The sequence below is a fragment of the Schistocerca serialis genome, chromosome 10 (genome assembly GCF_023864345.2).
Source record: "Schistocerca serialis cubense isolate TAMUIC-IGC-003099 chromosome 10, iqSchSeri2.2, whole genome shotgun sequence".
NCBI lineage: Eukaryota > Metazoa > Arthropoda > Insecta > Orthoptera > Acrididae > Schistocerca > Schistocerca serialis.
The window spans coordinates 69,079,510-69,223,688 of record NC_064647.1 but is presented as its reverse complement, the minus strand read 5'-3'; the positions used below and the strand labels follow the sequence as shown (position 1 = coordinate 69,223,688).

At 43.1% G+C, this 144,179-nt stretch overlaps 1 protein-coding gene across 1 annotated transcript; it reads left to right on the top strand.

Annotated features, from left to right (window-relative positions):
* Nucleotides 1–43,200: 43,200 nt before the first annotated feature.
* On the top strand, nt 43,201–137,584 carry LOC126424839 (uncharacterized). Its single transcript, XM_050087645.1, has 7 exons — nt 43,201–43,471; nt 82,942–82,992; nt 87,142–88,135; nt 102,624–104,540; nt 117,487–117,573; nt 130,101–130,336; nt 132,604–137,584. Exons 2-7 carry the CDS (start codon nt 82,943–82,945, stop codon nt 133,229–133,231), a joined length of 3,912 nt encoding a protein of 1,303 aa, XP_049943602.1. The 5' UTR covers nt 43,201–43,471; nt 82,942; the 3' UTR covers nt 133,232–137,584.
* The last annotated feature ends 6,595 nt before the right edge of the window (nt 137,585–144,179 follow it).

Genomic DNA, 144,179 nt, shown 5'->3' with positions numbered 1-144,179 from the left:
CCCACTGTCAACAATGAAAGAAACAGCAATCAATATCCCCATGAGAACCGCCACAGACTCATGAAAATGAAGGAGAAACATCATCAGCCCTGCAGAAGAAGACATCACTGATCCCACCAGAAAAAGCACTGTCATCCACAGAGCACATGACAAAAAATCTGGGAAGGAGGAGAAAGAACCAAGAAACACAAACATCTGAATGATCTTGTGTGTAATATTGAAACATTATCAAATAATCTAGTTCATGAAATAAGTTCGTGGCTTGTGGAAAATAATTTGATGCTAAATCACAGTAAGACTCAGTTTTTACAGTTTCTAACTCACAATTCAACAAGAACTGATATTTTAATCAGACAGAATGGGCATGTTGTAAGCGAGACGGAACAGTTCGAGTTCCTAGGCATACGGATAGATAGTAAGCTGTTGTGGAAAGCCCATGTTCAGGATCTTTTTCAGAAACTAAATGCCGCTTTATTTACCATTAGAACAGTATCTGAAATAAGTGACATTTCAACATGAAAAGTAGTCTACTTCGCATATTTTCATACGCTTATGTCATATGGTATTATTTTTTGGGGTAATTCTTCTGATTCAAAAAGGGTATTTTTGGCTCAAAAACGGGCTGTTCGAGCTATGTGTGGTATAAGTTCGAAAACCTCTTGTCGACCCCTATTCAATAACCTGGGAATTTTGACATTGCCCTCACAGTATATATTTTCTTTAATGTCGTTTGTTGTTAGCAATATTAGCTTATTCCCAAGAGTTAGCAGCTTTCACTCAGTTAATACTAGGCAGAAATCAAATCTGCATGTGGAATGCACTTCCTTGACTCTTGTGCAGGAAGGAGTGCAGTATTCTGCTGCATCCATTTTCAATAAGCTACCACAAGAACTCAAAAATCTTAGCAGTAGCCCAAATGCTTTTAAGTCTAAACTGAAGAGTTTCCTCATGGCTCACTACTCCTATTCTGTCGAGGAGCTTTTGGAAGAGCTAAAAAATTAAGCAAATTCCAGTGTTACAGTCTTGATTTTCTTTATTTAAACTAACGACGTGTCGCCTGAATATGTTTCTTATATTTCATTTTATCTGTTTCTACAATCTACACCTGAATATGTTTCTTATATTTCATTTTATCTGTTTCTACAATCGTGTTATAATTTCATGTATTGACTCGTTCCATGACCATGGAGACTTCTCCTTAATGTGGTCCCACGGAACAATAAATAAATAAATAAATAAATAAATAAATGACCACGTTTTCTGCGCCAGACTCAGGAGGGGGGAGGGGAATACAAATGTTTTACTGTCAATATTTTGCACTACAGTATAAAGTATGCATGAAGTAAAATAGATGAAACTTCAGTACTAGTAGCAGCAGAACTAACAAATTTTACTATTATAGCAAATGAATATTATTTTATAACAAACATAACTATGAAAAGGTGTCCGATTTATGTAGATATGAATAGAAATGTGGAAGACCTGCAGTACATGAAAGGAGGAATTGCACTCCATGGTCAGTAGACAAGTGAAAAGAAACTTAATTTGAATTAGCAGCAATACTGATAATGCTGAAAAAAAGAAAGTGTTTCACATCGGGGCTATACACATCACCAGTCAGTCAGGTAAATGGGTTTCTAAAGGAGCTAGAAGCGGTGTCACACGGGACTGTCAGGGAATTCTCTTGCATAATGGCAACAGGTGATGAAAATATGAACACACTGAAAGATGACTGTTAAATTGATCTTAAAATAACGGCCCCACAAGGAGCAGTAAAATTACAGACAGACAGATCATGTAATTATCAATTTACCACTTTACAGCCGAGTTATAGTTCTTAAACAGAGCCACTGCTGATCATTATGGGGTATTTACTTAAGTACCAGACAAGACAGAAAGGCCACACAACAGCTTTAATGAATTGCGACAAAGTCAGCAAGCCTAGGCAAACTACAAAGATTATTTAATACGAAACAGAGGATGGTAATCAGTTTGCAGAACATTGGCCTACAACATAAATCTAGCATGTCCAGTAGTAAGCCGAAATAAAAATGGAAAGTAAAGCACACACTAGAACACAAAACACATAATAAGGAAGAATTAAAAGCTACAGTTAACACTTGTTGGATGAAACACACAAGCAAACTGTGATACCTATAGGGACAAGAAGAGAACATCCAATAAAGTGTTCAATGAAACCAAATTGAATCAGAAGAAAATAGGTTCCACTAATATCACAGACTGTACAGTCCCACAAAGAAAGAGTAGACACAAGGAACAATGGGAACTTAACCATCAAGAATAATGGGAAGAAAATCGTGGACTCTCAGTAAACCAGTGACATCTTAAACTAACATTATAACCAATTAATTATGTGAAAGTCTACTGTCACAAAATGCACACAAAGTACTCCTCACAAGACAATGTTTACTCATTGTCTGACTCAGTAAAAATAACACAGTTTAAAGACAATCTACTGAGGGACTAAACAATATGTCTAATCAACTATTTAAATGCTGTCTGCAGTGGCTAGCAAAGCCTACAGCTCTTCTTACAATCTTAGCTATGGAAGAAGGAATATTTAAATTACGTTTAAGCGAACAATGTTGAGTGATATTTGTACAAAAATATGGCAGTCAGGAAAATGCAGGAAATTACAGACCAACAACTATTACACACACCTACATTATCTAGAATAACAAAATGTAACTGATGCGAAAAGTTAATTAAATAGGAGAAAGATGCTCAGCATGGGTTTAGGAAGGGTAGATCTACAGAACAACAGCTGTCTGTCTGGTTTTTGTATCACTAGGTTAACAGAAAGACGTTTGTGGTATATTTCTCGACTATTCAAAGGCCTTTGTGTGTGCCACAACATATACTATTCGATATTCTACTTGTCTGTGAAATGGGGAAAGGAGCCATTATAAAATTATCCATGGAAAATGTAGACGTGTGGAAATAAAAATTCAGAATTTATTTAAACAATGGAAATCTCATGTCAGAATATAAACATTTTTATGGAAAGGATAAATTGGTACTCACTGTGAAAACTAAACATTGAGATCCAGACACACATGATGGAAAGACTGACAAATCAGCTTTCGGCCAAAACCTTATTCAGGAAAGAAACTCTGTAGTCCGTATTTCACGATGCGCCTAAACTGTAGACCTGCGCGTCAACGCCCCAACTGTGCATATCTGTAACTACAGGCAGGTTCACATGGACCTGTTACACCATCCACATGGGATATACTTGGCATGCATGCACAGTAGACAGAACTATCTGATCTCTTGTAAAGTTGTTCGTTCTGCCACACGAAACAAGGGGAACCATGTGACATACTGGAACGTCATCCGTTCGAATTATTTATGTGACTCAAGATTCCTATTTCATAAGAAAATGTTTACCAATTTTTATTAAGTAATTGCTATCCTCTTATGTAGGTTACTACTGTTCTGAATTACAGACTCAACAGTTAGTTTTATATTACGACACTCGGTTGCACAGGTATATGTATTTATACAACATTTTGTACATGGAGTACCCATCTGCGTTTGGAGCTACTGCCCTGGCAGTGACAGTAAATCTTCGGATGAGGGCAGAAAAATCCCGCCAGAACGAAACAGCTTTTGTTTTAATGCCTACATCTCCGACTCGTGTATGATACCTCAGATAACTGTTCAAACAAATTGCGGGATTGCATCCGATCATCGTTCAATACTTCGCACGATATTTCAACTGGGCACCTGCCAGTCATCTTCAGGTGAGCCGTCGCATACTGGCGAAAAACGTCCTCCGTTTCGCGATATATAGCGTACTGTAACTGTTCTGCGCATGGGTCGAAAACTTAATAGATGAACCACACTGCCCGCCAGTTGCGCCCTCGCTGGTGGAATACCGGAACTCAGTCGCCCTCTCCGTTGCTGTTTGCCGCGGCCGTCGGCGCACTCTGTCGTCTTCGATTAAAATTCACCTCAGATAATGTTTGCCCTATTTCCTGATAACACAAAACGAGTTGCCCTTCTTTGAACTTCCTCTATGGCATCCGTCAATGTTATCTGATATGGATCCGATCGGTTCACCAATACTCCAGAAGAGGATGGATAACAGTGTAGACAGGTTCTTTAGTAGATCTGTTGCATATTGTAAGTGTTCTGCCAATAAAACGGTCTCTGTTTCGCTTTCCTCACAAAATTTTCTGCGATCATTCCAATTTCAATTATTCGTAACTTTGATTCCTAAGTACTTTAGATTCGTGTGACTGCGAGATTTATCTGGAGTATAGAACCGTTTCCTTTTAGTAAAGTACAACGTAGTGAACTCGAGAATTTATTTTGTGATATCAGATACCACGAAAATTACCAATCAGGTCGCCCCATGCTGGGCGCCAAAATGTAGTGATCTCGAGAAATTGTTTTGTGACATCAGATACCATGAAAATTACCAATCGGGTCGCCCAACGATGTTGTTGTTGTTGTTGTGGTCTTCAGTCCTGATACTGGTTTGATGCAGCTCTCCATGCTACTCTATCCTGTGCAAGCTTCTTCACCTCCCAGTACCTACTGCAGCCTACATCCTTCTGAATCTGCTTAGTGTATTCATCTCTTGGTCTCCCTCTACGATTTTTACCCTCCACGCTGCCCTCCAATACTAAATTGGTGATCCCTCGATGTCTCAGAACATGTCCTACCAACTGATCCCTTCTTCTAGTCAAGTTGTGCCACAAGCTCCTCTTCTCCCCAATTCTATTCAATACCTTCTCATTAGTTATGTGATCTACCCATCTAATCTTCAGCATTCTTCTGTAGCACCACATTTCGAAACCTTCTATTCTCTTCTTGTCCAAACTATTTATCGTCCACGTTTCACTTCCATACATGGCTACACTCCATATGAATACTTTCAGAAAATACTTCCTGACACTTAAATCTATACTTGATGTTAACAAATTTCTCTTCTTCAGAAACGCTTTCCTTGCTATTGCCAGTCTACATTTTGTATCCTCTCTACTTCGACCATCATCTGTTATTTTGCTCCCCAAATAGCAAAACTCCTTTACTACTTCTTAAGTGTCTCATTTTCTAATCTAATTCCCTCAGCATCACCCGACTTAATTGGACTACATTCCATTATCTCGTTTTGCTTTTGTTGATGTTCATCTTATACCCTCCTTTCAAGACACTGTCCATTCCGTTCAGCTGCTCTTCCAAGTCCTTTGCTGTCTCTGACAGAATTACAATGTCATCAGCGAACCTCAAAGTTTTTATTTCTTCTCCATGGATTTTAATTGCTACTCCGAATTTTTCTTTTGTTTCCTTTATTCCTTGCGCAATATACAGATTGAATAACATCGGCGATAGGCTACATCCCTGTCTCACTCCCTTCCCAACTACTGCTTTCCTTTCATGCCCCTCGACTCTTATAACTGCGATCTGCTTTCTGTACAAATTGTAAATAGCCTTTCGCTCCCTGTGTTTTATCCCTGCCACCTTCAGAATTTGAAAGAGAGTATTCCAGTCAACATTGTCAAAAGCTTTCTCTATACAAATGCTAGAAATGTAGGCTTGCCTTTCCTTAATCTTTCTTCTAACATAAGTCGAAAGGTCAGTATAGCCTCGCGGGTTCCAATATTTCTACAGAATCCAAACTGATCTTCCCCGAGGTCGGCTTCTATCAGTTTTTCCATTCGTCTGTAAAGAATTCGCGTTAGTATTTTGCAGCTGTGACTTATTAAACTGATAGTTCGGTAATTTTCACATCTGTCAACACCTGCTTTCTTTGGGATTGGAATTATTATATTCTTCTTGAAGTCTGAGGGTATTTCGCCTGTCTCATACATCTTGCTCACCAAATGGTAGAGTTTTGTCAGGACTGGCTCTCCCAAGGCTGTCAGTAGTTCTAATGGAATGTTGTCTACTCCGGGGGCCTTGTTTCGACTCAGGTCTGGGCTGCAAAAATGTGGTGAACTGTGACTTCTTCTCTCTGCTGTCGGACGTGAAATGACGAGCAGATGATTGATGAGATTGTGCCACGTTAGGAGCTTACAATTAATTGATATCAATTATTAAATGAAATCAAACACAAAGGGTACAAAATTAAGGTGTCCACGTATGAATGCAAAAGATTGCTTATGTGATCAAAACATGAAAGAAACATATTTATTTTCGTGCTGTTTACACAAACCGAAACAAAAACACAAATCTCGGGGCCGATTTGACTGGGCGTAGACACGACTCAGTTATCAAAGGGAAGGAGGAGGAGACGAATCTATCTCTCCATTGTTCGTTATCGTTCGGTTTTGGCGCGTTGCCTCGGAGCTGTGCGGCGCCAGTCGGCTGCCCCCCTCAGCAATCGCGGTTTTGCTGCGAGGCCCAGCTACGTACGACCTCCGCGTTGTCTGCCCGTTGTCGGCTGCGTGGCCAAGGCTGTGATGTCACAGTGTCGGAAGGCGGATATTGGTGATGGGTAGAAGAGCGTCCATGTGCTCACGCTTCGGCGGTGTTTGCACGACTCTCTTCTCGCTTCTCATCCATCTCTCAGCTCAATTCCTCTCCGAAACATTGTTCCTTTCGGCGTTGTCATTTGCGGACGAAATTTTCAATGCCGCCCTATGGCAGATCGCCGTTTCATCGCGACGCCTCTCCGTGTGGGGTGGAAATTTCCTATCTGGCGTGGGCTGGCGTGTGCCTCGTGAATTGGCATATTTCTCACAATTTCACATTCTTAAGCTGTTTTACTGCATTCCGAGGTTGTTGGGAGACCAGCTACACAAGTCTTTATAACCGCTCACTCTGCGTGAGCTCTGGACAGACTCATATTTCGGCTCCGTCTCAAAATCTGCCGGCGCCCGCGTTTTATAAGGAATTGAAAGATTACCGTCCAACCTCCTTGCCTAGGGGCGCCAGATGAAAGTTTATGTCGTCAAGCCCCGAATGAAAATTGCGCAACGGATAACTGGGGAGGGGAGCTTGAGAGCGCTACCTAGAGAGCGTGCCTTTTCTGTATGGTACTAGGCAAGGGGCTGGAGGGCTCAAACGCTGTTGTGTGGTTCCCTGCATTCTATATCTTCTATTTTTAAATGAATTCCTTTGACTGGACTCCTATGTGTTTTTTTTAAAGGTATGTTAAAGATTGATGACAATTGATTACCTATTTATTTTAAACATTATCACTCGATTTTACAGCGATTGCAGCAATTGTTCCAGTTTACAGATATTGCAATTTTACAACTTATAGCTCGGGTACATTATATACTAACCTGCTCGCACATTTATACGGGCAAGACGGAATTGCGTTGGCCAAATGTATACCACCAAAGTCTCCCAATATTTTACATAGGACATTCACTATGTGAGGAGGATAACGGGCAAACTGGGGACCAGATACATTAACACAGGGGGTTAAATTTCCGGAATTAAACGAGAACAGTCATTTCCTTACACAATACAAAGCTGGAAATAAAAGAATTAGTACAAATATTCAAATACCTCTCTTCCATGAGTGAACATTGAGACAGACGCACTGAGGGCACGTCTGCTCACTTACCTGTCTTCTGTAACACTCCTAGAATATGGCGGGCACCTGGAAGTTTTCCTTGGCCCCGGTGGAGGGGGTGGTCGAACCACTTGGCCATGACCAACCTCTCCACCCCAAATCTTGTGACACTGGAACGTCTTTGACTTTTACCTGCCTGTGCTGTCTCTCTGATTCCCTACCCAGGAGTAAGGTTGGCACTACTATACTACAGAACTACTTCCTAACTAAGATTTGGCCACGCTTTATGGAAAGGTGTGAGGAGGACTAGGAAAGTTCATGTGCAGATTCACATTCACATACAAGAAATGCATAATATACGATGCATATAAATACGTATTATGAAGCCTGACACATTTCTTTCCACCCGTCCACTTGGGTTCTGTTGCACCCACAACCGGCCGCGTCGTGTTTGTATTTCCTCTGTTTGTATTTCCCGGTGCGAGCGAGCAGCGAAACCTGCTGCTTATGGAGCGGAAACTACTGTACCGTTTCAGAATGTCCCCACCGACGAGTAAAACATCTTTCACACGCTTCCCTGAGGCAATTTCCCGCGCTTTTTTTATACGCTTCTCCCTGTGCCCGTGGGGTGCTGGAATGGTCGGCATATCCCTGCTTTCTAAGGCAAGTAGAGTGACTGCCGCCGGGCCAGAAGAACTCAGATGCTTCCGTGCTTACATTCTTGGCGTTCCGTCCTGACGGCTGCAGGCGTCCATCAGTTCTCGGCGCGCTTTTCGTTGCCAGACAGGCCCTTCGCAACTGTCACTCCACGGCTTCCCGCTGAGCGCTTCCAGAATGACTGCAGTGTTGGGCGCTCGCTCCTCCTCCTCGGCCACTCGCTCCGAGTTGGCGAAAGTGGCCGCGGTACGACGTATTACAACAGTCAGATGTGGAAAAGTATCTGCACCAGCTGAACTGAAGACGTTTCACCAACCGATTTCAATTACAAGCATTGCCAGTAAGAAATGATAATTAATTGAAACCCTCAGCTGCCGACATGTGTTGTTGATATACCGCGATGGGGACAGTTGAAAATGTGTGCCTCGAGCGGGATTCGAACCTGGGATCTCGAGCTTACATGGCAGACGCTCTATCCATCGGAGCCACCGAGGACACAGACGAATAGCGCGACTACAGGGACATCCCTTGCACGCTTCCAGTGAAACCCACATTCTCAACTGTCCACAATCTACATACGTAGTGTACCTAATAGATATTTGCCCACCCACTCATTACTCGCGCACACTAAGGTGACGATTCCCGTAAGAGTTCGGGCAACCGGTGTGCATTCGCACAGACGAAGGTCAATGGCTGGGTAGCCTTTAACTATACAGGGTGTTACAAAAAGGTACGGCCAAACTTTCAGGAAACATTCCTCACACACAAAGAAAGAAAATATGTTATGTGGACATATGGCCGGAAACGCTTACTTTCCATGTTAGAGCTCATTTTATTACTTCTCTCCAAATCACATTAATCATGGAATGGAAACACATAGCGAAAGAACGTACCAGCGTGACTTCAAACACTTTGTTACAGGAAATGTTCAAAATGTCCTCCGTTAGCGAGGATCCTCCGTCGCATGGAATCCCTGATGCGCTGATGCAGCCCTGGAGAATGGCGTATTGTATCACAGCCGTCCACAATACGAGCACGAAGAGTCTCTACATTTGGTACCGGGGTTGCATAGACAAGAGCTTTCAAATGCCCCCATAAATAAAAGTCAAGAGGGTTGAGGTCAGGAAAGCGTGGAGGCCATAGGATTGGTCCGCCTCTACCAATCCAGCGGTCACCGATTCTGTTGTTGAGAAGCGTACGAACACTTCGACTGAAATGTGCAGGAGCTCCATCGTGCATGAACCACATGTTGTGTCGTACTTGTAAAGGCACATGTTCTAGCAGCACAGGTAGAGTATCCCGTATGAAATCATGGCGGTGAATCGAGGAAGTACTGTACATACTGACGAAACTAGAATGAGCTCTAACATGGAAATTACGCGTTTCCGGACAAATGTCCACATAACATCTTTTCTTTATTTGTGTGGGGAATGTTTCCTGAAAGTTTGGCCGTACCTTTTTGTAACACCCTGTATATCGGGTGATCAAAAAGTCAGTATAAATTTGAAAACTTAATAAACCACGGAGCAATGTAGATAGAGAGGTAAAAATTGACACACATGCTTGGACTGACGTGGGGTTTTATTAGAACCAAAAAAAACAAAGTTCACAAAATGTCCGACAGGTGGCCCTGGACAGCAAAACGTCAGTGACTGCGCATGCCAATCGTGTATAAAAGAAGCTGTAATGAGAGAGAGAATCAGATGCGCCAGCAGTCGCAGCATGTTGACGTTACCTGAAAAGGCGCTTTTAGTGAAGCTATATTATCAGAATGGGAAATGTGCTAGTTCAGCGTTACGATCCGATCGCCATAGGAAGGGGATTCGAACGGGTAAAGGTCCGTTGCAAATGCAGCTGTGGCGAGAATGACTTCGAAGTTCGAAGCCACGGGTTGTTTAGACGATAGACCCCGTAGTGGCCGACCGAGTACAAGGCGTAATGCTGCTGAGACAGTTCATGAAGAAATGGAGACTGTAGCAGGTTCGTCTATGCACGGGGAAGTCAGCGCTCGTGCTGCCGCTCGTCGCACTGGCATTCCATACACTACTGTTTGGTTGGTACTTAGGCGTACCCTCCGATGCATCCGTACAAAATCCATCGACATCATGAACTGTTACCTGGCGATTTAGTGAAGCGGAGGACATTTGCGGTGTGGGCGTTTCAAAAGATGGCGGAAGATTACGATTGGTTGAGTAACGTGTTGTGGACCGACGAAGCTCATTTCAAGCTCCGAGCGTCTGTCAATGCCCACAACTGCAGAATTTGGGCTACCGAAAATCGTAGAACTGTCGTGGAAACTCCATTGCACGACGAGAAAGTCACGGCATGGGTTGGATCTACCACATCTACCGTTATCGGGCCTTTTTTCTTCTAGGAAATGCGTGTTTCTGGTTTTGTAACTGCTACCGTGACGGGTGAGAGGTACGCCGATATGTTACAGAATCGCATCATCCCCAGCCTGGCTGATAAACACCTGCTGGAACGTACGATGTTTATGCAGGATGGTGCTCGACCCCATGTTGCTATACTCGTGAAAGATCTCTTGCGCGCGACTTTGGTGATGATCGTGTGCTCAGCCGCCACTTTCGTCATGCTTGGCCTCCCAGGTCCCCAGACCTCAGTCCGTGCGATTATTGGCTTTGGGGTTACCTGAAGTCGCAAGTGTATCGTGATCGACCGACATATCTAGGGATGCTGAAAGATAACAACCGACGCCAATGCGTCACAATAACTCCGGACATGCTTTACAGTGCTGTTCACAACATTATTCCTCGACTGCAGCTATTGTTGAGGAATGATGGTGGTCATATTGAGCATTTCCTGTGAAGAACATCATCTTTGCTTTTCTTACTTTGTTAGGCTAATTATTGCTATTCTGATCAGATGAAGTGCCATCTGTCGGACATTTTTTGAACTTTTGTATTTTTTTGGTCTAATAAAACCCCATGTCATTCCAAGCATGTGTGTCAATTTGTACCTCTCTATCTACATTATTCCGTGATTTATTAAGTTTTCAAATTTATACTGACTTTTTAATCACCCGGTATATGAAGATAGTAAATGTTCTCGAAAGAACAGGTACCACTGATGACCGTGCAGCTTCTCTGGAAGAGGTATATCAACAACACCTGTCGGCAGCTGAGGGTTTCAATTAGTTATCATTTATTCTAGATAACATTTACTATGTTCATACTGCCAGTGATAGTTTTGTTACATTTCTGTTTTTTAACGTCCACGTGACAGAGAGCGAATTGCTATACCAACATTACTCGAAGTAATAGCCGCCTCGTCACGCCCAGTACAGGAACTCTGAAACCGGTGCAGGTGGAGATTGTCTCACAGAGAGAGTACGTGTTGTTCTCGTAACTGAAAAAATAAAAGATTTTCTTGTTCAGTCGCGTAATCGTGAACTTACTGTGTGCATGTTATACAGGGTGAGTAATGGGTGTAACTGCAGCTATTTCATATATACATCCAATAAGACGTATTGCTCTTGACAGACGGTAATTACATACGTTTTTTTGCAACGATAGGGCTGTATAGGGATGCACCCATGGTCAAATCTTTTCTTTGCTTTTATTTTCTTTATTTTAAACAAACGGTTACATATTGCTGCGAAGTAAATTTCATTTTCAAATGGTCAGAACCTACCATCACAGAAGAAGCAACTTTCCTTCCTTTACTGTACTTTTGTTTGTTGTGAATAGCATTCATGCGCAACATTCATTAGGATGTTAAAACAACAAATCCACTAAATTAATGTGACACCCTCCACATATTCTGATACACCCAAGCTGGGACAAAGGATCTTTCAGAGCGCGACGCTGAGTGTTCAGAGAAGATGAACAAAGAAACCCAAATTCTGGAAACCAGGGTGTGGATACATACCTGACACCAAAGGAAAACCAAGAAACTACCCTTCGAGACGACCAACTTGAAGCAGTCACTGAGCTGGGATTTCTCGTGCAGCGAAGGCGCGCGTAGAGGGCCGCGGCTACAGTTCACACGGATACAATACCTACCTGATCGACGGCTGTCTGTAAGAAGCTGCCTGAAACTGTACATCTCCTGCAACGGTTACGATCTTACTATGAAATAATAGAATGAATAATGAATGTCATGTACGTCTTCAAAAGTGTAGGCAGTCTGCTGTTGGCCACTCTTGAACGACTTTCACTTTAATGGTATGAGTTGTAACGTTGATAAGGTAGTCAAGCTCTGTAATATCGTTGGTGTGAATAAATAAAGTTAAAAAAGGGGAAACGTCTTTGGTTACAAATTAAAACGTCCTAGATCCCGGGTTCGAAACCCGCTACCTATTAAATTTTGATTAATAATCAATACTGGCGGCCGAGGACTTCCGGCATAAGAAGCCACCTTCATTCTGCCAACGGCCTTGTCAAAGAGGGCGGAGGAGCGGACGGAGGTTCAGGGCACTCTCGTCCTAGGGGTCGGAAACTGCCCCTAAATGCGTAAGAATCAGCAATACAGAAGGCAATGGAAACCACTGCATTAAATACACACACCGTGTATCCACAGGACTTGTAACTGAGAAAGTGTCATGATGATATCGCCAGTGACAAAAAATTTCGGAAAAGCCCTCCATTCGGATCTCCGAAAGGGGACTGCCAAGGAGGAGGTGACTATGAGGAAAAAAATGAATAACCAACGAAAGAATAATGTTCAACGTGTAGAGGCATGGAACGTCAGAAGTTTGAACATGGTAGGGAAGCCAAGAAATCTGAAAAGGCAAATGCAAAGGCTCAGTCTAGATATACGAGGGTGGTTTGAAAAGTTCTCGGAACGGAATAGAAAAAAATACTTACATCACTGAAACTTTTTTTATTTTTCAATGTAGTCTCCTTGTAGATTAATGCACTTGGTCCAACGATGTTCCAGTGCCTTCATCCCATCTCTAAAATGAGTTTCCTCCAGGCCTGCAGAATAGTTGTCAACTCCGGCTATCAATTCTTCATTTGAAGTGAATCTTCGTTCACCAAGAAAAATTTTCAGTTTTGGTAACAGATGGAAGTCTGACGGAGCCATATCAGGTGAATAAGGCGGGTGTGGCAACAATTCATACCTTAGTTCGTGTAATTTTGCCATGGCGACGGTACATGTGTGCGGGCGCGCATTGTCTCGATGTTAGATGACTTTCTTCCTTGTTAAACTTGGCCTTTTTTCGCGTATCTCTTGTTGAAATTTGTCCAGGAGGTTAGCATAGTATTATCCAGTAACTGTTTGCCCACTGGGGAGATAATCAAACAGAATCCCCTTCGCACCCCAGAATACTGATGCCCTGACTTTTCCCACCAAGGGAATTGTCTGTCTTCGCTTTCTTTGGTGGCAGAGAATCAGCATGTTTCCACTGCTCTAACTGTTGTTCAGTCTCTGGGGTACAGTAGTGCACCCAAGTGTCATCCGTGGTCACAAGCCGGCGCAAAAAATCTTGTTCATTTCTTCTAAAACGGACCAAACATTGTTCAGATGTGACCATTCTCCTGCGTTTTTGATCCAGCATCAGGAGTCGCGGCATCCATCTTGCAGATAATTTTTTCATTTCTAATTCTTCAGTTAAAATGTGATATACACTTTCAGATGACATATGGCAAGCGTGAGCAATTTCACACACTTTCAATTGGCCATCCTCCATGACCATTTTGTGCACTTTTGAAGTGATTTCTGGTGTAGTGACACAGCTTCATCATCTAAGCTCTCCCGACCAAATTTAAATTTGTTTGCCCACTTGGCAACAGTTGAATGTGAAGGAGCAGAGTCCCGCAGTGTATTCTGGAAAAAGGCATGAATGTGCTTTGCTTTCATACCTTTCTTTGTGAAGTACTTAATCACAAGCATCAGGTATTTTCTGTGATTTGTCAAAGGCATTTGATTGTGTGAACCACAACATCCTTTTAAGTAAATTAGAATTCTATGGTGTCACGGGCAGTGCTGCAAAATGGTTCAAGTCATATCTCACTAACAGGGAACAAAGGGTGTCAGTACAAGAGACTAGTGAATTAAGTCATCAGTCATCATCAGAATGGGAAGAAATTAAATGTGGTGTCCCACAAGGATTCATCTTAGGGCCATTGCTTTTTCTTGTGTACATTAATGATCTCTCATCAGTTACACTGTCAGAATCAGAGTTCGTTTTGCTTGCAGATGACACAAGTATTGCAATAAATAATATGTTGAGTGTAGTTCTAGAAAGATCTGCTAATGATATTTTCATGGTTATTAATAAATGGTTTAAAGCCAACCCACTGATATTAAACTTCGAAAAGACTCACTATATGCAATTAAGAACCTGTAAGAGGTTTCCATCCAGCATATGCATAAAGTACAAAGAAGAGTAGATAGAAGAGGTTGACAGTCTTAAATTCCTGGGATTACAACTTGATAATAAATTCGCTTGGGAGGAGCACACCACAGAACTGCAGAAACGCCTTTACAAATCTGTATTTGCAATTCGAGTGTTAGCAGACATAGGCGACATAAAAATGAAAAAGCTTGCACACTTTGCCCACTTTCATTCCATAATGTGATATGGTATAATATTTTGGGGTTACTCTTCAAGTCAAACAAAAGTTTTCAGAGTCCAAAAGTGTGTAATATGTATTATTAGTGGAGTAAATTCACGGATGTACTGTAGAAACCTCTTCAACGAACTGGATATACTAACTACTGATTCTCAGTATATTTACTCCTTAATGAAATTTGTCCTAAATACTATATCCCTTTTTCCAACAAACAGCTCAGTTCATACATACAATACCAGTAACATAAAAGCACTTACTTTAGTTCAAAAAGGGGTCCACTACTCAGGAACACTCATCTTCAATAATCTGCCAGTAAACATAAAAAATTTAGTTACAAATAAAGATCAGTTTAAAAGGAGCCTGAAAAACTTACTAGTGGTCAACTCCTTCTACTCCATTGACGAATTTTTTAATAGGAGCAAATGATGAATTGTATATATTCATACTATTAGTATTGTTATTTCAACTTAAAAAAAATTGACATGTTCCACACCCACGAGGATCTCCTCAGCACGGATCTATGGAACGAAAAACAAATCTAATCTAATGAAAGCTGCTCGAATCTCGATTTTTTCCATCCTCGCAAATCACTAGGCGGGAACAACAGAGCCACGTCACTGCCACACCTCTCTTCCAAGAGCACTGACGTGACACTTGATTACAGACAACAGTCCAATGAATGTCACGTGAACAATTCATTGCACTAGCGCTGACCTCTCGTGGTGATTTCGAGAAATTTTCAAACCACGCTCGTAGTAGGGGTAAGTGAAGTGAAATGGACGGAAGACAAGGATTTCTGGTCAAACGAGTATTGGGTAATATCAACAGCAGCAGAAAATGGTACAACGTGAGTAGGATTCACTATAAATAGAAAGGTAGGGCAGAGAGTGTGCAGCTGTCAAGAATTCAGTTATACGACTGTTCTTATCAGAATCGACGGCAAATCAACACCGACAATGATAGTTCAGGATGAACAGATAGAGAAAGCAAATGAGGATATTGAAAGGGTAATACAGTACATAAAGGGAGATGAAAGTCTAATAGTCATGGGGGATGGAATGCAGTTGTAGGGGAAAGAGCAAAAGAAAAGGTTACAGGAGAATATGGGCTTGGGACAAGGAATGAGAGAGGAGGAAGACTAACTACTTGGAAAAGGCCGAGTGATACTGCAAGATTTCAGTTGGATTACATCATGGTCAGACAGAGATTCCAAAATCAGACACTGGATTCTAAGTCGTACCCAGGAGCAAATACAGACTTAGATTACAATGTGGTAGTGATGAAGAGTAGGCTGAAATTCAAGAGATTAGTCAGGAAAGGACCAATATGCAAAGAAGTGGGATACAGAAGTACTAACGAATGATGAGATATGCTTTAAGTTCTCAAAGGCTGTAGATATAGTAATAAGGAACTGCTCAGTAAGCAGTACAGCTGAAGAGGAATGGACATATCTATAAAGGCAACTACAGAAGTTGGAAAGAAAAACGTAAGTACAAAGAAGATAATTGCAAAGCAACCATGGGTAACAGAAGAAATACTTCAGTTGATCGTTTACAGAAGGAAGTATAAAAATGTTCACAGAGATTCAGTAGTAGAGAAATACCAGTCGCTGAGGAATGAAATAAATAAGAATTGCAGGGAAGTTAAGGCGAAATGGCTGCATGAAAAATGTGAAGAAATTGAAAAAGATGTGACTGTCGGAAGGACTGACTCAGCATACAAGAAAGTCAAAATAACCTACGATGAAATTAAAAGCAAGGGTAGTAATATTAAGAGCGCAACGGGAATTCCACTGTTAAATGCTGAGGAGAGAGCGCATAGGTGGAAAGAGTACATTGAAGGCCTCTGTGAGGCAGAAGATTTGTCTGAGGTGACAGAAGAAGAAACAGTAATCGATTTAGAAGAGAACGGGAATCCAATACTAGAATCAGAACTTAAGAGAGTTTTGGAGGACCTAAGATCAAATAAGGCAGAAAGGATAGATAACATTCGGTCAGAATTTCTAAAATCATTGGGGGGATTGGCAACAAAATGACTATTCACGTTGGTGTGCAGAATGTATGAGTCTGGCGACATACCATATGATTTCTAGAAAAATATCATTCGTACAATTCAGAAGAGCTGACAAGTGCAAGAAGTATCGCACAATCAGCTAAAAAGCTCACGCATTCAAGTTGCTGACAAGAATAATACCCAGAAGAATGGAAAAGAAAATTGAGAATGCGCTAGGTGACGATCAGTTTGGCTTTAGGAAAAGTAAAGGGACGAGAGAGGCAATTCTGACGTTGCGGTTGATAATAGAAGCAAGACTAAAGAGAAATCAAGACACGTTCATAGGATCTGTCGACCTGGAAAAAGCGTTCGACGATGTAAAATCGTGCAGGATGTTCGAAATACTGAGAAAAATAGGGGTAATTTGCAGGGGTAGACGGGTAATATACAATATGTACAAGAGCCAAGAGGGAATAATAAGAGTGGACGACCAAGAACGAAGTGCTCGGATTAAACAGGGTGTAAGACAGAGATGTAGTCTTCCGCCCCTACTGTTCAATTTGTACATCGAAGGAGCAATAACGGAAATAAAAGAAAGGTTCAGGAGTGGAATTAAAATTAAAGATGAAAGGATATCAATGATACACTGGTATCCTCAGTGGAAGTGAAGATGAATTATGGGACGTGTTGACTGGACTGGTGAACAGTATAATGAGTTCAGAATGTGGACTGACAGTAAATCGGTTAAAGACGAGTGTAATGAGAAGTAGCAGAAATGAGAACAGCGAGAAACTTAACATCAAGATTGATGGTCACGAAGTAGATGAAGTAAGGAGTTATACTACGTAGGGAGCAAAATAACCAATGATGGACGGAGTAAGGAGGACATCAAAAGCAGACTAGCACTAGCAAAAAGGACATTCCTGGACAGGAGAATTCTACCAGTATCATACATAGGCCTTAATTTGAGGAAGAAATTTCCGAGATCGTACTTTTGGAGCACAGCATTGTAAGGTAGCGAAACATGGACTGTGGGAAAACCGGAACAGAAGAGAATGGAAGGATTTGAAACATGGTGCTACAGAGAAATGTTGAAAATTAGGTGGACTGATAAGGTAAGGAATGAGGAGGTTCTACGCAGAATCGAAGAGGAAAGGAAAATGTGGAAAACACAGACAAGGAGAAGCGACAGTGTGATTGTTGGACATCTGTTAAGACATCAGGGATAGACTTCCATGGTACAAGAGGGAGCTGTAGAGAGCAAAAACTGTAGAGAAGGACAGAGATTGGAATACATCCAGCTAATAATTGCGGACGTAGATTGCAAGAGCTACTAAAAAAAATATTGTAAAAAGAAAATACAATTTTTCATGCTAGAAGAGAAAAAGGAGAGTGAAACTTCAAATTTCATGATCAAACCGATGTCCTCTCCAGTAACTATAAAAAAAAAAAGCTCTGCAAGAACGCATCATATGCGTGGAGTGCTTCATCTACAAACAATGTAAATATCAGTTCTACTCTGGTGTTGTGGTCCCTGGCAAGGGGTATTGGTTAGTTACATGAAATTCTTTGTTGAAAATTATTTTCCGGAAAGTTAGTTGAGCTACAATTAGCAGGGCTGCGGCCAGAGGCCTGTGCGGATAAGATAAATGCTATCAGCATTTGCAGCTCTCTTATTGCACCACCAAGTCTTTCATCATATCCGCTTCAAACCGTCTGACACGCCCGAGATCTGACGTTAAGCACCGCGCCTGGCCTGAATTTTAGCCGGCTGATGTAGCAAGTCATAACTCACACTGCATAGACTGAGAACGTAGAAACCGATCGTGAGCACATTTTAGTACAACACTTTCTGCCATACTCTTGGTATGTACCGTAGCTCATAGTGTGTCTGTTTTAATAACTGAAACATATTTTGTTACATTTTCTACAGAATGTTACTGAAAATGGAGAAGTCAGCGAAATTTTGCTGCAAGTTTTCGTCATATCTGTTCTTCTGGACGACAAAACAATCGTTGGCGCTGTGATGGGTTCTTAGATTTACTTCTGGAGGAGTCCCAGTTGTTACTGCAGCACATACAAAATATTAGATCACTTTATAATAACTTCGAAAAGATGCAATACTTATCTTTGAAACAATCTATGGCCACTGGAATGTCAAACTTATTTGCTAATGTCACTGAATACGATAGTATCACCTGATGCAGAACAAGATAATTGTCTCTTATCTTGAAGTACAGTTGACTATAAACTCTGCCACATACTTCTGACTAATGCAACTCTGCCATTGCTGGCTCTGTAGTGAGACGATGTGTGCAGAGTGGGGTGTGAGTGGCCTCTGCTGTGTCGTAAGTAAGCATTTGCATGGTGCCCCCGGGAAATATGGGCCCCCGCAACGAACGTTTGGCGTCATACTAGCTGACTTGCCCGATTACCACTCAAAGACAAAAAAAAGGTATAAATGATGACTAACTGACAACCTCAGCTGCCGACAGGTGTTGTTGATATACCCAGCCATTGACCTTCGTCTGTGCGAATGCACACAGGTTGCCCAAACTCTTATGGGAATCGCCAAAGCGCGCGTGAGTAATGAGTGGGTGGGCAAATGTCTATAAGGAACAATACATATGTAGAATTGTGGACGGTTGGGAATGTGAGTCTCACGGGAAGCGTGCAAGGGATAAGTCCCTGCAGTCGCGCTATTCACCTGTCCTCGGTTGCTCAGATGGATAGAGTGTCTGCCATGTACGCGGGAGATCACGGGTTCGAGTCCCGGTCGTGGCACACATTTTCAGCTGTCCACATTGAGGTATATCAACAACACCTGTCGGCAGTTGAGGTTGTCAGTTAGTCATCATTTATTCCAGGGAAAAGCTGCACGGTCATCAACAGTAACTGTTCTTTCGAGAACAAGTTACTGTCTTCGTATATAAAAAGAAGGTACGTCACTCAGAAATTACCAGAATTGGATGGAAAGCAGTAGATGTGATATATGTGTAGAGACAAATAAATAATTACAGTTTTAGAAAAAGTGGATGATTTATTCGAGAGAACCAGCGTCAGAAATTGAGCAAGTCAATAATGCGTTGGTCCACAACTTGCCCTCATGCTAGAATTTATTCGGCTTCAATTTCGTTGACAGAGGTGTTGGATGAAACTTACTGGCAGATTAAAACTGTGTGCCAGACCGAGGCTCGAACTCGGGACCTTTGCCTTTTTGCGGGCAAGTGCTCTACCAACTGAGCTACCCAAGCACGGTTCACGACGCGTCCTCACAGCTTTAATCCCGCCAGTACCTCCTTTCTTCCAGGAGTGCTAGTTCTGCAAGGTTCGCAGAAGAGCTTTGTGAAGTTTGGAAGGCAGGAGACGAGGAACTGGCGGTATTAAAGCTGTGAGGACGGGTTGTGAGTCGTGCTTGGGTGGCTCAGGTGGTAGAGAACTTACCTGCGAAAGGCAAAGGTCCCGAGTTCGAGTCTCGGTCCGACACAGAGTTTTAATCTGCCAGGAAGTTTCATATCAGCGCACACTCCGCTGGAGAGTGAAAATCTCATTCTGGAAACATCCCCCAGGCTGTGGCTAAGCGATGTCTCCGCAATATCCTTTCTTTCAGGAGTGCTAGTTCTGCAAGGTTCGCAGAAGAGCTTCTGTGAAGTTTGGAAGGCAGGAGACGAGGAACTGGCGGAATTAAATCTGTGAGGACGGGTCGTGAGTCGTGCTTGGGTGGCTCAGGTGGTAGAGAACTTACCTGCTAAAGGAAAAGGTCCCGAGTTCGAGTCTCGGTCCGGCACACAGTTTTAATCTGCCAGGAAGTTTCATACCTGCGCGCACTCCACTGCAGAGTGAAAATTTCATTCAGAGTTGTTGGATGTCCTCCTGAGAAATATCGTGTCAATCTAAGTCCAACTGGTTCGTTAGATAGTTAAAATTTCAAGATAGTTGGAAGTCCCTGCCCTTGATGCCTCAAACATTCTCAGTTGGGGAGAGATGTGGCGACCTCATTGGCCAAGGTAGGATTTTGAAAAGCGCGTAGATAAGCAGTATAAACTCTTACCGTGTGTCGGCAGGCACTATCTTGCTGGAATGTAAACCCAGGATGGCCTGCCATGACGAACAACAAAATGGGGACAGAATATCGTCGATGTACCAGTGGGCTGTCGGCCACCAAAGGCATGCTGCCTTGAAATGAAACGGCAGTCCATATCATCACTCCTGTTTATCTGGCTGCATGGCGGGACCGATTGAGATGGCACAGTGGTTACAAAATGGACTCATATTTGGGAGGGTGACAGTTCAAATCTCTATCCGGCGATCCAGATTTAGGTTTTCCGTGATTTTCGTAAATTGCTTCTGGCAAATTCCGGGATAGTTCCCGTGCAAGGGCACAACCGATTTCTATGTTCTCCATCTCTAATGGCCTTAATGTCAACGAGACTTTAATATCAGTCTCCCTTCCGTACAGTGGGCGACATTCAGGCTGGGGCCCATTTTGTTCTCATCCACAACACCCTTATGTCGACGATATCCTACACGGCTCTTTGTTGCCCTTCGTGGTAAGCCATGCTTGTCTTACATTTCAGTAAGATAATCGTCGCTCGCTCACGGTCAGAGTTTCTACTGCTTGTCTTTGTGTTTTCCAAACCATACCATGGCCAGAGAGGTCGCCGGATCTCTCACCAACTGAGAATGTTTGGAGCATTAAGGGTGGGGCCATCCAACTGTGTCAGGACTTTAACGATCCGACGCTTCAGTTGGACAGAATTAGGCACAATGTCCCTCAGTGGGACATCCAACAAGTCTGTCAATCAATGCTAAGCCGAATAACCTCTTGCACAATGGTCAGAGGTGGACCGACGTGTTACTGACTTGTTCAATTTGTGAAGCTTTTTCTCTTGAATAAATCGTCCAATTTTTCTGAAATTATCATTTGCTTCTCTGTGCATGATCTTCGTCCTACTCGGATAATTCCTTCGTGGTATGCCATTCTTTTTGTCTTAGAGTGTACATTGTGAACGCTCGGTTACGTCTGGGGCCAAGCTGGAAATCAGTACGTCGTATGGCATCGAAAGCATGAGTCTATTTAAACGCGCAGCCACGAAGTGTCAAAGTGGTCTGAAATAGTAACTCGCTTCCCGCTGTAGGCGGTCCCTGCAAATCGTAAGACCACTACTGCCACTGTTCCGTACGTCACATGTCCCCTATACCTCGTTGGGACAAGCATTCTATAGAAGCGACGTATGGAACTCTTGAGGGTGTGTCTACGCCGGTGTCTCTCGTTCGTCATTGCATCTGGCAGCGACTGTACTTACTTGTCGTCGCGTGGCGGGGCGCCAGGTTTGTCACGGGACATCGTTCTTCGGACGTCTGTTAAGGGCACGTTCTTCGGACGTTTCTCAAGGGCACAATTTTACATTTCTGAAAATGTGCATCACATCTCAATTTTAGCAATACCTCTATGAATAATTAAGCAGCTTCATTACAGATACCTGCACCATCTGCAAAAATGATATTACTATTAATATTGTTGGTAAGGTAACAAAAACAAACATGAACAGGGTCTCGAAACACTACCTGGCATACATCCGAATTTACGTCAACATCTCTTGATGACTCTCCATCCAAGACAGCTTGCTGCATCTCTGCTAGCAAAAACTCCTCAATCCAGTCACAAATTTCACTTGATATCCCATACGATCATACTTTCGATAATAAGCGTAGGTGTGGTACTGAGTCAAATGCTAGTCGGAAATCGAGAAATACTACACCTACCTGACTGCTTTATTTTTGGCTTTCAGTACGTCATATCAGAAAAGTGTGAGCTAGGTTTCACATGATCGATGTTTTCGAAATCCGTGCTTGTTGGCATGGAGAAGGTCATGCTCTTCCAGATACCTCTTTATGTTTGAGCTCAGAATGTGTTCCATGACACAACAAATTCACGTGAAGAATATTAGTTAGTTACTAGTTTTGTGGCTGACTTCTCCTAACCTTCTTGTGGATGGATGTGACCTTATGCTTCCTTTCAATTACTGGGCACGGTTTTTTGTTAGAGGGATCTACGACAGATTACATTTGAAAGGGGGGTAATTATATTGGAAAAGCCAACCACGTGGCCTTGCGGTTCTAGGCGCTTCAGTCTGGAACTGCGTGACCGCTACGGTCGCAGGTTCGACTCCTGCCTCGGGCATGGATGTGTGTGATGTCCTTAGGTTAGTTAGGTTTAAGTAGTTCTAAGTTCTAGGGGACTGATGACCACAGATGTTAAGTTCCATAGTGCTCAGAGTCATTTGAACCATAAACTGCAATATAAAATCTGATAGGGTTTCCATCGGGACCTGGGGCTTTGTTCAATTTTAAAGAGTAGATAAACTCTTTACTGATTGCAAACGTTAAGTATACAATTTCTCGTAAGACAGGAGCCATTGCTTTAAATTGTACGAGGGTCATTCAGTAATTAAAGAGACAAATTGGTCTGTGGAAAAAACCGTTAGTAGGGCAAGTTTGGTACTTATATGGCTTTAAGTTGGCATCACTGGGATGAGCCCTGATCAGCTGATGTATCAACAGTGTTTTGTTTATAGCCTCAAAAATACATTTCAAGATGGCGAGTCTGCTTCAAACGTCCACATTACTTGAACAACGTTCTGTTATTCTGTTTTTACTTGTTGAAGACGAGAAACCAGTGAATATATACTGTAGAATGTCTAAAATGGTTCAACTGGCTCTAAGCACTATGGGACTTAACATCTGAGGTCATCAGTCCCGTAGACTTAGAACTAGTTAAACCTAACTAACCTAAGGGCATCACACACATCCATGCCCGAGGCAGGATTCGAACCTGCGACCGTAGCGGCAGAGCGGTTCCAGACTGAAGCGGCTAGAACCGCTCGGCCACAGCGGCCGGCTTTTTCTTACATGGAGTTCGATTTTCTAAGTAGTGCTTTCAGTTTTGATCACATGGATGCTTGTATGCTAGCCGTAATATCTTTCAGATGCTTTAAGATGTAATATAACTATATAACTTCCAGTACATAACACTATACTGTACTTCATTTTGTGTAACTGACTGCATGTGTGAATTAACCTTTTTGCAAAAATATTTGCCATTTTGAACCAGTTTATCAGTCATATTCCTCCTAGCATCGGCCTTCAGAATTCTCTTATAATCTGCATCCCTGTACCGTAGAAGAAGGTGTACTTCCTCGACTGTTCGATAAGTTTGTTTGCATCATTTCCACACGCTCACTGATAGCACGGATCTGCCTTCAGCCGCTGCGGTCTCGGCCGCACCCGTCGGTGTGAGAACACGGCAAAAAATGCGGCTGCGGGCGCTCACAGCCGCCATCCGCGGCGGCGAATCTGTATTTCGAGACAGACGCGGTCGCGCCGGCGGCTGTCCGGTCCCCGTGGCAGCAAGACAGTCCTCTGTGTGTGATAGACACGATGCAACGACGCAGGTCACAGACCTCGCGGGCAGGCCGCGTTCTGTGTGGCAAAGCCTTAAGGCGCACCACAGCCTCGGTTGCCACGGAAACGGCATCAGCGGCGCTGCGTCGCGGTTTTCCCACCTCGAACCGCTGTAGCTGCCGCGAGCCGCGCTGCAGGTCCGCGCCACCAATCACAGAACGCGCTGAGCGTGACGTCAGGTACCAACCCCCTGCTATACGAACTTTTGCCAAAGCGCCGGTGCGGACGCAGCAGCAGCTATGAAATACGTACACTACGTGATCAAAGTTATCCGGGTCTAGTGAAGCAGGGGATACAACCCGTCGGCTTTGACCAATGACGTCATGCATTAGTCATAGATAGTAATGTCTTCACTTCGAGGCGTAGATAATAAAACAGTTTTGTGTTCCGGATAAGTGCTATCATTGTACATTAAAATTATTCGCAAAGGTGTTGAGGTAATTTGGAGTATTAGTTTGTTATTGTAGAACAATTTATACTGTCTTATTTTCGTTTACAGGAATGGATTTGTCTGTTTGTGGGTATGTAATTTTCGTTACTGTCTGTCTAGGCGAGCTTCAGTTATTCCTCGATATTTCCGTGTGGTAAGTTCACTTCTCCATTTGCTTCTTTCACTGTATTTCACTATTTTGACATATTTCACTGTTTTATCCACCAATATGTGTATTTTCGTGTTGTGAAGTACGTAACAGAAATTTCTCAGCTGTCGATCTTCTTTCGTTTCCCAGCACTAGTATCAGTACGACATTTTCGAATGTGTACTTGCTATATCACAGGCGAAACCCATGACACAACTAAAATTTGTATCCCGTCCTTCACTTCGCCTTTACACCGACACTATACATGTCAATTGGCGAGCAAGATACAAATGTTGCGTATAGCTACATAGCTCAAGTAACGAATGGGATACTACTAGCGTCCAAAACAACAAGAAAACTGTACCCCATAGTGAAGTACGGGGTACAAATTCTACATGTGTCGTCTTCTTGTCTCCGTGTTGTTCAGTTGTGGTACAGGTTGCAAATGTAACTTACGTCAATTTCCACCTTTTCGTTACCAGTGTACATATATAGAGGTCAACGGAAGTCTGGTGTACATATATTACAAACGTAGGTCCTTCTGTCATCAGTCGTACTGATATGTACGTAACAAAAGACTGTTAATAATAGCGGAGCCGAAATAAACAACAAATCTACAATTTGTATCCAGTTTTCCACTTAGGGTTTGATACATCGTTCAAGTGAAGAACAGGACAGTAATGCTAGTGAAAACGAAGAAATCGCCTTACGACAAACTCGTATTCTGTACTGTACTTAAGCAACACACTTCGAGTGAGCTTTTAATTTGTATCCTGTGTTTCATTTACGGTTTAGTGAAGCAGGGGATACATAGTTCAAGTGAACAACAGGACAGCAATGCTAGTTGAAACTAAGAAATCGACGTACGCTGAACTTGTATCCCGTTCTGCACTTAAGCAATACAGTTCTAAAGAGTTTCGAGATACAACTGACATACATGTAACGTGATGTATTCTTTGCTAGTAATATATTTCATTCATTTGTATTTTGCGGAGAAATACTAAGATATAAACACGCGATATCGTTAACGTGAAATTGCTTCTGGCCCTTATACAAGTGAAGTACAGTTTTTTTCTCTTGCATTCATTTGTTTCTGAACATTCTTCTCAGCTCTTTCATCTTTGTAATACATGCTCTCTGGCCAATTCTGACGTCATTGGCCAGCGCTGACGGGTTGTATCCCCTGCTAAAGTAGACCCAGTTTTTCGTTATTAGGTGCATTGCGCTGCCGCCTACTGCCAGGTACTCCATAAGAGCGACGTCAGCAATCATGAGACATCGTGAGAGAGCAGAATGGGGCGCTCCGCGGAACTCACGGGCTTAGAACGTGGTCAGGTGATCGTGTGTCACTTGTGTCATACATCAGTATGCGTTCATCAGTCCCCTAGAACTTAGAAATACTTAAACCTAACTAACCTAAGGACATCACACACGTCCATGCCCGAGGCAGGATTCGAACCTGCGACCGTAGCGGTCGTGCGGTTCCAGATTGACGCGCCTAGAACCGCTCGGCCACACCGGCCGGCTCCCTATATGATAGTGAAGTGGAATCGTGAAGGGCAGCACAAAACCGTGCATGCCAACCTCGTCTGTTGACTGGCAGAGGCCGCTGACAGTTGAAGAGGGTCGTAATGTGTAATAGACAGACATCTAACCAGACCATCACATGGTAATTCCAAACTGCATCAGGATCCACTGCAAGTACTATGACAGTTAGGCGGGAGGTGAGAAAACTTGCATTTCATGGTCGAGCGGCTGCTCATAACCCACACATCACGCCGGTAAATGCCTAATGATGCATCGCTTGATTTAAGGAGCGTGAACAATGGACGATTGAACAGTGGAATAACGTGTGGAGCGACGAGTCATAGTACACAACGTGGCGATCCCATGGCGGGGTGTGGGTATGCCGAGTGCTCGGTGAAAGTCATCTGCCAGCGTGTGTGGTGCCAACAGTAAAATTCGGAGGCGGTGGTGTTATGTTGTGGTAGTGTTTTTCATGGAGTTATGTTGTGGTAGTGTTTTTCATGGAGATGGCTTGCACCCCTTGTTCTTTTGAGTCGCACTATCACAGCACAGGCCTACATTGGTGTTTTAAGAACCCTCTTGCTTCCCACTGGTGAAAAGCAATTCAGGGATGGCGATTGCATCTTTCAACACGATCGAGCACCTGTTCATAATGCACGGCTGGTGGTGGAGTGGTTACACGACAGTAACGTCCCTATAATGGACTGGCCTGCACAGAGTTCTGAACTGATACAACATCTTTGCGATGTTTTGGAACGCCGACTTAGTACCAGGCCTCACAGACCGACATCCATACCTCTCCTTCAGTGCAGCACTCAGTGAAGAATGGGCTGTTATTCCCCCAGAATCCTTCCAGCACCTGATTGAACATATGACTACGAAAGTGGAAGCTGTCATGAATCTTAAAGGTGGGCCAACAACGTACTGAATTTCGGCATTACCGATGGAGGGCGCCACGAACTTGTAAATAATTTTCAGGCAGGTGTCCGGACACTTTTGATCACATGGTGTGTCATCCCATTTCAAGCAAACTATTTTGAAAAAAGCTGATTTTTCTGCATCTTACAGCCTGATATTTTCACTCGACGAAGGACTGAATTTGTTTTGGTTATTCGTCGTGGTTACTTGCTGCATCACTTTTATGTAAACCACTAGACGAAATTTTATTCAGTGTGCAGAGGTAAAAACACATTTCATCCACTTCCGTTTAGTTCATTTGAGGTGGTATATTACTGTGTATGAAATTTAGTCAACATAGCGAAATCGTGTTTAAAGTTGATAACAGAACGATAGCTATCACCCTTATGGAGATATTGGGTGACATATTGGCGGGCACACCGCTCGGGGCGTTCGCGATACGACAGATACTTCGCCCTGCACGTCGTAAATCATGTGGCTGTATCGGCCCCGAATTTCTTAAACGGTACCAGATATAGAAAACCTTTTTTTTTTTTTTCAAATTATAGCTCGTAAGGAGTCACGTACTTTTTTGCATTGTAAGTATGCAAAATCTATTCATCTATCGAGACTTGAAAGTAACTATAGTTACTGTCACAACATGGCGCTTTATGTGATGACCTCAACCCACAGGAAAAATAATTATCAAAATATGAACTGTGAAGTCATCCAAAATTCTAGTTGGAAAACCACACTCTTTGTTATACTTCTCAATTGGTCACGACCCCACTTTGTTTATGAACTGAAAAAACTAATATTCACGAGAAACTGCTCTGAAATTAACCTGAACCGACAAAATTGTGTATATATTCTCTGAAACTTCAAAGACATCTAAGACAATATCTGAAAGGAATTAGAAAATGTGACAAAATTTCGTGAATTGCACACAATACTGTTAATAATCGCATGAACAACGGGGGGTTTCACCATACATCTACCCACTTTTGAGTATAACCAGTGTCTCTTAATACTAGTACTCGTAGTAATACAATATCAAATGCTTTTGTTACTGGGTAAACAGTCCGTATGTGATTTGACAGCTGACATTTATAATTCACGCTCACGTCACGAAATGCACCAATACGGGAATAGCAGCTTTTACGTTATTGGTCAGAACGCAAGCAATTATGGCGGTCGCCGTAATTTTCGCGCGAAGGCATATATTTCGCGACAAAATACTCTTATTAGTCACTGTCACATATCTAGTCTCATAACAATACATAAAACTACATAAAATAACTACAATAATTTTGACATGCAAGGAGAATCAGTTCTAATGAGAGGAAGAAGTTTATATTTACTGGTGTTTCAACAATGACTACCAGGCAACTTTTAATTCATTGATCGTAATTTTATTTTCGTTAGCAGAAAGCAAACATAAATTAAACAAAGAATTTATTTGAATAGAGTCTATGATTCTTATACTTTTAATAGAGAAAGAAAGTTTAGAAAGTTTCTAGATCAGGGGATAGCGTTCGGCGAAATCTCTTAACTTTTTGTTGCATACGAAGTGTTGCGTTGGGCAGCACGATGTCGGCGGGTTATGATGATGAGAGCAGGATACAGGCAGTTCCGCTGGTTAATCTCCTCCGGCGAAACGCAAATAAAGTTCCGGCACAGCTGTATCATTAACCTCGTGGTGATTAACAAACCACAAGACGCCAGTATACGACCGTTGTTGACACGTTCTCTCTTACAAAGTACATTACGTAGAGATCGCTCGATTTTACACTTTATGCACTGTACGTGACGCTATCGTCCATAATTACACAGTTCGTCACATTCATATAGTCTTAGCCACAAATACACAGTTCATAGAATCGTTCTTGTGTGTGAAGCACACCGTAAACAATGTCCACTCTGTTCTCGCATTTCAAACTTCGACAACGTCACTGAAAGTCATTTATATTGCACTGTTAATTAAAGTTTTCACTTTCACGGTTTGATAGAATGTGACATACAACAGTTCCACCACCCAAAACCAATACCAGCAAAGTTCATTCGCATAAAAGCACAGTTCGCGTCGGCCACAACAAAGTATTGTTAGCGGCACTTTCACAGTCCGGTTTATTTGCACTTAAAGTCCGCTGGCGATGGAATTACATACCGCAGTGGTAAAGAAAATTAACAATCTGATAGTTCGGTATCACTGTCCATACAATTACGTATGCTTTTCATAAAACACAGTACTATTTTTCCGCGCACGCTTCACAGACACACCACCCACCATCCCCTCTACTACACAACAACCTTCCAACTATCGATATCACTATCGCTGTCCCCATGTCTATAGATGTTAAATCGTTATCGTAAATTACATAAATCTTTATAAATGTTATTGACTGCATAAATAATATTCCAAAAGAGAAATTTACAAACTTTACCATTGTTACAAAGCAAGAAACATACTTATCCATTGGCAAACGAAATAATCACAATTACATCCTTACATTTAAAAACCACAGTAGAATGTTACATAATCACAATTAGAAATGCCCATATGAACAAAAGAAAAAGAATAGAAATCTAAAGAAAATCACGAAAAAATTTTATATGCGTAATTAGCAATGCCTTCACAAATGGATCGATGAACTTTTGTAAAACGGCATTTAATAGGGTATGAAATGAGGATTGCAGTGACACGGACCACATCAATATTTACAATATACTATGTAGATCTACAGAAGTTAACTCGAAACTAACTTGCTGGTGTGTCATAAAACGTAATTTGCTAAGTATCTACAACTACTGATTATTTCGTTTTGTAAGTAACAAACGCATCTTACTTTATGCAATCTATTTTCTTCGTTCCAGACGCGTTTCGCCTTTTGCTTTGCGACATATTCAGTGCAATTTACACTGTTTCAATTTTGCTTTGATATGCGATAGTTGTAGATTATAAAGCAGTTCGCATCTTCTTTTTTTATGTAAATAAGTGATTACTTACAGTTAATCGAGTTTTTGGCTGACCTATGCCTGTCTCTCACCTGGTCACATGCTGGAGGTCGCACTAAAACTTTACTTACACTAAGCGATCAAAACAGGGTGCATATGTGGACAAGGAAAAAAAATTCTCGGATTTCTCTCGGATTTCCCGGTTAAAAATACACTTTCTCCCGGGTGGAAACATAGTTTTTCCCTGTTAATTGACAGTATATTTTCTCTCGGAACTGTATAACTTATCAATCCTTTGAATGGTTATGGTTTTATACATGGACGTAGAATTTCCCAGTGCTTTAGAAAACGAAACACCTTTTGGAAAGATGTTTGATGTCCAGTAACATGTACGCTGCATATTTTCGTATTACGAAACTATAAATTCGAATTCCACCAAACACTGCATGTTACTTTCCAAAGCATTGAAATCGAGATTGCGATGCGTATTTGTAAGCCAGTCATAGCTCATGTCACGTGATCTTGCCAGCCGATGACAGCGGATATTCAGAGCTTCGGACACGTGGTGTAGTCAGCCAATAGCAACATCACTGTTAAGTGGCGCCAACACACGAACAGGAAAAGTTAATGGTTTAAATTAATATATATATATATATATATATATATATATATATATATATATATATAATGTTGCTACAAGAAAAACAAAGCTTTCACATATTATATTGGTCTCTAAGACCAATACGCTGCAAGACAAGCTGAGCTATCACATATAATGTTGGTCCTTTATGCACGTATTACATTTTAAGATATGTCACACAAATATGCCAGTAAATTTTTTAATAACGACATAAAAGTGTGATCTTCTGGGCTATAAATTCTTCTACATGGCTCGTCATGAAAGAGCTGATTTTTCAATGAGTCCCAGATTCCCAGTGAACTGATATTTAACTTTTCGATGTGGTTTTGGGATGTAAATTTCCTTGTGTACCAGTACTTTGTTATCCCATGTCTGGTTCTTTGTTATGGCATTATGCCATATGTGCTAGAAGATGAAAACGTACACTTGAAATGCAGTGAAAAGTTGAAACTATCCACTAGTTTGAAATTAAACCCTTTGTCTCAAATATATTGACTACCTCAGCGGAAAAAATTAATAAAAGAAAATTTCTTCAGCAAACTGATAAAAATAACTTCTTTGTTTTGCATGGCAATTAATGCGTGACTGTCAGAAAGGTGGAAATAAAATAAAATCTGAAACTAATAACGTATTTTAGCCTTCCGTAATTATGTGAATGTATTTTAATTCACATGATAGCTCCCGGCCAAAACATATGTGTCCGAGGAATTGTAAGACTCCCAAGCTCCCAGCTTCAGGCAGTGTTGGCTTCGGTCACACAGCTTGAAGCTGTTGCCAATGGGCATCACTGTGGGGGTCCGGATGGGGGTTTGTCGGGGATGGCCAGCTCGTCCCACGCTTCCCCCGATTGGACTACGACTGTGGCTGCCCGGGATACTGCCCACATTGAGGCTGATCCCTCACCTGTGGTACAGTGGGAGGTCGTCTCGAGGTGTGGCAGGGGGCGAAAGACATTCCGGAGGGCTGAACAGATCAAAACGAAAATTTCTGTTCCGAAACTGACAATGTTGAGTGTTTGTGGAAAAAGTTCAAGGCAATCGTAAAATGCGTTTTAGACAGGTACGTGCCGAGTAAAACTGTGAGGGACGGGAAAAACCCACCGTGGTTCAACAACAAAGTTACGAAACTACTGCGAAAGCAAAGAGAGCTTCACTCCAAGTGTAAACGCAGCCAAAACCTCTCAGACAAACAGAAGCTAAACGATCTCAAAGTTAGCGTAAGGAGGGCTATGCGTGAAGCGTTCAGTGAATTCGAAAGTAAAATTCTATGTACCGACTTGACAGAAAATCCTAGGAAGTTCTGGTCTCACGGTAAATCGGTAAGTGGCTCGAAACAGCATATCCAGGTACTCCGGGATGATGATGGCATTGAAACAGAGGATGACACGCGTAAAGCGGAAATACTAAACACCTTTTTCCAAAGCTGTTTCACAGAGGAAGACCGCACTGCAGTTCCTTCTCTAAATCCTCGCACAAACGAAAAAATGGCTGACATCGAAATAAGTGTCCAAGGAATAGAAAAGCAACAGGAATCACTCAACAGAGGAAAGTCCACTGGACCTGACGGGATACCAATTCGATTGTACACAGAGTACGCGAAAGAACTTGCCCCCCTTCTAACAGCCGTGTACCGCAAGTCTCTAGAGGAACGGAAGGTTCCAAACGATTGGAAAAGAGCACAGGTAGTCCCAGTCTTCAAGAAGGGTCGTCGAGCAGATGCGCAAAACTATAGACCTATATCTCTGACGTCGATTTTTGTAGAATTTTAGAACATGTTTTTTGCTCGCGTATCATGTCGTTTTTGGAAACCCAGAATCTACTCTGTAGGAATCAACATGGATTCCGGAAACAGCGATCGTGTGAGACCCAACTCGCTTTATTTGTTCATGAGACCCAGAAAATATTAGATACAGGCTCCCAGGTGGATGCTATTTTCCTTGACTTCTGGAAGGCGTTCGATACAGTTCCGCACTGTCGCCTGATAAACAAAGAGCCTACGGAATATCAGAACAGCTGTGTGGCTGGATTGAAGAGTTTTTAGCAAACAGAACACAGCATGTTGTTATCAATGAAGAGACGTCTACAAACGGTGAAGTAACCTCTGGCGTGCCACAGGGGAGTATTATGGGACCATTGCTTTACACAATATATATAAATAACCTAGTAGATAGTGGCGGAAGTTCCATGCGGCTTTTCGCGGATGATGCTGTAGTATACAGAGAAGTTGCAGCATTAGAAAATTGTAGCGAAATGCAGGAAGATCTGCAGCGGATAGGCACTTGGTGTAGGGAGTGGCAACTGACCCTTAACATAGACCAATGTAATGTATTGCGAATTCATAGAAAGAAGGATCCTTTATTGTATGATTATATGATAGCGGAACAAACACTGGTAGAAGTTACTTCTGTAAAATACCTGGGAGTATGCGTGCGGAACGATTTGAAGTGGAATGATCATATAAAATTAATTGTTGGTAAGGCGGGTACCAGGTTGAGATTCATTGGGAGAGGCCTTAGAAAATGTAGTCCATCAACAAAGGAGGTGGCTTACAAAACACTCGTTCGACCAATACTTGAGTATTGCTCATCAGTGTGGGATCCGTACCAGATCGGGTTGACGGAGGAGATAGAGAAGATCCAAAGAAGAGCGGCGCGTTTCTTCACAGGGTTATTTGGTATCCGTGATAGCGTTACGGAGATGTTAAGCAAACTCAAGTGGCAGACTCTGCAAGAGAGGCGCTCAGCATCGCGGTGTAGCTTGCTCGCCAGGTTTAGAGAGGGTGCGTTTCTGGATGAGGTATCGAATATATTCCTTCCCCCTACTTATAGCTCCCGAGGAGATCACGAATGTAAAATTAGAGTGATTCGAGCGCTCACGGAGTCTTTCAGACAGTTGTTCTTCCCGCGAACCATACGCGACTGGAACAGAAAAGGGAGGTAATGACAGTGGCACGTAAAGTGCCCTCCGCCACACACCGTTGGGTGGCTTGCGGAGTATAAATGTAGATGTATATATAGATTTGATCTTAAGTCTGCCAAAGTGCAGCGCCACTCCTCTTCACACAGCATTCTTCTAGCGCACGACACTGTATTTCGGTCTGTGGAATTGAAACGTGTATATTTTGTACTGGGAGCCATCAAACTATATTCAGGACAGTGGAAATTGAAATGTCCTATGGTGCCTCTCCTGCTTCCAGTCTGCCGGTTTCACATCCTGACCATCTCTTTTTAAAAAAAAAAAACTCTTCAGACAATTTACAATCTTTATTCCCTATTAGCTAACAACTTGCTGTTTTGTGTGACATAAAATTAAGTATAGGATACATAAAACCAGTAAAGAGAAGACACAAGCAAGACAGTACACATTTCTTCAAGTCTTCGTTCCTAGAATTTTTCTCTCTCTAATCTTGCTACAACTTTACATGTTCGTCAAACGTTTTGCTACATGAAAAATCGAAATGTCGCTGACTAATACTGAAAAAACTGTAATTACAAATAGGTCCAAGATTGGTGTGGTTTCTCGACCTGACTATCTATATTTTGTCACTGTCTGCGAGATAAAACGAAATAGGACTTTATAATACTGCAGCAACTGTAACACACGCCAACTAAACGAGTCTGTTTTGGCAGAAATGGTCATTTTTATAACACGGCAGAATATAATTCACAAAGTACCAATATCAAATGCCTATGAGGCCTACTACAAGCAAAAAGCTTTACGTTAGAAAATAGTTTTACACTTCATTCATACGCTCCAGTTTCTCAAGCATGAGATCAAAAAGTAGTAGCGCGAAATTTTTATATAAACTTGGAATCGTCGTATTCTTCCATAATTTATGTGATGTCACCGTTTCTTCTCCTTCCTCGTTCTAACAAACAATGTTGTCATCACTAATTCTGTATCTATTCCTGCCAGTGTCAAAGCTTATTCGCCGGTTAACTTGACTAACTCTGCCAGAATCACCAGTTTAGTTATCCCGCAATTATTCTCGGGTTAGGCGTTATTACGTGTTCGTACAACGGTTTTCCGCGCTACTGCCAGAATAGACCTTAAAGCAGCTGCTAGCCGGAGACTGTACAACTGGCCCTTGCAAGCATATCGATCTGGCCAAAATTTTTGTGTCAAAATTTCATTTTCTTGGACACACCGAGAAGATAATACGTAATCCCTCTTACCTGTTATTCCTGTTAGTCGTTTATTCGCACTCTGGTAGTTTGAAATAATGGATTTCGATAATCATAACAACGCTCATCATTCGCAAACCCAGTCGACCCCATAATCAGACAGTGGTTGGCTTTCCTTCGTTCGGTTATACTCTGCTCAGCTCGTATAGCCCCTTTTGTCTGCAGGAAAGTTTATTTCTAGATGTGACGAGGGTTCCACTGGCAGAGACATCACGTACGCTATGCACGCATTCACGAATCAACCAATGATTCATTCAGAAATCAATTTAGAATGTGTTCAACAATGTTCAAAAACCGACAGGGACACGTTTCAAAGTCATACGAATAATCGATAGACCAAAGTGCGCTGGATGCTAGGCGCTTTGTGAAACAAGGTTTTTTCCTCAAGAACATGAATTGACCCCCCGCCCTCCACACACACACACACACACACACACACACACACACACACACACACACACACACTCCTAGATACAGGTCTGGTGCGCAATCTGTCAGCTTGAGCACGCCAGTAATTTATTTATTTATTTATTTTATTTTTTTTTATTTTTTTTTTTGTGGCTGCTTACACAGCCAACAGCCACGTTTCTGTAGCCACAAGCGGAAGATGGTACTACGTAACAGCGCATGCGCATGATCGCATGATCCCACTCGTAACTGCTAAAACAAATCTAATGTTAACAGTTGTGACGTCATGCTCGTCGGAGGCAATTTGTTATTACGAAGCATTGCATAGTGTTCCTAAAGCCTTTGAGACATTTTGCTGTTGGCAGACGCTTGTATGAGCACTGTGTTTAGTTGCTGTATATGGCGCATTTCCTTTGCAATTTAAGTTCTATTTCAGTTTTTTCTCTCGTTCATGTTTCATTGCTGTAGTATTATTCTGCAGTAGCAGGATACAAAATGGCTCTGAGCACTATGCGACTTAACTTCTGAGTTCATCAGTCGCCTAGAACTTAGAACTAATTAAACCTAACTAACCTAAGGACATCACACACATCCATGCCCGAGGCAGGATTCGAACCTGCTACTGTAGCGGTCGCTCCGTTCCAGACTGTAGCGCCTAGAACCGCACGGCCACTCCGGCCGGCAGCAGGATACAGTAATATCCTTTGTCAGAGTATTAGTTCTTACCAGTCAAAATTACAAAAATTTAACTAAGAACAAAAATAATGAGAAATTCCCGGAATTCAAAAAATTCCCGGGTTTTTCCCGGTTTTCTCCGGGATAAAAAAATTCCTGGGTTTTTCCCGGATCTCCAGGTTGTCCCAGGTCGTAGACACCCTGCAAAAGTATCCGGACACCTGGCTGAAAATGACTTACAAGTTCGTGGCGGCCTCCATCGGTAATGCTGGAATTCAGTTTGGTGTTGGCCCACCTTTTAGCTTCATGACAGCTTCCACTTTCGTAGTCATACGTTCAATCAGGTGCTGGAAGGTTTCTGGGGGAATAACAGCCCGTTCTTCACTGAGTGCTGCAATGAGGAGAGGTATGGATGTCGGTCTGTGAGGCCTAGGACGAAGTCGGCGTTCCAAAACATCGCAAAGATGTTCTATAGGATTCAGGTCAGAACTCTGTGCAGGCCAGTCCATTACAGGGATGTTACTGTCGTGTAACCACTCCACCACATGCCGTGCATTATGAACAGGTGCTCGATCGTGTTGAAAGATGCAATCGCCATCCTCGAATTGCTTTTCAACAGTGGAAAGCAAGAAGGTGCTTAAAATATCAGTGTAGGCCTGTGCTGAGATAGTGCGACGCAAAACAAGGGGTGCAAGCCCCCTCCATGGAAAACACGACCACACCATAACACCACCGCCTCTGAATTTTACTATTGGCACTACACACGCTGGCAGATGACGTTCACTGGGCATTCACCATAACCACACCCTGCCATCGGATCGCCACATTGTGCACCGTGATTCGCCACTCCACACAACGTTTTTCCACTGTTCAATCGTCCAATGTTTACACTCCTTACAGCAAGCGAGGCGTCGTTTGGTATTTACCGGCGTGATGTGTGGCGTATGAGCAGCCGCTCGACAATGAAATCCAAGTTTTCTCACCTCCCGCCTAACTATCGTAGTACTTGCATTGGATCCTGATGCAGTTTATACGTCTGCCTGTTACACATTACGACCCTCTCCACTGACGACGGTCTCTGTCAGTCAACAGACGAGGTCGCCCTGTAAGCTTTTGTGCTGTACGTGTCCCTTCACGTTGCTACTTATCACATCGGAAACAGTGGATGTTTAGGTGTGTGGAAATCTCGCGTACAGACGTATGACGCGAGTGACACCCAATCACCTGAGCACGTTCGAAGTCCGTGAGTTCCCATTCTGCTCTCTCACGATGCCTCATGATTACTGAGGTCGCCGACTTGGAGTACCTGACAGTAGGTGGCAGCACAATGTACCTAATATGAAAAACGTATGTTTTTGGGGGTGTCTGGACACTTTTGATCACACAGTGTACAAAACGAAAGCACGTTTTTACGTTCGAAATTTTTTCTTCTCCTTTTTCATGTTCTTTGCGCTAATTGGTGTGGAGCGCTATTACTCGTCTGTCACTAGCTATATAGCGGTGTACTCAGCTTCGTGATGGCAACTGAGGAGCTACTCGACCGAATAGCAGTGACTCCGGTCAAAGAAAACCATCATAACGACCGGGAGAGCGGTGTGCTGACCACACGCCCCTCCTATCCGCATCCTCAACTGAGCATCACACGGTGGTCGGATGGTCCCGATGGGCCACTTGTGGCCTGAAGACGGAGTGCTTGCTTTACTAGCTATCTACATTTTACAGAAAACTGTGATTTTAAGTTGTAACCACAGTGTGTAGACTTTATATCTCTTACTATTTGGCTTGTTTTATTACATGTTGCCAACCTACAACCTAACGAATTACATGCTGAAAAGTAACATCTGTTCATTTCTGTTCGCCTCATATCTGTAAGTGTGTGGCTAGTCAGTGAGAAATGTAGAAAGTTGGATATGACAGCAAGTTTTGGTGTTCATCTGCCTTGAGTTATGGTTGATACATACATACATATATATATATATATATATATATATATATATATATATATATATATATATATATATATTGTGTAGGGGTTCACGTAAGAGTAAACTCATTGCTTACATTAATAAATAAAATGATAGAACATCACTTCAACAGATGATTATTATCAGAACATTAGCATCCAATCCTTTTCTCCTCAATATTACATGAACCCAACCACAAAACATTTAAACCAAAACTCAAATCAGCTGAGCACGAAAACTTTCAACCACTATCTGAGAGCTATTACGTTCACATTACATTCAACTTTCTTCAACTCTCCCTAACAACACACACAGTCACACACACACACACACAGATGTAGAGACGAGAACGGAAATGAACAGACTTTAGTTTTCAGCATATTCTTCCTTAGGTTGGCATAGGTTGGCAGTGTGTACATAAACAAACCAAATAAGAAGAGGCATAAATCGAAGGCACAGTAGCTATGACGTTAAATCAGTTTTTGGTAAAATACCCTCAGCTAGTGACAGAAGAATAACAGTGTTCCACACCAATTAGAGGAGAGAACATGAAAAATGGGGAGAAAAATGTTTTTAACGTGAAACTGTGCTTACGTCCCGTAATTGCAGTTATAGTGCGACCTCCAGCTTGCGACCAGATGAGAGGAAACGCAGATGCCAGCCAAACTCTCGATTAACTGTACGTAGTCACTTATTCACGTACAAAAATAAGAAGTGAACTGTTTTACAATCTGCAAATATCGCAAAGATTCCACTGGAAATGCCTTAAAGTAAAAGGCTAAAGCGTCTGGAGCAAATAAAATATATTACAGCAAGAAAGAAGCGTCTGTTATTTACAAAGCGAATATTCTTGTGTGTTGCTGCGGACTATGGCCACGCAAACAAACTTGTTATTAATTATTTCGTTTTACCTTAAGACATTTTGTTTATTTGCAGCGTTTACAATACTTCATAATTAGAAGTAGTAACTCCAGATTGCCAATTAATCTTTCCAGCATGGATGGCTGAAATAGTCTTCACAGACAGAATATATTGCCTCTGATTTGTTGATTTCTTTTCCCGAACGATTTTAAATCCCTAATCGAATCTTTGTGTCAAACACCTTGGTTTAAAGTACCAAATATAATATTCTGTGCGTCGTCTTCAGTATCCCTAAAGTCTCATTGATTCGGGTCCTGCAAGTAGTTAAGAAGGAGCAGTAATAATAAATGGTTTCATAGTTACTACTTTAGATGTTATGATCAAATTTCCGATTCGATATTTGGTTACCAAAATGCTGTACTTATTTTTTGATTAACTTGCTTTACCAACGCAAACGGCAATTAAAAATAATTTTATACGACATTAATGCACCCTTTAATATGCCTGAGAATGGTCACATTATATTTGAAGTCAGTGGAAAAGTTTCCACTTCACAAAAAACGTAAGGCGGAATATGCAGTACTGCATTACGATACATTTGTCATCGATGACTTCTACACTGTTCGAGAACTGCCCGTGGATTCGAAAATCATGGATAATACGTAACCGATCATGGGTTGTTGGTCAGAGAGGCCAAAACAGTAATTCAACTTTATCATTTGCTGACAGTCGCCATAAGAAAATTGCGTTCAAGTTGTAACTTTTCCCTAACATAAAGCTGTTTGTAATGGGGAATAGAGGTGCATACATATATACATCACAAGTGATATGTGCTAGGGGCTATATTAAAGAAATATTCTGGCAATAAATACTGCTGCAGGGTTGCATTAACAACGACCAAACTGATGATTCCTTTATGCCCCAGAATATGGCCTGTCAACAATTTCCTCTTTTAGACAAGTTGTGCCACAATTTTCTTTTCCTCCACAGTTTAATTCAGTACCTATTTAGTTATACAATCTACATACCTAATATTCAGCATTATTCTTTATCACCACGTTTTGAATGCGTTCATTGTCTTCTTGACAGAATTGCTCATTGCCCAAATTTCACTTACACACAAGGCTACACTCCACACAAATACCTTCATTAACTACTACCCAACCATTTAAATATCTATACGATGTCAAAAAATTTTCTTTTTCAGAAACGCTCTTTTTGCTGTTGGAAGTCTGCATTTTATATCCCCCCTAATTCTGTCTTCTTAATTACTGTATCCCTTTGAAGTCATTGAAGTTTTACAACTGGAGTGTGATTTCTGTACAAGTTTCAGATATCTTGTGTCTCTGTGTTTTACCGCTGATACCACCAGAGTTTCGAAGAGTGTCTTTCAGTTAAAACTGTCATAACCTTTCGCTGAATATAAAAATGCCATAAACAAAGACTTCCCTTTCTTCAGTCTGTTTAATTAGCTAAGTTGTAGTATTAGTATTGCCTCGCGTGTTCAGAAATTTCACAGGAATCTAACATTGTGCTAATGTTAGCTTGTGTAAGCCCTCTCCCTCCCCTCTCTAAATACGAGTACTCCTTCCACCTTCCACCCTTCTCTTCTTTGCTTCGGTCTGGCTTGGCAAATGAGCTCTTCACAGTTCTCTCTTTAACAAAGTTTTGTTCCCTCTTGATCTTTTTTAATTTCAGCGTATATATTTTCCAAGCGCAAAATCACAGTTGCGATTTTGGACTTTCGGTCAATGTCATGTTTTAGACATTTCTGTTCCATACGGCCTACTTTATTTGCTGAATTTTTATGTTTTCCCCTGTTGACAATTAAATTCAATATATCGCGTTTTCTCCAAGGATTTCTACTGTAACTTGTTCCCATTTACATTCTCTGCTGCCTTCACCACTTCCTCTCTCAAAGATATTCAATCGTACTGTAGTGGATTCCTTCCTCTGTTTCAGTTAGTCGATGCCTAATCGTCCCTTTAAGATTATCGAAAAACGCTGGGTCTTAAATTATTCAGGTTCCATATCCTCAATTTGCTATCGTTTACGGTCTCTTGAATTGTAACTGCATTTCATAGCCAGTAAAATATCCTCGGTCAGCGTCTGCAATGGGAAATGGATTACAATTTAAAATCGAGTTTCAAAAATTCTGCTCCAAATATGCATCCTTCTTTCATGATTCTTAAGCGAAGTGTTGGCGATGATAAAATTGTGCTCTGCGCAGAATTCAATCAGGAGGCTGCCCCTTTCATCCGTTCCCCCAACTCTACCTTTTCCTACTATTTTCTCTTCCGATATCTGCAAACGAATTCCATTGTCTCATCACATTTTAAACTTTTGTCTCTCTTAACTATCTGAATAATCTCTTGTATCGTACATTGCTCCAATCAGTTCATCATCTGTGGTGTAGGTAGGCATGTAAACCTGTATCATCGTGCCAGCCGTCGTGGCCGTGCGGTTCTAGGCGCTACAGTCTGGAGCCGAGCGACCGCTACGGTCGCAGGTTCGAATTCTGCCTCGAGCATGGATGTGTGTGATGTCCTTAGGTTAGTCAGGTTTAATTAGTTCTAAGTTCTCGGCGACTGATGACCTCAGAAGTTAAGTCGCATAGTGCTCAGAGCCATTTGAACCATTTGTATCACCGTGGTGTGAATGTTAACGTTATGTCTGTCTTGGTAATGATAATGTTATTGCCAGTTTAGAGATGGAGCTGAGTTTTGTGATACTACTTCACTGGCAGTTTCAATAGCTGACACTCACAGAGTGGTTGAAATACATGATCTTAACATAGAAAGTACCGAGGATCAACTGTCAGATATTTTCAGCTATAAATACATGACTACCACATAAGAGGTAACGTGCTATCGTTATAGTAAACTGCGTCTAGGCACTGCAATTTCCAATACTAAAAGCTGGTATGAAAAAAAAAACAATTAAGTTTCTGTTCTAATGTAACTGGGTTTTCTCTTTTGATGCTAGTCAATTGTCAGGATGAGCATTACTGCAAAGGGCATTTGATTCTAAAGCATTATGTCAGGGTGAAAAACACTAAATAAATTACTTTTTCTCTCTTAACAACATGTGGGCAGGGTGGGTTCTTCCTTCGCTCGAGTATGAGGTAGAATGAAACAGCATTTTTACATAAGATAACTTTTATTGAAGATTTGTACAACGGTTTTCTTACTGGATTGTTCTGGCTCGGAGAGCGGCAGCTGTGTCGTTTGCGAAGCCTTTATGCTGCGTGAGCGGCGGCGTCTGATTACGCCTGGCTGTGTGTATCTCATGTCGCCGTCTCGCCCAGTTGACTGGAGATGCGCACGTGCTGTGGCCCGTTTCATTATTGAGAACGAAGTCGTGAATCGGATGGTGATACCTTGGATGTGGCGTCCCAGTGTTCCTCTTCTCTGTGAGGCCGCGTGTGACAGTGTTGTGCGTCGGCCAGCGGAGCGGCGCGTCGGGGGAAGGCCAGCGTCCCGGACTCGGACAACGGACTCCAGCTCGCCAGTCTTGTCAGATCTTCATCCCCAACTCACGGCTGACTGCTGATGTGAGGCCGTCTCCTTCCCGTCCTCACGAGTCACCCGGGTACGTAAAAATCAGTCTTCAAATACCTTTTAACTTCTGTCTTCTGGCGGCGAGGCTGTGGCTTGCTATTCCATCACAGCGACGGACTTGGTGCTTCTGTGTACGATGTAGTCTCTTCCTACATTACGGTCTTCAGCGCCAAAACTGAACTGAAAACTATCATGTCGGGCGCACTGCATCTCGCGTATTTATTCAGTTCACTGAAGGTGAACGACTTCAGGGTCATTGCCTCTTCTGTCACATTGAAAAGCTCCTCGAAGAATCTTCTTGACGTCGGTCATTGGCTTTTGGAATGTAGGCGAGGGCCTATGATCACATGTGACAATTGAGAAACACGTGAGCCGGTCTGGCGATGCCCTGACGGCTGACTCGACAGTGTCCGCTTATGTGGGGAGGGCGATGGCTTCTCTTGAACGTGCTGACTTGCAAGCACCGGACGTTGCCACTGCTGCTCTGTCCGCAGATTGCCAGTGTGTAATTCTTCTAAACTAAACTAAGTTTTTCATTTATTTTCTAATTTCTACTTCACTTCACATTGATTTCACTACTTTATTTACCTATCTTAAGTACCACTCAACACTGGGGCGATCGGTTTTCTAAATGAGATAGTGAACAATCATGAACGTTAATCATCAAATCTGTTTATGGTAAAATAAGGAAACACGAATAATGAAATGTGTGAAGGAGTACGTCGTAAAGAAAGTAAAGAATTGCTGTGTCTTGACCCAACTTTTTCTTTCTTCTTGTAGATTCACGGTACAGTTAATCAAATGCACGGCGCGTACCTCAGCGGCGGTCCGTCATTGGCTACTGCTATCTTCCGCCGCTTCCAGATGGGAACGCCTATTCCGCGATCCGCCGCGTCGCCGCGGAAAAACGCTTGCCGCTGCTGTCGCCTCGCGCCGCGCAGTAGCAGGAATCAGCATCGAAGAGGAAAACCGCACCGCGCATGCGCAGAGTGCCGCTGACGAAGACTCGGGCGGGGCGGCCGTTGTGTGAGTTCGCAGTTTGTGTCACGCGGCAAGATCCGATATCTCCAAACGTAAGTTCGCTGGGTGTATTATGATTTTTCACGTCATTCTACGTGCTTCTATGCCTGCATATAACTATACCTGCATATAACTGTAGACTACTCGCTAAGGGCAGTACAGATTTCAATATCCTGAGACTAGTCTGCTCAACCGGAAGTTCTCAAACTTTTTCCGTCGTGCTTTCCTTCTGAAACGTAAATTATTTTGCCCTCCCCTTCCTACTTTTCTATCCACCTCAGCACTTCTCGTCCTTGGCACAAAAATAGTCCACTTACTTCCTCTAATTTTTGCAACTAACAGTTACAACAATAACAATAATAATAAAAATTATAGACTGCCCTTCAAACATATCAAACATTTTTTTTTAAGTATCACACATTAGGGTTATTCAAAGGTGATGAAACGTAACGGTTACCTCTAGTTTATTAATAACCACGACTGTGTGTGTTATTAGATCTGAACAAAGTCTTCATTTCACTGCATTTTTTTTTTTTTACAAATTTGTTAGTTAAAGCTTAGCTTTTTCCGTCTACATTGCTTCTAATTTATTTAAAATGTTTTATTATGTGAAATATTACGACGTACAAATGACGATAGAACAGTCAACTTTTAAATGCCAATTAAAACACTCTTATATTCAAACTGATCATCCAAAAAGGAAATAAGAGCAGAAATGCACTCGATGAAAATTCGGGATGTTTCTGAAATTTGCACGTTTACTGTGATGTGCATACGTGAATTTGTGAAGAAAGCAAAACCAGTTTTGGTGTATCTCTGAAACAGGAACTCGCAGATCCTGTTCAGGCGCATTCGAGGCCCGTATTTCGTCTAAATACCATTGCGAAAAATGTTGACTCACACATGTAAGCTAATGGGAAGAGTAATAACGTGTCCACTGTCCTTCATCATTCCGAATCTGCATTTAGAAGTTTTTAAGAAACTTTCCTATAAGTTTATTTCCGAATGTTGTATTGTTTTTGTTGTTGTCTTCAGTCCTGAGATTGGTTTGATGCAGCTCTCCATGCTACTCTATCCTGTGCAAGCTTCTTCATCTCCCAGTACCTACTGCAGCCTACATCCTACTGAATCTGCTTAGTGTATTCATCTCTTGGTCTCCCTCTACGATTTTTACCCTCCACGCTGCCCTCCAATGCTAAATTTGTGATCCCTTCATGCCTCAGAACATGTCCTACCAACCGGTCCCTTCTTCTTGTCAAGTTGTGCCACAAACTCCTCCTCAATTCTATTCAGTACCTCCTCATTAGTTACGTGATATACCCATCTAATCTTCAACATTCTTCTGTAGCACCACATTTCGAAAGCTTCTATTCTCTTCTTGTCCAAACTATTTATCGTCCATGTTTCACTTCCATACATGGCTACACTGCATACAAATACTTTCAGAAACGACTTCCTGACACTTAAATCGATACTCGATGTTAACAAATTTTTCTTCTTCAGAAACGCTTTCCTTGCCATTGCCAGTCTACATTTTATATCCTCTCTACTTCGACCATAATCAGTTATTTTGCTCCCCAAATAGCAAAACTCCTTTACTACTTTAAGTGTGTCATTTCCTAACCTAATTCCCTCAGCATCACCCGACTTAATTCGACTACATTCCATTATCCTCGTTTTGCTTTTGTTGATGTTCATCTTATATCCTCCTTTCAAGACACTGTCCATTCCGTTCAACTGCTCTTCCAAGTCCTTTGCTGTCTCTGATAGAATTACAATGTCATCGGCGAACCTCAACGTTTTTATTTCTTCTTCAGGGACTTTAATACCTACTCCGAATTTTTCTTTTGTTTCCTTTACTCCTTGCTCAATATACAGATTGAATAACATCGGGGAGAAGCTACAACCGTGTCTCACTCCCTTCCCAACCGCTGCTTCCATTTCATGCCCCTCGACTCTTATAACTGCCATCTGGTTTCTGTACAAATTGTAAATAGTCTTTCGCTCCCTGTATTTTACCCCTGCCACCTTTAGATTTTGAAAGAGAGTATTCCAGTCAACATTGTCAAAAGCTTTCTCTAAGTCTACAAATGCTAGAAATGTAGGTTTGCCTTTCCTTAATCTATTTTCTAAGTTAAGTCGTAGGGTCAGTATTGCCTCACGTGTTCCAACATTTCTGCGGAATCCAAACTGATCTTCGCCGACGTCGGCTTCTACCAGTTTTTCCATTCGTCTGTAAAGAATTTGCGTTAGTATTTTGAATGTTTTATTACTTGAGAGTTTTGTTAACTCCTCATATTCTATTGTGTTAAGTGTGGTTAATGGTGTAGGATCTGACGGGTTGTGGATCCAATCTTAGTCAAATGAAGGTTCTGGAAATCTGTCCTTGAATTGTTGACGAAAGTTTTGCCTAGATGCAAATTTTGCCTAGATGCAAATCCTTTCCTCTTCACGAATTCAGAGAAAATATCTCGCAGTTACTATTCTCCATCTGTGTTTTCAAAAATCCAAGTCTTCTCTTAAACGTAATCACTTTATCGTTCAGAAATGTATTAGTATTTCTATCTTGAACTGATACGTTAAGATCATTCAGTTTCTCGGTTCAGCTGTTCAACAAGAAAAGACGAACATCATCCTTCAGATCCACAACGCGACGAAGAATTGTATCACGAGACAACCAACGTACTTTCGCGTGCGATGTAAGCGATCATGATTAGAACCCATCTCCTCACAAAGACGGAAAATGGCCTACTGTTTCAAGCTCGAGCTTTCACAAAATTTGCTACACTGACTGCATCGTTCAGCACTTCATTAATTCCGTTCGTACTATTTTATAAGACAATGCATCCTTGTGTACCGTGAAATGTGTGCATTTTACAGAAGTAGAAATGGCGCACTCTTCCTTGAACCCCTTTTCAGTTCCAGTATACTCTGCTACCGCATCGCTGCATGTAATAACACAATTTGTCCATCACAGATTGTTGTCAGCAAAAAAATAATTTACAGAAAAGAAACTATCTTCGCCTACGGTCCCCCTTTCAGAGATTTACAAAATAGACCGTCCTCGTGTATTTCGCGTTCGTAACACTAGCGAGCAAAAACAAGAAGCTGGGGAAGATTTCCGGTATCAGTACTGTCATGAAGTCGCAGGGGGAATTTTCGGCTATCATGAAGATGTGGTAGTAATTACTTTTTCATGTCACGTTATAGCATTACTATGACGATCACGGTATCATCTGAGAGTGGTATCGGTTTCAGACTCGTGCCAAACCTTTCTTCGTGTATTTCGACGGTTGTGGGAAGAAGTAATTTCTCACAAACAATGGGCGCTGATTTGCATATTGCAATTAAGTACGATAAATCTTGAATGCTCGTAGCGCTTTCGTAGAAGCTAATACCTGGTTTTTGAGGAATCTGAAATTTCGTTTTAGTTGTTGCTAATTACGCTGTAAAAATTCGAGGGTTTCATTCATACGATTTGGATGTTTTTTTTTCAGGTGTCTCCTTAGTTTTACACTCTTCAAGCTATTGTTGGCTAAATAAAAAAACACATTACAATCTTCCTCGTTATTCAAACTGGTGCTGCTAAACTGTAGTGCCAGATTATCAACTTGATGTTTACGCTCTTTGGTTTAGAACTAACATTGCTGATAAGAATAGAGGAAGACACACAAGATTGATTAAATTTGAATCTTTTTCCTTATTAGAATCGCATACTTTCGAAGGAGAAGGCACTCGGTAAATCCCTACCGTGGGATCTCTTGTCCCCACTGCGAATCTTCCATTTATCTATGGCAATGGAAGAATTTGGATTACTTTATTTTAAATCCAATTGACTGCTTCCACTGAACATGCACTAGTACTCAGCTTCCAGCCTACGTACTACCTTTCGACTGGTTTCGGAAGCTTGGCTGAAATCGTGTGGACCGTCACAGTGACTATGATTAACAATCTGCTATTGAAGTCAGCGCTGTAAAGAAGTGGTAGTCACATTGTCCAGTGGTTTATTGTCATTGGTGATTGGTAAATGCTTGGTAAGCAACTAAACCTCTGCGTGTTTGGTTTGATTCTCAGATTTCCTCAGGGTCTCTGTAATAAAAAACTAAGTGAAGGTACGCCGGTACAGTAGCTCAGCGTGTTCGGTCAGAGGGTTAGCTGCCCTCTGTACTAAAACAACTGAGTTAATGGATCAACAACGAACTAAAACGGGTGTCTTGCGACATCCGCCCCGAGCAAATGCAATGAACGGAAGCGAACAAAATGAGACTAAAAATTAAAAAAAAAAAAAAGTGGTCAGCGTCACAGACTGTCAATACTAAGGTCCCCGATTCGATTCCCGGCTAGCTCGGAGATTTTTCTCTGCCCTGGGACTGAGCGTTGTGTTGTCCTAATCATCATCATTTCATCCCCATCGAAGCGCACGTCGCCGAAGTGACGTGAAATCGAAAGACTTGCACCTGGCGAACGATCTACCCGACGGGAGGCCCTGGACACACATTTATTTACCGATGCGGCAGCTTCCTAACTTGGTTAATGGAAGGAGGATCTGACGCTAGTAATATTTGTTCTTCGGATGTCTGTTGTAATACGAAATGCAAAGATTTCAATGAAAGCCAGCGACCCGTTCTATTACTCTCTGTCCCCCATCCCCCCTCCAAAGTGGGGGGGGGGAGGGAGGGGGCAGGGCGGGGGCGGACCCATACCTCATTATTTAACGAAACTGCTAGATGTAATGTTACATGTATCTTCGGTCAGCAACACAAAAAAGTTATAAAAACTGATAGTGCGCCTTCCTTCTTTGCCAGTGCAGTGATTTATGTTATAGAAATCGATTCTTCACCTCCAGTGCATGCAGAATGGTGATTTATTCTTTTATTTGGCTGCTAATACTGTCAAAATAGGCGACATCCACCAAAAAAAAAAAAAAAAAAAAAAAACTGTGGACTGCCGCGGTACAATGCTATCCTTCTCTGATTAATTTTAGCTCTCTGGCCTGTACCTAATGCATATTTTATCCTTTTTTGATATAATGTCTGCAAGAGTGTGACAGAAACTAACCCCAGAAGAGCATTAAGCATGGAACGGTAAACAAAAATGTGTTGCTTCTCTGGTCCTGCAATAATAAAATGCAGGTACCAGCCAACTAATACCAAGTACTTTCTATAAACCTCCGTGTTACTCACTTACTCTTATGGCCTTCTGCCTCCCCTTCAATTACCCATCTCATCAATTTGTACTCAAATAATTCCCACTGCATCATCAGAAAACATTATCATCTACATCACATACTCTTGGCTCACCGCAGGAGCTGTTCCTATCTCAGTTGTCCTAGATAAATGAGTGGTCAGCGCGACGGAATGTCAGTCCTAAGGGCCCGGGTTCGATCGCCGGGTGGGTCTGAGATTTTCTCCCCGCAGAGACTGGGTGTTGTGTTGTCCTAATCATCATTTCGTCCCCATCAACGCCCAAGTCGTCGAAGTGGCGTCAATTCGAAAGACTTGCACCTGGCGAACGGTCTACCCGACGGGAAGCCCTTGTCACACGACATTTACCTTTAGTTGTCCTAGAAGCCTAGAACACTGACCTAATCAGGCACCCATACTTTAGCTTGACCCTCTTCTTTCTCTGGTCCCGTGATTCTCTCATGTACTACACCAATCAAGCTTTTCAGCACCTTATACTTCACACGGCCGATATATGCTTAAACGAGGGGGTACCCAAAAAATGGGAATAACATTGCCGTGGGCGGAGCTTGTGTAGTACATATTCGTGCCGCGAGGCGCGTGTGGCGCAGCTCAATGCCAGTTCAGTTCCGCCTGTGTTCACCGGGCTTGTGCCTTTCATCTGCAGTGACTGTTTTTGTTAACACTGTTTTGTTCTTGTCTAGCTTTTTTATGACGACAAGTTTAAGTGAACAACGCGCAGCTGTGAAATTTTGTTTTCTAATCGGTAAAAATGCTGCTGAAACTGTTTTAATGTCGAGAACAACTTAACAAGATAACTCTATTGGAGAAACTCAAGTTTACGAGTAGTTAGCTCGATCTAAAAATGGCGCCTTGTCGATTGATGCAAACCTCATTCTGGACGTCCATCAACTCCAGAATCGACGAAAACATTGAAAAAATTAGAGAGCTTGTGCTCATAGATCGTCGACAGATAATTGATAAACTGTCAGAGATTAGTGGGTTATCTTGGAGCTCCGCGTTCTTAAAAAAATACCCGATTTGTAAGAGACAGGAGACTGGTCCTTCCATCACGACAACGCACCTATACACACAGCCATCCGTCTCAGGTTTTGGCTGAAAGTGGTATGGTTCCGCTGACCCACGCATCTTACACGCCTGACCTGGCTCCGTGCGACTTTTTTTTATTTCCGCGCATAAAAATGGGCACGGAAAGACACCGATTACACTACACTGACGAAGTCAAGAAAAAACGAGGGAGGAGCTTTCAGCCATTTCTATAGATGACAACAAAAAATGTTTCGAACAGTGGAAGCACCCGTGCGGGAAATGTATCAGTTGTAATGGAGAGTATTTTGAAGGCAATAAGGTTGTTTTGTAAACGATTTGAAAATATATAGCTTTCAAAAAATAATTCTGCTTTTTTATTGGTTACCCCCTCGTACTGTTCTTTAGTAAACGTCAGTCACGTTATATGGAAGCAGCCTACTCACGATATATAGAATTCATATGCTTTCCATTGTGTGGGCACAGTGAACTTTATTTACAGGCATCACGTTTTTGTTAATCACTTTCTGGTTGCCAACATTGTAGTTAGAGAGCCTGTGTTGAGAATGGCAACAACAATATATAGAAATTTTCCACCCACCGCCCCACAACGTCTTGCACAGACAACAGTCTCTCGATCCACACAGAGCACCTTCTTATTATATTGAACCATCTTAAACAAAATCAGCGCCTCGTGGTCTTGCGGTAGCGCTCTCGCTTCCCGCGCACGGGGTCCCGGGTTCAATTCCCGGCAGGGTCAGGCAATTTTTCTGCCTCGAGATGACTGGGTGTTGTGTGTCTTTCATAATCATTTCATCTTCTTTCACTCGAAAGAACTTGTGGAGCGGCAGCCCGGTTCACCCCGCGAGGGGTCTCCCGGCAACCAATGCCATACGCTCATCATTATTATTACTATATTACCCAAACATAGTAGTTCCTCATCAGCGATATATCGTTGTTTTATTTTTGCCTTCACTTCTCTCCTTACTGGCAAGATTGAAAAACAAAGAGAAAAAAACTAAGTTCACCATCATTACAACTTTTTTCTCTGCGAATCACTCTAGACCAAGCAAAAGAACCTGCATTCAAGTTTACTGCCGACAGTAATGACTGTGTATATTGTCTATCCTCAGTCCACAAATTTACTGGAACCTCTTCCTGTACTTAACAGCGATTTGTTCCAGATATTGTTGTAAATACACATAGAAGTTACAAAGTTCTCTAGCCTCTACACTTTACATGCATTTACCCATAACTCTTCTTGAATTAAGCAATAACCGTTCCCTGAATCTAATGCTGTGGCTACTTCATAATTGTTTAATTTTAACCACTGGCTTCCTCTTAGCCACGTGCTCTCCTCATAACTGCTTCGTGGTCATAATTTAGTGGTCACTACTTACTGCATTTCCTTTACGTAACATACTGTTCCACTTAGGGCTGGGCAATCGATACTTGCACTCGAACAGGCTCGAGATTTCTTGAGACACCTCAGCGTTTGATGCAGTATCGAGCTAGTTCGAACAATCAAGTGACATTTGACTAGCGCAGAGTGAGTGCAAGAGAGAGGCAAGAAACTACGTACTAGCCACAAGAAAAAGCTATGGCTCTGCTTAAAATTTGGCAATTTCTTGAAACACTGGAGTAAATAGCATTAAATCCTACCACTGCACAAACTCCTGTTGTGTTTGAAGAAATTTACAGTACGAGTTCTCATACACTACCGATCTGTAGGGATAGATAAACATTTATGTTGATTTTTAAGTAAAGGTAACAAAGAAGAAACTATTGTGCTCTAGAAAGTATTTCTTGACTGAGCTCAGTAAAATATTTTATTTGTCTATGAGAGGCAGTAATGATGGGTTGTAAGTGAGCAGTTAAATCCCTGGTCACATAATAGAATAACAGACAAAAACATTACCAGTTTTTAATCAGTTTGAACACAAGACTGCAACATTCAGATGAAACAATGGGGACGGTTAATCAAGAATTAAATGCCGAACAACCGAAATGTATAGTAATAAAGTAACAGTAATTTGTATCGTGAGAATGAATCACAGCCGCAAGACTTGTCTTGGAGATAGTACATCTCACTAGATGGCAGGACGAGCGAAAGCTCGAGAATTGGACAGATCATGATGGAAGTTTTTTATTTATTTGTTAGTTGCCGTTGTTACGCGTGAGCTGCACCTTGCAAGATATTCCAGTCAGTGTTTCACAGTTATTTTTGTTACTAAAATCCACAGTGCATTATGAAAAGATCGAACATAATCCGAGATTTCCTGGACTGTAGCCTAAACGGGTCGAAAAATTCGAGTAATGTTCAAATACAGTCGTAGATCCACTGTGACGGAACAACAGTTAGGTAGTAATATTTGTGTGGTAAATTGCCGCTACTCCATGTGTTAATACGCAGAAGCGACAATTTTGACAGGCAACGTAACTCCTTGTGGTCTACTGCAGCGGTCTAACACGTCCTGTGCAGTAGCTATGAGCAGATCTTAGTCGGTAACCACTTCTTGTATTGTTTTACCTAGAGTGGAATTCGGGAAGCAGTTAACTTTAAGCAGTAGTAAATTATACAAAATTTATACCAGTGTACGCTTCGTACAATAAATACCACTTATAATTTAAGAAGAGTCTGTAAGTCACCACCTACCCTGTGACCCAATGTGCTACTAATTCCTACACACAACGAAATTGTTACTGTGTGGAAATGCCCTGACTAGTCGTCTAAGGTTACTGCGTCCCAGAATTAGATGATTTTACTTATTAAGTTATTAAACTCGTCTAAAGTTACTGCGTTCCAACGTAAGATGATTTTACTTATTAAGTTATTAAACTGTTGCAGTCATATATGCGCACGCATCTGGATCGACAGTACTAAGATATAACAGTTCTTGCAAACTTTCTTTGTAGGCATAAAATCGTAAGTTTGGAATCGATCCTAATATTACGGTTAAAGCCTGCACGTCGATGTATACGCTACGTACTTTTTGTGATTTTACTCACGTAATGTACCTTTATCATGATCACTAATTAAAATGAATTCTCGGCACATAATGAACAAGTTTGCGTGCACCACACTGTCGTTATTATCACAACGAAAACCTCACAGTAGGTATCTGCAGTTATCTAGCAAATGTAATGAATTTCAACGAATTTCCTTATCATACTCAATCTTTTTGATAAATGAACCTTCAAAAATAATTAAGATGACAAAATGCGTCTACGTGCGCCGTTGATCAATTTGTATCATCGTTTTCTGCCTTAAAATGACGTAAAACGACTTAACTAAATACAAGGCTAGCAAACATTTTATACTTGCAATTCTTTGTTATTATTAATTATAAGGTAAATAACTTGTTACTTACGATACTGCTCTGTTAAGGAAGCCTAAGTTTCATATATCTGGCGTCAAATTAGTATCCAGAGATGTAACTGGTTGTTCAGTCTGCGATATAATATTCCCTCGCCATAGATTGTTTTTGTTTTTTCACGTAAAAACATTAATATCCTTGCTACATATTTATTTAGACTTCAAATAAATAATCCACATCTCCTGCCTTTAAACTAAGCGAACTGTTTTGAAAGTTTCTGGACTTCAGTAGTAATTATTTTCAGACAGTATCTCTTGACATGATGTTAAAGTGTTAAATCTTTGAACTTCGCAAACTCAAATATTAGCATCGAAGAAAATATCTGTCTGGTAATGTCCAGTACTATCCCTGTAATGAATCTTATTATTTTATTTCTTATAATTCCCTTTATTTCATCAGGAAGAAAAAAGGTCTTTTAGTTTACTTCTTGTAGTGGGGATATTTTCATTTCTCTTTATCCGCAGCTCGTGGTCTAGGGGCTAGCGTTGCTGCCTCTGGATCCCGGGTTCGATTCCCGGTCAGCTTGGGGATTTTCTCTACCCGGGGACTAGGTGTTTGTGTTGTCTTCCTCATCATTCGTGACAATGGCTACATAGGACTGTGAAAAACTTGGGACTTCGTACGCGCGCTGATGACCGCGCAGTTATGCGCTCCACAAACAAAACATCATCATCAGTTTTCTTTGAAATTAAGAGTCGGTATTTTATTTCATTTTAACACACCTTTGCTTTATTTGAATTCTGTGTACGGTAATGGACGATTGAAAGTAATGCTAACCCGCAAGAATGCTATTCGACACTGAAAATAAAAAAATAAATGCTTGCCACAACCATTTTGTGCCATACACTTAAATAATAAGAACAAAATTAAATCGCTTCCAGTGTTGGCTAATAACTACCTATCTTTTCCTGCTTTAAAGGCCACCCGTCACACAGAAAAAGCCTTGAAGGTGATAAGTAAAAGATTCCAGCTGATTATTAATCGACTTTTAAAGTAAGATCTTGTCGATGAATGAACGATTTTAATATTGTACGTCCAATCATCATGTCCTAAAATTCGTTAGTGCCAACAAAATACCAATCGTCGCTAGATAGGTTTCTATTCCGCAAAGCGAAAACCAGTCAGCTTTTTTACAACAATGACGCAACACACTATTCTCTCGACGAGTGCATAATTCTATAACTCTCCACGTCGATCACTCGATTCTATCAATGTGAACCAAACTCCTAACCCAAGTGATTATAGCAACACTCAGTCATAAATGAATTTGCGGACTGGGACACTAATACGATTTTAGAGAACCAGTGAGATCAGATCCGCTTACAATCACGACTTATTGACTACAATCTGGTCTCCGTACTGTCTACACAACATAACACTCGCATTGAATAAATATTTAACCCACTCCTCACTATCAAATAGTTAGATCTCTCTCCTTACGTTAAACGTTCAACACTTTAACGTTTACTAAGAATTCACTAGGGGAAACAGTATCAATCCTCCGACTACATAGAGTTAATCAGCACCACCAAGAGCGAGCAGCACCATATCTCTAGGAAGACAGAGTTCAGCACCCCCTGTCAGTCCTGATTTAATTACCTTCCCATCGGTGGTCGGCCCAGTTCTGTCGCAGACTTCGATAGCATCAGTACTTAGTAATAGGAACACGATACGTAACCTGCGTTCTGTGAGTACTATTAGTGTGTAATATAGCAAGCTGTTTTTCATTTACTTATAGAAAGAAAGTGTCTGTTATTCTTGCAGAGTGTTTTGTACAGATGACTGGATTCCTGTCCGGCTATTGCAACTTCTCTCCTTCCTTGCAGATTCCCACAGCAGCCAATACAACAAACTCCACTCAGCAAGTGCTACTGTTTTGCTGAGATTAGTGCCAACAGAGCTAGCAGTAACTATACACATGTCACCTGTTACTGAGAGTACCCAGTTCAGTTCTTCTGGGTTGAGTCTTCCCCAAAATTATTTTAACCACTGCTAATGTAACCCTTTTTAAAGCCATTTACTAAACGAGTGTAGAGCGATACCATTACTTTTAACAATTAATTCAATTTTTAGATGGCCTTCGACTCTTCTTCGCATGTCCGAATGCCATCAAAGTAATATTTGACTCTCGAACCGTTCATGCTGCCTGCACACTTTAAAAGGTTTCTTTGAAGCTCACATTTGAATTCAGCCTCGCATCAGCACTGGTACAGTATAACATATGGTTCGAAAGAATACGTAAAAGTAACATATAATAATAACATCAAACACACATTTTATACATATTCTTTACAATACAGCCACTGCGACAATATATTGAGACGAAACAGAGTACTGTGACGACACTTTAAGTAATACAATTTCCTTTCGACCGGTCATACTGTCCATAAGAATCCTTAACATTGTCTTATATTCATTGCGCAACTACCCTAAAGCCAACCAAACTTTGAATTCATTCCACTACGTATCTGCAAGGGACTGTGGGTCTTTACGCCAGTTGGCTGTGTTGTGAGCCGATAAAAGCTTTTCGTAACTCTTGTTTGTGGAGTGCACTATGTTTCCCTTGCTTCTGTATCCTAGTAGTGTGCCAATCACAATTCCGTCAGTTGGTGATGGATTTCAATCGGCGCAGTGCCCTTTGCGTTCAAAAACCGAATAACTGCGCGCAATTCGCACTTGGCGGTGACATCAAATAGGAGCTCCGTTCTCAACGGCTGCCAAGCCAAGACTGAGCGCCTCAGCGCGGCGTGCGCATGTTTACACACAGCGCGTGAAGCACTCTTCATAACAGTGTGACCAACTGCCACACAGAGTTCTGTACTTACAAAAAAATAGGAGACCTCACTTTTGGGATTACCCTCGTAATACGATTTGACCCAGATGTCCGGCGATTTCGAAGTTCTTGTCTGGGGTCAGTAATTTAAGTGTTGGTAGGCATACCTGGCATATTTAGCTTTCATGATTATTGTAAGTGGTACTCGTACATTAATATACATACAATGTATATAATGAATAATAAGATGCCCATTTTAAGTTAAATGATATTTATTGGTTTAGATTGTAAGCTATTTGCCGCTCTTAATGGTTGAAATGGCTCTGAACACTATGGGGCTTAACATCTGAGGTCATCAGTCCCCTAGAACTTAAAACTACTTAAACCTAATTGGTCTATGGAAAAAACCGTTAGTACGCAAGTTTGGTACTTATATGGCATTAAGTTGGCATCACTGGAATGAGCCCAGATCAGCTGATGTATCAACAGTGTTTTGTTTATAACCTCAAAAACACATTTCAAGGTGGCGAGTCTGCTTCAAACGTCCTCATTAGTTGAACAACGTTCTGTTATTCCGTTTTTACTTGCTGAAGACGAGAAACCAGTGGATATATACTGTAGAATGTCTAAAAATGGTTCAACTTGCTCTAATCACTATGGGACTTAACATCTGAGTTCATCAGTCCTCTAGACTTAGAAGTAGTTGAACCTAACTAACCTAAGGACGTCACACACTTCCATGCCCAAGGCAGGATTCGAACCTGCGACCGTAGCAGTCGCACGGTTCCGGACTGAAGCGCCTACAACCGCTCGGCCACAGCGGACGGCTGCCGCTCTTATTCTTTCGTTAAAATGTGTTTGAAATACATTGCAACTTATAATGCTACATAATTATAAAAAAAAGATTGACTCTATTGAAGTAATAAATTCGCTGATTTCTGAAGTCATTTTATCCAGTGTAATATGATACTCCACTGGGGAGTGCGCTGTAGCCCCCATAGATCCCCCCCCCCCCCCCCCCTTGCCACCGCCCCTGATGCCAACAGTTATATACCTAAAGAATGCAGCATAGCTAACAAGGGGAAGACAAGGGGATTGGATCACGGATTTTTTGCAAACTTTGTACTTCTTTTGTACATTAGGACTACATAATGTGCAAGTAGTAAGTGGTACTACTTAGGCGAATTAGAGACAACCGCAAGAAAAGTTTCAAGCGTCTGTGATGGTGGCGGGTATGTGATTAGCATTCGGATTCCGTAATCGGTGGATCGCTGGGTCGAGTCCCGCTCATGTTTCTTTTTTCTTTTTAATTTACGAATATTTTCTCCAACACTAATATATTATTTTAAGCATTTTACGTCTGAAAGGTAATATAGTGAAAATCTATATGTGCCGGCCGCTGTGGACAAGCGGTTCTAGGCGCTTCAGTTCAGAACCGCGCTGCTGTTATGGTCGCAGGTTCGAATCCTGCCTCGGGCATGGATGTGTGTGATGTCCTTAGGTTAGTTAGGTTTAAGTAGGTCTAAGTCTAGGGGACTGGTGACCTCAGATGTTAAGTCCCGTAGTGGTTAGAGCCATTTGAACCATTCATATGAACTTGTATTGAACTTCCGGTGTTATATGGTTGTTCGCCAATTTTTGTTATCACAACAAATGTTACGTTTATAATTATCGACAAGTAAACGACCAAACGCATAAAGTTTTCCTAAAAATGCATGCTTGTTGTGATTTCCGAAATCCTTTATACCTGCAGTCGGGTAAGATACTGATAATTGCTTTGTACCTGGACGTTTCGATCTGCACACACAGGTTTTAAGAACGAGAGACAGCCTTGGATAGCAAACATCGATAAATAAAGTGTAAATAACTTTATTCAGTACGGTGGGGTGGGTGGACTGCCGTAGCCTGTTGTCAACCACTGATGGCTACGGCGGGGACGAAGCCTCTCCCTCGTTTCTAGGTCCCCAGTTCCATACAATACAAGTGGAACAAATGCAGTTTTCCCGCGTTCATAAGTACTCTTCAGAGTTTCTGGGAAAAAACAATACTATCTGACATTTTGAAAGATTTCTCTTTCTTCCGACAATTTGGATACAGACCACGAGTAACGCAACAATTTTGTAAATATTTGTGTCGAATATTGGTGATGTACGACAGAATATATTTTGAGAGCATCTTCACGAGAAGCAATTTCACGTTCGTTGTCAATAAAATATGAACAAGTCTGAAGGCGCTGGATAAAGTTTTTTAACTTGTAATGAAAAAATTAGTAAACAGTGAAATAGCATTGGAAATTCAAAAAGGGTCATGCAAACACACGTGTATTCTCATCGTATTACCTTTCAAATGTAATATGTGCAAAATAATGACTGGCGTTTAAAAACATACATATTTAAAGAAATGGAAGCGCAGTGGGTCTCGTTCCGGCGATCTACCGAGTACGGAGCTTGGACGCTAACAAGATGACCGCCGGCAGTTCGTGGTCAGGGTCACAACGCAACAGTACATCATCGACGCGTAAAGCTTCGCGTGCGATTTTCTCGAAATCGTCTTAGTACTGCGCCTTACTACTTGCGCATTACGTTGTCGTAATGGACTGTTTAGAATGTACAACGTCTCAAGTAAATCCGTTATCCGAACGTCGTGGCCTCCAGTTGTGTGAAATGCAACTCACTATCACATCTCAGTCTTCTTGTCCATATCTGAAACGTGTGTTCGACCGTTGTAGGTAGTAGGATGTGTTGTTTCCATCCATTTGGTGTTAATCATGTGGCTTTTTTAATGGATGTTGTGAGGCATGTTCTTTGTTCAGTCTGACACTAAATCGAAAACTGGTCTGGAAGTTAACCAAATAATACCCATGAAAACTTCACTCTGTTACGCTCCAATCAAGTCAGTACAGTAACTTACTGATAACACAATACTCAGCTGATAGGCTTGGTTTAGGAAACATCTGCAGGTGGTCGCTCATGTCGGCACGAATGATGTGTGTCGCTATGGATCGGAGGAAATCCTCTCTGACTTCCGGCGGCTATCTGATTTGGTGAAGACTGCCAGTCTCGCTTGCGGGATGAAAGCAGAGCTCACCATCTGCAGCATCGTCGACAGGACTGACTGTGGAACTTTGGTACAGAGCCGAGTGGAGGGTCTGCATCAGAGGCTGAGACGGTTCTGCGACCGTGTGGGCTGCAGATTCCTCGACTTGCGCCATAGGGTGGTGGGGTTTCGGGTTCCGCTGGATAGGTCAGGAGTCCACTACACGCAGCAAGCGGCTACACGGGTAGCAGGGGTTGTGTGGCGTGGACTGGGCGGTTTTTTAGGTTAGATGACCTCGGGCAAGTACAGAAAGGGCAACAGCCTCAAAGGGTGCCGGGAAAAGTCAGGACATGCGGGGGACAAGCAGCAATCGGTATTGTAATTGTAAACTGTCGAAGCTGCATTGGTAAAGTACCGGAACTTCAAGCGCTGATAGAAAGCACCGAAGCTGAAATCGTTATCGGTACAGAAAGCTGGCTGAAGCCAGAGATAAATTCTGCCGAAATTTTTACAAAGGCACAGACGGTGTTTAGAAAGGATAGATTGGATGCAACTGGTGGTGGCGTGTTTGTCGCTGTTAGTAGTAGTTTATCCTATAGTGAAGTAGAAGTGGATAGTTCCTGTGAATTATTATGGGTGGAGGTTACACTCAACAACCGAGCTAGGTTAATAGTTGGCTCCTTTTACTGACCTCCCGACTCAGCAGCAGTAGTGGCAGAACAACTGAGAGAAAATTTGGAATACATTTCACATAAATTTTCTCAGCATGTTATAGTCTTAGGTGGAGATTTCAATTTACCAGATATAGACTGGGACACTTAGATCTTTAGGGCGGGTGGTAGGGACAGAGCATCGAGTGACATTATACTGAGTGCACTATCCGAAAATTATCTCGAGCAATTAAACAGAGAACCGACTCGTGGAGATAACATCTTGGACCTACTGATAACAAACAGACCCGAACTTTTCGACTCTGTATGTACAGAACAGGGAATCAGTGATCATAAGGCCGTTGCAGCATCCCTGAATATGGAAGTTAATAGGAATATAAAAAAAGGGAGGAAGGTTTATCTGTTTAGCAAGAGTAATAGAAGGCAGATTTCAGACTACCTAACAGATCAAAACGAAAATTTCTGTTCCGACACTGACAATGTTGAGTGTTTATGGAAAAAGTTCAAGGCAATCGTAAAATGCGTTTTAGACAGGTACGTGCCGAGTAAAACTGTGAGGGACGGGAAAAACCCACCGTGGTTCAACAACAAAGTTAGGAAACTACTGCGAAAGCAAAGAGAGCTTCACTCCAAGTTTAAACGCAGCCAAAACCTCTCAGACAAACAGAAGCTAAACGATGTCAAAGTTAGCGTAAGGAGGGCTATGCGTGAAGCGTTCAGAGAATTCGAAAGTAAAATTTTATGTACCGACTTGACAGAAAATCCTAGGAAGTTCTGGTCTTACGTTAAATCAGTGAGTGGCTCGAAACAGCATATCCAGACCCTCCGGGATGATGATGGCATTGAAACAGAGGATGACACGCGTAAAGCGGAAATACTAAACACCTTTTTCCAAAGCTGTTTCACAGAGGAAGACCGCACTGCAGTTCCTTCTCTACATCCTCGCACAAACGAAAATATGGCTGACATCGAAATAAGTGTCCAAGGAATAGAAAAGCAACTGGAATCACTCAACAGCGGAAAGTCCACTGGACCTGACGGGATACCAATTCAATTCTACACAGAGTACGCGAAAGAACTTGCCCCCCTTCTAACAGCCGTGTACCGCAAGTCTCTAGAGGAACGGAACGTTCCAAATGATTGGAAAAGAGCACAGGTAGTCCCAGTCTTCAAGAAGGGTCGTCGAGCAGATGCGCAAAACTGTAGACCTATATCTCTGACGTCGATCTGTTGTAGAATTTTAGAACATGTTTTTTGCTCGCGTATCATGTCGTTTTTGGAAACCCAGAATCTACTCTGTAGGAATCAACATGGATTCCGGAAACAGCGATCGTGTGAGACCCAACTCGCTTTATTTGTTCATGAGACCCAGAAAATATTAGATACAGGCTCCCAGGTAGATGCTATTTTCCTTGACTTTCGGAAGGCGTTCGATACAGTTCCGCACTGTCGTCTGATAAACAAAGTAAGAGCCTACGGAATACCAGACCAGCTGTGTGGCTGGATTGAAGAGTTTTTAGCAAACAGAACACAGTATGTTGTTAACAATGGGGTGACGTCTACAGACGTTAAAGTAACCTCTGGCGTGCCGCAGGGGAGTGTTATGGGACCATTGCTTTTCACAATATATATAAATGACCTAGTAGATAGTGTCGGAAGTTCCATGCGGCTTTTCGCGGATGTTGCAGTAGTATACAGAGAAGTTGCAGCATTAGAAAATTGTAGCGAAATGCAGGAAGATCTGCAGCGGATAGGCACTTGGTGCAGGGAGTGGCAACTGACCCTTAACATAGTCAAATGCAATGTATTGTGAATACATAGAAAGAAGGATCCTTTATTGTATGATTATATGATAGCGGAACAAACACTGGTAGCAGTTACTTCTGTAAAATATCTGGGAGTATGCGTGCGGAACGATTTGAAGTTGAATGATCATATAAAATTAATTGTTGGTAAGGCGGGTACCAGGTTGAGATTCATTGGGAGAGTCCTTAGAAAATGTAGTCCATCAACAAAGGAGGTGGCTTACAGAACACTCGTTCGACCTATACTTGAGTATTGCTCATCAGTGTGGGATCCGTACCAGATCGGGTTGACGGAGGAGATAGAGAAGATCCAAAGAAGAGCGGCGCGTTTCGTCACAGGGTTATTTGGTAACCGTGATAGCGTTACGGAGATGTTTAGCGATTTCAAGTGGCAGACTCTGCAAGAGAAGCGCTCTGCATCGCGGTGTAGCTTGCTCGCCAGGTTTCGGGACGGTGCGTTTCTGGATGAGGTATCGAATATATTGCTTCCCCCTACTTATACCTCCCGAGGAGATCACGAATGTAAAACTAGAGAGATTCGAGTGCGTACAGAGGCTTTCAGACAGTCGTTCTTCCCGCGAACCATACGCGACTGGAACAGAAAAGGGGAGGTAATGACCGTGGCACGTAAAGTGCCCTCCGCCACACACCGTTGGGTGGCTTGCGGAGTATAAATGTAGATGTAGATGTAGATGTAGAGATGAATGCTTAAGAATAGCGTACAGTTTTTCTGTAGTGCACACTATTCGCTTGACATCTTTTTTCAGGAGGTCTAAATAATCTTCTTCCTCCAATGCCCAATCAACGCTGATTATCTCAACTCTCGTCGATCATGTTAGGAAATCTCGCTGATCCAAGAGTTCTAATGAGGCTTGTTTATTTTTCCACGTTCTCCCAACAAGCTTCTCTCTAGATGCGTCAGGTAAACTGTTAATTAATACTTCCATTAAATGTGCTTCAGGTACATCATTGTCACGAATTCTTGATTGGGCAGCACACTGCTTCACAACATTCCAGTATCCTCCCCAAGAATCGGTTTAAACTATGGGCCCAACAACTGTAGCTGCAGTTTCTTCTACATACCTGGCGAGCAAATTTCTACTTTGAAATCCATTTCAAACAGACTGTATTATTCAAACTTCTAAATTCAGTAAACTCCACTAAAGTGCATGTGGATGGCTACGAAACGTATATTTCTCTAACCATCTTGGAAATACTGAATGTGTTTCCCCCTATGGATTAAATGTGGGAAATTTTTGTACATTCCTTTACCCGTACCAAACATTAACACTTCTTTCGATTTGCCACATTCTCCTTGATTTACCTCACCCTGGTCTATACTCTTAAAGAGACTGCTAGAGCACACTGGACTCGCATACGGTAGGGCGACGGTTCAATCCCGTCTCCGGCCATCCTGATTTAGGTTTTCCGTGATTTACCTAAATCGTTTCAGGCAAATGCCGGGATGGTTCCTTTGAAAGGGCACGGCCGATTTCCTTCCCAATCCTTCCCTAACCCGAGCTTGCGCTCCGTCTCTAATGACCTCGTTGTCGACGGGACGTTAAACACTAACCACCACCACCAGACTGCTAGATGTTACTTCTGTGCCGTCCGTTGTGGCCGAGCGGTCTGGCATGGACGTGTGTGATGTCCTTAGGTTAGTTAGGTTTAAGTAGTTCTAAGTCTAGGGGACTGATTACCTCAGATGTTAAGTCCCATAGTGCTTAGAGCCATTTGAGCCATTTGTTACTTGTGTATTCCCTTGTATACTCTTTCCAAGGCCCACAAATTCACTACTGCCGTCTGGTGCCTTATATTGCGGTGGGGCATAGTGAAAACTAGTTGATATCTTTTGTTGCCTTTTTGCTATTTCTGTTAATTCGGCCGAGCGGTTCTAGGCGCTACAGTCTGGAACAGCGCGACAGCTACGGTCGCAGGTTCGAGTCCTGCCTCGGGCATGGATGTGTGTGATGTCCTTAGGTTAGTTAGGTTTAAGTAGTTCTAAGTTCTAGGGGACTGATGACTTGAGAAGTTAAGTCCCATAGTGTTCAGAGCCATTTGAATCACTTTGAATCTGTTAATTCAACAACAGTTTAACCTATCGACCTACATGTCATTCTCTCTCTCAGCCTTTCTACATCCCTCATCTGAACGTCTGTCTGTGACTACCTTCTTTTTTAATGATGCTAAACCATGCTGGAGATAGTGACTCTCATTTTTCAATAATGCTGGTTCCTGCTCGAACACTTTGGACAGAGTTCGCAATTTGCGAAATTCTTCACAGTTCTGTTACTCTTTTGCTATAAGCTAGGCGACAGAAGCATTCAGAGTTGTCACTTGTACCTCCACCGTATTTAATACTGAACCAAACCGACTATTAGACTAGAAGGAAGATGCTCTAATAATTGTTCAGCTTTGATGTTTCTGTCTCATACAATTGAAGAATCAGGTTAATTCTCCTTCCCTTTTGTTTTTTCTAATTTCTCTCTCTTCTTGTTTCTGTTTTTCCGGATTGACCATAAACTTAGTAAAAAGTATCGGCACATCCTCCCCTTCCCTTATTCTGACAAGTTTGTTATATTACTGCACCAGGTATCCACACAGAAGTAAACCAGTAACATCCTTAGCGTAGTAAATACACTTACAGGTTACAAGACAGATCCGACTCTACTATTTTTACATGAAACCAGTCATGGGGTAACTTTACACAAGTTACAGCTCTCGAGCTCAGTTATTCCAAATACTTAGCTGCTAGTCACTGCCCTGCATACTAGCAACTGAGTCACTGTCCATCCACTGCACATGTTGTTCCCGTATCTGTCATTTGCTCAGTTTCTCACGTCCTCATTTAACTACTCATGCACATGCAGTCCAGGTTTGCAGATTATTTACCTTAGTCCCTGTACTTGTGTGATCCCTCGTGTTGTTGTCTAACCGTCATCCAAAAAATCATCAGCAGAAGATCAGTCCATCTACAACTGCAAGTTAAAATTTCTTCTTCTCCATTCAGTCGTCCTGTATAGGTCGTACTTTACTGTAAAACATCAATTTAGGGCAGTATCATCTCGTATTTATACCTCTTACCTCTACTACATACACTTTCAGTCCCTGAGGTGACTGTTAATAGCAAGCAAGCTGTGTAGAAGGCTTTACCTGAAGCATTGCGAGAAACTAAGTATTGATCTGAAAGTCTGCAGGTCCTGTGACAAAGGTGTCAGTATCTGTGAGTAGCTGTCAGACAAAGAAAAGTATTACTAAAAATATAGTTCTGGTCTTCACTGGATGGGTACGACTCTAATTAACTGGCCCCTTATTCCATTTACCAGTGCAACTAAATCTGTGTTGCGAATAACATATGATAACATTGTGAGAACAGATTCTGCAATTTTACATTCATGCCTGGGCTTCAGGCCAAAATCTGTTGTATGTCACAGTAGTAAGAAAAGAAAGCGTAAATAAAGAAACCTTTACTTTTCCTTCTTTGTCAGTGAAGCGATTTACTGGATTTACACTCCTGGAAATTGAAATAAGAACACCGTGAATTCATTGTCCCAGGAAGGGGAAACTTTATTGACACATTCCTGGGCTCAGATACATCACATGATCACACTGACAGAACCACAGGCACATAGACACAGGCAACAGAGCATGCACAATGTCGGCACTAGTACAGTGTATATCCACCTTTCGCAGCAATGCAGGCTGCTATTCTCCCATAGAGACGATCGTAGAGATGCTGGATGTAGTCCTGTGGAACGGCTTGCCATGCCATTTCCACCTGGCGCCTCAGTTGGACCAGCGTTCGTGCTGGACGTGCAGACCGCGTGAGACGACGTTTCATCCAGTCCCAAACATGCTCAATGGGGGACAGATCCGGAGATCTTGCTTGACTTACACCTTCTAGAGCACGTTGGGTGGCACGGGATACATGCGGACGTGCATTGTCCTGTTGGAACAGCAAGTTCCCTTGCCGGTCTAGGAATGGTAGAACGACGGGTTCGATGACGATTTGGATGTACTGTGCACTATTCAGTGTCCCCTCGACGATCACCAGTGGTGTACGGCCAGTGTAGGAGATCGCTCCGCACACCATGATGCCGGGTGTTGGCCCTGTGTGCCTCGGTCGTATGCAGTCCTGATTGTGGCGCTCAGCTGCACGGCGCCAAACACGCATACGACCATCATTGGCACCAAGGCAGAAGCGACTCTCATCGCTGAAGACGACACGTCTCCATTCGTCCCTCCATTCACGCCTGTCGCGACAATACCGGAGGCGGGCTGCACGATGTTTGGGGCGTGAGCGGAAGACGGCCTAACGGTGTGCGGGACCGTAGCCCAGCTTCGTGGAGACGGTTGCGAATGGTCCTCGCCGATACCCCAGGAGCAACAGTGTCCCTAATTTGCTGGGAAGTGGCGGTGCGGTCCCCTACGGCACTGCGTAGTATCATACGGTCTTGGCGTGCATCCGTGCGTCGCTGCGGTCCGGTCCCAGGTCGACGGGCACGTGCACCTTCCGTCGACCACTGGCGACAACATCGATGTACTGTGGAGACCTCACGCCCCACGTGTTGAGCAATTCGGCGGTACGTCCACCCGGCCTCCCGCATGCCCACTATACGCCCTCGCTCAAAGTCCGTCAACTGCACATACGGTTCACGTCCACGCTGTCGCGGCATGCTACCAGTGTTAAAGACTGCGATGGAGCTCCGTATGCCACGGCAAACTGGCTGACACTGACGGCGGCGGTGCACAAATGCTGCGCAGCTAGCGCCATTCGACGGCCAACACCGCGGTTCCTGGTGTGTCCGCTGTGCCGTGCGTGTGATCATTGCTTGTACAGCCCTCTCGCAGTGTCCGGAGCAAGTATGGTGGGTCTGACACACCGGTGTCAACGTGTTCTTTTTTCCATTTCCAGGAGTGTATATTGACCCTTTATCACCACTGTGCAACAAGGAAGGGTAATTTATCCTTTTATGAGGGATGGAACTTAAATGGTGGCAACACTTCTGTGGAGACACCATGCAGTGGATTCTAGTATTGTCGCTGATAGCACATGTTGTTGACATATCTACCTTACGTCCAGCAAATGGACTGGCCCGTCCCACGTCGCCGGCGTGTGCACAATCGAGGGAAACACAGTCACTTGTGAGCGAGCGGTCTAGCGTAACGGTGTCACTATGTTCTCGAAACAGGAGTTGGATCAAGATTAAATGTGCCAGAGTTCGTACAGCGCGACAGTGTCATCAAGGTCTTCAAGAGGCGTGCGGGGAATCGGCATTGCGTACTGAACAGTGGCACGCTGGGTAAAAGCCTTCAACGAATGTCGGCAGACTGTGGGAGACGTGCTCGGGCAGGTCGACCTAGCGTCTCTGAACAAGAAGTGCCTGCTATTGCCGCGTTAGTGGACACTGATCGACACCATACGATTCGTGAGCTCACCCACGAAACCGGATTAGCGCATACGACTGTGCTTCGCATCCTGAAGGAACGCCTGGGCATGCGAAAAATTGCATCTTGATGTGTTCCGCATGAACTGACGGAAATACAGGAATGGATGCGTTACTACGCTGCTCAGACGCACTTGGAACGCTATGAGCGCGAAGGAGAGGCTTTATCGTAACACTGGATGAGACATGGGCCACATCGTGCGAGCCAAAACTGAAACGCCAATCCGACAAATGGCGTCGTTATGGGTCGCCGCAAAAGTCGAAAGTGCGTCAGAGCCCCAGTATGGTGAAACTATGGTGATTCTCGTGTACGACTGGATGGCGTTATCCTAACGCATTACGTTCCTCCACGGCAGTAGGAAATTCAGAGAAGTGGACAGCCGCGAACGGAAGCGAAGTGCTTCTAGCATCGCAATAAGTGCCGCAATCACGATACTGCCTCTGTTGGTAATTTGAATAGCCCAGACTTTTGCAAACATGTAGGCGCTTCCGACAGAATCACTGGTTTTGGTGGCGCCAGTGTAGATATATATGGCTTTCGGATACTGTGATAAGAACACCGCCAGAATTTCATTGTTAATGTGAGTCTCATTCTCAAAGGCAATGCCAGTTATTATGTTCACTTTAGGCAGTTTCACTGGAAATGTGTAATACATCTGGCTTTTTCAGCCATCATATTAGGCTCCAGGAAGCTATTCCCAGGGCAATGGAGATGCAAGAAGCACAGAGATGACGCAATGTGGGATGAGGTAGCGGTGACAGATGTTAGATTCGGTACCATTCACGTAGAAAGACCGCCTGCATGATGCTGCTGCTCTGTGATTGGCTGCTGTGTTCGGCGGTAGGGCGCCAAAACGTTAAACTTTAGTTGCTATCATTAATTAAACCTGCCATCCAAATTACCTCATTTTTTTAAAATAAACATCTCTCAACAGCCAGCTATCAATCAGTCATTTCAAAATTATTAAAATCAAAGTATTACTAAAACAAAAGACTGATGATATTACTGCCGATGCACTTCGGTGGCGTTCGGGTCACGCCTTGCTGGCTATCCAGTTCTGACCGTTCCAGTAGACTGCCATGTTGTCTGTTATAGCAGAATTTGTTTCATGCAATTTTATTTACTACAGTTCCGACCGTCGTTAGGTACAGACATGTTGTCTGTAATAGTAGTTTTTAATTCATGTAATTTTATTCTCCAGTTCTGACGGTTCCAGTAGACAGACATGTTGTCTGTGGCAGGATGTATTTCATTTTATTTTAGCCAGATATAATGACTGTGGAAAGATATGTTCAATACTTTGTGATCAAGAATAGTTTGTCGTGTCTACATCAATAAAAACGCGAGTGGCATCCCAAATGAGTTATAGTTTATTCGTAGCAGCAGTTCCTTGCGAAGTTAATTTCAGCCTCAAGAAAAAGAATCCACGACCTGAGTGCTGTTTTCTGCGCTGGGGACATCATCATCATGAAGACAGCGGGATAGTGAAGTGTACAAGAACTTACGTATTCCACACAGGGCAGTGGAAACAATTAGGCACCTCATGTGTACTGCATGCACACTACAAATGTGCTCAGTTACACGTCATCTGCAGTAATGCAGAGGAGGTAAAGAAGGATGAAAGTATTAACACTATCTCACTTTTATTCCTCTTTTTCTTGCCGTAAATGGGATGCTAAAACTACTTAGTCTAGGTTCTCTAATGATATTTCCGGAAATATCCTAATTATCTACATACATTTGCGCTGCTTGGGAAGGAGGGGGGAGGGGGGGGGGGAGAGCTCTAGTGATCCAGAAACATCCAGTTGCGCACTGCATGGTTAGATTTGTGGCGATCGGTCTCAGGTTATTAGATTCATATTGGTTCCTTTTAAGGCGAAATGTGGCGGAGATGTACGGCCAGCGTAGATAGATTGGAGGTTCATGCACTTCGACCAAGATAGCATCGGCAGAGGTGAAGCGTATTGCACCCTAACAAGCTTTCAGCACTTTCTATTGGCATTTATTAATTGTGTTGAGCTGAATGCCAAGTGCAGATCCATAACAACTTCTACAATCAGTGAATGGACATACCATAGTGCTGTAAATTTGGTGCAGACGTTAAAGTCCTACCGAGTCCTGCCATAGCTCTGATTGCATTGACAACCATATCGCGTTTCTTAGCTACATCTTTTGTGTGCGCCTCTCAGGTTAGCTTATGGTCGATGAAGAGACCAAGGTATTTGATTACCGTCTTCAAAAGGAAGGTTGCTATAACCACGGACAGATTTACTATTTGCCTCGAACCCTTTGATAGACCCTGTGTAATACTCTTATTCATGTATAAGGTGTCCTTCTTAAGAATCTTCATTTATATCCAAAGATGGTCTTGTGTATGTTGAAATATGTGCATAGATACCACTAAAACCGCGAGTGTTTAAAAAAATCTAGCTCCCGTGTCTAAAACAGCTTCAGTTGTCTGTTTACTTTATATATGAGTTAATGTGTTAAACATTTGACTTCAAGCATGTAACCCAGACAAAGCTATTTTTGGGAGACGCTAAGTTCTCTTATTCTCATACACCCTAACAAGGAGAGGTCTTCAGTGGTGCACAGCTGGACGAAAAAAGAAATTCGGAATTTTGTGTAATGCACAATAGCATTAAAGTAGTCCCATTCTGTAGTATGGCTGTGTGGTATACTTGATAGGATAATAGCTTTGCATGCAAGAGGTTGTCTCCACAATTCTCCTCATATGAAGTAACTTTTTTTATTTTAAAATCTTTATCGAAATTACTATGATCATTATTTTTGTTCAATAAAATGGTTTAAATGTAATCTCTATTCTTTTGTCATATGATTTTCGTCACCATATGAACTTTTTCATTTGTTTCATTTTTTTCTTTAAACCGTTCTTTTTCCAATCGCAATTGTAGTGAATATGAATTTAATTATATTTATCACATATAATATTCAATTGCTTGAAAGTTCCAATCTGTCAGTTAAAAAACAAAAGGGGACATGATCTATTTATGTTGTGCAATGGTCTGAAAAATGTATTTTTGTTACCAGATGTGCGATTTTTTTTGCACGATAATTGTCATAGAAATATTTAAAACATTTGCTGAATACCTAATGCGCCATGGAAAAAATAACGCAGTTGAAAATTTAAATGAGAGACGGATTAGTAAGTGAAACGAAAGCCGAGCAAAATGACAAATAGATATAATGTACGCAATAATGTGGACGAAAAAAAGAGGATTGTAAAACAAAAGAAATTAAATCAAAATTATTACATAAAATTAATTAAAAACACATGAACAAAGATTTCAAGTGAGGAAAGAAGAAAAATGGGAGCAAATGAAGAAGTAGATATTATGATTAAAATTGTGTGACAAACGAATGGAATTTAAAAAAATTACATTTAAATCAATTAAGTGAATAAAAATGGTCAAAGTCATTTTGATAAAGATTTAACAATGAAAAAAAAAAAGGATTACTGCCCCTGATTACCCATAGCCTCCTGCATGGGAGGTTCTTATCCTAGCCACTCCACCATGCAACCAGACTCTCTAATGCACCTTTTTTAACGCTGTTGACTGACACAAAATTCCCATTTTTTTTTGTTTATTACTCGCAAAGGAGGGCCCACCAGATAGTTTTAAAAAATGGTTCAAATGGCTCTGAGCACTATGGGACTTAACACCTGAGGTCATCAGTCCCCTAGAACTTAGAACCACTTAAACCTAACTAACCTAAGGACATCACACACATCCATGCCCGAGGCAGGCTACGGTCGCGCGGTTCCAGACTGAAGCGCCTAGAACCGCTCGGCCAGATAGTTTAAAAAAGTCGATCGCACGGCTGGGGAGCTCTCCCTGTAAGAAAAAAAAATTAAAAAAAAACGACGCGCCATGAAGGAATTGTATATAAAACATTGTCGGTATTCTTGCCGAACTTTCTCGGTATTCTTGCCGCGTCAGTTCTGGATAAAATCTCGAGCTTTCAACGATTACCTCCATCGTCATCGTCAGGAGCTGACTGTCTTCACTGCTGCTGTGGTAGCTTCTTTATAGCCCGTGGACGGCTTCTGATTGGTCGGCGATTACGTACTGCTGTCGCAGACGGGGTCACTGTGTGCGCCGGTGGGGCCACAGCTTCCGTTGGAACGAAAATCTTGGAAGGAACGCCTCTGCTGCTTCTCTGCATCAAGCGCTCGTTTCCATGCACAGCTCAGATGGTATGCGCTATCGTGGATAAAGTTCTTTTGGTACATTCTTATTTCAACAGCCTCCTTAATAAGAGAATTTCAGTACGTGGAGGCATAGGACAGAATTTTTGTTTCATTTAACAATATTTTATGTTTGTTCGTGAGGCTGGGCTCCGCAATTGCTGATTTCTCCATGACCTGTTCGTAGACATCTATCGCCACATTCCTCCACAAACTTACAAACACACTGTCAGATCCCTGATATGCAGAATCAGTGATGTATTTCGTTCCAAAGACGAACAAACAAGCTACGAGGGTTTTTCCAAAAGTAAGGTCCGATCGGTCGCGAAATGGAAACGACTATGAAAATCCGATAAAGCTTTGCACAGATGTGTTGGGTAGTGTCTCTAGTATAACCCCAGTTAGCATCACGTCGCTCTTCTCATTTCTGAGCTCGCAGTGAGTGCGTAAAGATGTCTAGAAAACAGTGTCTGCCGCCAAGTACGAGGGCCTGGTGAGAAATTTCGCCTGAAGCTATGCAGCCAACATTACATAACTGTCGTGCTGTTTCGTCTTCACGACAATTCTCAGCCGCATTCTGCAGGGGCAATGAAGATGCTCCTGCATCGTTTTCAAATGGAAATGTTAGATTACCCACAATACAGTCCGCAATTGTCTCCCCCTGAGTTTCATCTCTGGTCACATGAACCGCTGTCTTTGAAGACAACATTTTGAACAGACAACGAGGTGTAGGCCAGCGTGGAGAATTGGCGGAAAGCACTGGCGGCTGCCTTCTATGATGAGGCTATTGAAAAGTTGGTACAACGCTATGACAAAAGTCTAAGTCAGAACGGCGACTACGTAGAGAAGTAGCTGAAAGGTGTAGCTAATTGTTACAAGTAAAACATTTCTGATGTTCACTGTGGTTTCAATTTGGCAATCAATCGGACCTTACTTTTGGAATAACCCTCGTATTAAGCAGGTAGTCTTAATGTTTTGGCTCATCAGTGTATTTTCACTAAGAAAACTTGGACGATTAAAGATTTCCGTTATTAATTAAATGGAACTACACTACTGGCCATTAAAATTGCTACATCAAGAAGAAATGCAGACGATAAACGGGTATTCATTGGAGAAATATATTATACTAGAACTGACATGTGACTACATTTTAACGCAGTTTGGGTGCATAGGTCCTGAGAAATCAGTACCCAGAACAACCACCTGTGGCCGAAATATGGGCTTGATACGCATGGGCATTGAGTCAAACAGAGCTTGGATGGCGTGTACAGGTACAACTGCCCATGCAGCGTCAACACGATATCACAGTTCATCGAGAATAGTGACTGACTTATTGTGACGAGCCAATTGCTCGGCCACCATTGACCAGACGTTTTCAATTGATGAGAGATCTGGAGAATGTGCTGGCCAGGGCAGCAGTAGAACATATTCTGTATCCAGAGAGGCCCGTACAGGACCTGTAACACGCAGTCGTGCATTACCCTGCTGAAGTGTAGGGTTTCGCAGGGATCGAATGAAGGGCAGAGCCACGGGTCGTACCACAGCTGAAATGTAACGTCCACTGTTCAAAGTGCCGTCAATGCGAACAAGAGGTGACCGAGACGTGTAGGCAATGGCACCCCATACCATCACGCCGGGTGATATGCCAGTATGGCGATGACAAATACACGCTTCCAATGTGCGTTGCCATTCGTGCACCCAGGTTCGTCGTTGAGTACACTATCGCAGGCGCTACTGTCTGTGATGCAGCGTGAAGGGTAACCGCAGCCATGGTCTCCGAGCTGATAGTCTATGCTTCTGCAAACGTCGTCAAAATGTTCGTGCAGATGGTTGTTGTCTTGCAAACGTCCCCATCTGTTGACTCAGAGATCGAGACGTGGCTGCACGATCCGTTACAGCCATGCGGATAAGATGCCTGTCATCTCGACTGGTAGTGATACGAGGCCGTTGGGATCCAGCACGGCGTTCCGTATTACCCTCGTGAACCCACCGATTCCATATTCTGCTAAAAGTCATTGGATCTCGACCAACGCGAGCAGCAATGTCGCGATACGATAAACCGCAATCGCGATAGGCTACAATCCGACCTTTATCAAAGTCAGAAACGTGACGGTACGAATTTCTCCTCGTTACACGGGGCATCACAACAACGTTTCACCAGGCAACGCCGGTCAACTGCTCTTTGTGTATGAGAAATCGGTTGGAAACGTTGTGGGTGTCGCCACCGGTGCCAACCTTGTGTGAATGCTCTGAAAAGCTAATCATTTGCATATCACAGCATCTTTTTCCTGTCAGTTAAATTTCTCGTCTGTAGCTCTTCATATCAAGTTGAAATACATTAAAATATGCAATGTCATTTTTGTTCCCAATTTATTAATTCACTTCTCCTTTTTGTGAGGTTAATAACTGGCAACATTGCTATTTTTTCCTGTGATGTTCCTGCAGTTATCAGTCAACATATTTATGTAGACAGGAAATGACTACCTATATCACAAGAAGGTATAGGCGCAAATTTGTGCGAAAATATTTGTGACAGTTTCAGATCAAGTTTTTTTTTACGCTTTCGCCAAAAAATACCATCTTTATGAAACAAAAAAGTTAGTAATGCAGGTTACTGATTATGAAACCATCCCATTTCCCTAGGCCATGACTGAAGAATCTCTGAAATTCCTCAGCAACAGGTACTGAGTCTGCCTATGGGAGACATGTGGCTCATTGTAGAGGGCAATTTAGAGTAGTTTGTCGAAATGTTAATTACATTCTGCTGCACATTTTTGCAGTCAATCGCTGCTTTTCGACTCTGATACGTGCGGCGTCATATGATGAGTAAACCTACAATGTAAGAAGTATTTGCTTTAGAATTAAATATACAAGTATTCATTTTATTTCATAGTGATTTAATGGCACCAAAATTATAAGAATAAAACATTGCCGCCCCCAATCAAGTACCCCATCTAGTAAGGATAGGCTGATGGGGTAACAGTAACTCAGGCAGAAAATGGTTCAAATGGCTCTGAGCACTATCAGACTTAACTTCTGAGGTCATCAGTCCCCTAGAACTTAGAACTACTTAAACCTAACTAACCTAAGGACATCACACACATCCATGCCCGAGGCAGGATTCGAACCTGCGACCGTAGCGGTCGCGTGGTTCCAGACTGTAGTGCCTAAAACCGCTCGGTCACATAGGCTGGCTACTCAGGCAGACTCTCTTCATATGGAGCTACACGAGCAGTGGCTTTAAAAAGCTCTGTATAAAACAGAATATTATTTTAAAGTGACTGATTTATTTTGAGAGATTTAGAACCATTAAAATTGAAATATTCGTAAATTTTACACATACTTCTTTAATTAAGCTATGGGGTGCGTGAACCACGGCTCTTAGTCCTGGCAAACTGCAGGGAGCGTGTGTGACCTTGAGATGTCCAATTTCGTGACAGGGAGTGGGTGTGACCTTGAGGTGTCCAATTTCGTGACAGGGAGTGGGTGTGACCTTGAGGTGTCCAATTTCCTGACAGGGAGTGGGTGTGACCTTGAGGTGTCCAATTTCCTGACAGGGAGTGGGTGTGACCTAGAGGCAAACAATTTCTTGACAGCCACTCTGGCAGGGTTTGTTCAAATTCCACAAGACAACTCTGCTACTGTGTCACTGTCACGTCAGCCATGGTATCTGACTTAGAAGGTTATATTTACACTGTCATGAAATGAAAGGCTTGCTGGTTGTGGTTGTGGATAAATAGAGCTGTTTATCACACACGTTCTGCAGAGGGGTGCTTCCTCTTGTGATATTCTTAACTTTCTATTTGTATTAGCCTCCCCCCAACCCCTCCTTACCCTTCTTCAAGCCCGATTCCTGAAGCGTATATCAGGATCATAAAAACTAAAAAACTGAAGTGTCTGCACAAAACCATTAAAATATGCATCTGAACTGAAAATATGTGTATTATACACACAGTTAAGCGCAAAGTGCTTTATATGTACATTATGCAGGTATTTGTCCCCAAATGGTCAAAATATGGAAACATGCATGGAAAAAGTCTACATATTTGGAGCCAGAATAGTAATTAAATAGGTAAGTACTAAGTTTCCCCGATGTTAATCAATCTGTATATTGAGCAAGCAGTAAAGGAAACAAAAGAAAAATTCGGAGTAGGAATTAAAATCCATGCCATTGTAATTTTGTCAGAGACAGAAAAGGACCTGGAAGAGCGGCTGAACGGAATGGACAGTGTCTTGAAAGGAGGATATAAGATGAACATCAACAAAAGCAACAAAACAAGGATGATGGAATGTAGTCGAATTAAGTCGGGTGTTACTGAGGGTATAAGATTTGTAAATGAGTTTTGCTATTTGGGGAGCAAAATAACCGATGATGGTCGAAGTAGAGAGCATATAAAATGTAGACTGGCAATAGCACAATGGCAAGGAAAGCGTTTCTGAAGAATAGAAATTTGTTAACATCGAGTATAGATTTAAGTGCCAGTAAGTCGTTTATGAAAGTATTTGTATGGAGTGTGGCCATGTATGGAAGTGAAACGTGGACGATAAATAGTTTGGACAAGAACAGAATAGAAGCTTTCGAAATGGTGCTACAGAATAATGCTGAAGATTAGATGGGTAGATCACATAACTAATGAGGAGGTATTAAATAGAATTAGGGAGTAGAGAAATTTGTGGCACACCTGGACTAGAAGAAGGGATCGGTTGGTAGGACATGTTCTGAGGCATAAAGGGATCACCAATTTAGTATTGGAGGGCAGCGTGGAGGGTAAAAATTGTAGAGGGAGACCAAGAGATGAATACCCTAAGCAGATTCAGAAGGATGTAGGTTGCAGTAGGTACTGGGAGATGAAGAAGCTTGCACAGGATACAGTAGCATGGAGAGCTGCATCAAATCAGTCTGTGGACTGAAGATCACAACAACAACTAAGTTTCAGCTACGTCCAATGATCCTATTTGTATAGAATTCACAACATGTATAATCTGCCCTATGCTTATTAAGGGGATATTAGCTATCGCAGCATACATAAACAGACAGCGACAGTGTGCTGAAAAACAGCCTCCTCGCATTAAGTTCGCCAAAAAAGGAATTTACACGAGAATTGGCGAGAAAGAAGACTGACGTCAGGTACAACCGACATAATCCTTAGTTGTGACTCTAGCTAGCACCAACATAAACTTTGAATAAAAAGAGATCTGCTTCACTCATGTGCTTAGTTACAAGTCTCCTTGCGGCAAAGACGTAAGTATCACAAAAACTACAACCTCCTTTTTAACGTACAGCGTCTTTCTAGTGTTCCTAATAACTTTCATACTTCATCAGCAAACCGAGGGTGCTTCAACTGTGCTATTAACAGGTATCACGTGTCCGCTTTCACAGTTCAAACATCTGCTTACGTCCTCTAGGACCGCTAAGATCAGTTTAGGGAACATGCAGTTTTTTTTGACACAGTCTCCAGTTTTGATTTCCTCCTTACCCTGTTCAATTATAATGGAAGTCGTCGTATGAACCTAAATATTTTGTCAGTATACTTGCTCGGGCGCAGTGCTCTCAAGTGCTGTCATTAAAGATTTTGTTGAACTAAGTGAAGGGCTTTCATACTCATTGCTCTGTTCAATAATTACGTTCATGATGTACAGTCAGGCAGTAGTAGCCGACCGCGACAGACGCAGCAACAGTTAAGTAAACCGCTTTTGTGACATTTACGTGTTCCTAACCAGGAGCGAATTTTATTATATCATCTGTGTGCTTTAATAGTTTAGTTTCTTGAGTTTCTGCGTGTCAATTTAAAATATAATAGCCACAGTTTTCGCGTTTTCGTTTGCGTTAGAAAGTAAACCGATTTTGTGATATATTACAAGTTCCTTGTCAGGGGGAAATTATTTAGTTTCACCTGAGTGCTTCGGTAGTTAGGTTCTTGAATATCTGCGCTTTACTAGACACAGTTCGTGCGTTTTCGTCAGGGTCTGCAGTAGATTTCCGTAGCTCGAGTCGATAGTCAGTTTATCTGCATAGTTTAGTTTTCCACGGTCTTTGATATGGCCAGGTACTGCGATTGTCGTATGGGGATGCGAGCCTAGTTGGTGACACTTCGCTCTCAGCTTCAGGCTGTGATAGCTTCGGCTGCAGTGGATTGGCACCACTGTTGTGGAACGGCCGTGGGGATCCAACGGACGTCCAGCGCGTCAGAGTCCTCCGATCGGCCCTCACCGGTGGCCAATCCAGTTACTGCTCGCACTGAGGCTGACCCCTCACCAGCGGTCGAGTGGGAGGTCGCTCCAGGGCGAAGCAGGCGGCGAAAGACTTCCCATGCGGCCGCAGGTAACGCCTCTCCGGTTTGTCTGGCAAACAGGTTCCACCTACTGTCTGTGGCTGACACTGTCGCTGAGCCGGATGCCTTTGCCTGCCCTGTTTCAGAGGAAACCACTTAGACTGCAAGATCCGGGCAATCGCAGAGGGTGGGACTATTGGTAGTTGGGAGCTCCAACGTTAGACGCGTTATGGGGCCCCTTATGGACTTGGCTGACAAGGAGGGAAAGAAAACCAATGTGCACTCCGTGTGCATACCGGGTGGAGTTATTCCAGATGTGCAAAGGGTCCTCCCGGATGCCATGAAGAGCACAGGGTGCAGACAACTGCAGGTGGTCGCTCACGTCGGTACCAATGATGTGTGTCGCTTTGGATTAAGAGATTCTCTCTGATTTCGAGCGGCTAACAGAAGTGGTAAAGGCTGCCGGTCTTGCTTGCAAGATGAAAGCAGAGCCGACCATTTGCAGCATAGTTGACAGGACCGATTGCGGACCTCTGGTACAGAGCCGAGTGGAGGGTCTGAATCAGAGGCTCAGACGGTTCTGCGACCGTGTAGGCTGCAGATTCCTCGACTTGCGCCAAAGGGTGGTTGGGTTTCGGGTTCTGCTGAATAGGTCAGGTGTCCACTACACGCAGGAGGCGGCTACACGGGTAGCAGGGGCTGTGTGGCGTGGATTGGGCGGTTTTCTAGGTTAGAAGGTCTCGGGAAAACACAAGAAGGGCTTCAGTCTCAAGGGGCGCAGGCTGAACACAGGAAAAACGTAGATACAGGAACCATTGGTATAACAGTTGTAAATTGTCGTAGCTGTGTTGGGAAAGTACCAGAGCTCCAAGTGCTAATAGAAAGCATGGATGCTCAAATCGTTAAAGGCACTGAAAGCTGGCTAAAGCCAGATATAAGTTCAGCCGAAATTTTTTCGAAGAACCTAACGGTGTTCCGAAAAGATAAGCCAAACATGGTTGGCGATAGCGTGTTTGTTGCTGTTAGAAGTAGTTTAACTTGTCGCGAAATTGAAGTAGATACTCCTGTGAGTCAGTATGGGCAGAGGTCATTGTTGGCAACCGGAATAAAATAATTGAATCCTTTTACCGATCTCCCAGTTCAGATGATTCAGTTGCTGAAAGGTACAAAGAAAATTTGTGTCTGATTTCAAACACGTACCTGACTCATACGATAATAGTTGGTGATGACTTTAATTTACCCTCGATATGTTGGCGAAAATACATGTTTAATTCCGGAGGTACGCATAAAATATCATCCGAAATTGTGTTAAGCGCATTCTCTGAAAATCATTTCGAGCAGTTACTTCATGAGCCCACGCAAATAGTAAACGGTTGTGAAAACACACTTGATCCCTTAGCAACAAATAATCCTGAGTTAATAACCAGCATCAAAACCGATATAGGGGTTAGTGAACACAGGGTTGTCGTGGCGAGATTGAACACTGTTATCCCCAAATCCTCGAAAAATAAGCGAAAAATATACCTATTCAAAAAAGCAGATAAAAATTCACTTGACGCCATCCTGAGAGACAATCTCCACTCATTCCAAATTAATGATATAAGTGTAGGCCAGATGTGGCTTAAATTCAAAGAAATAGTATCGGCAGCAATTGAGAAGTTTATACCAAATAAACTAACAAACGACGCAGCTGATCCTCCTTGGTACACAAAACGGGTTAGAACACTGTTACAGAAACATCGAAACAAACATGCCAAATTTAAACAGACGCAAAATCCCCAAGATTGGCGATTCTTTACAGAAGCTCGAAACTTGGCGCGGAGTTCAATGCGTGACGCCTATAACAGTTTCCACAGCGAAACTTTGTCTCGAAACCTGGCAGAAAATCCAAAGAGATTCTGGTCGTATGTGAAGAAACAATCAATGCCTTCTCTGCGCGATAACAATGGAGATACTATCGAAGACAGTGCTGCCAAAGCTGATTTACTAAACACAGCCTTCCGAAATGCCTTCACAAAAGAAGACGAAGTAAATATTCAAGGATTCGAATCGAGAACAGCTGCCAACATGAGTAACGTAGAAGAAAATACCCTCGGAGTTGTGAAGCAACTCAAATCACTTAATAAAAGCACGTTTTCTAGTCCAGACTGTATACCAATTAGGTTCCTTTCAGAGTATGCTGATCCATTAGCTCCATACTTAACAATCATAAACAACCGTTCGCTCGACGAAAGATCCGTACCCAAAGACTGGAAAGTTGCAAAGGTCACACCAATATTCAAGAAAGGTAGTAGGAGTAATCCACTAAATTACAGGCCCATATCGTTAACGTCGATATGTAGCAGGAGTTTAGAACATACATTGTGTTCGAACATTATGAATTACCTCGAAGGAAACGGTCTATTGACACACAGTCAACATCGGTTTAGAAAATATCGTTCCTGTGAAACACAACTAGCTCTTTATCCACATGAAATGCTGAGTGTTATTGACAATGGATATCAGATAGATTCGGTATTCCTGGATTTCCGGAGGGCTTTTGACACTGTACCACACAAGCGGTTCGTAGTAAAATTGCGTACTTATGGAATACTGTCTCAGTTATGTGACTGGATTTGCGATTTCCTGTGAGAGAGGTCACAGTTCGTAGTAATTGACGGAAAGTCATCGAATAAAACAGAAGTGATTTCAGGTGTTCCCCAAGGTAGTGTTATAGGCCCTTTGCTGTTCATTATCTATGTAAACGATTTGGGAGACAATCTGAGCAGCCGTCTTCGGTTGTTTGCAGATGACGCTGTCGTTTAATGACTAATAAAATCATCAGAAGATCAAAACAAACTGCAATACGATTTATAAAAGAATATCTGAATGGTCGAAAAGTGGCAGTTGACCCTAAATAACGAAAAGTGTGAGGTAATCCACATGAGTACTAAAAGGAACTCGTTAAACTTCGGTTACACAATAAATCAGTCTAATCTAAAAGCCGTAAATTCAACTAAATACCTATGTTTGACATCGAAAAGGTTCAAAGAAAGGCAGCACGTTTTGTATTATATCGAAATATGGGAGAGAGTGTCACAGGAATGACACGGGATTTGGGCTGGAAATCGTTAAAAGAAAGGCGTTTTTCGTTGCGACGGAATCTTCTCACGAAATTCAAATCACCAACTTTCTCCTCCGAATGCGAAAATATTTTGTTGACACCGACCTACATAGGGCGGAACGATCACCACGATAAAATAAGGGAAATCAGAGCTCGTACGGAAAGATATAGGTGTTCATTCTTTGCGCGCTATATGAGATTGGAATAATAGAGAATTGTGAAGGTGGTTCGATGAACCCTCTACCAGGCACTTAAATGTGATTTGCAGAGTATCCATGTTAGGTGTGCAAATGACGTTCTGTGTTATATCAGCTTCTCAAAACAGCATTTTAATTTGTTCTGTTCTGTGTGACTGATGATAATTTCAATGGATATCGTGTACATTACGAACATGAGGTCGACATGTGTCTTACTTGTTCAGTTTCTTGTGAAAGAGAATAATCACAACGTTGTTCCAGTTTTGGGGTCGTTTAGCGTAAATACGACTCCTCCGGCAAAAATTTCGAAGTTTCTGCGGGGATATTTTCTGAGTACCTCGGATTAAGGGATCTGTGGCTCGTCACACAGCAGGACAATGCGAAACAGAGTAATACAATATCCCTCAGACAGACCCTACGGTACTGTGCTGTGGGTGCCGTCGCTGTGGGAAAATTTCACCAGAGTTCGTTGTGTCGCTCTTTCAGTGCACTCAATGAATTCGTACACGTGGTAGACCCTACGTGTCAGTTAAGTCTCCATCAATAAACCTTTCCATTACCGTTAATGCACATTTTACACTGCTGGAAAATAAACCTAAGCAAAAACAAGAAGTGCTGAATGCATGGTTGAGGACATGGAGAAAAGTGGGCGTTACTGTTGTCAAGAAGTTCCATGCGTAAATGGAACAATATTCTTTCCAAACAAGGCGCACAGCACACCCCGTCGACATTTGCACTGTTATCATGTTGTTTTAATGGTCTTGCCAATGCTTTGCAATTGCTAAATATATATGGGAATTGGATGTATGTACCAGTCTCCTTCTCCATTTTCTCTCTGTACATCTCTTCGTTCTCCTCACGTGGATCATCTCCTTCTCCCTCCTCTCTCTCTCTAATCTTCTCTTCCTCTCTCCCTGTGCATCACTTCCTCTATGTATATCCCCTCCCTCCCTCTCTAATCTTGAGCCTTGTTTTTTGCTATTTGCAAATTCAGATTACATAGTGAACTTTCCCACTTCCTCTGAAAACTGACTGGGAGGACGAAAACAGGACAGCACATTGTTGTTTAGACAGTTTCTGTTTGAAAATATACGAAATGAGAAAGAATATCTATACGAGGGTGAGTAAAATGAAAACATTAAATTTGTAATAACAAATCGAAATTTCGCACCGTTATCCTGTAAGTTGGTAAACTTGCTAAAAACAGCGTTCAGAATGGCCTGTAGGTCGCATCATAGTGCAGATGCACACCTACCGCCGCAGTATCAGTATAAAGATGGCCGCCCCACTTGCGACTTGCACCAGGGAAGAACAGCGTTCTGTTATTCGGTTTTTGCGTAGTGAAGGTGTGAAACCTATTGAAATTCATCGACGAATGAAGGTTCAGTACGGTGATGCAGGTTTGTCACAGCAGTAAGTCTACGAATGGAGTAGGATTGTGCAAGATGTGCTCCAGTTTCACAAAGTGTCTGCAGGATGGAACTCACGGCATCTGACTCCAGAAATGAGAGAATGACGTGTTGATGCTTGTGAAGAATATTTTTGGCGTCTTGAACGAGAAGGTGATGGCTTCCTTGCAAGAATCGTTACTGGGGACGAAACCTGGGTTCACTTACACCAACCGGAAACGAAGGGAGCGAGCAAGGAATGGCGCCATTCCTCATCACCAAAACCAAAGAAGTTTCTAACAGAACCATCAGCAGGGAAGGTTATGCTGACTCTCTTTTGGGACGAAAAAGGCGTCATTTTTGAGCATTACATGCCTAGAGGGACCACTGTCATCAGTGCATCATACAAAGATCTCCTAAAAAATCATCTGCGGCCTGCAATTAGATCAAAGCGACGTGGATTGCTGTCAGCAGGTGTCCTTTTACAACATGACAATGCAAGGTCCCACACTGCCCGTACAACAGTTGCAATAATCACAGACCTGCATTTTGAGTGTCTTTCTCATCCACCATACTCACCAGACCATGCCCCAAGTGATTTCCATATGTTTGGACCACTCAAAGACGCAATGGGAGGAAAGAAGTTCCGTTCGGATCAAGATGTACGCCACGTGGTGCATGAATGGTTGCGTGGACTACCAAAAGAATTTTTTTCTAAAGGAGTTTATGCACTTTGTAAGCGCTGGGGGACTTGCATTGGGCGTGGGGGAGATTGTGTTGAAAAGTGATACAGCTCTGTACCACTTCTGCACAATAAATAATATTTTAAAAAATATTTAAGGTTTTCATTTGACTCACCCTCGTATGTTGCGTGTGTGCACATGCATGCTTGGGAGAGAGTGTGAGAAAATATGATTGCTATGGGGTTATAGTTCTTAATAAAAGAAAAAAATCATGATGCAATTAATACAGCTTGCCATTTCTGTTTCCATATTCCTCTTTTTATTTTCCAGAATGCCTACGCTACAGGACATAGTAACTGCAATGGCATCTGGTCATGAAGGGTGAGTATTCTGTTTATTCTTTATGGAATTTGCAAAAGGTTTGTTGTACCTACAGCAGCTGATTGATATTGCCAGGCAGTCTTGATACACCAACACGAGGGAACTGCCTACAAGGTAAGAGGATGCTAGTTTCACTAATTGTATACTTACCCCTGTGGACAATGCTGGCACGGCGGTGTTGTGCTGTGGCACTTGGATCAGAGAGAGCCAATTCAAACAATGGTAGCGGAAGAAATCTCCATAGTAAACATTTGGCCAATAAGGTGAGGTGGCAGTATACAGTTTCTAATCACCAGGCAATTCTTTAAAATGACAATGAGATCGTTTGTGAATCGCATATTATTAATTAACCATTTACTTTTCAACAATTTTAAATTTACCTTTATTCATGTTTTAATTATTACATTTTATCACTTTAATAAGTTACGCACTTGGCAAGTCTGCTGTAGACTTTACCTGTTGCACTATTTACTTATTGCATTCTGTACAATTTTATAGACTTTGTAGACTCACAGAAGCGACAGCTAACGAGCTTATGGGACAAACATATGTTGTGCTTCTGTACTGCAGTGTGCTATGAACAGCAGCGCTATTGGTAGCATGACTCCGCCGGAACTGTGGCTTGGTTTACACCGTATTTTAAATGTGTGACAAGCTAAGCTGATTTTGTGAACATTTTACGGCTTTTTTTATAGTAGTAGGCTTATATGTGAGAAAATAGGTATGTCTCGTCATATTTTAAGCGCATGTTTTCACATGTATGAAAGTAATAATTTTTCATTATGGAAAATTTTATTGTTTTAAGATGTAATCTGTTAGTTGTACTTCATTTCCAATGTTTTGTTGAAGGTATGAAAGTGATCATTTCTGGGCAAAAGTCTTGTGATCATTGACGAAAATAAATGAAAAAGAAATTTATTCTACATTTCCTGGATCACTGTTTTAATTCGCGACTGTGACGCAGCTCCGGAAGTTATTCATAGTATCTTCTTGACTCAGTTGCCCTCAAACATCACTTTCAATAATTAACAATCCGAAAGCGTTGAAACTTGTCTTCTAAGAAGAGGATTCAAAGCCATTTTTTGTTCAGTTTCAAATTTGAAACTGCCATTTTGCAATTGTTCTTTGTGATCATAAGTGATGTTCTTAGAGTGTGTCCAGGATTAGGAAAACAATGTTTGATGTCTTATTGGTGCTGATTGGGATGAAGTGAGGTGCGATAAAAATTGTCTTTTCGTGGAATCTAACTGATATGAAACAGCCAAAATTCCGTTAACCATTCTTTTAAAACTGTTGCGGTCTTGCCAACTCAAGCGCCACGCGTTGCTATGGATCCTACTGCGAGTTTGATGTGATAGAGATCGAAGTCTGAGAGATGAATGTTGCCTTAACTCATCGCAGCTGTCCATCAGGTGATTCAGCCAAACAAGCCATTTAAGTCTCCGTCTTGCACGACTGTAAGGGAGATGACACAACAGAATATTTAATTTTAAATTTTGATGGCGCTGGCCATTAGGTTGCAGACTAGATAGCAGCCGTGATTTAAGAGGCCATCCATTTACCTCCAGTGAAGGGAGAGGTGGAGCAAGTGAGTGGTTCGTACATCATTTGCTGCTGAAATGAAAAACTTGTTTCTAATTTTCTAATGGTATCGGAAAACTTGTGCAATGATCGGCCGATTGCACTGACAAGCAGGGTTCCTATCTAGGAAAATGGTACCTTTGTAAATTTTATACTGTTATGATAAATCTGGAAACTATACTTTTTCATGTTACTTTGAGCTACGAGGGTAATCCCAAAAGTAAAGTCTCCTATTTTTTTATACGTACATAGACCTGTTTGTTGCTACAATGTTTTGCATTAGTTTACAGCTTGAACATTTAGTTATTCGACATAATCACCATTTCTGTCGATGCATTTTTGTAGATGCTGTGGCAGTTTTTGTATGCCCATGTCATACCAGCTCGCCGCCATGCTGTTCAGAAAGTTATGAACCTCGTCTTTCACCTCGTCGTCGGAGCTGAATCGCTTTCCGGCCAAATTTTCATTTAACCTAGGGAACAGGTGATATTCACTGGCGCCAAGTCAGGACTACAGGGTGGGTGATTATGTTCCACTGAAACTGTTGCAGGAGAGCAACGGTTTGGCGAGCGATGTGTGGGCGAGTGTTGTCATGGAGAATGTGTACGCCCTTGCTCAACATTCCTCTTCAGCTCCGACGACAAGGTGAAAGAAAAGGTTCATAACTTTCTGAACAGCACGGCGGCGAGCAGGTATGACATGGGCTAACAAAAACTGCTACAGTGTTGAAAGGGTCCTGTAGCCACCTTTCGTTAGTCCGGTAGCCCATTTTCACTGATATTTCTCTTTTCTCATAATTATCATAGTGGTGTTATAGAATGAATGTGGTTGTGTGTCACGTTGCTAGACGGTGCCGTAGTCTGCTGCAGAAAGTCTGCGATAGTCGTACAGATTCAGCAGCAGTTGTACAGAATAGCCAACTTTCGTAGTGGTCAAGTAGGCAAAGAGGTTTTCGCTACTTGTGAGAAATCCACATGGGTTAGGTTGGTGGCAGAAGTGGCATCTTTGGGTTTTCCGGGCCACGCGAAGCGTGGAAGAGGCTGGAGAAGAAGCGGGAGGCAGTCTGCCGCCGGTACGGGAAGCGTCCACAGCTGTGCTCCAGTCGAAGGCGGGTGAGTTAGACTGACCGCGTGGCGCGCTGTTACTTGGAGAGAGGAGAGATGTTAGGTTTTGGTCCCACTTTTCAACTCTGAAAGATTGCTTTGCCTTGTCGCAGCAAGGAATGTAAAACTTTGGCAGATTTTTCTTTTAGTAAATTTCTATAGCAGACTTGGATCCACCGGAAGAGCGCCACACAAAGGTGTCGAGAAGAAGTGAGTACTCTCTTCTGTATGAATGTCTGTTTGCCTTCAGCTGTGCCTGTATAAGCTTTCATTTTTCTAAATATTATAAGCTTTGCCTTATCGTAAATTTTCCTTGCTTTATGTATCTTTCGTCCGTGGGGAGCCGACCACGTGGTTCAACATTAAAGTTTTGTTGGGCTACCGTCGTCACTAACTGTCCGGTCTCATGTTTGTTTTAAAGAACGTTAACTGTTCATGACTGTATGATGTGATATTGTTGCAACTTGGCCACGATACCTAGAAATTGCGTCACCACAAACCACGTGGGCACGCGGGTGTACTGCGAAACGTGTACCGTTTCACGAGTTATTGCGATCAGTTATCAGGCAACAGCAGTTGTATGAATGATTCACACCAAAGATTGTAGTTGTAGATTATAGCGGTGAACGTATCGACGCTTTTCTTTAATGTTTTAGGAATTAATGTTATCAGGAATTGTGTACATGCCTCACATCCTTATCTTTGGAATAAATGATTTTATCTACAATTTTCTCTTGTGTTCCGAGATTACTTTTTTGCACGTAAGCCACTCACCTCGTAGCTTTCCCGTTAGCACATCCAACGCGTTTCCTTACGCACAGGTCCAGTGATTAGTCTCCCCTTGTATTTTTTAACAAATGCTTTAGATTAAGTCTTATTTTCAGGTGTGTTGCTGCGAGCTGATCTTCTGCACAGTGTTCATTCATGTACTATTTTATTTTAAATGTTTGATTGTCGTGAACAGTGCACGGGCAATACTATTAACTACATCGTATCCCCCATGAGCGACATCACAACGTATGCATTTTTGTGAGTTTTTGGTCTGTGATCAAATTAATTTATTTTCCGACTCAACCAAAACTTCGATTAGTTGTATGGTTAGAGTCGGTGGCGACCCTAATCTTCTCACGTTAACTTCACAAGCAATAAGTATTTACATTCCCAATAACAATGTAATAACCCGTAGAAACAGGTTAGTTACAATGTCTACAAAAATGCATTGACAGAAATGCTGATTAGGTCGAAAAATAGCTAAATGTCCAAGCTGTAAACTGACGTAAACCATTGTAGAAATAAACAGGTCTATGTACTTATGAAAAAATAGGAGGCCTTACTTTTGGGATTACCCTCGTGTATGCATACATTCATATACAGCAAGGGTGTTTTACCCTCGCCCTTGAGCACACGAAAACCATCGTCATAATCACAATCATCATCATCATCGTTATGACCTTGCTTGTTGTAGGTCTGCTGCTCTGGAATACAATAAAGGATCACACTCTACAGGAGAGGGGGACCGGTACGAGGAGCGCATGCTGGCCCTGGTCTTCCTCCGCTGCGTGCGGTATGGGCTGCACTTCCAGTTGTCTGCCAACAATAGCGATGCTGGGAAGTTCGATGACGTGGTGTTGGTATGGCGACCGGAGGGACAAAATGAGGTGAACACCCTGCTCGTCCAGCTCAAGCACAAGACCTCCCCGACGGCCATGACCGTACACAGTGGCGCGTGGCTGTCAGAGGCCACGAAATGCGACTTCGGGCTCAGCATGTACTGCACCTCCTACAGAGAAATTAGCCAGACACTGGATACGAACAGAGCCACATTCGCCCTGTTGACGAACGCCTGTCTGGGCGACAGTAGCCTCGACATACTTGAGCGCCAGTATGTGGGCACCTTCCCAGGTCTGGAGCTGCTAGAGGCTGGTGGCCACCTGTACAACCTCAAACCGAACAACGAACAGGTTTGGAAGGCAGTCCATGAGGATATCAGCTTTGTGGAGAATTTCTACCTGCTGTGCCAGCAGAGCAGTTCTAATAACATTGTAGGCGACATTTGCAGGGAGCTGGAAGAATTGCTGGGCGCCGGTGACCTATGTGAAACCTTGTGTGACAGCTTGTGCAAGAGCATCAGGGACTGGATGAACAACCAAAGTGCGTGTTTGACGAGTGCTTGGAGCACATGGCAGGCACTCGTGGACGAATACGTCAGGAAGGAGGTGACCGAGTGCAGAGCACTGACCACCAGACTCGAGTACTGCAATGTGGAAAACGTACGGAGCTACATGGAGTCGTGTAACCCAGCGTGGTTGAGACCTCCAGAAAGGCAAATGGCGGCTCTCTCTGCTACGAAGATTCACCAGGCACTGGCTAATGAAACGCACATCATGGTGGCTGTGGACCGATTCAGAGTGCTGCGACACCGGATTCTCCGCTGTTGGGGACCGTACTGCCGATGGCTGGTAAGTTTCAGAGTGATGGAAGCTAGTAAGAAATTGTTATTTTAACTTGAGATTTGAGGCAGTCAAAGAAAATATTTTATTTTGCTAACCAGTCAGCCACTATTGGTCATCATCAAAAAGATTGAAAATAGTGTGAGGTGGTAATCAACGAATACTTTATCAGATGAAATACATATACAGGGTGTTACAAAAAGGTACGGCCAAACTTTCAGGAAACAGTCCTCACACACAAATAAAGGAAAGATGTTATGTGGACATGTGTCCGGAACCGCTTAATTTCCATGTTAGAGCTCATTTTAGTTTCGTCAGTATGTACTGTACTTCCTCGATTCACCGCCAGTTGGCCCAATTGAAGGAAGGTAATGTTGACTTCGGTGCTTGTGTTGACATGCGACTCATTGCTCTACAGTACTAGCATCAAGCACATCAGTACGTAGCATCAACAGGTTAGTGTGCATCAAGAACGTGGTTTTGCAGTCAGTGCAATGTTTACAAATGCGGAGTTGGCAGATGCCCATTTGATATATGGATTAGCACAGGGCAATAGCCGTGGCGCGGTACGTTTGTATCGAGACGGATTTCCAGAACGAAGGTATCCCGACAGGAAGACGTTCGAAGCAATTGATCGGCGTCTTAGGGAGCACGGAACATTTCAGCCTATGACTTGCGATTGGGGAAGACCTAGAACGACGAGGACACCTGCAATGGACGAGGCAATTCTTCGTGCAGTTGACGATAACCCTAATGTCAGCGTCAGAGAAGTTGCTGCTGTACAAGGTAACGTTGACCACGTCACTGTATGGAGAGTGCTACGGGAGAACCAGTTGTTTCCGTACCATGTACAGCGTGTGCAGGCACTATCAGCAGCTGATTGGCCTCCACGGGTACACTTCTGTCAATGGTTCATCCAACATTGTGTCATTCCTCATTTCAGTGCAAATGTTCTATTTACGGATGAGGCTTCATTCCAACGTGATCAAATTGTAAATTTTCACACTCAACATGTGTGGGCTGACGAGAATCCGCACTCAAATGTGCAATCACGTCATCAACACAGATTTTCTGTGAACGTTTGGGCAGGCATTGTTGGTGATGTCTTGATTGGGCCCCATGTTCTTCCACCTACGCTCAATGGAGCACGTTATCAGGATTTCATACGGGATACTCTACCTGTGCTGCTAGAACATGTGCCTTTACAAGTACGACACAACATGTGGTTCATGCACGATGGAACTCCTGCATGTTTCAGTCGAAGTGTTTGTACGCTTCTCAACAACAGATTCGGTGACCGATGGATAGGTAGAGGCGTACCAATTCCATGGCCTCCACGCTCTCCTGACCTCAACCCTCGTGACTTTCATTTATGGGGGCATTTGAAAGCTCTTGTCTACGCAACCCCGGTACCAAATGTAGAGACTCTTAGTGCTCGTATTGTGGACGGCTGTGATACAATACGCCATTCTCCAGGACTGCATCAGCGCATCAGGGATTCCATGCGACGGAGGGTGGATGCATGTATCCTCGTTAACGGAGGACATTTTGAACATTTCCTGTAACAAAGTGTTTGAAATCACGCTGGTACGTTCTGTTGCTGAGTGTTTCTATTCCATGATTAATGTGATTTGAAGAAAAGTAATAAAATGAGCTCTAACATGGAAAGTAAGCGTTTCCGGACACATGTCCACATAACATATTTTCTTTCTTTGTGTGTGTGGAATATTTCCTGAAAGTTTGGCCGTACCTTTTTGCACCACAAATATTGCGGAACTGGAAAGTGCTTTTGATGTGTGGCTTTCACAGAATGTGTTGCTAGTCAGGGGCTTGTATTGTTAGCCAGTAAACCTGTTTTAATGTTACTTAGAAAGTACATTTTTTGTGCGAACGTATACGTTTTGAATGGAACAGTGCCTATTGACATTAACAAACTAAAAGTAGTCTAAATCAGAATGTCAGTGGTGTTTGTTGCAGGATTTTAGTGAGAATCTTTTATGAGATATCGTATTTTGCGAAGTCCCTATACCAACAGTTGTACGATACCTATGGTAGCACACACTAAACGACACAAGTGTGTACACTAGTTATGTGGATTATGACCAGTATTGAGACAATTGACCATCAAAGGTTGTGTTCGAAACGACAATATCTGTGGCAATACTGCTTCCAGTCTGGTATGAAAAAACGTCTGCACACATGCTAGCATTTCAGCAGACTTGTAGTAATACATCATTGCATATCATCGGGTGTAGTTGCTATGTCCTTGTAGACTACATCTTTCAGCTTTCCCCACAGAATAAAGTCTACAGGCGCCAAATCCAGGGAATGGGCCAGCCAAGGTGCAGGTCCTCTGCATCCAATCCAACAGTTTGGAAGAAGCTTAGATGGCTGACCATCCGGCTTGCCATGCACTGTTGGCAAACGGGGTGCACTCAGCCCTGGTAAGGCAAACTGAGGTGCTACTTGATAGAAAAGTAGTGGCTTCAGTCTTGGAAACTGACATACAGCCAGGAGAGCGGTGTGCTGACCACATGACATAGTATGCCACCTAGTGGTGTTGCGAGCGCGTGACTTGGTAACAGGGGATCATCCTAGCAAAGATACGGGCTGTAAATGGAGAAATCCATCAAGATAAGTTGCTTTGACCACAAGCCCCTCCATATCCGCATCCAGTGACGCCTGTAGGCTGAGCATGACTTATGAGTGTGTATGTGTGTCTCTCACACTCTATATACCAAAAAACGTTTTGCATCACCCCAGTTCCCAGAACTCCAGAAGTTAGACGTTGACTATGGATATTGTATCACAGGCACAGTTCCTATGACTGTTCAGAGATATCACTAAACCGGCCCAAAGATGTAAACAACCATGCATCAGCAGCACCTATTAGATGGAGGGGGTCCGACAGCCGATCAGTTCCAACCATCCCACCAGGAAGGAGGTACATGGCTCGTGTTGACTGTAGTTCAACCATGCCTAGACTGTCATTACCGCGATTCGATCGCGTCCGTATTGTTACTTTGTGCCAGGAAGGGCTCTCAACAAGGGAAGTGTCCATGCATCTCGCAGTGCACCAAAGCGATTTTGCTCGGACATGGAGTAGATACAGAGAGACAGGAACTGTTGATTACATGCGTAGTTCAAGCCGCCCAAGGGCTACTACTGCAATGGATGACCGCTACTTGCGGCTTATGGCTCGGAGGAACCCTGACATCAACGCCATCATGTTGAATAATGCTTGTCGTGCAGCAACAGGACGCCGTGTTACGACTTAAACTGTGCGCAATACGCTGCATGATGCGCAACTTCACTCCCGATGTCCATGGCGTGGTCCATCTTTGCGGTACAGATGGGCCCAACAACATGCCGAATGGACCGCTCAGTATTGGCATCAAGTACTCTTTACTGATGAGTGTTGCATATGCCTTCAACCAGACAATCGTTGGAGACGTGTTTGGCGGCAACCCGGTCAGGCTGAACGCCTTAGACACACTGCCCAGCGAGTGCAGCAAGGTGGGCGTTCCCTGCTGTTTTGGGGTCGCATTATGTGGTGCCGACGTACGCCGCTGGTGGTCATGGAAGGTGCCATATCGGCTGTACGATACGTGAATGACATCCTCTGACCGATATTGCAACCATATCGGCAGCATATTGGCGAGGCACTCGTCTTCATGGGCAACAATTCGCGCCCCCATCGTGCACATCTTGTGAATGACTTCCTTCCGGATAGCGACATCGCTTAACTAGAGTGGCCAGCATGTTCTCCAGACATGAACCCTATCGAACATGCCTGGGAAAGATTGAAAAGGGCTGTTTATGGATGACGTGATCCACCAACCACTCTGAGGGATCTACACCGAATCGCCGATGAGGAGTGGGACAATCTGGACCAAAAGTGCTTTGATGAACTTGTGGATAGTACGCCACAACGAATACAGGCGTGCATCAGTGCAAGAGGGCGTGCTATTGGGTATTAGAGGTACCAGTGTGTACAGCAATCTGGACCACCACCTCTGAAGGTATCGCTGTATCGTGGTACAACATTCAGTGTGTGGTTTTCATGAACAATAAAAAGCGCGGCAATGATGTTTATGTTGATCTCTATTCCAATTTTCTATATAGGTTCCGGAACTCTCGGAACCGAGGAGATGCAAAACTTTTTTGATGTATATACATTGGCACCCTATAGCGTCCCGTATGTGACCCATCGATTTACTTTAGAACAGGTGCATTTTGTGGCCAAAACATCTACATGAGTTAACTAACACGCTCCTAATACCACTGCAGCACAATTCTGTCCTTGTGACAGGAACTGATATTCTGCTGGAGATGACACAGCCCTCGGGGAGGACATGTAGCACGAAGGAATCCAGGTGGTCCACAATAGTAACTAGTCCACAGGTCTCATAGTGGTTTGGATTACCACCAGAGGTCCCCTGGAAGTCCAGAGGAACCTCCATCATAGCACAATACTGCCACTACCAGAGTCCTAGCATGACACAACGAATGTTTCGCACAGGCATTCGCTCGAATGACGGCAACTCTGGACATGACCACCGATTGTGTGTAGTGAGGAACGAGATTCATTTGACCAGGAGATACGTTTCGACTGATCCACGGTCAAGTCTCAATGATCCTGTGACCACTGAATCATAACTGATGATGTCGTTGAATCATCATGATGACCTCGAGCGTTCGGTATCTGTACCAGGTCGGACTAAAGGAAGACATCAGATATTTTCAGAGGTAAGTTGCTAGATTTGTGACTGATAGATTCGAACAACATGCAAATGTACGGAGGTTCTTCGGGAACTCCAATGGGAATCCCTGGAAGGAAGGACATTCTTTATGAGGAACACTATTGAGAACAGAGAACCGGCATTTGAAGCTAACTGGAGAACGATTCTCCCACCTCCAGCACTCGTTGCGTGTAAGAACCACGAAGATGAGATGCGAGTAATTAAGGCTGATACGGAAAACATATACAGTCGTTTTTCCCTCCCTTTCTTTGCGAGTGAAGCAGGAAGGAAAGTGACTAGTAGTGGTATGGGGTACCCTCTGCCACGCATTATGGTGGATTGTGGAGTATCATGTAGATATACACTACTGGCCATTAAAATTGCTACACCCCAGAAGCGAAATTTAACCGACAGGAAAAAGATGCTGTGATATGCAAATGATTAGCTTTTCAGAGCATTCACAAAAGATTGGCGCCGGTGGCGACGCCTATAACGTGCTAACATGAGGAAAGTTTCCAACCGATTTCTCTTACACAAACAGCTGTTGACCGGCGTTGCCTGGTGAAACGTTGTTGTGATGCCTCGTGTACGGAGGAGAAATGCGTACCGTCACGTTTCCGACTTTGATAAAGGTCGGATTGTAGCCGATCTCGATTGCGGTTTATCGTATCGCGACATTGCTGCTCGCGTTGGTCGAGATCCAATGACTGTTAGCAGAATATGGAATCGGTGGTTTCAGGAGGGCAATACGGAACGCCGTGCTGTATCCCAACGGCCTCCTATCACTAGCAGTCGATGTGACAGGCATCTTATCCGCATGGTTGTAACTGATCGTGCAGCCACGTCTCGATCCCTGAGTCAAGACAACAACCATCTACACGAACAGTTTGACGACGTTTGCAGCTTCATGGACTATCAGGTCGGAGACCAAGGCTGCGGTTACCCTTGACGCTGCATCACAGACAGGAGCGCCTGAGGTAGTGTACTGAACAACGAACCTAGGTGCACAAATGGCAAAACGTCATTTTTTCGGATGAATCCAGGTTCTGTTTACAGCATCATGATGGTCGCATCCGTGTTTGGCGTCATCGCGGTGAACGCACATTGGAAGCGTGTATTCGTCATCGCCATATTGGCGTATCCACCCCCCCCCCCCCCACCCCCCCGTGATGGTATGGGGTGCCATCGGTTACACGTCTCGGTCACCTCTTGTTCGTATTGACGGCACTTTGAACATTGGACGTGGCTCTACTCTTCATTCGATCCCTTCGAAACTCTACATTTCAGCAGGATAATGCACGACTGCATGTTGCAGATCCTGTACGGGCATTTCTGGATACAGAAAATGTTCTACTGCTGCCCTGGCCAGCACATTCCCCAGATCTCTCATCAGTTGAAAACGTCTGGTTAATGGTGGGCGAGCAACTGGCTCGTCACAATAAGCCAGTCACTACTCTCGATGAACTGTGGTATCGTGTTGACGCTGCATGGGCAGCTGTACCTGTACACGCCATCCAAGCTCTGTTTGACTCAATGCTTGTGCGTATCAAGGCCGTTATTACGGCCAGAGGTAGTTGTTCTGGGTGCTGATTTCTCAAGGCTTATGCACCCAAATTGCGTGAAAATGTAGTCACATGCCAGTTCTAGTGTAATGTATTTGTCCAATGACTAACCGTTTATCGTCTGCATTTCTTCTTGGTGTAGCAATTTTAATTGCCAGTAGTGTAGATGCAGATAACACATAGGGATCCTGTGCTGCGAAGCTCCGTGTGCGAAAACGTGGCTGAATGGTGAGCTTCCAAACACTTGTGCCTGCACCAGCCTTGTACTCTGTCATCATTTCTGTCCTGGGTGGTCAAGCCTTTGCCCTCTACGTTCTGTGACGAGGTGTGGAGGTCAGTCAGCTTGGCGCCTGCTTGTGATTCCACAATGGTTTAACCATTTTCCATAGATGTAGTTACTAACAGCCTACCAAGTTTCGCTATTTCCGAGATACGCGTTCCCAGATGCTGGGCCATAGTAACATGCTATTTGTCAGAGTCGCTTACATCGGTGGATTACCTCAACTGCCGTTTGTATCGCCGATATTACAGTTCCCCATTAGTCTCTGTTGCACCAGTATACTTTGCTCACCCTGTCATATGACTGCAGCGTGATCATTCGGCGTTCAGTCTCGCTGTGGGCAATGGTCATAATGTTTTGACTCATACGGAGGGCGGTCAGGAAAAGTCTGTAAAGCTTGTAAGGGTTCTGCAGGGTAGGTGCGATCCGAAATAACTGCCAAGAAAAAACTTGGATACGTCTCGTCGTATCCGAGTCAATTAGCATTGAAGTTAGCCAACCAGAACGCTGAGCGGAAGTTCAGGCACCCCGTCAGATACGCTTGTTGTTGTTGTTGTTGTGGTCTTCAGTCCTGAGACTGGTTTGATGCACCTCTCCATGCTACTCTATCCTGTGCAAGCTTTTTCATCTCCCAGTACCTACTGCAACCTACATCCTTCTGAATCTGCTTAGTGTATTCATCTCTTGGTCTCCCTCTACGATTTTTACCCTCCACGCTGCCCTCCAATACTAAATTGGTGATCCCTTGATGCCTCAAAACATGTCCTACCAACCGATCCCTTCTTCTGGTCAAGTTGCGCCACAAACTTCTCTTCTCCCCAATCCTATTCAATACTTCCTCATTAGTTATGTGATCTACCCATCTAATCTTCAGCATTCTTGTGTAGCACCACATTTCGAAAGCTTCTATTCTCTTCTTGTCCAAACTATTTATCGTCCATGTTTCACTTCCATACATGGCTACACTCCATACAAATACTTTCAGAAATGACTTCCTGACACTTAAATCAATACTGGATGTTAACAAATTTCTCTTCTTCAGAAACGCTTTCCTTGCCATTGCCAGCCTACATTTTATATCCTCTCTACTTCGACCATCATCAGTTATTTTGCTCCCCAAATAGCAAAACTCCTTTACTACTTTAAGTACCTCATTTCCTAATCTAATTCCCTCAGCATCACCCGATTTAATTAGACTACATTCCATTATCCTTGTTTTGCTTTTGTTGATGTTCATCTTATATCCTCCTTTCAAAACACTGTCCATTCCATTCAACTGCTCTTCCAAGTCCTTTGCTGTCTCTGACAGAATTACAATGTCATCGGCGAACCTCAGTGTTTTTATTTCTTCTCCATGAATTTTAATACCTACTCCGAATTTTTCTTTTGTTTCCTTTACTGCTTGCTCAATATACAGATTGAACAACATCGGGGAGAGGCTACAACCCTGTCTTACTCCCTTCCCAACCACTGCTTCCCTTTCATGTCCCTCGACTCTTATAACTGCCATCTGGTTTCTGTACAAATTGTAAATAGCCTTTCGCTCCCTGTATTTTACCCCTGCCACCTTTAGAATTTGAAAGAGAGTATTCCAGTCAACATTGTCAAAAGCTTTCTCTAAGTCTACAAATGCTAGAAACGTAGGTTTGCCTTTCCTTAATCTTTCTTCTAAGATAAGTCGTAAGGTCAGTATTGCCTCACGTGTTCCAGTGTTTCTACGGAATCCAAACTGATCTTCCCCGAGGTTGGCTTCTACTAGTTTTTCCGTTCGTCTGTAAAGAATTCGTGTTAGTACTTTGCAGCTGTGACTTATTAAGCTGATAGTTCGGTAATTTTCACATCTGTCAACACCTGCTTTCTTTGGGATTGGAATTATTATATTCTTCTTGAAGTCTGAGGGTATTTCGCCTGTCTCATACAACTTCCTCACCAGATGGTAGAGTTTTGTCAGGACTGGCTCTCCCACGGCCATCAGTAGTTCCAATGGAATATTGTCTACTCCGGGGGCTTTGTTTCGACTCAGGTCTTTCAGTGCTCTGTCAAACTCTTCACGCAGTATCATATCTCCCATTTCATCTTCATCTACATCCTCTTCCATTTCCATAATATTGTCCTCAAGTACATCGCCCTTGTATAGACCCTCTATATACTCCTTCCACCTTTCTGCTTTCCCTTCTTTGCTTAGAACTGGGTTTCCATCTGAGCTCTTGATATTCATACAAGTCGTTCTCTTATCTCCAAAGGTCTCTTTAATTTTCCTGTAGGCGGTATCTATCTTACCCCTAGTGAGGTAGGCCTCTACATCCTTACATTTGTCCTCCAGCCATCCCTGCTTAGCCATTTTGCACTTCCTGTCGATCTCATTTTTGAGACGTTTGTATTCATTTTTGCCTGTTTCACTTACTGCATTTTTATATTTTCTCCTTTCATCAATTAAATTCAATATTTCTTCTGTTACCCAAGGATTTCTACTAGCCCTCGTCTTTTTACCTACTTGATCCTCTGCTGCCTTCACTACTTCATCCCTCAAAGCTACCCATTCTTCTTCTACTGTATTTATTTCCCCCATTCCTGTCAATTGCTCCCTTATGCTCTCCCTGAATCTCTGTACAACCTCTGATTCTTTTAGTTTATCCAGGTCCCATCTCCTTAAATTCCCGCCTTTTTGCAGTTTCTTCAGTTTTAATCTACAGGTCATAACCAATAGATTGTGGTCAGAGTCCACATCTGCCCCTGGAAATGTCTTACAATTTAAAACCTGGTTCCTAAATCTCTGTCTTACCATTATATAATCTATCTGATACCTTTTAGTATCTCCAGGGTTCTTCCATGTATACAACCTTCTTTCATGATTCTTAAACCAAGTGTTAGTTATGATTATGTTGTGCTCTGTGCAAAATTCTACCAGGCGGCTTCCTCTTTCATTTCTGTCCCCCAATCCATATTCACCTACTATGTTTCCTTCTCTCCCTTTTCCTACACTCGAATTCCAGTCACCCATGACTATTAAATTTTCGTCTCCCTTCTCAATCTGAATAATTTCTTTTATTTCATCATACATTTCTTCAATTTCTTCGTCATCTGCAGAGCTAGTTGCCATATAAACTTGTACTACTGTAGTAGGTGTGGGCTTCGTATCTATCTTGGCCACAATAATGCGTTCACTATGCTGTTTGTAGTAGCTTACCCGCATTCCTATTTTCCTATTCATTATTAAACCTACTCCTGCATTACCCCTATTTGATTTTTTGTTTATAACCCTGTAGTCACCTGACCAGAAGACTTGTTCCTCCTGCCACCGAACTTCACTAATTCCCACTATATCTAACTTCAACCTATCCATTTCCCTTTTTAAATTTTCTACCCTACCTGCCCGATTAAGGGATCTGACATTCCACGCTCCGATCCGTAGAACGCCAGTTTTCTTTCTCCTGATAACGACATCCTCTTGAGTAGTCCCCGCCCGGAGATCCGAATGGGGGACTACTTTACCTCCGGAATATTTTACCCAAGAGGACGCCATCATCATGTAATCATACAGTAAAGCTGCATGCCCTCGGGAAAAATTACGGCTGTAGTTTCCCCTTGCTTTCAGCCGTTCGCAGTACCGGCACGGCAATGCCGTTTTGGTTATTGTTACAAGGCCAGATCAGTCAATCATCCAGACTGTTGCGCTTGCAACTACTGAAAAGGCTGCTGCCCCTCTTCAGGAGCCACACGTTTGTCTGGCATCTCAACAGATACCCCTCCGTTGTGGTTGCACCTACGGTACGGCTATCTGTATCGCTGAGGCACGCAAGCCTCCCCACCAACGGCAAGGTCCATGGTTCATGGGGGGGCAGATACGCTTAGTGTCAGTTATTCTCATATTGTTGGTGATAGCGCACGCGATAGCTCAGCATTTGGCTCTGGTTCGGCCCTTAATATCGTCATGTCCAAATTTTGTATCGCTCTCTTGTTTGGTTTTAGGAAACGAAACGAAGAACACATTTGGCAACACCGTCTATGGCGGGTCGTTTGGCTTTGCACAAGCAACGGGTTGCTAACTTAAATGCTAATTAATTCTGAAACGTCGCAATGTATCGAATTTTTTCTTAACAATAATTTTTCAGCACACCTTACCATGCAACACCCTGAAAAGTTTCTCAGATTCTTTCTGACCATCTTGTATAGTCTGTAATTCATCGGTCCTCATAATGTTGTCACATTACAGCTCCTTAAGCAAACTCTCCATCTGTAGCACTGAATTCCTTAATGAAAATTACTACAGTCTTAAATTACTGAAGGTCTCCAAAGGCCAGCTCATCTGGAAATAAACAGGGAAAAGGCAATAAACACCTAACGACTAGCTGACTACGTGGCCATGAATTTTCTGCTACAAAATTTTCTTTCCCGTTGTGTTTGTTACCTCTTCTTCTTACAGGCCTCTTTTACTGCAGTGATCAATTACATTGTTCCAGTTTTAGCTTTGTTGCGAGTTTTGCAGAACTCCACAGCTTCCCCAGATATTTTTGGATTTATTCAGTGCATCTGTTTAAAATGAACGTTTCAGCTCCATAAACCACTAGTATTTGATTATCATATTACAGCCTCTTAGCTTTGTCCATTTTCTGATGCATCTTTTATCGTAAATATCTTGCTGTTTAAGTTTTTGTGGTACTGAATTTCATAAACAATATTTTATATGCTAGTGTCTTAAATGATTTCGCCAAAAAATAGGGAAGCTCTCTCTTTTTTTTGGATGCCAAACATTTACGTTTCCTTTTATGACGAGGTACGGATTCTTTCCCTTTCTTTTGTTTCTTTAAGAATATGTACTCGCTGTGATCTGTTGGAATGTTCCAAATCAGAATAATAGGTTATTATGCAAGAGCTAATCTGACTACCATGGTAATGGCTCTTCTTAACTTGAGTCTTTGTTCCATTTTAACCTTTGATTTGTTCAAGTTTTCGAAAAGTTTTGAGAGGGACAGACGGAAATTAATGGAGACACTCCACCATCTTGTCACATTCCTGTATGCTGAAAATTTTCCCTGAACCTTACGTTAGATTTTGCACAATCTAGTGTTTGTCTAATAAGTGCACTGACTTTGAGGTCTAGGCCTAACTCCTTTAGATTTTTGAAGGGGCTGTTACGGTCCACTGAGTCATAAGCTTATTTAAAGTCTGCGAAGGTGAAAACTTATCCCCTAGGATACATTTTTTATTTCTGAGTAATAGATTCAAAACGAACATATTCTGGCGAGTATGCCTTTGACCTCCAACTGCTTCATATTTACCGAAATTATTTTAGCATTACTGTTGTCTATGGCCCACTAAGCAGAGCTGTTTTCTAGTTCACTATTATTAAATACTATACAGTGAAGCGATCATTGTAGTTAGCACTGAAACATTGTAAGATATTTTTGTGTCGTTTATTGAGTCACAAAATATGACTTCCTTGAACATTTAAATCACTTTTACAAGATACTTATTTTATGGAGTGTTATAACAGCACTAGTGTTAGAAACATATAAAATCTCTGTACAGTATTACTAAAATAGGTGTTGAATGGAATATTTCCACAATAAACTGTTTCGCCTAACACAGACTTTTTCAGTGCTCTTGTCCCCCACAAAATCTACACTATGTGATCAAAAGTATCCGGACACCTGACTAAAAATGACTTACAAGTTCGTGGCGGCCTCCATCGGTAATGCTGGAATTCAGTTTGGTGTTGGCCCACGCTTAACCTTGATGACAGCTTCCACTCTCGTAGGCATACGTTCAACCAGGTGCTCGAAGGTTTTTTGGGGAATGGCAGCCCATTCTTCACGGAGTACTGCACTGAGGAGAGGTATCGATGTCGGTCAGTGAGGCCTGACACGAAGTCGCCGTTCCGAAACATCCCAAAGGTGTTCTATAGTATTCCGGTCAGGACTCTGTTCAGGCTAGTCCATTACAGGGATGTTATTGTCGTGTAACCACTCCGCCACAGGCCGTGCGTTATAAACAGGTGCTCGATCGTGTTGAAAGATGCAATCGCCATCGCCGAATTGCTCTTCAACAGTGGGAAGCAAGAAGGTGCTTAAAACATCAATGTAGGCCTGTGCTGTGATAGTGCCACGCAAAACAACAAGGGGTACAAGCCCCCTCCATGGAAAACACGACCACACCATAACATCACCGCCTCCGAATTTTACTGTTGGCACTACACACGCTGGCAGATGACGTTCACCGGGCATTCGCCATACTCACACCCTGCCATCGGATCGCCACATTGTGCACCGTGATTCGTCTCTCCACACAACGTTTTTCCACTTTTCATTAGTCCAATGTTTTACGCTCCATACACCAAGCGAAGCGTCGTTTGGCATTTACCGGTGTGATGTGTGGTATAGGAGCAGCCGCTCGACCATGAAATACAAGTTTTCTCACCTCCCGCCTAACTGTCATAGTATTTGCAGTGGATCATGATGCAGTTTGGAACTCCTGTGTGATGGTCTGTATAGATATCTGCCTATTACACATTACAACCCTCTTGAATTCTTGGCGGCCTCTGTCAGTCAACAGACGAGGTGGGCTATGCGTGTTTGTGCTGTACGTGTCCCTTCACGTCTCCTGTGGTGTGCGTACTGTAAGACCTTCAGTACACACACCATCAGATTATTTGACTTGTCGCTCTAACGAAGTAGGCGAGTGTCAGCAGTATGTCTCGTGGTCTTATTGTGGCGTGTTTATCTTCTGGCGTTAGGTCAGACGATAGAAATGCCACTTGCACGCTTAGAGTAGCAGATTGACGGTGACCAACTTTAAACAGAAATTGATTAATTTTCACACACATTTATTAAAATAATAACAAGCATAAAAATTACTTAACTTGGTTCTGGATGCTATTTACAATTGACAATCTGAAGTTCCTTTGGTACTGGTATGTTAATCTTATTCTCACATATATCTCTGATACTTGACAAAAGTGTCTATACATTTATCTTCATGGCTATGTACAGGAATATGGTAATCTTATTAGGCGCAGACTGAAACTTGACTATAGACTGGTACAGACTAATGCAGACTGGTACAGACTGGGGCAGACAAATGCAGACTGACTAATCAGAGGTCTGTACACTCGTTATAATACCTCGCGCATTCATGTATCACTGCGCGAGTGTGATCTGCGAGGAGAAAAGGTTCTACGTTAGCAGCAATCTCATTGGCTGCGTTACATATTAATAAGCGGATCGGTGGAAGCAGAATTTGGTCTGTCTCTATGGCAGCACCATCTCATAATGCGGAGACGGACGAGCGCTGCGCCTGCGCTGTTGTGCTTAGCGGGGCGCGCTCTAGTGGGAAAGTTGTGTACACACTGACTATGTGGAACTATGTACACAACATCTCCACTTCAGTATGACATCGCAGACAGTAGACCTAGGGATGTTAAGGAGTGTTGATATCTCGCTTACAGACGTATGACACAAGTGAAAATCACCTGACCACGTTCAAAGTTCGTGAGTTCCGCATAGCGCCCCATTCGGCTCTCTGACGATGTCTAATACCTACTGAGGTCTCAGATATGGAGTACCTGGCAGCAGGTGGCAGCCCAATGCACCTAACATGAAAAAACTATGTTTTTGTCCATATACTTTTAACCAAATAGTGTATTAGTTCACTGGGAGTAATGGTGGTTCTTAGTGCCAATAGATCTTATCAAGTTTAATTACTACGAAGTGAAAATGGAATCATACAGAGATAGAACAAAAATGTGTTAATTGATTCTTCTGAAGAGAAACAAGGCATTTAAAGCTGTTTTATGTTGTGAATAAGTAGTGTAAATTTCAATATGCGAAAATTGTGAAATAATTATGCAAGTTGTATTTAAAAAAACGATTTTTGAATATATTTGTGTCTAACTGATCTGTTTCAACTATCTTCAGGTGATTGTAGATGATGAGACTGAAGATAGCTCTGCGATTCTGGATGAGCTTACAAACGAGATGCAAAGTGAACGCCGAAGTCATCGCCGCTTCGTCGTTGTGTCGTGGAGGGGCAGGCACTGCTTCAGCGACACTTGCCGCACAGCCGACATCAGCGGCGACAGCTGGAACGACTTCCTGAACATTAGTGTCGCGTTAAACGGGGACCGCTACGGATGCCGCCTGCAGGACCTGGTGGCGGACGTCGACGCCCTCCAGTCACTGCTGGATGGCGAGCCGGCACTCTTGCTGGCTCTAGCACAGCTGTCACAGCCTCTGAGGATGGGCCGGGAGCTGGAAACTCTGCCCGCGCACTACGTGCCCAGGAAGCTCGTGGACCAGCGAGTGTTGACGGGCGAGTTTTTCTCCACTCTGGTTAAGATTCGAGAGCGAGAGAAAGAGCACGTCAAAGGTACTGGCAGCAACACAATAATTGTGGAGGGGAAACCCGGAGTGGGCAAGTCAAAGATGCTGTCACATGTGGCGGAAAAAATAAAAGAGAAGGTCCCTTCCTGCTGGCTATTGAGAGTTAATCTATTTAAGTTTTACGCAGTTTTAGATCACAGTAAGAATGGTGTGAGTGCTGCAGAAGACATCTTGAGGTGGACAGTGTTTAACGAAGGCGTTCTAGGTGAACTGGAGTACACACTGCTCAGACACTGCCTGCTGCAGTCCACGCAAGTCGTTTGTCTCGTGGACGGCTTCGACGAGGTGTGCCCCGACTATGTCTACAAGTGTCTCGAGGTGCTCCCTCTGCTGTCTCCACGCAAGGGAAAGCTCCTGGTGACGACGAGGCCAGAACCGGTGAAGCTCTTAGAGGCTCAAATGGGAGTGTCGGCACACACGCTGGAGCCTTTCAGTGAATCGGAGCTAGAATATTTCTTCACGAGCCATTCCTCGAATGGAAACATCCCAGCTGTCAGTGGTCTCAACAAGAACTTGAGGAATCTTCTGAGGATCCCTCTGTTTGCTGAAATGTTCGTAAATCTGTCGCAGGAAATTGATGAGACGTATGACATTGTGACTCTGTACGAAGCTTTCTTCCGAAATAAATTCAGAAGGCTGTACGAGGAAAAATTAGGTGACAACCTTTCCGCTCCCGGGAAGAGGAGAGAGGTCGAGAAGGCACAGGAGAAGCACGAAGAACAGCTGATGCTCCTCGCGGCGTCAGTTCTGTTGCACAGCGCAGACGTACCAGCAATGTCACCGTCCGATAGGGGAGACTTCGTGAAAGCTGGAATCGTGTACGAGTTCTCCTACAGGAAACCAGAGTTCCTGCACAGGACGTTCGCCGAACACTTCCTCGCCAAGTGGTGCTTCCTCGGATACGGAGATCGGAGCCGTGCGGTGGCGTACCGTAAGGCCTACCTCACCGGGAGACTGGATTTCTTTCGAGAGTCCTTCGACCGCAGGGCAGTGAGGGGCCGGCCACTGCTGGAGGCGGTGCTGGAGGCCCTGTCGGGTGGCGACGAGGGCGAGATGAGGGCACTGCTGGCCGGGGGTGCCGACTGGAGGCAGACAGACGCGTGTGGGCGCAACGCGCTGCACCTGGCGATGGGCCGCGGGCCGCTCCATCTGCTGCAGCGACTGTGGAGACGCGCGGGGGAGGGCACACTGTCTGCAGAGGACGGCCTGCTCGGGTGGACGCCGGTGAGGTACGCCTGGGAGCGCAAATGCTGGTCTGCTGTGGAAGTGCTGCTGATGGCGGGAAGTGAATTCAGCCACCTGGGGGTCGTGAAGGCAGGGCAGCACGACCCCGTACAACTGCAGGCCGCGTTCCAGCAGGGCGGATGCCGGGCCCTGTACCAGCACATCCTGGAGGTGAAACGTCGCGTACAGAATGACACCTACATCTGTATGGTGCGAGAAGAATTAGAGGTAAATTAAGATGTACCGTGCATTACATGTAACTAATCCAGTACTGCTGGCTGGTAACCTTATTTGGAATCTTGGCCTTTGCAGACGAATGCTCTTACCGACTCAGGTACGAATGACTCGCGCCCCACCCTTGCAGCTTTACTTCCGACAGTACTCTCCCCTACTTTCCAAACTCCACTCAAGTTTGGAAGCATACCAGGGATCGGTACTCTCGGAAGAAAGTATATTGCCAAAAAATGGCTTACCCCATGTGGTGTGCGTACTGTAAGACATTCGGTACGCACACCATCTGATTATTTGACTTGTTGCTTTAACGAAGTAGGCGAGTGTCAGCAATATATCTCGTAGTCTTATTGCGGCCTGTTTATTTTCTGCCGTTAGGTCAGACGATAGAAATGCCACTTGCACGCTTAGAGTAGCAGGTTGACGGTGACCAACTTTAAACAGAACTTGATTAATTTTCACACACATTTATTAAAATAATAAAAAGCATAGAAATTACTTAACTTGATTCTGGATGCTGTTTACAATTGACAATCTGAAGTTCATTTGGTCTTGGTACGTTAATCTCATTCTCACATATCTCTGATACTTGACAAAGTGTCTATACATTTATCTTCATGGCTATGTACAGTAATATGATAATCTTATTAGGCGCAGACTGAAACTTGACTACAGACTAATGCAGACTGACTAATCGGAGGTCTGTACGCTCGTTATAATACCTCGAGCATTCAGGTATCACTGCGCGAGTGTGATCCGCAAGGAGAAAAGGTTCTACGTTAGCAGCAATCTCATTGGCTGCGTTACATATTAATAACTGGATTGGCGGAAGCAGAATTTGGTCCGTCTCTAAGACAGCGCCATCTCGTAGTGCGGAGACGGATGAGCGCTGCGCCTGCACTGTTGTGCTTAGCGGGGCGCGCTCTATTGGGAAAGTTGTGTATGTGCTGACTACGTGGAACTATGTACACAACACCCCAGCTGAGGAGATTGTTACCGACGTGAATTTTCACTATGCAGCGAAGTGTGTTCTGCCTTCGTTTCTTCCAGGAGCACTTGTTCCAAAAGTTGTGCAGAATGTCTTCTGTGAAGCTGAGAAAGTAGTAGAGACGAAGTGTAGTTGTGGGAGTGGTTTGGAAGTCGTGCCTCAGTAGCTCAGTACATAAGAGTATTTGTCTGCAAAAGGCAAAGCTTGCAGGTTTGAGGCCTGGTCTGGCTCGCGGTTTTCATTTGCCAAGAAAGGTGCACACTCCACAATGGAGTGAAATTATGAGGGACACTTAAATGAAAACCAGGCTCCCTCCACAATGGGACCATGCAATGGTTCCATTCAAAAGTAATCATTACATGCATTAAGACAATTAACCCACTAGGAGACAAGATGATAAATTTCAGTTTCATAGAATGTGATCAGTTAATGACAGATTCACAATATTTCCCGCTCTTGTACTTCCTCGTCTGGCGGAAACCGACATCCACACGTCTTTCTTCAAGTCACCAAAGACTTGAAAATCGCACAGTGAAAAATCCAGGCTGTATGGAGGATGTTGGAGTGTTTCCTAATCAAATCATTGAAGTGAAGTCTTCGTCCAATTGGCAGTGTGGGGATGGGCGCTATCGTGCAACAGGATGAATCCCTCTGACAGCATTCCTGGACGTTTTGACTTTATTGCGCACTGGTTCTCTGCAAGTGTCTTCAGAGCATTGGAGATCAATTGTGATACCACACGCGAGGAACTAGATGCGTAGAGGGGCCCTGAGGTTGAAAAAGCAGGTCATCATGACCTTAGCGGCACGTCTGCCAACAGCTTTGGATTTGTTTGGTGCGGTAGATGTGGAATTTTCCACTATCGTCATTGCTGTTTGCCTTCGGCTTGTTGGAATGCTCAAAATGGTTCGAATGGCTCTGAGCACTATGGGACTTAACATCTGAGGTCATCAGTCCCCTAGAACTTAGAACTACTTAAACCTAACTAACCTAAGGACATCACACACAGCCATGCCCGAGGCAGGATTCGAACCTGTGTGGTTCCAGACTGAAGCGCCTAGAACCGCTGGGCCACAACGTCCGGCTGTTGGAATGCTCTTGCATAAAATCGTCCCGTTGCACTGTAATGCCTGCCCCCGACGCTGCCAATCAGAAGATGGCTACGCTCCAGCGATTTGGTTGGGATCCCTCTGCACAGCCTGGATATTTCACCATGCGATTTTCTCAACATTGGTGACCTGAAGAAAGACGTGCATGTACGTCGGTTTCAGTTGTGTAATGGTTCTGGAAGTGTAAGAGTGGGTGTGGATGTGGAAACGCCAGTAGCCGAACGCATTCTACGAAACAGGAATTGATCGTTTTGTTTCCCAGTGGGATAAATGTCTTGACGCATGTGGTGATTACTTTTGAATGGAACCATTCCATGTCCCATGGTGGCAGGTGTCCGGTTGTCATTGACTATTCCTCATAATAAACATAGCTAATATTCTCTTAACACGTGTATGTGTGAATGTTACTAGACCTTTACAATTAGCAATCATGCACGTAATTTTAATGATAGTGCAGTTTATATCTACGATGTTTATTACAAAGTGCGATCCCGCAGTAAGAACTGTCGCAATGTGAAAAAAGTCATCCCATCGAAAACAGACATTATCTTTAGCAGTAGGCGAAGACCTTGTTAGGTTACACTAAACCTGACTTGAAAGTAGAAGCCAGCTTCACACCCGTCTGTAGTGTTATCACGAAAAAACAAGCATGAAGCACCGTGGTCTGACAAGAATTAACGTAATGAGTCTGCTCTTAACAGTGACCACCTCAAATAGCGTAACATGTAGCGCGTTAGTCTGCTAGACAGGGAGGTGAGTCCGACCTGAATCGAATGCGCGTCGCGATAGCGGTCAAGACAAGGTACAGCGGCCACCCTGCGCGTGACTTTTAGGCAGCTGTCACGGTCGTTTGCGCAAATGCTGCGCTGCTCCCCGAACTGCACCTCCAAGTATACGATATGCACACAGTTAAGGTACGAGAACACACACAAGAGACTTAACAGGCTTCACACACAGATGGTGTACACGACTTCCTCCACTTAGCCTACCTTCACGACTGTGGCTTTAGGAAGAGCATATGCCTGGACTCGAAGTTAAGTAATAAAATAAAATTTTCCAAACCCGAAAAGTGGACTTCATAGTAGACAGGGAAACGAAAGGAGAATGACCAGCAGAACATAGACCCTCTGCAGCTCTGCCTGTGTCTCGTAGACTCGGCCAGACTAACCAGAAATTCAAGACACGTGGATATTTTTTAAAAATAGATTCGTCATAATATGCTACAAAGATATGTAGTTGCGACCTTAGTAACAGTGGAGGGAAAGTGTGTATCATTATACTGGTATTACGTCGCCCTATCAGCGACAACTTTGGTTAACTCGGTACAACGTGTAAACAGTATAAGCTACTAAAATTATTCAGGCGGCACATCTCGGTGTGCTTGACAAAAAAAAGTCTAATGAAATATCGTTGAATCACGTCCTTTATTTTTGTATTCCTAAAAACAGATATTTATAGGTTTGATGGTAGGCGCATTTCTCTTTACATTCTCAACTGATGCGGTCAGAGAAAGGTAACGGACGAACCAGAGAAATGTAAACATTGGATGTGTACGAGACGGCGCGGCGGCTAGGTACTACGGAAACAAGCAATGTAAACAGTCACAGGGTTGTCCAGAACGTGTAATTCGTTTTACATAAACAATGAATTTAGTAAAAACAGACGTTTGCTCTTTTACAGCGTTACCATAACGAAGGTTGTGGTAGTAAAGAGAAGCTAACATAAAATAAAATGTGTCTCCTTCAGTACAAAATGAACCACTTACCACGTAATTTGTTATGCATTAATTACAATGAACTGTTTCCGATTTTTACAACAATACCATAACGAAAATTAAAATCAGATTATTTTCCTTTGCTGCAACAGTGCCACAATGATAATGAAACCGAGATTACTTTGCTCCTGTACACAAATATTAAAATAAGTGTTTAAAATGCCCACCATTCGGGATGATAATAATTTGTAGCGGAGGGCGTTAAACTGCAAGGTCATCAGCGCCCGCCGCCCCCCCCCCCCCCCCCAACATTCGGTTCGACAAATGCTTCATTACTGCGCACCCACTTCGTCACACTCGTTCACACACATGCACATTTGCCTTTATGGTACTGGCAGCCGTGAAAAAGTCCTCTGCGTAAGTTCATCCACATTATTTACCTTCTGAGCACGAATAAGTTCCTTCATATGGCCCCAAAAGTAAAAATCCAGTGGGTTTACATCAGGGCTGCGTGCTGTTTATCAATGTGGACGAAAACGTCCTATCCATCGTCCTGGAAATCGTCTATTCAAAAATCTTCGTACTCTGTGACCAATGTGGGATGCAGCACCATCGTTGAGGACCTACATGTTATAACGTACGGAAATTTTTTGGAAATTTGTGGTAAGGTTCTGTGGGACCAAACTGCTGAGGTCATCGGTCCTTAGGCTTACACACTAATTAAACTAACTTACTCTACAACACACATACCTGTGCCCGGGGGAGGACTCGAACCTCCGACGGGGGGAGCCGGGCGAACCGTGCAAGGCGGCTGAGACCGCGCGGCTACCCCGCGTGCCATTGACGTACAGTTAACGGAATATTTTCTAATAAAGTTGGTAGCTATGTTTCCTCTTGAAAGGTTCGGTAATGGTTACCAGTCTATCGTGTAGGTAAAACATAAGGCGCAATAATCTAAGCATCGACTTTATCCGCTCGTACATTTACGGAAAAGTGTTGCTACTACTTGGTGTGGATTGTGTACACTCCATGTCTGCATGTTAAGGAAATTAGTTATTCCGTCGCGTGTGAAACACGATTCATCTGTGACGGGTATTTTGTTTACAAACTCATACTGCGCGCTTTGTAACAAAAACCACACTGCGAATTGTCGTTGCGGAGGGAAATCTTCCTCTTCCAACGTTTGTACGCGTTAAATGTGGTAAGGCCACAGACGCTCCTCTTTCAAACTGCGACAAACGACAGTGTGCGATACACTCACTTGGCGGGCGATGCTTCTAATACCCTGAGTAGGATCTTCGTGGATGCAGTCGAGAATTTGTTCCTCAGCCTCCAACGTACGTTCTTCGCGTTGTGGGCCTCTGCCCTCTACGTGGGGTAGTAAAGAGCAGCATCTCTCAATCTATACAAATTAAGTAGGTACTGTAAGTTGTATTCTGTGATTATTTATTTGATAATAAAACGAAAGCATATCAGAGCAGACAATAGGTTTCGCGTACAGACTTAAATATGAAAAAGTAAAGATAACTACTGCACGAAACTGATAAGGTTTTCGTGACCTCTTGTTGACAAACTGTCTGTTGGCTTCCGTCCACCACCAGCAATGGAGGATGAAGCTCTGACAATGCCAGCCATTTGAGCTGGCGAAACGTCAGAAAAATCATCAAACAAACATCGGCCGCAGAACCAGAGACAGTAGCTAACGGGCAGTTTGATAACAGGTGTACTGTGGTACGAGTGAATTGCAAAATAATCGACCGAGCGAAGTGGCGCAGTTGTTAGCATACTGGACTCGCATTCTGGAGGACGACGGTTCAGACTCGCATCCGGTCATCCTCATTTAGGTTTTCAGTGGTTTATCTAAATTGTTTCAGGCAAATGCCGGGATGGTTTCCTTGAAAGGCCACAGCCGATTTCCTTCCCCATCCTTTCCTAATCCTATAGCACCGTTTGCTCCTCTCTCCCAAATCAACGAACCAATCAAAATAATCGACTAAAAGTAGAGATTCATGATGATATAAACCTTTGGTGAATACCAATAAATATCGATCGTTCGGGAACTCTTCGTCGTGGGAAGCGTTCTCGACAATCACGTATAGCTGCCCTCGCAACACCTTTTAACTCGCCATAAATTAAATCAATGTTGCATAGCTCAGTGACAGTAAATCTCCCTTCCACCCTAACCACATTAGACGGCTGTTTGACAGTGATTTTTTGGGATTTTTTTGGGTGGTAACAATTAATTAGAATTTAATCAAATTTTGACATCATTTCATCCATATTTCGAACAGTTTTTGCGAATTTTTTCAATAATTTCAGCCAAAAATAACAAAGCTACGTTGTGATGTCCGCTGAAGGCTGTGAGTATAGTTCTTCAACTGCGTTCAGCATAGTCATCCCGATTTTCATCTGAAATCAAAAAGGTTTTGAGTTTATATTGATTTCTTATTTTCTAAGAATATGAACCTCAATACAGGTGAAAATAATGAAAATGAAACATTTTGCAGGCGTCGGAAGAATTTACTTCGATTTTCACTATATTTTTTCTAATTATATAAATAAAAATACCCTTAAAATCATATCATCTCAGAAGTTGGTTCATATAATTCGTAATTTTCCAAAGAATCATACTATCTATTTTCATGATGATCCGTTCTATACTTCTAGAAAAATGTGAAAAAAGTCATTTCGAGATAAGCGCGTTTGAAAAATAAATTCGCGGAAACTAGAAATTCAAAGAAGTTAACAATACGGTAAAATGCTTATCGATTAATCTGCGAGTCCAGCATCATATACCAATCCTTTCTCTTCGTGATAGGCTTCGTTTTGCACTTGCAGCAGTGCTTTCGAGCTTTCCGACCTTCCTTCGATTCCAGCTAACTACGTAGATTCTGCCGGCTCACGCGCTGGTTATCCATTTGTTCGGCATAACTGAAGCTTCGTGTGCCTACTACAATTCCTGCCTCGTTCATCACCATCAGAAGGGATGAATTTCCTTCATTGAATAAGCCCGCTGCTAAATACGATGCCAATTCAACGACTTTTCAGTGCGGAGTGCAAGTGTTTAGGAGGTGGAATTAAAACTTTCATTCGCAGTTTGTGTGTGGCCACCTAAACATCTCTCCAGTAATTCATCCCTTGCTAAATCTTAATATATTGGAAGAATTTCGTTACCCGATGTGCACTCGGTTCTATGCTCATAAAATCTAAACGCGTGCGAATTTCGCTTTGAAATTTTGACAGGTGTTCTTGGATAGTTAACCTAAAGATTTACGCAATTAAAAAAAATCGTATATTTTGAACCTACTAATGTGGTTTCCCCCTTAACAGAGCTGAAATAACGTCAACACAGGCAACATGGCGACTGCCCAGGATTAGAGCATTGCAGTGACTCAACCACGCAGGCCGTCGTTGCCTACGTGTTTGCGACTCAAGCTCGCGATTTCAACACGCGCAGCGGAAAATCTCCACCTACATCATACTCCGCGAGCCACTTAATGGTGTGTGGCAGAGGGTGCTTTCGGTACCACTATCTGATCCCTCCAACACTGACCACTCGCTAATAGTGCGGGGGAATGAAGAATGATTGTCGGTAAGCCTCTGTATTGGCTCTAATTTCTCGAACTACCTCCTCGTGGTCAATATGCGAGATGTATGTAAGGGGAAGTAATATGTTGTCCTACTCCTCCTGCAAAGTGTTGTCCCGAAATTTCAATAGTAAATCTCTCCGTGATGCACAACGCCTCTCTTGTAACGTCTGCCAGTGGAGCTTGCTTAGCATCTCCATAACGCTCTCTCGTCAGCTAAACGATCCCGCGACGAAACGCGGCGTTCTTCGTTGGATCTTCTGTATCTCATCTATCAGTCCTCCATGATAGGGGTCCCAGACAGATGAACGATACTCAAGACTCGGACGAAAAAGCGCCTTATAAGTCACTTCTTTCGCGGATGAGTTACATTTCCTCAAGATTCTTCCTATGAATTTGAGTGTGGTGTCTGCTTTTCCCACTATATGTTTTATCTGGTCGTTCCACTTAATGTCGCTCTGGAGAGTTACTCCTACATATTTTACGGCAAACGCTGTCCCCCGCTGTTCATCATCAATAATGTAGCTGTACAATCGTGGATTTCTTTTCCTATGTATGCGGAATATGTTACATTTATTTACGTTCAGCCTGCGCCATTCATCAATTCTTTGCAGGTCGTTCTGCAAATTCTAACTAACTTCTGGCGTTGCTACTTTGGTATAGACAACTGCATCATCTACGAATAGCCTTAAAGAGCAGCCGACGCTTTCTACTAGATCCTTTATATATATTGTAAACAGCAACGGTCCTATCACACTTCCCTGTGGTACTCCGGATATTACCTTTAAATCTGTAGATTTAGTTCCGTTAAGAGCGACGTGTTAAGTTCTATCTGCAAAAAAGTCTTGAATCCAATCGCAGGTCTGCTCCGATACTCCGTAAGCTCGTATATTTTTCATTAAACAGCAATGCGGTCCGGTGTCAAATGTCTTACTGAAATCAAGGAACACGACCTCAACCTAAGCGCCGTTGTCCACTGCGCTGTGTATCTAATGGAGGAACAGAGTGAGCTTAGTTTCGCAGGGTCTCTGTTTGCGGAATCCATTTTCGTTTTTATAGAGAGGATGTTCATTTTGCCAAAACATCATAATTCTTGAGCGTAAAACATCTTCCCTAATTCTACAACAGATTGACGTCAGCGATATAGGTCTATAATCATGTGGATCTGTCTTACGGCCTTTCTTAAAAACGGGAATGACCTGCTTTTTTTTCCAGTCGTTACGAACCTTTCATGGTTCAAGTGATCTACGATAAATTACTGGTAGAAGGTGAGCAAGTTCTTTTGCACGAACCGATGCGGCTGTGTTGGAGGAGGGGGTGCAGCAGGCAATCTCGTAAATGTTTGATCCTGTTTAATGAATTCTCCCAGTCTGTTGTGCGTAAAGAAAAAATGAAATGATCGTAAGGCATTGTTGGCCGGGAGGCCCCAACCGGGGAAGTTCAGCAGCAAAGTGCAAGTCTTATTTTAGTCGACGCCACATTGGGCAACTTGTCTGCCGGTGATGAGGATGAAACGATGGTGAGGACAACACAACACCCAGTCCACGAGTGGAGAAAAATCTACAACCAAGCTCGGGCCCGCTGCATGGGAGGCAGGCACGTTACCACCCAGCTAAACAGGCGGACCTCTGTGCGTAATTATTTCCACAAGTCACGTTTAATCCGGGTGCGCTGTCCAATGTCAACATGTCCAAAAACAGTGACCTGGGACAACCGCAGGAAAGGGACAATCATGTTACTAGACTTTTAAATTAATTACTTGTGATCTACTGCGATGATTTTTTGGCAGTTTATACCGTTTTCACCCCGCATATTGGATGTGTCTCCCACGGTTCATCAGGCGCTATTTCTCTCTTGTTGCGACAGGTATTTGAAGTTTAGCTTTTGCAAGGTATAGCCGGAGTGAGCCCAGACAAATGCTGCTTATCAAGTGTCTCACGCGATGGCCAGCGTCGACGGGGGGGGGGGGGGGGAGGGGGGGGGGGTAGGTTTGTTTCCTGTTACAAACGGAATGATTTTAAAATGGAATTTTAGGTGCCCTAGAGTAGTCTAGTGCTTTATTCGTGCATATTACGATGGTCACTCCAAAAGAAATGCACACTATTTTTTTTATAATCCATCTATTACTCTACATGTTTGAAAGTTTTACAGTGTGTAGATACATCTTTTAGGAACAATATTTTCATTTCTCCACATAATTTCCATCCCTCTGAACGGCCTTACGCCATCTTGGAACCAGCGTTTGTATACCCGCACGGTAAAATTCTGGACCAACCTGTTGGAGCCACTGTTTGGCAGTGTGCACAAGGGAGTCATCATCTTCAAATCTTGTTCCACGAAGAGAGTCTTTCAGTTTCCTAAAGAGATGATAGTCACATGGAGCCAGGTCAGGACTGTAAGGCGGGTGTTTCAGTGTTGTCCATTCGAGTTTTGTGATCCATGGTTTTTTAGCTGACATGTGGCCGTGCATTGTCGTGCAACAGCAGAACATCATGCTTTTGCCGATGTCGAGCTTGACGTTTCTTCAGTGTCGTCACATATGCATCAGAATTTATGGTGGTTCCACTTGGCACGATATCCACAAGCAAGAGTCCTTCGGAATCGAAAAACACCGTAGCCGTAACTTTTCCAGCAGAAGGTGTAGTTTTGAATTTTTTTGGCGAATTTTCAATTGCCACTCCATTGATTGCCTCTTCGTCTCTGGTGAAAAATGATAGACCCATGTTTCATCACCTGTCACAATTCTTCCAAGAAATTCATCTGCACCATTCTCGTACTGTTTTAAAAGTTCGCTGCATGCCGTTTTTCTTGTTTCTTTGTGAGCCACTATCAACATCCTGGGAACCCACCTGGCACAAATCTTTTATAACGCCAACACTTTCAGTATTCTGCAAACATTTCCTTCTCCTATTCCGATGTAGCGTGACGATTCGTTCACTGTGATGCGTCTGTCAGCAGTCACCAATTCGTTAACTCTCAGCACATTGTTTGGAGTGTGTGCAGTACGAGGCCTGCCACTGCGAGGACAATCCTAAATATTGCCGTGCCCGCTTTCATCACGTAACCGGCTTGCCCACCGACTAACTGTACTGCGATCGACAGAATCATCTCCATACACCTTTCTCGACCTCTTGTGGATGTTTCCCACTGTCTCGTTTTGACAGCACAGGAATTCTGTGACAGCACGTTGCTTCTGACGAACGTCAAGTGTTGCAGCCATCTTGAAGACATGATGTGACGGCGCCACTCACGGGAGCAGGTTGAACTAAGTTTGAAAACAAGCGGAAATGACGTATCTACACCCTGTGAAACTTTCACACATGCAGAATGAAAACTTTATTTTTTAGGAAAATAGCGTGCATTTCTTTTGGAGTGACTCTCGTAACAGCAACAGTTAAACACGAAGATTAACCAGTACTACAGCAGCGACTAAGAAGTGCTGCTGCACGCAGTAGCAAACGCAGTGGGCCATAGCGGTGCTGGGGTACTGGCTATTCTTCGTGTTTTACTGCCCCCGTTAATACACATCGATAAAAGGAATATCGCACTAGACTAATTTGCCACCGCTCTGCCGATTGGGCACATAAAATTTTATTTGTAATGGGAAATAAACTTACGCTTTCCGTTGACGTTTGGCGTCGCTTACAAAAGTGATGAGCAGCATTTGTCTGTGCTGACTCCAGCTACACATTGGAAAAAAAGAAATTTGCAAATAACTAGCGAAATGCCACAGAAAACGCGACTGACGACTCCTAAGAACGGCAACATGTGTACATGTCATTAACTATCAGATACGATATGCCATTCCTGTGTAGCTCATAGTCTAACTCCCTTTTTAATTTACATAATAATGTGGCAATTTACTTCAGTTCTTACCTTGACTAGTGAAATATAGTATGGACCTTGCAGTTTTAGGTTTTTGTATGCAGTTTCATTTCAGTATTGTTGGTGACATTCGAGGGATATTCGGAATATAGTCGCCGTTCGATGAGAGAAAATTGTACATTCATCAGAAAAAATATTTAGTGACGTTTTTCATTTTCTACAAACGTATTTCGCTTTTCCACGTTACCGCCTTTTATTTACAACAAGAGAATTACCCTGTCACGAACGGCTGCAGTCGAATAAAAGTACCTCTAAAATTCTAAGACGAATCAGTTCTGCGACCTATCAAGATCATTTAACTTTCAAACTCAGTTTATATGTGCAGTCAATGCTTGGAGGTTGTTGCTTTTGTGGTCTTCACTGCAGAGACTGGTTTGATGCACCTCTCCTTGCTACTCTATCCTGTGCAAGGTTCTTCATCTCCCAGTACCTACTGCAACCTACATCCTTCTCAATCAGTATAGTGTATTCATCTTTTGGTCTCCCTCTACGATATTTACCATCCACGCTGCCCTCCAGTACTAAATTGGTGATCCCTTGATGCCTCAGAATATGCCCTACCAACCGATCCCTTCTTCTAGTCAAGTTGTGCCACAAATTTCTCTTAATGGTCGTAAAGACTACAGAAGCACATGTAGCTGGCCTGCCTGGCTAGCCACACAGTCTAACACGCTGCTTCCCGAGCGGGAAGGCGTGCCGGTCCCTGGCACAAATCCGACCGGCGGATTAGTGTCGAGGTCCGGTGTGCCGGCCAGTCTGTGCATGGTTTTTTGGCAGTTTTCCATCTGCCTCGGCGAATGCGGGCTGGTTCCCCTTACTCCGCCTCAGTTACACTACGTCAGTGATTGCTGCACAAACACTGTCTCCACGTACGCGTACACCATGATTACTCTACCACGCAAATATCTGGGGTACACTCATCTGGTATGAGACGTTTCCATGAGGGATCCACTGGGGGTCGAACCGCACAATAATCCTGGGTTCGGTGTGGGGCGGCGGTGGGGTATGTGGACTGCTGTGGCCTGTTGTGGGGTTGTAAACCACTGAGAGCTACGACGAGACGAAGCCTCTCCGTCGTTTGTAGGTCCCTGTTTCAATACAAAATACACACTACAGTGTAATGGATAACTATTATATCCATCAGATTCACAAGAGTCATAAATGAGTTATTACTTGGCAAAAAGCCCAGCATTTGTTCGAAACATTGTATGTTACCACTTGCTTATAGACTCATGTTTCCCAAAACAGAAGGTGATGTGTTTCTGTAGGTGCTTCATTTATTCATTATCGAAGTGCAAATGTGGAATTTGAGTGAAGTGATTAAAATACAGAGCTATGGAACAGTACACACACATTGACAGGGTTAACATGTGAATATGTTGCATCATTTTCGATGTATCTGCGTTGCTGTAGTTAATGTAAAATATCGCACTGGTCACTGTACTATCCAGAACTCTACGATGTTTATCGTACAGACGCGGCCGACACTAATAGTTCAAGAGTGCTTTGTGACAAGGTTGGGACGAAAGAGTATTTTCATTGTGGCACAAAATGTAGCCATATCGAAAAACTCAATAACTTCTTAGTGATTATTGTTTTGTTTTACCACAAGTAAGATCATTAAAAATAGAATCCCTACTGACATAGTCTCACGTTTCAGTTTGCTGTAAACCTGATGTATGAAGATATCCCAAGACAGTGTCTCAATCTCATCGCCGAAAAGGCCTGGGAGCAAGGACACGTATGGGTAAGTATGATGACTTTTTTATAACAACTGATGCTTTATCTATGAAGGAGGTGTCACATTAAGGTCTGTGAAATTTTTCTGACTGAAAATATTTGGAGGTGTTCTGATTGCGTTATTGCACTATGATATTTTAATTCGATTGTTCAGTGGTTCACGCCTATTGCAAATTTAAGTATTTGGTTTGAGTAGAACTATAAGATTTCCTTTCGAAAATACGCTGAAGAAACTGGTGCACCTGCGTAATATCATGTACGGCCCCAGCGAGCGCACAGAAGTCCTACAGCACGACGTGCCATGGACTTGACTAATGTCTGAAATAGTCCTGGAGGGAATTGACACCATGAATCCTGCAGGGCTGTTCGTAAAGCCGTAAGAGTACAAGGGGTGGAGATTTCTTCTGAACAACACGTTGCAAGGCACCCCAGAAATGGTCAATAATGTTCATGTCTGGGGAGTCTGGTGGCCAGCGGAAGTGTTCAAACTCAGAAGAGTGTTTCTAAAGCCATTCTGTAGCAATTCTGGAGGTGTGGGGTGTCGCATTGTCCAGCTGAAATTGCCCAAGTCCGTCGGAATGCACAATGGACTTGAGTGGATGCTGGTGATCAAACAGGATGCTTACGTACATGTCATATGTTAGAGGTGTATCTAGACGTATCAGAGGTCCCATATCAATACAACTGCACACACCTCACACCAATACAGAGCCTCCACCAGCTTGTACAGTCTCCTGCTGACATCCAGGGTCCATGGATTCATGAGGTTGTCTCCATATCCGTACACGTCCATCCGCTTGATACAATTTGAAACGAGACTTGTCCGACCAGGCAACATGTTTCCAGTCATCAACAGTCCAATGTTGGTGTCGAGGGGCCCAGGCAAGGCGTACAGCTTTGTGTCGTGCAGTCATCAAGAGTACACGAGTGGGCCTTCGGCTCCGAAAGTCCATATCGATGATGTTTCGTTGAGTGGTTCGCACACTGACACTTGTTGATGGCCCAGGATTGAAATCTGCAGCAGTTTGCGGAAGGGCTGCACTTCTGTCACACTGAACGATTCTCCTCTGTCGTCGTTGGTCCCGTTCTTGCAGGATCTTTTTCCGACCGAGCGATGTCGGAGATTTGGTGTTTTACCGGATTCCTGATTTAAAGGTCCATTCGTGAAATGGTCGTACGGGAAAATCCCCACTTCATCGCCACCTCGGAGATGCTGTGTCTCATCCCTCGTGCGCTGACTATAACACCACGTTCAAACTCACTTAAATCTTGATATCTTGCCATTGTAGCGGCAGTAACCGATCTGACAACTGCGCCAGACGCTTGTTGTCTTATATAGGGACTGCCGACTGGAGCACCATATACTGCCTGTTTACAAATCTCCATATTTGATTACGCATGACTACACCAGTTTCTTTGGCGCTTCACTGTAACTCTTTCGGCAACAACGAGGAGGAATCAAAAAGTAAAGGGACTTTTGCAGTTTGCCACCGAAGTGCTTGGTAACACTGCTAGTATCCAGGGCTGAAGTATGTCGTCTGGAACAGTTCTACACAACGTGTCAGTCTTATTCTCGCGCTGGTTGTGTATTGTAGCAGACCGTGGAACATGGCAGCTCCATTGTCAATCTGCACCAAGGAGGATATAGGGGCAGTCTTTCGCTCTTTGTTTGCAGAAGACGTTAAACTTGTGAAAATTATTCGTCGAATGCAAGTGTAGTGTGGTGACAGTTATTTATAGCGTAGCAAGATCTACGAATGAACAGAGCGCTTGAAACAAGGAATGGCGGGGAAAGATCGGGCAGGTCATCGACGTCAACAGCTGTGGACAATTTGGAAGTCGTTGAGGGAGTGGTGATGGAACACGCAGTGGACGGAATCGCCAGTACTTTACATATCAGCCATGGTTCAGCACATTCCATCTTATACGACAGGCTAAACTTTGGGAAAGTATGTGCAAGATTTGTACCGACGAACTTCCAGCGTAGCGTAAGACGCGAAGGATGGCCATCTCTCGTAAAAATTTGACTCGTTATCATCGCGAGGGAGATTGATTTTTACAGCAAATCGTTACGGTAGACGAAACGTGGATGCCGCATAACAAACTGGGAAGTAAGGGCGCGAGCATGGTTTGGAAACCCCCATCATCACCAGAGGTTAAGAAATTTAAACGTCAGCCATCACCTGGTAAAGATTATGCTAAGAATGTTGTGGGACATGGAAGGTCTTGTAGCCGTTCAGTTCACCCCAAGACGCGAAACTGTGAACAATGAGAGCTACTTTGATGTGTTGCGAACTAAACTGATACTTGCAATCAGATCCAAAAGTCGTGGAAAACTGCGAAAAGTTGTTACCCTGCAGCAAGAAAACGCTCGGCCACAGTCTTCCAAACGGACGGCTGTAACAGTAAAGAAGTTGGGACTCGAATTGCTGGAACACCCGCCATGCAGTCGATGCCTGGCTCCAATCGGTTTCCATGTTTGGACCAGTGAAGGAAGCGCTCAGGGGAAGAAGATTCGCAAACCGATGTAGAAGTCATTGATGCGGTGCAAAATTGTTTACAGGCGCAACCAGAAAGCTTTTTCCCGACGGAGTCAAAAAACTTGCGAAACGTTGGACAAAGTGTGTTGAAGTCGAGGGAGGTTATGTAGAAAAATAATGTGTGTTTCAATTTTCTGTCATCAGAATAAATATTTTTTTTTCTCAAATGGCTCTGAGCATTATGGGACTTAACGTCTGACGTCATCAGTCCCCTAGAACTTGAGAACTACTTAAACCTAACTAACCCAAGGACATCACACACATCCATGCTCAAGGCAGGATTCGAACCTGTGACCATAGCAGTCGCGCAGTTCGGGACTTCGTGCGCCTAGAGCCACTCGGCCACAGCGGCCGACTTCTTTTTCTCAAAAATCTCTTTACTTTCTGACTTCCTCTTGTATTTATTTATTTATTTATTTATTTTTTTTTAGGAATTTGACACTTAAAATGTTCAAGTGTTACCGAAGATCCAAATTTCAGTTTCTTAGCTTTACCTTCAACAATATCAGCAACAAAACAAATTATTCTGTGCTCAGTTATACTGCCAAAGATAATAAGAATTGTAAACGTTCAAATCGAAACAGTTGCGGAAATAAATGAAGTATAATATGTGGGATGGAGGATTCGTAAATGAAGCCCACAACGTAAAATTAGGATTGAAAACGTATATGAAATATTTTATGCCCTGTGTGGTATCCTAAAGAGCAAATGTATATATAGAAAAACAAAAACGGGGATCTATAAATCACTTATAGTCAACATATGCATGTGAAAATTGGGACTGAAGAATATTCGTCATGAATATAGTAGGCAAAATTTTTGGGGCAGTGAAGGGCCATGTCAGCTGAGGAGGGCGCATTCGAAAAAAATGTGTAAGCATCTGATGAAATGTGCAAACTCGCATTCAGTCACGTACCCCGATACGACAAAAGTCACTTCTTCGACACGACTGAAGCCATCCACTGAAAAAATGTACTATCTTAGCCAGTAAGTGAAACCCTTCTTAGCTCACAATGAATGACTCCAGAGTGTTGAAGAAGAAGCACATATGATCATGAGTACTCGCTGATTGCCTAGAAATACCTACTGCTTTACTGTGGATCTAAGAATCAATCTTGACGCACCAAGTCCTCAACTGAATTAATACGATTACTGTAAGACAATCACAAAATTAGCCAATGGAATCTCTCTTTAGCTCATCTACGCGACATGTGAAACGTACCTCAAGTGGCGATCATATTGCGCAATATTTCATATTGCACAGTAATAATGACCGTCTTAAGATGATATTGAAGGTTGCCTAATATAGTGTACAATATACTGACGAATGGACTGTAATTAGCTTTTATTGACCTAACTATTTACAAGTGGTAAGGTCTCTAGCTAATATTGCGCGCTGCGCAACAGAATTATAGGATTATTTTTTTCGAAATCCCCTTATTCCGCAGTTATTCCGAATCGCGATGCAAAGGGTTGAAAATGAGATGAGCGTATGGCATTTATTGGCCGGGATATCCCCTTCGGGGTTCGGCCACCGTATTGCAAGTCTTTGAAGTTAACACCATTTCGGCGACTTGCGTGTCAGTGACGACGAAAATGATGGTGAAGGACATAAAACACCCAGCCCCTTGCTGGAAATCGAACCCGGGCCCCCTTGCGCTGTAGGCGGTAACACTACCGCTGCGCTACGGAGGCGGGATTGAAATTTGGCTAAAAGGTGCCAACAAAATTCCGTGGCAACGGTGCAAAAGCGTGGCGCCCTGCGATGTCAGCCTTTGCCTTGCGGCGTTTCAAACAGCAACGTGTCGACACGTGCGAAAAAAAGGCCAAAGCTCAGAACTTCATGTGAGGTGTAAGGTGGGTTAATGGTGTCACATTGGCACCAAATTTCCCTACAACTCTTCCCAACGCCGCCGTCGACGTGTCACACGATGGGAAGGTCGTCGTAACCCCTCTTACCCACATTTCACCCCTTCTCTTGTCGCCTCTGCTGTGGAGGTCAGAACCGCGACGCCAGCGTTGAAGTCGCGTGGTTTGGTTACGGGTGCCCGAGGAAAACGTTTCACACGCACAGCCGCTCAGGATCCACACGGAAGGGCTACGGAGGGGGGGGGGGGGGTTGCATAAAAGCAACCACCATTTTCCCTGGGGCGTTGATATCCACACATTTCGTTGTGGACAACTACAGTTCACAATGCGATGAGCAACAGGACGAAGTTCTTCACAGCCTTCGACACTACTGACAACCTTCGACGTTTCAAGTCTTCCCTGAGGACACTGGGGGTGGCACCTCTAATGAACGTGATTGCATTCATTCGACATACAGCGCGATCGGCAATTTTACTCTCGTGTAGAGGTTGGTACCACTAGGGACCGCTCAGTACCATTCGATGAAATCTGAACGTGACTCGAAGCAGCAGAAGGTGCTTATGATTTTTAAACCTCCTGTTTCGCATCCTCCTGTAGCTTGGTGATGAGGGGGTGCAATACTGACACACATGTGAACAGAGCGGCAAAGGGTTCCTCTAAGAGTCTTCGGTTCAGGAAAATCATTCGTGACATCCACCTACCTTAAACGTGAAACTGTACTGAAACAAGTATCCAGAATGAGATTTTCACTTTGCAGCGGACTGTGCGCTGATATGAAACTTCCTGGAAGAATAAAACTGTGTGCCAGACTGAGATTCGAACTCGCAGGAAGGTAGGAGACGAGGTACTGGCAGAAGTAAAGCTGTGAGGACGGGGTGTGAGTCGTGCTTTGGTAGCTCAGATGGTAGAGCACTTGCCCGCTAAAGGCAAAGCCCCGAGTCCGAGTCTCGGTCCGGCACACAGTTTTAATCTGCCAGGAAGTTTCAACCTGTCAAGTATTCCTAGGCGCCTATAGGCAGGCACGTGAAACAGAAGGTGTGTCGAGGGGTAGTCTGCCTGCAGGCACCTCGAACAACTTGGCAGGAGCGAATATTGCAGTCGTGCTGTGCTGAAGGAGTATGATCATTTTCGATGTGGAATCATCCTCAGAATGTCCTTTGAGATGGCTTCATACGTGTGCGGTTATCACTACCACACAAAGTGATTGGCCTTGTGCCATGTTGAGTGATCATCAGATTATGTATCTCACCTGCATGTAGAAATTTGAAGTAAATTGGCAGATCAAAAAAAGTTTTGCGTCACCCCCGTTCTCCTGAAGATAGACGTTGACTATTGATATTGTATCACAACACAGTCCTGTTGGCTATTCAGAGATGTTACTAAACCTGTCCAGAGATGTAAACAACCTTGCATGAGCAGCGCCTATTAGATGGAGGGGGTCTGACAGCCGATCAGTTCCAGTTATTCCACCAGGAAGCAGGTACACGGCTCGTCTTGTCTGTAGTTCAACCATGCCTATATGGTCAATACCGAAGTTCGATCGCGTCCGTATTGTTACTATTGTGCCAGGAAGGGCTCTCAACAAGGGAAGCGTCGAGGCATCTCAGACTGAACCATAGCGATGTTGTTCAGACTTGGAGGAGATACAGAGAGACAGTAACTGTCGATGACATTCCTCGCTCATGCCGCCCAGGGGTTACTACTGCAGTGGATCTACGGATTATAGCTCGGAGGAACCCTGACAGCAATGCTACCAAGTTGAATAATGCTATTCGCGCAGCCACGTGACTCGTGTTACAACTCAAACTTTGTGCAGTAGGCTGCATGATGCGCAACTGCACTCCCGACATCCATGGCGAGGTCCATCTTTGCAACCACGACACCACGTAGTGCTGTGTAGTGCCGAATGGACCGCTCAGGATTGGCATCACGTTATCTTCACTGATGACTGTCGCATATGCCTTTAACCAGACTATCGTCGGAGATGTGTTTGGAGGGAATCTGGTCAGGCAGAACGCCTTAAACACACTGTCCAGTGAGTGCAGCAAGGTGGAGGTTCCCTGCTGTTTTGGGGTGGCATTATGTGGGGCCGACAAACGCCGCTGGTGGTCATGCAAGGTGCCGTAACGGCTGTACAATACGTGAATGCCGTCCTCCGACCGATAGTGCAACCATATCGGCAGCATATTGGTGAGGCATTCCTCTTCATGAGCAACAATTCGCGCCCCCATCCTGAATATCTTCTGAATAACTTCCTTTAGGATAACGACATCGCTCGAGTAAAGTGGCCGGCATGTTCTCCAGACATGAACCCTATCGAACATGCCTGGCAAAGATTGGAAAGGGCTGTTTATGGATGACGTGACCCACCAACCACTCTGAGGGATCTACGCCGAATCGCCGTTGAGGAGTGGGACAATCTGGACCAAAAGTGCTTTGATGAACTTGTGGATAGTATGCCACAGGCATGCAATGATGTTTATGTGGGTCTCTATTCCAATTTTCTGTACAGGTTCCGGAACTCTCGGAACCGAGGTGATTCAAAACTTTTTTTGATGTGTGTATATGCAGAGTGAGTCAGGAGAAAAGGTACATGCTTTGAGGGGTGTACAAGTGATGATTCTGAACAAAAAAACTCCTAATAAACATATGCCCTTTTCGTAATCGTTTCCGAGTAAACCAATGAAAACTACTAGGAAAGCTAAACGTGTAGCGGCGTCCTTACTATGTCAGTACGACTTCACTTGCGCATGGTGCAGTTGTTTACCTCAAGTCTCAATCCGACAGTGCTTGTCGTAGTGCAAGGAACTACAGTGTTGTTACGCGAACAACGAATACAGTTTTGTGTGGTGAAAATGCCACGGATCTTCACACATGCAGAGTATGCTGACATGGTGTTTGTCTATGGTTTGTCGAATGGGAATTAAAGAGGTGCTGTGCGAGAATACCAACAACGATTTCCGAAGCAGATAGCAGGAGGTTTAGCTGCGTGTTTCACTGATTGCGTGAGCGTGGTACGCTTCCCAGCGTAAATATTGTCTCTGAACGTCCCGTACAACAAACTCTTGATGTAGCTGAGAACATTCTTCATTAGTGGAACGCAACCCTACTACTAGCTCTATAAGAATTGCTGCCCAGCTTGGTATTCCACAGACACGAGTGATACGCACAGTACACGAGCACAGTCTGTATCCCTTTCATCGGCAGAGTGTACAACATCTGCATGAAGATGATGCTGCCGCCCGGCAAGAATTCTGTCAATGGATCATTGCCAACGATCGATTAATTCCACGTATTCAGTTCACTGATACGTCAGTATTTGCCCGCAACGGAATCAGCAACACGCGCAACTTTCATGTATGGGCAAATTAAAATTTGCACACTACTGTGGAAACGAAATTTCAACGACGTTTCTCAGTCAACGTGTGATGCCGTATTATTGATGACCAACTCATGGGTTCAGTTGTTTTAGAAAACTGTCTTACTGGGACACGGTATCTTGAATTTCTTCAAAATGTGTTATCTGAATACGTGGAGGATATTCCTGTGGCAGCACGAGCCCATGTGTACTTTCAGCATGACGGAGCTCCTACACATTCCGTACGGCCAGTGACACAGTATCTCAACACAACGTATCCTGGTCGTTGGATCTGTCACCGGGGAGTCATTGCTTTGCCACCGAGGTCGCCCGATCTTACCCCATTGGATTACTGTTTATGGGAGTGGCTGAAGAGCGACGTGTACAAGCGCAGAGTGGACACAAGAGAGGAACTTCTAGCTCGTATTTTACGTGCTTGTGCCCAGGTAAAGGAATGCGAAACTGAGCTCCGATCGTCGACGCAACACCTGTCTACAAGAGCAGCATCATGCACCGAATTTGACGATGGACTGTTTGAACATCTTCTGTGAGGAAATGTACACAATTAAACAAACCATAACATAAAATTATCTTAATTTTCCGTCACCTGCACCTTTCCTGCTCCTAGTTGTTTACATTGGTTTACCCAGAGACGGTTAAGAAAAGGCCATATATTTATTAGAAGCTTTTTATTCAGAATCACCAGTAGTATCACCCGTCAAAGCACGTACCTTACCTCCTGACTGAACTTGTATACATATGGAGAGAGAGAGAGAGGGGGGGGGGGGGGGGAGGAGAGAAAATATGTAGCCTATGTCCGCTCACATGTTCACTAGAGTATCGTTACGAAATTTGAAGTAAATCGGCCAAAAACGTTTTAGAGATTTTTGGTAACCATCTTTCCTCTTTATAGATTACACATGTATATATTTATAGTCAGAAATCTTATGTTGAAAATGATCGTCCTCTTGTCTTGAAGATAAAGTACGAAAAATATCATGAAGGTCGGAATAAAACTGTAGTTTTTTTGAATTACAGATAAATAATCAAACGAACACTCTTTTTTATATACCGGATAGTTACAATTGAACTTTCCATATCTAACACGTTATAACATGAAAACTAATTACCCTACAAACACCGAAGTTGGTGGCATTAATGTTAAGGAATAGTGCAGAATCAATTCAATTGAAACACTTTTAATACGCTGCTACGGTACATCATGCCATTACAAACCAGTATCATGACTGCTACAAAAGCTGTTCAATATGGCGCCGATCAGTGTCCAGAAGAGTCTGAAAGCGCAGGATTGCATTTTGCACGGCAGAACGAAGCATGTCCGTGGGTATGGTGGCTACCTCTCTTGATATGCTGCATTTCAGACCAACACATGTGTGAATGGTCCCCTGGTAAACCCTGTCCTACAGATAAGACCCACAACCAGAAGTCACAGGGAGTGAGAGCAGGTGATGGTACCGATCAAGCTTTTGGAAACGACGGGCTGACAATTCGATCGTTTCCAACTGTGTTTTCACGAGCGAAGTGCGGTGGGGTCACATGCTGCATGAAAACTGTTGAGTTCAAGGCGTCTCTCTAGTGCAGAGCGGGTATGACATACTGGAGAAGCATATTGCAGTAACGCTGGCCAGTCACACTGCACGTCTTTCATCCTGTAGCGCCAATCTCTTCAAAAAAGAATGGGCCAATGATGAACGTAGCTGTGAAGCCACACCATGTGCTGACACGTTCACCATACAGAGGAACTTCCTGCACAATGAATTGTGGTGAAGATTCCCACCCTCGGCAATTCTGTGTGTTCGCCTCATCCGTCAGAGAAAAATTAGCTTCGTCTGTCCATAAGATGGTCCAGGGCGAGCCCTCGTCAACTTCAATCCTTACGCGAAAGTGGAGAGCGACATCAGCACGCTGTTGTTCGTCCTGAGGTGCAAGCTGCTGTACAATATGGATCTTGTATGGACACCATTTGAGAATGATTCGAAGCGCCTTCCGCACAGTGGAACACGGGATGTTCAACTGTCGTGAAACAGCACGTGTACTGCCTGACAATCGGGAGTTTTGAGCTGCCTTGTCTGCCATAGCAACAGCGCTTTCATCAACAACCTGTAATGCAAGCGGTCGTTGGCCTCTTCCCATAGCGACGCCCGGTTCTCCAGTTCATTCAAACTTCTTCATAATGCTCCACACAGCACGTGGATAAAGAAGACCCTTCCATAATCCTTTCAGCCAGCAATATTCCCGAAGTGCAGCTGCAGCATTGCTGTTGTTTTGATAACAGAGCTTCACCAGTAATGCCCTGCTCCTTTTGTCCAAGACCATGTTGACATGTCAGGTGCACTGCGGCTGGTCATGTGTGTGAGACTGTGAATCACAATGATTGATCATGACACCTGGTGGCCATAGTTGGAACTGGACGGTGGCGCTGTGATGCATGGAAATCGTGAACTTCATTCTCTGGAGATTATTGCTACCAAGTTTGGTACCTGTACGCTAATTAGTGTCTGTCCTATAACGTGTTAAGTAGGGTAAGTTTAACTATAACCACTTAGTGTATAGATTATGCAAACTTATTACTTACTTTTGAGTTATAGCACTGTAGTGTGCCCATGGGTTACTTTGTAGGGGTAGGGGGGGGGGATAACCAGGTGGTACGGAGTACTTTTAATACACTTTTAAGAAAAAGAAAACGATACAGAGTTATGAAAGTTGGTCACAAATTGTAAATCATGAAGGTATCGACAGAAAATCAAATTTATAAACTTTGGCGGCCGATGGATGGATGTGTGATGTTGCAGAGCAGTTTCACCTCATAGCTGGCAAGGATAGTAAACAACGGTCGTGTCGATACCAGGGCATAAAGTTTTTCCAAATTTCGTTCCGTATATTCATATGCACAGTGATTATGCCCCACAGACAGATACATGAGCAATACGCACAGATGTCTGCGTTTCAGAGAGGATGTTGAGTTCAAAGAAGCCAATTGGAGTAATAGGTAATTTGCTGGACATTTGAATGGGACTGATGTCACTATTCGACGACGTTTGCAGGAATGAGTGAACTATGGTCGAATATAATGCCAGGAAGAAAGTGGTCGACCTAGAAAGATGATAGAACGTGTCGACCAAGCAATCGTCAAGAGGTACTCATAGCCCTGTGTTCACCATTGTCATCCATCATACATGCAACAGATGCTTCAGTACCCACAGAGATCATTAATACACTCACAAAAAGGGGACTAAGCTCACGGCGTCTCTTGCACCAACTACCATTGACCTCTCTACAGCAGGCCGGTGTGGCCGTGCGGTTCTAGGCGCTTCAGTCTGGAACCGCGTGGCCACTATGGTCGCAAGTTCGAATCCTGCCTCGGGCATGGATCTGTATGATGTCCTTATGTTAGTTAGGTTTAAGTAGTTCTAAGTTCTAGGGGACTGATGACCACAGATGTTAAGTCCCATAGTGCTCAAAGCCATGTGAAACATTTTTGAACCTCTCTACATCCACAAGTGAACAAGCCCGTTTTCAGTGGTGTCGGCAACATTTGGCCCGAAATCTCATTGATTGGAGTAAAATTGTCTTCAGCAATGAATCCTCCTCCTTGCTGCTCCCAATGACCAGCGCAGTCGTGTCCGGAGACGCTCCAGACGCCGGCCGCTGCGGCAGAGCGGTTCTAGGCATTTCAGTCTGGAACCGCACTGCTGCTACGGTCACAGATTCGAATCCTGCTTCGGGCATGGATGTGTGTGATGTCCTTAGGTTAGTTAGGTTTAAGTAGTTCGGCTGATGACCTCAGATGTTAAGTCCCATAGTGCTTAGAGCTATTTGAACCATTTGAACGCCCCAGACAGTGGTGAGATACCAACCTGACTGTCACCCAATAACCGGGAGTGATGATCTGGGATGGCATTTCATTTCATAGCGGAACCTTTTAGGTTGTCAACTGAGCTGCCTTTAAAGCACAGCGGTATGTCGATATGTCGACGATGTTCTTTGACCAGGTTTGTTGTCCTCCATAGCAAGCTATCCTGGGCTTACATTTCAGCAAGATAATGACTAACCACACACAGCGAGAGTTTATACTGCCTTTCTTCGTGCCTTTCAAACCCTATCATGGCCAACAAGGTCGCCACATCTCTCCCTAATTGAGAACATTAGCGTTACTGGAAGGAACCAACTCGGGATTTTGAGTGTCTAAAGCGCCAGTTGGACTGAACTTGGGACAGTATCCGTCAGGAGGGCATACAACAACTCTGTCAACCAAAGCCACGACGAGAAGCTGCTTGCATAAGGGTCAGAGGTGGACCAACGATTTACTGACTTGCCCAATTTGTGAAGATCTTTCTCTTGAATATATCACCCAATTTCCCTGAAATTGCAATCACTTGTTTGGATATATATACACATCACAACTACCCATTTCCATCCCATTCGGAAAGTTCCTATGTGGTACTTTTTTTTGTCTTAACGCGCATTTTGGAAGGTGAACGGTAACTTTAAATAGCCGTAAAAAAGTTCCAGTTCCGACTATGTTAAAAACCCCCGTAATACCGATATGTAAATCGTTTCCTCGAAAGAAAACCAGCTGACTACACTATAATACTTCTCCTTTACCCGAGAATTAGGTGTTGGTCACGATCCCCCTTGCCCCCAGGCATAGGTGCCTAGTACTGCAGACAGCACAAAACAGTTACTGCCCTTACTACATTATCACTTTGTTGCGATTATATTCTAAAGACAGATGTTATTTTTCAGGTGCCCATTTTCATTGACCCTCACAACTTCAGAACAGTAGGAGTTTTGAGGTACCTTCGCGAGAAGAGAGGAAATGGCAGCTACAGCAGCAGCAGCCTCTGTCGTGCCACTGACGTTGCAGATGGGTGCACCACACCCCTGCCAGAGGATCAGGTGGGGTCTCCAGCAGGCTCCAGTGGCTGTGCGCAAGCAGCGAAGTGGCATGAGCACTGGCTGGATAGCGACGAGGGCACCAGGTACTCGTTACTACATTATTATGACAATTTTAAGGCACAAGTAATGTATCTCATTTCAAAGAGATGTAAAAAAGCTACAGTTCTAAACTGTTTCACTTGTTCATTTACTCAAAAGCTATTTTTTTGTACTTCTGCCGTTACATACAAATATTCGGTTGACGTCAAAGTTTGATAAGCGGTTCTACATTGTAAATTTGCCCTTAGAATATATGAACAACTACTTTTTGATTTGAATTTTTGAAATTCTTTGTATCGTTTTTAGCTCGTTTTCATCCATCACTCATAATATTTCTTCTTCTTCTTCTTCTTCTTGTGGCGGGGTTCTACAGCTCTCGCCACATGTCACATCTCTGTCGCTAAATGCCTTGATCTTGCCGTTCTTCGTCATTCCTTTCTATTCCTCTTCTCTACCATCGCTTCTTGAATATGCATGCATATCCAATGGAGGAATGTGCCATTCTTGACAACACAGACACCGCAATAGTGTGTTTATCCACCGATACCAGGCAGCAAATTTCAATTAAAATGTCCTCCCCTGTATGGGAGTACATAATGTGTGTATGAATATATACTTGCGACAGAAACGACAACATATGGAAGTTTGGTTCTGACCATGAGTCGTACACAGATAGTTAAAGCAGTTAAGGCGACCACACACATAAAACGAGAAATTCGGGCTCGAGTCCTGGTCTTGCATAAATTTTCATTGTCATCATTCCCATATACAGCTGATGGTTTTCATAACGGCTGTAGTCGCTACAGCACCTGTTCCTTCGATCATGCATGCAAGTCTGAAGGAACTATGGATCGTAATTTTGAACGCAACGGGCACTGCAATGTCGTATTTTAACTTTGGTGTACCCCCCCCCCCCCCCCCGCATTCATCCCCCCCACCCTCCCCCCGAGATGTTTTCGTACCACAGATATGCCCGATGTAAACCAGTTCTTTGGTTCAACAAATAAAAGTACCACAGACTGACTGCTCTCAAAAGAATGGACAGGTAAACAACAGTTAATATAACGGGTGGCCAACAGAAAGACTACAGAATAGTTTCACTTGAAAAGAAAGAACGAATAACTTAGTCAATGTGTATAACTACAACAGAATGTACCCCCTGTTTTCATTCCGTTTCTGGTTTCTCTCAAAAGAAATGAATGGCCATAAAACAGCAGCTAGCTAAATCAATTATTTCCTTTCAGTTGTCTCCGTAGACTGGTTTCACTCAAAAGGATGAATGAAGGATTTAATCGATACATCAAACTACAACCAAATACGAGTAAGTCGAATGTTTTCTAACAAACCACTGAATCGATTGTTTTACTTCGTTGTTCTCATCAAGCTTCTTATAATATCTTGTTGACTTACTTGTTTTAAGACGTCACTTTCATTACTTAATGGTGTCAAATCGTTGAGCATTGTGTTATAATAGGAAGGTTCGAATCCGTCTTCTGATATACTTCAGTTTTGAAAATGACATTTTTCCACTGTTCTTTGCGATTATAAGGGGCAAGTACGTCCTTCCACAGCAGTGATATCAGGGGAACAATGTTTGATGCCTTATGGGGCCAATTTTGGGATGAAATGATGAATGGAAGAAATCGACTTTCGCTGGATACTAACTCATATGAAAGTCCTTTAAAACTTCTTTTAAAAGTCTTGTGGTTATGCTAATTCATGTGCGATTCGTTTGTCTGGGAACCACTCGGAGTTTGTCCTGATGGAGAGCGAAGTTTGAAAAGTGAATGTGTTTAGCACAAGCAGTCCATTCAAAATAATTACGTCTTCGTCTTGCAAGATTGTAAGGAACCCCACACCAAACTATTGGTATTAATTTTAAATTTTTGATGGAGCTGCCCTCCCTGTTGGAGCCCAGACAGCACCTCTAATTTAAAAGGCTGTCAGTTCTCCTCCAGTGAAGAAAGAGATTTTGGAAGGGAGTGGCGAGTACATCCCATGCTGCTCGACTGAGAAACTTGTTTCTAAAGGTACTGGAAAACTGATACAGCGATAGACAGAAGATGTTGGCAGGCAGGGTTGGGTGTCTATGTTGCGAAATTGTGCCATTGCAGATTTTATAATGGTGTTCTAATATATTAGAAAGGTGTTGTGTAGATACTTTTTGACTTACTTTCGTACTAAATAAGTATATTCATATTCAGAAACGGTGCTGCTACCGTCGCACTTGAGTACCCTAAAACCAACATCACCACCACCTCTGTCATCATCATCATCATCATCATCATCATCATCATCCTGCTTGTTGTAGGTCTGCTGCTATGGAGTACAAGAAGGGAGCACTCACTACAGAATTTGGAGCATTGTACGAGAAGCGTGTGCTGGCCCTGGTCCTCCTCCGCTGCCTGAGGCGTGGGCTTCTCTTCCAGTTGTCTCCCAACAATCGCGATGCAGGCAGGTTCGACGATGTGGTGCTGGTGTGGCGACGCGAGGAACATTCTGAGGCGCACGCCCTGCTCGTCCAGGTCAAACACAAATCCTCTGGGAGGAAGACCATCCCCAGCCGCATGTGGCTGACCCTGTCTCCCAGGCCTGACTTCAGTCTCAGCAAGTACTGCACTTCCTTCAGAGAAATTAGCAAGTCACTGGTGAAGGGCAGAGTCACATGCGTCTTGCTGACGAACGCCTGCCTCGATGACAGTAGCCACAGCATGTTTCAGCGCCAGGATGTGGGCAGTGTCCCAGGTCTGGAGCTGCTAGAGGCTGGTGGTGACCTGTACAGGCTCAACCCTAAAAACGAACAGGTGTGGAAGGCAGTCCATGAGGACATAAGCTTTGTGGAGAATTTCTACCTATTGTGTAATCAGAGGGATTATGTGAACATATTGGGCGACATTTACAGAGAGTTGGAACATTTGTTGGGCGCAGGTAACCTGTGAGGATCCATCTGGTAAGATATGTGTGATGACCTCACGTCTTGGATGAACAAATAGTGTGTGTGTTTGACGAGTGGCTGGAGCAATGGTTGGACACTTGTAGTTGAATACACCAGGAAAGAGACTGAGTGAAGAATGGTGACCACCAGACGTGAGTATTGCAGTGTGGCTGTTCTTTCGGGTTAAATAGAGTTCTGTAACTCAGCAAAGATGAAGCCTCCTGAAATGGGAACGGTGGTTCTCTCTGCTACTAAGACTCGCCAAAGACTGGCTCACAAAACGCACACCTTGGTAGCTATGGACAGGTTCTTCGCTGCTGGGTATGAAAGAGTTAATTTTTTGAATTGTACAAATTTCTTTTATACGATCTCAGAAAATATTTTGCATCATTAAATTAAAAAAAAAAGAAAGAAAGAAAAAAGAGGTTGAAATGGCTCTCAGCACTCTGGGACTTAACTTCTGGGGTCATCAGTCCCCTAGAACGTAGAACTACTTAAACCCAACTAACCTAAGGACATCACCCACATCCATGCCCGAGGCAGGATTCGAACCTGCGACCGTAGCGGTCGCGCGGTTCCAGACTGAAGCGGCTAGAACCGCTCGGCCACTCTGGCCGGCCATTACATTCAATTAGCCACCGTTGGCCACCATCAAAACAATTGAAATCAGCCTCAGATGATAACCCAGAAATGCTTTGTTATAGCAAATGCATTTATTTATTGCTGAGCCAAAACATAATTACCATGTGCTTAATAGCGTGTTCCTCCACTATTGGAACGCAATTGCATGGGGGCTTAATTAAATATAATGCAAATAATTTTAATTTTAGTAGCTGTCTGTCAGGCTACGCAGTCTCGTAACCGGTTGGCCCTGACTAGTATTACTCCGCAATCTGACTGCATGGAATAACAACAAAGAATGAAAGGAAATTTCCAGCAACTATAAAAGCTACGAAACAAAAAACTCCGAAACAACAAAGCACAAGTGTAACTGTTCTGTGTGTGGAAGTGTGATTCAACGTAGACATCTGGCACGGTTCTTCCTCACTTCGACAAAACGCCATTCACAATGAAGTAATAAAAAAACCAGAAATACTATGATTGCACATAGAAACCAGAATTACACTCTAATACATGAACACAAGCCAGATGCATTGTTGACTGAACCTGTGACCAAGAGACATTGTTAGTTAGGAAATTTGAAATACAAATTTTTTTTTATTACCTCATATATATTGACGAAAAATACACTGTGGTTATTACAACATCCCCAATCGAACAGCATCGGGTGTCTAGCCCATTAGAACAACTGCACACGACATGCTCACAACTAGTACTGCTATTGACATCCTCTCAACAACCTCTAACCACGGCAACTTCTCAACTAGGACTGCCAGTGGAGGCGGCGGAATAAAACTCTTTGGCGCAATCTCTGGCGCTGTGACTCAGTGTAGCCACCTTTCACAATACAGCTGCGAATGTGCTTGACATGCGTTCGATAATTGTTTAGTAGTTTTCCAGACAATGTGGCTGAAGGAAAGTTTCAGAGAGAACATCGGGCAACACTGGACTGTAACAGGTGAAAGGAATACGGTTGAAGTTGGGTGCATAGCTTTCAGAGATGAAATAGTAAAGGCAGCACACGATCACATAGGTAAAAAAGCAAGACCGAGTAGAAATCCCTGAATAACTAAGTTTAAATGATGAAAGGAGAAAATATAAAAATACAGCAAGGGAATACAAACGTGTAAAATATGAATTGACAGAAAGTGCAGAACAGGTAAGCAGGAATGGTATGCAGAACTAGGGGACAGATGAGACCTTCGAAGAAAATAGAAGCGACTGTGTGAATATCAAGAGTTTTGCAAGTACTAAGCAAAGGACACAATGAAAGGCGGACGGCACATATAGAATGTCTATACAAGGGAAACTAACTTGAGGTCAATGTTGTAGAGAGAGCAAAAGGAGGAGATGAAGATAATAAGGGAGATATGATACTGTGAGAAGTATTTCACAGAGCACTGAAAGGTAACAAGGTCCCTGCAATAGATCATATTCCCTGAGAATTACTGAGACCCTTGTGAGAGTTAAAAAAATTGTTCAAATGGCTCTGAGGACTATGCGACTCAACATCTGAGGTCATCAGTCCCCTAGAACTTAGAACTAATTAAACCTAACTAACCTAAGGACATCACACACATCCATGCCCGAGGCAAGATTCGAACATGCGACCGTAACTGTCGCGTGGTTCCAGACTGAAGCGCCTAAAACCGCTCGGCCACTGCAGCCGGCGTGAGAGTTAGCTGTGACAAAATTATTGCATCTGGTGTGCAAGATATACGATACTGGGGAAATACACTCACTCACACTTAAGAAAAATGTAATAATTCCAATTCCAAATAAGGCAGTCGCTCTTAAGTTATGAATTAGTTTAATAGGTCATCAATGCAAAATACTGACACTAGTTATTTACACAAGAGTGGAAGAACTGGTATAAGGCAACAATGTGGGAAATCAGTTTGGGTTTCGGAGAAATACAGGAACACAGATGCCTGATCGTACCACTTATCCAAGAAGATAGATTGAAGAAAGAAAAACCTATGTTTATAGCATTTCTAGATTTAGAGAAAGCTTTTGTCAACGTTAAGTGACCTATTGAAATTTTGAAGAGAGTAGGAATAAAATACAGGGAGTGAAATGGTATCTACAACTTGCACAGAAAGCCGTCCGCATCTGTAAGATGTGAGGGGCATGAAAGGCAAACAGTGATTCAGAAGGGAGTGAGACAGGATCGTAGGTATCTCCAATATTATTCAGTCTGCACATCGAGCAAGCAGTAAAGCAAACCAAGGAGATATGCAGGAAGGGAATTAGAGTTCAGGGAGAAGGAATGAAATCTCTGCCGTTTGACGATGACACCGGAATTCTGCCAGAGACAGAAGTGGGCTTGGAGGAGCATTTCAACGGAATACACAGTGTCTTGAAAGGATATAAGATTAACATCAATAAAAGCAAAACAAGGGTAAAGGAATGTGGTCGAATGGTGAGGGAATGAGATTTCGAAATGAGACGCTAGAAATAGTAGAAGAATTTTTGCGCTATGGGTCGTAACATAACTGATGGTGGCCGAAATAGAGAGGATACAAAATGTTGACTGGCAATAGCAAGAGAAGTATTTATAAAAAAAAGAGGAGTTTATTAACATCTAATATCAGTTTAAGCCTTTCACACCTCTATTTCTTCTGGACGAAGAAAAATTTTCTTTATGCTGTAACGCTCTTAGGTGATCTTTCAGTCATTTTAGATGCAAGATTTATACAAAATTATGTACCCACTTCCAAAAAGTACTTTGTCATTTCTTCTTTTTATGTACTAAAATAACTAATTTTGAAATATTCACTGCTTTGATAAATAAACTGATCATTCAAGAATTGCCATGCAAAATAACAATAATAATATTCATTTACACTGTAGAACACAAGTAACAAAACACGTCTGTGTATTCTGGCGGCCACAAGCTGCTGTGCATTACTACGGTGCGTTGTTGAGATTTTTATAGTGAAGACCAATAGTTGGCAGTGCTTGTACATGATGAAAAGACTGAACATTCACAAAAGTGTTCATGAGGTTTCCACGTAGGAAAGAAATTATTCTGTTGCAACGAAGAGACAGTAAAATTTAATCTACACAATTGCATCAGTGAGTCTGAAAGGGATAAGTGTTAGAAAGTCTTTTTTTAGGGTATTTGTCTGGACTGTAGCCTTGTGCAGAAGTGAAACTTGTTAGATAAGCAGTTCAGAGGAGAACGGAGTGAGAGCTTTTGAAAAGTGGTGCTACAGGAGAAAGATCACAACGACAACAACGTGGCACCAAATATCTAGTCACGAATTGCCATAAATTAAGAGCCAGTGCTCTGTGGGTGTGGAGCTTGCGTCCAATAGCACCCCATATGTGTTCCACCGACTTCAGAGTGAACGAATTTGTTGGCCAAAATGTCAACATTCATTATCTCATGTCACAAGGCAAAAATCGCGCTGCAGTGGTTAGAGAATGTTGTGAATGTTGTGAATGTTGTGAATGTTGACGTTTTGGAGGGAAGATTCCATCGCTTTCATCGATGGAATGAATCCCCGTTCGTCACTATTCTTCTCATATACTTTCCTTACTGTGTTTCATTTGTAAAACGCCACCAGTCAGCAATCAGAATCGTATTGGCTTGTCAGTGCAAGTGTAGAAAACTACATTGTCTGTTGCTCGTTGGTCCTTTTAGTATTGCGAAATTACGGTTCCGTAAACTAACCTTGGCCACACCCATCAGCTGTCATTCTCCAATGGTAGCTTTGAATTCCTTGACGAAAGTTATTATATTTTTAAATTAGTGGAAGGTTCGAAAGCCAGTTCACCTGAACGAACACAGTAAAGCTGAAAACGTAGCTTAGCTCATTTTAAATAGTGGTAACAATAAACATGTAACGACTGAAGACAGTTTTGTCATTATTATTATTCACGTTTAGACCTTACTGCATTGACTTTTGCCCTTTCCTTGCCCCCATATTACAGTCACTTCTTCAGCATGAGCAAGTAGTTCATGTCGTCTTTGGTTTTACTTTCTGGATAACTGCTCATTCCTGAACACTCTACCCCAAATTCTTCTTTTCGAGGTTGTGCTACCTCTGGTTGTTACAGGTTTCCTTTTACTGCTGTGATTTATTTCATCGGTCGGTGCACAACAGCACACGTTATCAATGTGTTCCAAAAAGCCACCAGCAAAAACGAGATTTTGCAGAGCGTCATATGTCAGGTTCTATTGATCACAGAAATAATGAGTTACGTAATTTAGATAGCCCTTGGTATCATGATCATTTGTCTACCTACTGGAAGAATGGGTTTACTGTATCTGTCCTGCAGTACAAAGTCAAAATTTACACATTGCACACATCATCCAATCCAGGCAATTTGAGTAAATTAGTTGTTTCTTTTGCATTAGGTGTAGTCTAGAGTGGACCTTAAGTGGCTTATGAAAGGTTACAGAACTCCTCCCTTGGGATCAAAGACGATTTGCCTGTTAAATCACCCATAGTGACCTCAGAGAATCTTGGTCCTCGCAGATCAGAGATAGAAAAGATTATTATGGTTTTAGTAAACTGCAGGAGCATTCAAGGAAAGGTCCCAGAATTAGCATCGCTTACTGACGGTTATAATGCACAGATAGTATTGGGAACAGAAAGATGGTTGAAACTAGACGTCAATGACAACGAAATTCTAAGTTTCGATTGGAATTTTTATTGTAAGAATAGGTTAGTCGCCAATGGTGGCGGTGTGTTTATTGCAGTAAAAAATTCGACAAAATCTAGCGAAATTATCACGGATACGGAATCTGATGTAATCTGGTTGAAACTGATTATCAAAGGACGGTCAAAAATGGTGATCGGATGCTTTTATAGACCACTAGTGTCAGGTAGTATAGCTGTAGAGCGCTTCAGACAGAACTTGCAGAATAGCATTAGTAATTTTCCTGATCAGGTTGTTGTAATAGGTATACCAGGTATAGATTGGGAGTGTTATACCTTCAAAACTGGTGGCAGAGACAGGGATTCGTCTGGCATTGTTCTGGATGTCTTGTCTGAAAATTACCTGGAGCAGACAGAGAACCTACTCGTGAGGGTGACGTCTTAGACCTCCTGGCAACAAACAGACCTGAACGTATCGAATCAGTTACGACAGAGGAAGGTATCAGTGTTCGTAAGGCTGTGACAATATCTATGACGGATGGGATACAAATTTCAGAATATCTCAGCAGTCAGCATCAAATATTCTGTGATGAGGACGAAGATGTGGAGAACAAACGGAAAAGATTCAAAGGTGTCCTTCAATACGCTCTAGACAAGTATATTCCGGTAAGGTTTTAAGGGAAGGAGAAAATTCATCATGGTTTAATAGCCGTGTTAGAAAAGCGCTACGTACACAAAGAGAACTTCATCTCAAATTCAAGAGAAGTAAAAACCTAGCTGACAAACAAAAGCTGATCGAAGCGGAAATGAGCGTAAGGAGAGCAATGAGAGAAGCGTTCAATGATTTTGAAAGTAAGACGTCAACCGACCTGAGTAAAAAGCCTAAGAGATTTTGGTCGTATGTAAAACCAGTAGGTGGGTCAAAATCATCTATTCATTCTCTCAGCGACCACATTTGCAACGAAACGGAAGATAACAGAGAGAATGCCGAAATATTGAATTCGGTCTTCCGAAGATGTTTCACCGCGAAAAATCGTAACACTGTCCCTCATTTCAATCGTCGTACGAACTTCGAAATGGCAGATATTGAGAACCGATGCCGAAATGAAAAGCAGCTACAATCACTTAGTAGTGGAAAGGCGTCAGGACCAGATGAGATACCTATAAGATCCTATAAGATTATGCGAAAGAACTCGTTCCCCTTCTAGCAGTAATTTATCGTAGATAGCTTGAGCAACGAAATGGTACCTGAAGACTGGAAAAAAGCGCAGGTGATTTCCGTTTTTAAGAAAGGCCGTAAGACAGATCCACACAACTATAGACCTATATCGTTGACGTCAATCTGTTGTAGAATTATGGAACATGTTTTATGCTCAAGTATTATGACGTTCTTGGAAAATGAATATCTCCTCTATAAAAATCAGAGAGGATTTCGCAAACAGAGATCCTGCGAAGCTCAGCTCGCTCTGTTCCTACATGAGATCCACAACGCAGTGGGCAACAGTGCTCAGGTTGATGTGTTCCTTGTTTTCAGTAAGCCATTTGACACCGACCCGCATTGCTGTTTAATGAAAAAAAAAAAAAAAACACGAGCTTACGGGGTATCGGTGAAGACTTCCCATTGGATTTATAAAGGAACTTATATTTTTTCTCATATTGATAAGACCCACGAAATATGCAGTGGCAGCACCTAATTAGTGATCAATCTTATCAGTCACAATATTACGCCTATAAACTCAGGGCAGAATCATGATCGGAAAGTGCAACAGAGGAACAACACGTCGGAAGTGAATATTATAGAAATGACAAACGAAACACCTACAAACACTAATAATGGGGCGTTAAACTAAACGTGATCTTATTATGCTCCCCAATGTTGATTACGGATAGTCGTGGGGGCGATCCAAGGTAAGACAGGTATTGATTTCCAATACAGAACAAGCTCAACGCCGTAAGAAACACTTTGACAAACAGCTATATTTGTGGTTAGAGGAAAAGTATTACTTAAGACCCATGTGAAATCTTCTCTTAGCCAAGAAAAACGCCAAGTGGCAAATAAGGTATACTGGTCCGTACATTATTGTACATATTCCGCACGACGGACATTATTTACTTGCACATCCTCACAAAGGTAAAATCAAAGGACTCTACGCACACAGAGACTTGAAGAAATTCTACCAAGCTTAAGTATCACATTTCACATCTATTTATGCACACAAGTGAAATAAGTAACCTATGGAAAAAAGAAGAAATACGATCAGGGTAAAGTAAGTCTATTTTATGCAGCTACCTGAATCAGAGCATTTCACTACCATTATTTACATTTGTCAGTCACTGTATGCACAATACACAAGCAAGCTAGGATATACACATCAATAGATGACTAACAATGTAAGCACAGGGTGTGCTTGCAAGGTTTGACTGAATAGTTTATGATCACAGTGCTATTTTAGTTTTAAGTTTATGTACGAAGGATTCTAGAGCGAACAAATGGCACAGACCTCAGAACAAAGTAGCTGTAAGTTTTTTTATGCCACTTGTGCATCAAGATTGTAAAGTACAGGGTAAGATACAGAAAATATTGGACTCCGTAAGGTACTACGTAAGTATATGGTCCCGATAGAGAATATTTTTTTCTGACGTATCCACACCACTAGGCATTATCTGTGACTACATCGTGAAAAACGGTATTAATTTTTTTTGAATGCTGCCATGATGAAATGATTTCTGGCTGCTAATGAAAGTTCAGCGCGGTATATACCATACGCATGACAAGCTAATCTAAGCAAAGTGCATCTAAAGATATAACCTATGAATGAAAACTAGTGTGATCTTACTGAAACACAAACAGTTTTTTAACTTTATACACTCGTTAGACTGCCAATACACTTTTGAGGTATGATTTGCAAACGTTATCTGAGGCAAACTTAACACTGTCTCTCATACTAATAAAAAAAAAGAAAGAAAGGAATATGTACGATGTAAGTTACAGGAAACTGACCGGCAAAGACATTAGGTAATGCCAAAACAAATACAATTCTTTAGAGGTGGCGTTCATCAAGATGCTACGAGACTTCAACTGGTGATGAGAAGCAACTAAGTTACACTAATGCACTACGATTTACGATCTACGTTATAAAATATTTCTAACATCACTGAGAAGTACACTACCTGAAGCTCAGTAACACCAGAGATTTTCTTCGGCATGAAAGTACTAGGAATCTATGTTGACTTTAGGAGAATACGTACACTGATTTTCTCTTGCGTTTATAATATTTTATCCAATCGGAGTTGAAGATATTTTGTGGAAGAAGTAAAGTAGGGAGTGACTAAGATCACGTTCAGTATAAAACAGTATATATAAAATAAGAATTGTGCACATACCAGTGATACAATGATGAACACACGAACATGAAAAGATGTACAAACAGACAGACTTAGGAAGCAATACAGCGTACAGCAGCCAAACTTCATTATCAGTCTCTTGTTCGTATTACCTAGCATTTTAGTTTCCTATTGTAAACGTCGTGTGACTACGGCCTCCTGTCGGGTAGACCGTTCGCCAGGTGCAAGTGTTTTGATTTGATGCCACTTCGGCGACTTGCGCGGCGATGGGGATGAAATGATGATGATTAGGACAACACAACACTAAGTCCTTAAACAGAGAAAATCTCTGACCCAACCGGGAATCGAACCCGTGCCCTTAGGTTTGACATTCTGTCGCGCTGACCACTCAGCTACCGGAGGCGGACAATTTTCTATTAATGTGTGAATATAAGTGTGTGTAGTGATTTGTTTATTTATGTTTTTATTTCATTCTGTTTGGAACCGCGTGACCGCTACGGTCGCAGGTTCGAATCCTGCCTCTGGCATGGATGTGTGTGATGTCCTTAGGTTAGTTAGGTTTAAGTAGTTCTAAGTTCTAGGGGACTGATGACCTCAGATGTTGAGTCCCATAGTGCTCAGAGCCATTTCAACCATTATTTCATCCTCCTTGTTTTTGATATGTGTACTATGCGTTGTTACAATGTTGGGTGATATAAAGATGGAATCCCACCCCACAGTAACTCGAGGGCGGTTAATGCACAGATTTTGCCTCATTTGGAGACAATTTCGAGAAGCACTTTTGGTACATTCATTTTTTAGTCGTTTCGATGTATAAGTGTATTTGTAGCACGATCATAAGTTAGGGAAGTGCTGTTGTTCTCGAAAATGTGTTCTCTTATGCCCTGTGAGATGTAAGATATGATCGCAATCAGGAACTGTACTACCAAAGCCATATATTTTCTGAGAACACATTCACCTACCAAATTGTATAATGAAATATTTTGAGCAATTTATACACCGATAAAGTTTTGAAAGAGAATACAGGAGCAAATAACGAACGTGGGCATAAACTACTAAAAAGTAGCCAGTGGTCTCATGAGCTACTGTTTTTTTGAACGGTAAAAATGAATGGTACATTGTATAGTTATTCAGTGACAGTGAGTTATTCAGTGACAGTCATTTATACGCATGGAGGCAAGTGAGAACAAGTTTTATACCACGAGCCTTCTGCTTGGAAATAAAGGAGACTTGGTGAATCGAGGAAGCCTGCTACGGTACGTGTGTTTGTCTTTAGGACAGTGTGCCGTTGGCAAGGTAAACAACAATAAAGTGCTGTACTTACCTTCATGCAGTGAACGTGGGAGGTGCCCTGTGGTCCCTTCTCGCATCTAATGTGTACGACGAGTTAAAGCTGTTGCAGTAGTTTCGCAAATGCTGCGAACGCTGCACAAAACACTTCATAAAGATGTATTGACCGGCATGCGCGACATCGCTACCCTGAGGTGAGTGCACGGCTACCGGACGCCAAACGGTGAGTAGCGTGCTGCCAAACTCATTGTTGCGTGTGTGGTTATTATTATTGACTGACGGCGTGAAGCAGGAGGACAATTTGAACGGAAAGCGAAGTTTGCCTTCAAATGGACACTCACCAAAGTGCAAAGAGATCTAGAGACACAATTTCCTGACCCACCTCATAAATTCTTACCACGACAGCTCATGATCTACGTCCCACGTTACGAAATAAAAACCACACCCACGTTCGTTGAGTGGCTCTGAGGTCATCAGTCCCCTACAACTTAGAACTACTTAAACCTAACTAACCTAAGGACATCGCACACATCCATGCTCGAGGCGGGATTCGAACCTGCAACTGTAGCGGTCGCGCGGCTCCAGACTGTAGCGTCTAGTACCGCTCGGCCACTTCGGCTGGTTGTTCGCTGAACTTAAGGCAGAACAATACCTATGTTTACGTATAATATATGTTAGGGTTAAGTTAGACTAAGTACTAATATCTGTGAATTTTATTTGGTATATGTTTATCTCGCCCGTGATGAGACAACAATAAAAAGCCATAAAGGACATATACTGGGACGCTATCAAATAGATACTGGCATAAAAGAGGGACGTAGTGGGGAGCATAAACAATTTTGAGGAAGATGGTTCAAATGGCTCTGAGCACTATGGGACTTAACAGCTTTGGTCAACAGTCCCCTAGAACTTAGAACTACTTAAACCTAACTAACATAAGGACATCACACACATTGATGCCCGAGGCAGGATTCGAACCTGCGACCGTAGCAGTCGCGCGGTTCCGGACTGCGCGCCTAGATTGAGGAAGAATTTATCAGACTTACCACTCCAGATACCCTTGCTAACACTATACCCTGGATCGAC

Bases quoted from the DNA above. Each gene is read 5' to 3' on its own strand.
- LOC126424839 (XM_050087645.1), top strand. From the start codon at position 82,943: ATGCCTACGCTACAGGACATAGTAACTGCAATGGCATCTGGTCATGAA. The intron at 82,993-87,141 runs GTGAGTATTCTG...TGCTTGTTGTAG, and splicing joins ATGGCATCTGGTCATGAAGG to GTCTGCTGCTCTGGAATACA. The intron at 88,136-102,623 runs GTAAGTTTCAGA...AACTATCTTCAG, and splicing joins GACCGTACTGCCGATGGCTG to GTGATTGTAGATGATGAGAC.